Raw genomic sequence first — 137,559 nt, 5'->3', positions numbered from 1 at the left:
ATCACTTGGGAGACAGAGGCAGATGGATGTCTTGAGTTTGGGGCCAGCCTGGTCTACAGAGTAAGTTACAGGACCACCAGTTACCACTGAGAAACCCTGTCTTGGAAAAAAAGGAAAAAAATGTTTACAGCGAGCAAGAGTTTAGTAGAGGATGCTAAAGTGAAAATGCTTGGTAAAAGGAGCCTGAGAAAAGACTCAGCGGGCGAGAGCGACAGACGGTCCTTGTAGAAAACCCAGTGTTGATTCCCAGCACCCACGTAGCTCGGGAACCGATGTCATCTGCTCACTCGGGAGCACCACAGTGTTCCTACATGTATGCAGGCAAACCCTCGGACATAAAAACAAATTTTAAAGTTAAAAAGAAAAAAAACAAAAAAATAGCTCGATGCAGTGGCAGGCAAAGATCTCTGAGTTTGGGGGCAGCCTGGTCTACATAGTGAAGTTCAGTCTAGCCAGGGCTACTACACATTGACTCCAAGGGAAAAAAGTGGTTAAAAACTCAGTCGTTTGGAAGTTTCCTGCTGATTAAGCCAGTAATAAAAAGTAACGGGTCGAAGGAATATATATTATGAGTTTTGGTGCAGACCAGATGAAGTAGAGGGGAGAGGTCATTGTATCTGGATCTCAGCCTTATGGTTTTGGGGGCTCTCCAGACACTGTAACTCCTGGAAGGCCACAGACAGCAACCTAGACTGACAGGAGCGAAGAGTGGCCTGTTGTGAACTGGCATAGCCTCTGGTGCAGCAGCTCCCCACCCTCCCAGTGGTGTGGTGATTCCTCCCCCAACAGTAAAATGATATGTTGCTACTTCATAACTAATTTTGCTACAGTTAGGAATCGTAATGTAAATATCTGTTTTCCAGTGGTCTTACATGACTCCTGTGGAGGGGCTGTCCACCTCACCTATTTTGGGGTTTCTGTCTCAGGTGAAAGGAGGGACCTGATTCACACAAGGCCTGTGGTTCCAGGGCTTGTGTCCCTTCTGTAGTATTTACTGCCCTGTTCCAGGCAGCCTGAAGGTCAGCCCTGGTGCTGGTTTTGGGTTAATTGATCAGCTAGGGAGCCATGACCAGGTCTGTGGAGTAACAGGTACTGTGAGTTCCTGGCTAGAAGCTCTGGGACACACAGCGTAAGGTTTTCCCGAGTGCTCTAGGATGCGACTGGTGTGTATTGGTCCCTGTATCCCATCCTGACAAACACACAAGAAAGGAAATGATTTTATACTCATGCCGCCAGGTCTGCTTCCTGCATCCAGCAGCAAACTCATTAGGAAGGGGAATTTCTAATCCAGTTCTATAGACATGCTTGAAAGCAGTTGGTTTGTGTGGAGAGAAGTCTCCTGTATAAATGGTGTACACTGTCAGGAAGCAGTGTTTGGCAGTAATAATTTGGGACATTAATGTGCTTAGATTAGATTTTTTTTTTCTTTTTTGAGATTAGGGACTTACTGCAGACGAAACCCACACCCCCTGCCTCAGCCTCCCTAGTGTTGGCATGACGGGTACCCACTCCTAAATACAGTTAGATTCTGATCACGATTTAATATTTTTTTAAAAAGCTTTATAAAATATAAACAATTGCTTATAGAATTTAACTGTTCATTTGCAATCTGGCTGTCCTGCAGCTCGCCCTGTAGCCCAGGCTGACGTCAAACTCAAAGATCTGCCTGCCTTTGCCTCCCAAGCACTAGGACTAAAGGTGTGTGCCACCACACCTGGCCAGAAATTATTTTATACCTCCTACATTTCTTATAAGACGTTGCTTGATAATTCCTCAGTTTCTGATACGTTTGACATCTGGTTGCAAGGGAAAGTAAGATGCCTCTGACTACAGTGCACAAAAAAGAAGGTGAGAGAAGTCTCAGATCCCAAGGTGTCCAGGAAGGGTGCTCTGTACAGCACAGCAGTCTGGAGACACACCCACACGGCAGCAGATTGGGCAGCAGGCGGTGCACAAGGCATTCAGTTGCTGGGGTTTATCTTGGACAGGCTTGGACTGTGTTCGGAGTAACTCCTCCTTAGCCTGATGGAAACACATCTGCCGACGACTCAGGAGGCTGAGGCAGGTGGACCACCGGAAGTGTGGGAGGAAGCTGGAGTGTTGATGAGTTCAGCCCATGCTGGACTACATAGCAAGGATAAAGGGATGGGTGGATGCATGGATGCATGGACGGATGGCTACCACTGTAGCACCCATCTTGACTCTCTTCTTCCCCCCACTTTCCTACTAATTGGGATGTGCTCTGCAATGGAAATTAAAAAGGTAAACAAAAATTAAAGTGGGTGAGACAGGAAATTAATAATTATTCCATGGTTCACACACACAGCTTTCAAATAGTTCCAGGTCTTTGCACTGTCCATCTGCTTTAACAGTGCGATGTATACTTCATTACAAACCCAGTCCCATACATGTCTACCCGTGGGAAATAACCTCCAGGCAACTCTTCATGCTCCCAGTTTGGTAGAAAAGACAAGGATACCTGAGTATCACAGTTTCTCTACTACATGCAGCCGGGGCCAGTATTTAACCTTTAAAAATCTTTATCCTGGGGGCTGGGGATTTAGCTCAGTGGTAGAGCGCTTACCTAGGAAGTGCAAGGCCCTGGGTTCGGTCCCCAGCTCCGAAAAAAAGAACCCCCCCCCAAAAAAAAATCTTTATCCTGTGGCCGAAGAGATGGCTCAGCCCTTAGAGTGCATGCGTAGTGTTCTTCCAGATGACCCGAGTTTAGTTCCCAATACCCTAGGCAGACATAATTGAACTCACAATTGAAAAAGAAGGGCGTGGAGAAAAAGCCTCGGTTGTTAAATTGAAACACTTGCTGCTGTTGAAGTGACCCAGGTTCGGCTCCCAGCATCCACAGCCGGGAACTGAACCGGAGCCTTTGCCTCCAGCTTCTGTGATGATGACTTCATGCATGTCCCTTCCCGATGCCCTCTAGCTCTTCCCACCCATCCTCATTCCTCTCCCCAGACACTCCTCCTCCCACTTTCCGAGCCTGACACCTCCCTTGCCGATTCTAGACAGCAGTACCGTGTTTATCCTGCAGGCCTGGTGATCCAACTGTCCACGTGTTCTCGACCTTTTCTGTAGCCATCCGCTGATGGGCACCTAGTCCATAACCTGCCAGTATGTACGGACGTGCTGGTCCTCTGATGGATGTTGGCTTAGATGCCTTTGGGTAGATATCAGAAGTGGTCTGGTTTATTGAGAAATTGGTACACAGATGTCCATACGGCCATACTAACTTACATAACTCCACCAACAGAGATGAGGTCTCTTCACCCAGCCCTCTCCTCACCAGCATCTGCTGTCTTTTTGTTGTTTGTTTTTTCTTTTCTTTTTTTTTTTTTTTTGGGTGGGGGAAGGGTGTTAAGACAAGGAAGGCAGAACTCTGTGAATTAGAGACTCTCTCTGTAGACCAGGCTGGCCTCTAATTCACAGAGATCCACCTGCCTCTGCCTCCCAAGTGCTGGGATTAGAGGCTCTGCCACCTCACCCGAATGTCTATTTCTTGATAGCCATTCTAGCTGGAGTGAGATGGAAGCTATATCCATTGACCATTCCTGCTTGTTCTTTACAGAACTGTATTCAATTCCTCTGTTTATTGATTGGATTATGGGGGGTTTCATTTATGCTTACTTTATTAAATGCTTTGTATGTATTCTGGGTATTAGTCCTCCATCAGATGAATATCCTGTCTCCCCTTCTGAAGGTCATGCCTTCACTTGCTTTGCTGTACTGAAGCTTTGGTTTATTGTTTATTTCTATTTTAAACATGTATTTTGCCTGCATGAGTGTGCGTGTATGCATGCAGATGTGTCACTGCAGAATGCATACCCAGCACCCACAGAGCCCAGAAGTTTGCCTCAGATCCACTGTAACTAGAGTTTAGTAGCCGCAGGGCAGCTTCAGCCATTTGTACCCACAATTCCAGGGGACAGGATGCCCTTCCAGCCTCCAAGTGCACCAGGAGTGAGTATGGTGCACGCACATACACACACACACACACACACACACACACCCATGCACACACACGTAAGCACAACAGTTGTTTATTCAGTTGTGTAGGTGTTGCAGTTGGGCTTGAGCCACATGACATGGTTCCTGGTACCCAGACCCAGATCCTGAGGGCTGAGCCCCCATTTCACTCAGCCCCTCCCCACTTCTTTTAAAGAGAGGGAATGGGGTTGAGAGGAAGCTGTCTGCCATGTGTGACAGGTGCCATTAACATTGCCACTGCGAGCTACCTCATCGTCCCCAGTTCCTGCCCGGGGTTTCAAAAGCTAAGAGAAAGGCCAGTAGCAAGGGGCCCAGCTTCCTACCTCAGCAGGGTGAAGACCCGTGAGCAGCTGAACAAAGGTCGCTTCTCGACCTCAACACTGCTTTCTTTCAGACAGTGGACGACTCCCTCCCACCAGCTTTGTTGCTGGGACCAGTGTGCACTCTGCTTTCATTCGCTGACAGTTGTCACATACCTTGTGTGGCCCTTTAAGTGACAACAGCCCCCGTAGCCTATAGACTTGAATGCCTGGGTCCCAGTTGGTGGACTGTAGAGAAAGGATTAGGAAGTGTGGCTTTGTTAGAGGAGGTGTGTCACTGCGGGTGGCTTTGAGTTTTGTAAAGCCCATGCCAGGCCCAGTTTGTCTGTCAGTCAGTCAGTCTGTCTGTCTGTCTGTCTGTCTCTGCCTGCAGCTTGTGGACCAGATATAAAGCCTGCTGCTGTGCTCAGTGCCTTGTTGGACTAACCCTCTGAAACCATAAGCCAGCCCCTAATGAAATGCTTCCTTTTATAAGTTGCCTTGGTCATGGTGTGTGATCACAGCAGTAGAATAGCAACTAAGATACTTTGTGCTACTCTAGAGACCTGAAACACACACACACACACACACACACACACACACACACACACACACACACACAATGCCCAGTGTTACAAGGACCAGTTTGTGCACTCAGATTCATTCATAGAGCCTACATGTATCTGATTTTTGTTCACACTTAGTATCTTTTTTTTTTCTTTTTCTTTCCTGTGTTTATTGCATCTCAGATGTTGAATCTGGGATTTCTTTTCCTGCCTGAAACACTGGCTTGTTGGTTCTGTTTGATGAAGTCCAGCTTCCTCTTTAAGCATGTACGGGAACGTAATAAGTATATACCTCACACGCTCAGGACTAAGCCATGCAGAGTCTCCATGCCGTACCCCTCCCACTGACTTCTGCTCAGCAGAATCAGTAGTTCACCGGATTTCCTTGATTGTGATCTTGCTTTGCTCTTGCTGGCAGGTTCTAAAACTATCCCCACTCTGAACTCGTCTGGTAGGGTCTGTGGTTTTAGACTGCTGGCATTAAGGACTTTCAGTGCTCACCCAGGCCTCGGCCTCTGACCTCAGACCACATTAACAATGCACAGTGCGTCTAAATCATTCCCAAGCTACATAAAGTTTCACACCTGCAATCCCAGCATCAGGAGGCTGAAGCAGCTTCCTCAAGGCCAGTGTCTTAAGTTACTTTTCTTTTGGTGAAAAGGCACCATGACCAGGGAAACTTACAGAAGAGAGTGTATTGGAGCTTGCAGCTCAAAGGGTGAGTCCCTGACCACCGGGGTGGGGAGTGGAGCAGCAGACGGGCAGGCGTGTGCTTAGAAGAGTAGCCAAAGGCTTAGGTTTGGATCCATAAACACTTGACAGAAAGGCACTGGGATCGGAGCCAGCTTTTCAAAACCTTAAATCCCACCTCCTGTGACACACTTCCTCCAATAAGGCCACACCTTATCCTTGCCAAAGAGTTCCACCAACTGGGGACCAAGCATTAAGACATATGAGCCTGTGGGGACCATTGTCACTCCCAGCACCACAGCGAGCCCAGGTTGCAGAGCAAGGTATCTGAAAAGCAAACATTTTCACGTATCCACTTGGGTCTGAGGACTTTCCAGGGTATATCGCATCACACCCACCCGCCCGCCGTCACACCCGACTTCCAGGGACCATGACTGGCTCAGTTTTACTTCCTAGGACCTGTGTGTACAGGAAATACAGTTTGAGTGAATGCCAAAACCAGTCATTTCAAGTTCAAAGTAATTAGTTTGAAATTCTAAAAACCATCAAAGCAATTTCCTCGACCAGACTCTGATCCTGTAACTCAACACCTCCCTGTGGCTTAAGGAACTCTTGGGAACTTGGTTATTCACAGGAGCTATCTGTGTTAATGGGATTAACCGGGAAGTGGCCCAGTTGTACCTTAATTTAAACCACATGAAGCCACAGCAGTAGGAGAGCGGAGTCATTTACAGAGTGGGTAAATTGCCCAGTTATACGAATCGAATTGCAGAATTTTAGAAAAATGACGGCAACGTGGAGTTTGACTCTTCTGTCGGACATATTCCCACGTCATCCTCAGCCCGCGTCCTCCTTGGCTGACGTTGGTCATCACCTCAGATTGGCTCACGGATCTTTCGTAGTTCAGCTTCCGTAACAACCAGCATGACGGTGAGGGCAACACAGGCACTGCTTTCGTGCTGTCCTGGACTCTGGTGCTAAGCCTTACAACCCAACAGGACCCAAGGAGCAGCAGAAGTTCAGTGTGAGTCCAGCAGAGGCGTGTGGAGCCCATGACAGCAGCCTAGCTGTGCGTGCTCCTGTGTTCACACCCCTCGTAGCTTGGGTGTGCTCCTGTGTTCACACCCCTCATAGATTGGGTGTACTCCTGTGTTCACAGCCCTCGTACCTTGAGTGTGCTCTTGTGTCCACACCCCTTGTAGCTTGGGTGTGCTCCTGTGTTCACAGCCCTCATAGCTTGGGCGTGCTCATGTGTACACACCCCTCATAGACTGTGTGTGCTCATGTGTTCACACCCCTCATAGATTGTGTGTGCTCCTGTGTTCACAGCCCTCATAGATTGTGTGTGCTCCTGTGTTCACAGCCCTCATAGATTGGGTGTGCTCCTGTGTTCACAGCCCTCATAGCTTGGGTGTGCTCTTGTGTTCACAGCCCTCATAGCTTGGGTGTGCTCATGTGTTCACAGCCCTCATAGCTTGGGTGTGCTCATGTGTTCACAGCCCTCATAGCTTGGGTGTGCTCATGTGTTCACAGCCCTCATAGCTTGGGTGTGCTCTTGTGTTCACAGCCCTCATAGCTTGGGTGTGCTCTTGTGTTCACAGCCCTCGTAGCTTGGGTGTGCTCATGTGTTCACACCCCTCAGCAACTCCTTTCACCATGTCCCAAGGCTTGGGAGACTACAGAGACAGGACAGTTACATGCACTCTGTGCACAGGTCTGGTCCTGACTGGGTGCAGGATGCTAGGGTGCCCTGTGCTGGTGGACAGAGCACAGCAGGTATGGTTATGTCCTTGTGCTGTGTCACAAGCGCTATAGGGCAGTTAACTCATCTGCCCTGATTTGTCATTGGGACCTCAAGTCTCAAACCTCTCAAATGACTCAGGAAGTACAGATAGATACAGAGAGGGAATGCTAAGACAGACATGGTCAGAAGCCAACAGCCAAGGACCAGGAAGATGCCTGTGTTTTGTTGTTGTGGCCTTCCCGTCCCTTAGAAATCCTTTCAAAATATTTTTTTTTTGGTTGTTGTGATTTGTTTTTGAGACAGTTTTATATAGCCCATGCTGACCTCGATAGCCATGTTAGCCAAGGATGATCTCGAACTCTGGATCCTCCTGCCTCCACCTCCAAATGTCGGGATTACAGCCACCCCGCCTGGCAAAGATTCTCTTCAAATGTCAGGTGTGTAAGGTGAAATCTCTAAGGGACACAAGTGGGCCCTGAAATACATGCAGTTTCTCTTTCTGTTGGTTTTGCTTTCTGGAATTATGGTCTTACATTGTAGCTCAGGCTAGCCTGGAATTTACTATGTATCCCAGGCTAGCCTCAAAAATTGTCTAGGCCTCCTGGGAATCTAATTATGAGCCACTAAGTCTGGCTATAATGGAAATCTTACATCTGCCTTCTCTGTATGTGAGAACTTAAGGAAAAAGACAGGTGTTCAACTGTGAGACTAAGAGAGTAGGCCAACCATTGTGCACACACAAAAGCCACAAACAAAATATACCTTCTTCCCCAGTGTCTGCTAAAGTGTTCATTTTTTAAATTATATTTTCAGCACACAAAGAAAATCTCAGGGACTACTCAAGGTGTGTGCTGCCCCACCCCCACCCCCCACCGAGTCTGAGCATTCTGAATCAGACTGGAGTGGCCACCCCAGCATCTGTTTTTAAATAGCTTGGGTTTCTGAGTTATAGACATTTCTTTTTTCTTTTTTTAAGATTTTATTTATTTTATGCATATGAGTTCACTGTAGCTGTCTTCAGATACACAGGAAGAGGACATCAGATCCCATTACAGATGGTTGTGAGCCACCATGTGGTTTCTGGGAATTGAACTCAGGACCTCTGGAAGAGCAATCAGTGCTCTTAACCACTGAGCCATCTCTCCAGCCCGTTATAGACATTTCTTATTTTTTTGGTTTTTTATTTGATTTTTTGTTTGGTTTGGTTTGGTTTTGGGTTTTTTAAGACAGGACTTCCTCTGTGTAGCCCTGGCTGTCCTGAAACTCACTCTGTAGACCTGACTGGCCTTGAACTCACAGAGATCCACCTCTGCCTCCCAAGTGCTGGGATTAAAGGCGTCCACCACCACCACCCAGAGGCTATAGACATTTAGGCATCTAGATCATTTTATCTCTGAAATACTATAAATCATGCTTAATAGTCATGAGTCTGTCCACATACGCAAATGTTATCAATTCCCGCCTGCGCCTTGGTGTCCCTTCACTATGGCTATGTAAATATGTTTGTCATCCCCCTGAGAAATGGCAAAGTACACTCAAATTTATTTCAATATAATCCGTTGACAACAACAACAATGAAAACCCTACAGAGCAAATGTTTGTGTATATAAAGACAGGCAAACATACATGTAAAGTAAAAGTATATGTACATATGTATGTGTGTGCGTATGTGTGTGTATATATATGAGAGAGAGAGAGCCTCCATGCTACCCTCCCCACTCAGGTGCTGCCTGGCATGCAGTGGCCACTGTCACTCCACATGTCCCTGCTGCCACTGTAGAGTCAAAGAGGTGAGCCTGACTTTTTCTGTCTCAGACCAGCCTGAAGCAGGAGAAAAGGCTGCGACCAGGGGCAGGGCCCTTCAGTAAACAGTCTACGAGGCGGGCTGAACGGCCATAGAGGAGGGCACCAGGGTCCACAGCAGTCTTCCCCTTACCTGACTCTGAGTGAGGATCAGGTGTGTGGGACATACAGTTTCAGGAGGCAGACAACCCCCAGTTTCCTTAGTGCAAGCCAGAGATGAGGGGTCGTCTTAAGGAGACATGGTGGCACATGCTGTAATCCCAGCACTGGGGATGCTGGGGAAAGAGAGCCCCATAAACTAGCTCAAGGCAGGCCTGACTACATGGATACACCATCTAGAAGGAAACAAAACACAGGAAAAGACCTCTCTGGATTCACGGCACAGAGGGTGGCAGCCACTGGTTCCACCAGACAACATGGGTCAGCATTTCTTTGCTTGCTTGTTTGTTTGTTTGATCCTCATCTGCGTGGTGAAGCTTTGATGGTGAGGGCGAACCACTTAGAGTGTTGGGTCTTAAAGAGGGCCAGGTCAGAGGCTAAGAGCAAGGGAAGCACAGCAAAGTGGCCAGGAGAGGGCAGACAGCAAGCGGAGAGACCTGGAGACCCCGTTACACTATCTGTGGTGGCAGCTGACACAACACCATCTGATGTCCCTTCTGGGAGCAGCTGACTTGGTCACCTGTCGTGGGGCCCTCAAAAGATCCCAGCCAAAGGCCCCCTGTTGCCTTGGGATGCCGTTTGGAATAAGCCTTATATCCCTTTGGGTTGGAGACACAGAATCCAGGGTCATACTTCCCGGAGCTGAGCTGTGGATTAGTGATCTGAGGTCATATGCAGAACAATGCCCATTCTGAGCTCTCCGCCCGCCTGGAGGCCTCCTGTGTCAGGGAGCCTTGTGACTAAGGTGCTGAGACCAGGAGACCTTCCTGAGGTCATGGGGGTCCTTCTGGAAGGGACAAGAATGTCCAAGAAGGAACTTAGAGATGGCAAGTGGGACAGCAGAGATCATCGTTAGAGAGACTCCAGGAAGAAGTCCCAAAGAGGGAAAGAAGGAAGCCTGGAGTGCACTTCCCTAGTGTCCCCAGGCACTGACGCCATGACACCTTGTTTTTAGCCAGGTGAAGCTCTCAGACTTCTCTCCTGCAGTGAACGATGATAAACTTTGCTTCAGCCACCACAGACAGAAGTACAGGGAAGGAAGGGGTGAGGGAGCAAGTGCAGCAGATCCAACATGTTGTGGGAGCAGTGTGAGCAGTGTGAGCAGTGTGAGCAGTGTGAGCAGTGGGAGCAGTGGGAGCAGTGTGAGCCGTGGGAGCCGTGGGAGCAGTGTGAGCAGTGGGAGCAGTGGGAGCAGTGGGAGCCGTGGGAGCCGTGTGAGCAGTGTGAGCAGTGTGAGCAGTGTGAGCAGTGTGAGCAGTGGGAGCAGTGGGAGCAGTGTGAGCCGTGGGAGCCGTGGGAGCAGTGGGAGCAGTGGGAGCAGTGGGAGCCGTGGGAGCCGTGTGAGCAGTGGGAGCAGTGGGAGAAGTGGGAGCCGTGGGAGCAGTGGGAGCAGTGGGAGCAGTGGAGGCAGTGGGAGCCGTGGGAGCCATGTGAGCAGTGGGAGCAGTGGGAGAAGTGGGAGCAGTGGGAGCAGTGGGAGCCGTGGGAGCAGTGGGAGCCATGTGAGCAGTGTGAGCAGTGGGAGCAGTGGGAGCAGTGGGAGCCGTGGGAGCAGTGTGAGCCGTGGGAGCCGTGGGAGCAGTGGGAGAAGTGGGAGCAGTGGGAGCAGTGGGAGCAGTGGGAGCCGTGTGAGCAGTGGGAGCAGTGGGAGAAGTGGGAGCAGTGGGAGCCGTGGGAGCAGTGGGAGCAGTGGGAGCAGTGGGAGCAGTGGAGGCAGTGGGAGCAGTGGGAGCCGTGGGAGCAGTGGGAGCCATGTGAGCAGTGTGAGCAGTGTGAGCAGTGGGAGCAGTGGGAGCCGTGGGAGCCGTGGGAGCCGTGGGAGCAGTGGGAGAAGTGGGAGCAGTGGGAGCAGTGGGAGCCGTGGGAGCAGTGGGAGCCATGTGAGCAGTGTGAGCAGTGTGAGCAGTGGGAGCAGTGGGAGCCGTGGGAGCAGTGTGAGCAGTGTGAGCAGTGTGAGCCATGGGAGCCGTGGGAGCAGTGGGAGCAGTGGGAGCAGTGGGAGCCGTGGGAGCAGTGGGAGCCATGTGAGCAGTGTGAGCAGTGTGAGCAGTGGGAGCAGTGGGAGCCGTGGGAGCAGTGTGAGCAGTGTGAGCCATGGGAGCCGTGGGAGCAGTGGGAGCAGTGGGAGAAGTGGGAGCAGTGGGAGCCGTGGGAGCAGTGGGAGCAGTGGGAGCAGTGGGAGCAGTGGGAGCCGTGTGAGCAGTGGGAGCAGTGGGAGAAGTGGGAGCAGTGGGAGCAGTGGGAGCCGTGGGAGCAGTGGAAGCAGTGTGAGCAGTGTGAGCAGTGTGAGCAGTGGGAGCCGTGGGAGCAGTGTGAGCAGTGGGAGCAGTGGGAGCCGTGGGAGCCGTGGGAGCCGTGGGAGCCGTGGGAGCAGTGGGAGCAGTGTGAGCAGTGTGAGCAGTGGGAGCAGTGGGAGCAGTGGGAGCAGTGGGAGCCGTGGAAGCAGTGTGAGCAGTGTGAGCAGTGGGAGCAGTGGGAGCCGTGGGAGCCGTGTGAGCCGTGGGAGCAGTGGGAGCCGTGTGAGCAGTGGGAGCAGTGGGAGCCGTGGGAGCCGTGGGAGCAGTGGGAGCAGTGGGAACAGTGGGAGCAGTGGGAGCCGTGGGAGCCGTGGGAGCCGTGGGAGCCGTATGAGCAGTGGGAGCAGTGGGAGCAGTGGGAGCCGTGGGAACAGTGGGAGCAGTGGGAGCAGTGGGAGCCGTGGGAGCAGTGGGAGCAGTGGGAGCAGTGGGAGCCGTGGGAACCGTGGGAGCAGTGGGAGCCGTGGGAACCGTGGGAGCCGTGGGAGCCGTGGGAGCAGTGGGAGCTGTGGGAGCCGTGGGAGCAGTGGGAGCAGTGGGAGCCGTGGGAGCAGTGGGAGCAGTGGGAGCCGTGGGAGCAGTGGGAGCAGTGGGAGCAGTGGGAGCCGTGGGAGCGTGCTCTGTAGGAGGCAGGGTACTTCCGAGGTGCCTGGATCAGGTAGGGTGTGGACTGAAGAGAGGCCTGACCGCCACTGTGGCTTTAAGCACGCTAAGGTCTTGAGCTCAGCTAACTGGAGCTGAGGACTCAACTCTGAGGACTTATGCTACTCCTGTAGGGGACACAGGTGACAGCAATGGTGTCCTAGTAAGAGGAAGCACATGGTGGCTGTGTGTGTCTGTTTCTCCAGGACTAGAAAGGAGCACAGAGCTGCATCCAGGACAGGAGTGTCCACAGCTGCTCAGGTGTGTAAAATCTGTCACAGGGCTGTCCCCGCTGGAGTCCCTGATCCTTCTTACAGTGGGGCAAGGGAGGACCTGACTAAGTCTGATCCTTCTCACACTGGACTAACGCTTGAGTTTCTGGCAGAATCCATGGATAAAGATGTGACGTTACCCTACTGGAGTCCCTGAACCCTCTATCTTTGACAGGTGACTGGCTGGTTGTGTGTGTCAACTTGACACAAGCCGGAGTCATCACAGAGAAAGGAGCCTCCCTTGAGAAAATGCCCTCATGAGACCCAACTGTAAGGCATTTTCTCAATTAGTGATCAAGCGGGGAGGGGGCAGTCCCTTGTGGGTGGTGCCATCTCTGGGCTGGTGGTCCTGGGTTCTATAAGAGAGCAGGCTGAGCAAGCCAGGGGAAGCAAGCCAGTAAGTAACATCTCCCCATGGCCTCTGCATCAGCTCCTGCTTCCTGACCTGCTCGAGTTCCAGTCCTGACTTCCTTTGGTGATGAACAGCAATGTGGAAGTGTAAGCTGAATAAACCTTTCTCCCCCAACTTGCTTCTTGGTCATGATGTTTGTGCAGGAATAGAAACCCTTACAACAGGGTTGGGGGCTGGAGAGATGGCTCAGTGGTTAACAGCCCCAACTGCTCTTCCTGAGTTCAATTCCCAGCAACCACATGGTGGCTCACAACCATCTGTAAAGAGATCCGATGCCCTCTTCTGGTGTATCTGAAGACAGCTACAGTGTACTTATATATAATAAATGAATAAATCTTAAAAAAAAAAAAGACAACAGGGTTGGTGACATTAGCTGGCCAACCAGTGTCTATAGGAAGGCTTTTGACCCACCTTGCTGTCTCAGAGGCTGAGGGCTATTCAGACAAGAGACTTTTGATAGGCCAAGTCATCTGGAGGTCAACTGTTGGGTCTATTGATTGATACCTCAGCCTTTGTCACCTGAGGCCCCCCCCAGCACCTTGTTTCAGGAGGGACCTGCATAATAAGTTCAAAGAGAGGGGCATGGCCTCAGGATGGCGCCAGAAGGTTGTCTGTCTGTCCTTCCTAGTGCTAGTGGGTGCTTCGACTGAGAACAGCTGCTGCTCGGACAGTGGTGGTTAGAGCTCTCCTAAGTTGGCACCTCAGCTTCCATTTTTTGAATTGTTTTTTTTTTTCTTTTTTTCGGAGCTGGGGACCGAACCCAGGGCCTTGTGCTTGCTAGGCAAGCGCTCTACCACTGAGCTAAATCCCCAACCTGCATGGCACACACCTTTAACCCTAGCACTCGGAGGCAGAGGCAGGCAGATCGCAGAGCTTGAGACCAGCCTGCCCTGCAAAGTGAGCTACCGACAGTCACAGCTCCACAGAGAGACTCTGTGTCTCAAAACAAAACCAATTTTAAAAAGTTGAGTTTTTTTTCCCCCTCTATTGCTCCTGTCCCCATTCCCCCAAATGAGGCCTTTTATTTGAGTATATGTTTTACATCTGTAGAAAAAAACTCTCGGGATTTTCTCAGGAAAATAAATCGTTGCTGTTGTCGTTGTTTTGTTTTGTTTTATTTTATTTTATTTTTGTTCATTTGCCTGTTTCTCCATGGTGCTCGGTGGCAGCTAAAGTCGTCAGCTCAATGAAACCAAACTGACAGGTGGGAGCAGGTTATTCCTCCCTTAGATCTTTGAGCTGCAGGTCAAGCCTGGGACTCATTGGTCACATTCGTTCAACCCAGCCACAGCATAGGGCACGACTGTTAAGGGGTTCCAACCATCTGGCCACAGTGACCAGGTACAGATGGACTTTTAGTCTTTCTTCAGCTAACGCCTTGTCTTCCAGTCTGTCCCCATCTCCAGCATCTTGCCAAGTCTGTGGAGGTGGCTTCCCTAGAGACGCGAGTGCAGCTACGTCCCCTTTGCGCTTCCTTCCAGCTGTAGTGTGTATCAGAACCACCTTCCTCTCTGAGGCTGAGTAATATACCATCACGTGTGTACGTCACACATTTGCTGTCCGCTGGTGGACGCCAAGTTGCTTCCACCCTTGGGCTATCATGAATGATGCTGTGTGGGCTCGGGTCACAGGTACCTGAGTCCTGAGTTCTGTGTGGACTCAGGCTCACAGGTACCTGACTGAGTCCTGAGTTTTGTTCTTTTGGGTTCCATGTTTGATGGTTGGGCTTGCCCACTTCCTTGATTCTATTGCCTTTCTGAGTCCAACAAGCCTCTGCTTCCCGTGTGGACCGCCTGTTCCGGACTCGTTGGCCTGACTCAGCTTAGCCCTCAGGCAGTCAACTCAAGAGTCAGACCTCAGGGTGCAGAGTCTGTTGAGCTGAGTGTCTCCTGTTCAAAATGCCCCAAGCCAGCTTGGAACCTGAGCCAAACCCTCTTCAGGAGGCTGGGGTGTGGGGGGGAACTGCAGGGGGTCAATGCTCAGCAGAAAGGAGCTGAAAGGCTAGTAGGGGGCTGGTGCTTGAGTGGAACAGGAAGCCAGTCTGAAGGCAACCGCTTTGCTTGTGCTTTGCTGGTCTGACCTTTGAGGAGTCCTCAGCCTTAGCTCAGGATCCAGACCCACTGGCCTGATGCTCACCACAACTCTGAAACAGGATTGGGCCTGGCCAAGCTGGAGCGCCCAGTGGGCTCTAGCAGAGTATGGCCGAAGCATGTTCTTCCTTCTGAAGGGGAAGAGTGAGCAGCCTATTGTGTGGTCAGCGCGAGGAATGAGGAGACATTCAAGGTTCAGAACACACAGAAGGAGATTCCCACTGGAGGAAGTTAGTAACTTTTGCCATGGAGCTCAAATAAAGAACTAGGGGGTCGGCAGGAGCAGGTCGGCCATACGTTGTCTCTTGGCCTCCAGGTAGGCACGTTAACTCATTTCTCATTTAGCAAGGAACTTTTTCTCTGGGGGAGATCTCATTTTAGGTAACACATATCTGGGCTACATAATTGCGTTTTCTTTTTTAGAGAGCAGGCATTTCTTGTTCCTTGGGAGATCCCGAGTAAATACTAAGTGTCAGCTGCAAGCTGTCAACATCTGGAGATCCAGGGCTGGGGTTGGCAGTAGCTAGGTAGCAGGTGCTTGCTGCCTATATACAAAGCCAACCAAAAAAGAAAAAACCAACCCAGGAGAGCCGGAGAGGAGGTTTCAGCCTGTTCCTCAGCGTAAGTCCCCCTCAGTTCTGCAGGCAGAGAGATGAGAAAGAGCTCAGCAAACCCAAGCCATGAGAGCCCCAGGGGATCACTAACTCTCCACATGAAGGTAAAACAAGTTGTGAGTTGGGGGAGGTAACCGGGAGGGCAGCCCTGTCACGGGAGAGGGCTGGTCTTCCAGCTCTGCCGAGTTCCCTGTCATTAGGCTTCTTGTAAAACAGGGATGGTGCCTAGGACTAAGAGCCTCTTGTTGAGGAGTTCTTGAAAAAGTGGGCAGAGAGGAAGCCACCACCACTTGGGCTGTGCAGATGCTGGGGGACAGATAGCAGAGGCTTCTGGGGTGAGAAAGCTTCGCCCTCCACCAGTATCCCATCCTTTTGAGTCTTGTGCTATGTGGACTTGGTCGTGTACCATCCAGAGAGCAGCCTACAGAGGCTGCGCTGTGGGATCTGAGTGAGTCCATTATAAGCTAAACGTAAAACAGGAATAGTGAGGAGAGAAGGGACAGATGACAGATGACGCACCAAACCTGCCACTCACAGGGTCTAGCCGGTGAGTGAGCAAACAGAACGTCAGAGTCAGGGCGCACAAACATCCAGCAAAGGGACCTGGAAACCTGCTGAGGCAAGTGGCCAGCATTCCTGACCAGGAGAGTCCAGAGTGAGCAGCGGCCCGGCCCCTCGGCAAGGCTTCCAAGTGCAAGACCAAGCAGCGATAGCTGGTGAGGATGTCACGAGGTTGAGGCTCACACACCCAGACTAGGGGAGCTAAGACAAGTCAGTCAGGGTTCTCAGCTGAGCTCTCTCCGTGGATGAGCGACCCATGGCTGAATTTCTGGCTTCTTATTATTTTTTTTATTACATTTGAAAAATTTAAAAATTTGCATACAATATATTTTGATCATATTCTCACCCCTCCCCCAAGTCCTCCCAGATCCTCCCCGACCCAACTCATGTTCTTTCTCCCTCCCTCAAAAAAAAAAAATAAAAATAAAAAACCAAAATTACCAAGAAAACAAAATCAAACCCAAAAAGAAATCATAAAGACAACAAAAAGCACACACAGAAACATGGAGTCCACTTTGCATTGGCTGACTCCTCCTGAGCCTGCTCCAGAGTGGTTGGCACCAGTGTCTCTCCCCTAAGGAAAGCTCAGTAGGAATCGAATAGCTTCCTGGTAGGGGGCGGGACTTTGTGTCCACTTCCTCTTCTCGGGGCTGGGATTTTGTGTGGTCGGAGCCTGTGCAGGTCTTGTGCATGCTGCCACACGGCTGAGTTCACGCGTGCATCCGTCCCGTCCTGCTGTGTCTGGAAGAGGCTGTTCCTTGGAGTCCTCATCACCTCTGGCGGTTACAATCTTTTCACCTCCTCTTCCTATCTCCAGGAGTTTGTACTGGCTGGGTTTTGTGTGTGCCAACTTGACACCAGTTAGAGTCATCAGAGAGGAAGGAGCCTCGGTTGAGAAAATACCTCCGTGAGATCCAGCTGTAAGGCATTTTTCCAATTACTGACCAATGGGAGAGGGCCCAGCCCACGGTGGGTGATGCCTTCGCTGGGCTGATACTACTAGGTTCTAGAAAAAAATCAGGCTGAGCAAGCCAGGGGAAGCAATCCAGTAAGCAGCACACCTCCATGGCCTCTGCATCAACTCTTGCCTCCAGGTTCCAATCCTGCTCGAGTCCCTGCCCTGACTTCCTTCAATGATGAATTATGATCTGGAAGCGTAAGCTGAATAAACCCTTTCCTCCCCAACTTGCTTTTTGGTCACGGTGTTTTCATCACAGTAATAGAAACCCTGACTATGACAGGACAGGAGATGGATGAAGATAAGCCATTTAGGACTGAGTGCTCCAAGATCCCTGAGTGCTCCAAGATCTCTCACTCTCTGCCCAAGGTCCAGTGTGTGTGTATCTGTGCATGCATCCGTATCCGTGTGTTGGCAAGTTTTGTGTCAACCTGACACAAGCCAGAGTAAATGGAGAGGAGGGAACCTCAAGTGAGAAAATGCCTCCTGAAGATTGGCCTGTAGGGCATTTTCTTATTTAGTGATTGATGGGGGAGGGCCCAGCCCATTGTGGGTAGGGCCATCCCAAGGCTTGTAGCCCTGGGTTCTCTAAGAAAGCAGTCTGATCAAACAATGGGCAGTGTCTTAGTTAGGGTTTCATTGCTGTGAGCAGACACCACGACCAAGGCAACTCTTATAAAGGACAACATTTAGTTGGGGCTGGTTTACAGGTTCAGAAGTTCAGTCCGTTACCATCAAGGCAGGAAGCATGGTGACCTCCAGGCAGACACAGTGCAGGAGGAGCAGTGAGGTTTGCATCTTGTTCCGAAGGCAAATAGAAGACTGGCTTCCAGGCAGCTAGGAGGAAGTTCTTTCAAAGCCTACCCCCACAGTGGCACACTTCTTCCAACAAGAACCTCCTAATAGTGCCACTCCCTGGACCAACCGTATACAAACCACCACAGGGAATGAGCCAGGAAGCAGCGTTCCTCCACAATCCCTGCATCATCTCCTGCCTCCAAGTCCCTGCTCTGCTTGTGCTCCTACCCTCGCTGCTCTTCATGGTGAACCCTTACCTAGAAGTGTAACTCTAAGACAGTAGAATTCTCAGCGTTGCTGTGACAGACTTGACCATGGGCTTTTGAGAGGACGGTGAAAGGACTTTGGGACCTTGGACTAGAAAAGCCATTTAATGCTCAGAACTGGTGAGCTGTTCTACGGGAGCTTGGAAGATAGTAACTGTGGCGAGGAATGAAGACCAGGGAGGGGCTTGACTTGTGGAAACTCAAGAGGGAAGTTGGAGAGTTACTCAAGGACTATTAGGACTATTGCATATTTGTTGTTTTGAATTAAAAGTCTGTGGTCGTAGTCAACTTGGACTCAAGAGTCGGCCATGATTAGCAAGAGACCAGCACCAATGCATTGAACCATTTGCTTTACTGGTATAATTGATGCTGGTCGTCTGGAGCTAAGAAATTAGTTGTTGATTAAGAAGAGACCAGCATCACTGAGGTGAGATCTAGGGAGTCTTTCCTAAGAGTCAACACACAGAAGTGTTCCAGGGATGGCCTAGGTGGTACCTCTCACTGGCAGCTGAACCTGATAGTGTAATAATAGTCTCCTGGGTGGTCTGGGTTTGAAGGTATGAACAGTCATGGCAAACAGCTGAGGCGTGGCTCTGTGAGAAACCAGGAGAGGCCACTGGAGAAGGTGCAGCCTCAGTAGCAGTCGAAGCCCCAGGATTGAAGAGATCATGGAGAGAAGTGGAGGCTTGGTGTGGGTCTTGTGGACCGTTGGCCGATAAAGTCCATGCAGGCAAAGGGAGTCTGTAACCAAGGCGACGTGACGTTCCTCGGGTAGAGAGGCCTGTGTGGTGATTAAAATTCCCCAGACAAAGACAAAGAAAGAGAATCCCTGCCAATGAAGGGAGTTCCCCACATCTCATTGCGCCGAGTCCAGAGGCTATCCGGTCATGATGGACTTCAACCTTAATTAGCAGTTTTCCCACAGCTTGGCACCATGAAGAGAACCTATGAGAGGTTATTGGTGAAAGTTAATCTCAGCTGCAGCAGAAGACCCCAGCATTTTGGAGACGCCAGTACAATGGGATGCCCACCATGAACAACGGTCAAGCTGGCCTGAGCCTAGAAGACAAGCTGTGTGCACTGCAGAAGGTGAGGCCAGAAAACTGACCAAACCCTTTCGGGGAGCCCAGAAGATCGCGAGCGGACCCCAGAAATTAGACGTGAATTATTTACACAGATGGAGTTTGGTTTTTTATTTGATTTGATTGTGATCGTATCTTGGCTCTTCCCTCTTAAGTAAGACTGTATTTAACTTATTTTTTTATTTATAGAAGCCCATGGTTGAAAGACATCAGATTTTTTTATTGGATATTTTTATGTATTTACCTTTTAATTTACATTCCCCTTTCCTGGTTCCCCCTTTCCCATGCCCCCTCACCCTGCTTCTACGAGGGATTCTCCTCCACCCACTGCCACCTCACCACCCTGGCATTCCCCTCCGCTGGGGCATCGAGCCTTCAGAGAACCAAGGACTTCTATTGATGCCAGCCAAGGCCTCTGCTACATATGTGGCTGGAGCCATGGATCCCGAGACGTCAGATTTTTAAAAAGTCTTTGGATTATAAAAGAGGCTGGGTATTCTAAATAGACCGAAGTTTTAAGTGTTTGAATCCGCTAAAGGCTGTGGGATTTTGTAAGTTTGTGAAATGCTTTCTATTGTGATGTCTTTACTGATCCGGGGTCTTGGGGATGAACAGGAAAGGAGATGCTGTGGCTTAACAGGGACGTGTTTGTGTGTGAAGCTGGCGAGGGGTCGGTTGTGCTGGCTACGATCATGTCCATCTAGCACAAGCCGGAGGCATTGGAGACAAGGGAGCCTCGATTGAGAAAATGCTTCCTACGGTCAGGCTGTGTGCAAGCCTAAAGTGCGTCTCAATTAGTGATTGACATGAGAATGCAGTCCCATGTGGGCGGGGCCACCCCTGGGCTGGTGGTCCTGGGTGCTATAAGAAGGCAGGTTGAGTGAACCGTAAAGAGCAAGTCAAGTAAGCAGCACCCCTCCATGGCCTCTGCATCACCTCCTGCCTCCAGGTTCCTGCCCTGCTTGAGTTCCTGCCTTCCCTGTTTTTTTTTTTTTTTTTTTTTGGTTCTTTTTTTCGGAGCTGGGGACCGAACCCAGGGCCTTGCACTTCCTAGGTAAGCGCTCTACCACTGAGCTAAATCCCCAGCCCCGCCTTCCCTGTTTTTGATGATGAACTGTTGTATGGAACTGCACGTGGAATAAACCCTCTCCCCCCTCAGTTACCTTTGGTCGTGGTGTTTCATCACAGCAGTAGTAACCCTGACTAAGACGCTGTGTTAATTACCTTCCACTACAAGAAGAAGCTTCACTGATGAGGGTTGAGTGACACCATGAGCTATGGGATAGCAATATGTTATTAACAGTCGTTTGATTGCTGTGTCCCTTTAGGAGAATAATTGCAGGAGATTTCCCCCCAAGGCCTGTGGCTCACCTATCTCAGGTTCTTGGTCACTTTAGTAGAAGATTTGTTCCAGAGATAGCCAAGGTTGTACCTCATGCTGTGGCTGGATTTGGTAATGTGTAAGAGTCACCCAGGAGGTACTGGTTTTGAAGGCATAAAGGGGTCATGAAGAGCAGCTTAAGATCAGCACTGTGAGAGGCCATGGAAGGCCATTGGTGAAGGTGAAGCCACAGTTGCTGACCTAGGACTGAAGAGGTCATGCAAAGGATTTGAGGCTTGGCACCATGAAGAGAGCCTATGAGGGGGTATTGGTGAAGCCTAGTTGCAGTGGAATAGCCCAGCATATTGGAGATGCCGGTACCATGGGATGAGAACCAAGAACAGCAGTGGAGTGGATCAACCTGAGCTTAGAGAGCTACAGAGGGCAGAGCTGCAGAAGTGACACCAGCCCTTTGGAGGAGCCCAGAAGGTCATGTGTGGATCCCAGACACTGAGACAAGAAGCTATAACACTAAAATTGCCTTGGAGACTCCAAGATGTTTGAGATGCCAGAGCTGTGGGCTCTCTGCTGAGGAAAGCTGCTAACAGGGAGGGGAACCAGCCCAGGAGAAAGAACTTTGCTGCAGCCAACAAAGATGAAAAGGAGTTGGAGATCTGAAGACCGCTTTGACATCAGCTACAGAGATGCAGAGTTTGGAGTTCGCCCAGCTGGTTTGGAGAGTATGGTTTAGTGATTGGATGAATCTCAGAAGAGACTTTGGACTTTTAACATTGTTGAAACTTTTATAGACCATGGGGACTTTGGAAGTTGGACTAAATTTTTTATTATGCTATGGCTAGAAATGGCCCGCATTGACCATATGTTTGAACATGAGGGCCAGGGAGTGGAATGTGATGGTTTGTATCTGCTTGGGCCAAGGAGTGGCACTATTAGGGGGTGTGGCCTCAGAGTAGGTGTGTCACTGTGGTTGTGGGCTTTGTCCTAGTTGCCTAGAGGCCAGTATTCTGCTAGGGAGCCTTCAGATGAAGATGTAGAACTCTCATCCCTGCCTGCACCAAGCCTGCCTGGATGCTGCCATGTTCCCACCTTGATGATGATGGACTGAACCTCAGAGCCTGTAAGCCAGCCCCAATTAAATGTTGTCCTTTATAAGGCTTGCCTCGGTCATGGTGTCTGCTCACCTAAGACACAGGCTGCAGTCCAATTAATCCAACAGTGACTATGTGTAAACTGAAAGTTCAAGAATCTAGTATGTGCTTAGTCCCGCAAGGCTGGGTGTCTGTGCTGGTCTTCAGTATATGCTGAAATCGTGAAGAATTAGGCCAGTGAAGGAATGGATGTGCTAGTAGGGTGAGGGCCAGCAGGCAAAGAGCAATAGCTTCCTTCTTCCTGATCCTTACATACTATATAAACCTATATAACATATAAACTTCCAGCAGAAGGTGTATGTCCCTGACTGAAGATCTGGGCTAGAAGTGGACTCGCTCACTTCCAACCAAGCAGAATCTCTCTCACAGGTGAGCCTTCCATATCAGGACTGTAGTTTGTCACAGATACAGTTGACCACCAGGAACAGCCATTGCAACGCCCAAGAGCGGTACAGTCGATCTAGAAGCAGATCCCACCTCTTCAGCTTCCCAAGGACCCACCGTCTGATTTCCGTAGCGATCATAGGTTTCATTCCATAGGATAAACTACTGGCTCCTCTTTTAGCAAAGGTTCGTCTCCCCCCTATTCTCCAGGACCTTTGCTTTACTCTTGGGCTGTTTTGCTATCCTCTCCCTGCCTGTCCTGGGGTTGGGAGCCAACCCATTTCCAGGGAGTTTCAACGGCACAGCAGTTCTCCAGTTAATATACGTTCCAGGTTTGCTGTGAGTATGTGTGAACAGTGTTATAAAAAGATAACTTGTTGAGAGAAGCCTGACCTTTAAGCATCGACAGTTGAAGTCAGTGAGACGACACTGATGAAGTCGGCTAAATAAATCTCAGAAACATCCCTGTGGAAAAGTACCGTTAACTCTTGGCAAAATACAATTAAAAGTGAGGTCCCCCAATCAGAGAAAGCAGTGTTTCTAACCTGGTGCTTGGAGCCTAACACGGATGTGTATCCCAGGCCTGCAGCCAGAATGGTAGTAAACTGGAGGGCCATCTCATCCCATGTCAACCAAGTAGGTGGGCACATGTGTCTTTAGAAGCAGCCCAAATGGCCCTTGACAAAGAAGACCAACAGCTGTGTTCTCCCCTCAAAGCATCCCACATCCCCGACACTAGGCAGACATCTGTGTTTGCTGTTGTCCAAAGACAAAGAAAGCTTGTTGGGTCTTTCTGAGGATGTTCAGGCTGTGAGATGATGCTCAATGGCTAAGAGCATCTGATGTTCTCCCTGACGGCCCAAGTTCAGCTCCCAGTGCCCTCCTTTGGGAGTGGTGGTACACCTATGTAACTTTAATGTTTTTTAGTGCCTACTATTTTTTTTAAAGATTTATTCATTTATTATATATAAGCACACTGTAGCTGTCTTCAGATACACCAGAAGAGGGCATCAGATGCCATTACAGATGGTTGTGAGCCACCATCTGGTTGCTGGGAATTGAACTCAGGACCTCTGGAAGAGTAGTCGGGTGCTCTTAACCGCTGAGCCATCTCTCCAGCCCTAGTGCCTACTTTTAATGATGGTTCTTTTTTTTTTTTTTTTCTTTTTTTCGGAGCTGGGGACTGAACCCAGGGCCTTGCGATTGCTAGGCAAGCGCTCTACCACTGAGCTAAATCCCCAACCCCGATGGTTCTTAAATGCTTTTACCTCCCTTGTAGCCCACCACCCACCAGAAGTGGTGGAAAAGAAAGGATATGGAGAAATCAGACCTGTTTAGAAATGGTTCTTTGGAGCAAATCTCATCTGCATTGTCAGGAAATCAGCAATTCAGTTCATAGGGAGCAGCAGCAGGTCGATCCACTCACAAACACTTCCTGGATATGCCAACAGTCCAGTTCAGTAGTGTCGGGATAGCAGCAATGGTGGCACAGCCTAGCATGAACAGGGAGGCCTCGGGGGAATCAGCACAAGTCAGCAGGAGGAACCAGAACCAACAGAAACGCCAGGGGAAGTTCTCAGCTGTGCCTCTCTTAGGAAAGCAAAGATCAGTGAACATGGGAGGCCAACACGTGTTTAGCTATGTAAGAAAGCCAAACTCAGCCTCTGTCACTGTCCGTTAAGTCCTTTTTATACTCCCTCCAAACATCGCATGTCCTACATGGGTCTTGCCTCAGCACGTGAGTCTGACTTAGCAAACTTCATGTGTATCAGCTGGCATCACTGTGCCCATCAGCCCGAGTCCACAGAAGCAGCATGAAGCTGCACCACACCATTAGAAGTGTCTTGGTGTGTCCCAACAAATAGAGCTCAACTACGAAATGTAAGGCGGACCAATACATGTGGGTCATTAGTGAAGAATCCTTTATCACGTGCTTGCCTTTCACATACTTGCTTTAGCAAAACATCCTTTCACCTGTGTTTGCTTCAGGAAGACACCATCCAACACAACTGACTTTCCAAAAAACTGTTAAGTTTCTTCAACTTCACACCTATAATTCCAGCACTCAGGAGGTGAGTCAGCAAGATTGCTGTGAGTCTGGGGCCAGCCTAGGATACAGAGCAAAGCTTTGTCACAGAAAGGAAGGAGACAGAGACAGAGAGACACACAGAGAGACAGAGAGTCAGAGAGAGAGAGACAGAAAGACAGAGACAGAGAGACAGACAGTGACAGAGACAGAGACAGAAAGGGAGAGGGAGTGGGAGAGAGAGACAGAGACAGAGAAAGAGACAGAGACACACAGACAGAGACAGAAAGGGAGGGGGGAAGAGAGAGACAGAGACAGAGACACAAAGAGACAAAGACAGAGGACTTGGGCATGGTAGTTTGAGTGAAAATGCTACCTCCCCTATCTACAGATTCATATGTTTAGTTGGTTCTGAAGTTGGAGGAACTGTTTGGAAAGGGTTAGGAGGTGTGGCCTTGTTGGAGGACATGTGTCACTGGGGGTGGGCTGAAGGTGAGCCCTTCCCAGTTAGCACTCTCTTACTCCCACTTACAGATCAAGATGTGAGCTTTCAGCTGTTCTGCCAGCATGCCTTTGCTCCAGGTTGTCATGGACTCATTCTCTGAAACTGTGGGTTCAAATGAGACACTCCCTTCTATAAGTCGCATTGGCCGTGGTGTTTTATCGCAATGATTAAAAAGTAAATAAGGGGGCATTGTATGGAACAGGACTTGTTCTTCCTCTTATCCCTGTGGGATGAATAGGTCTCTTCCTTAACTTGGGCATCTTGACTTTATCCAAGGAAGGGACGTGCAGGAACAGAACACAGGGGACCAGGTTGTCCCCACAGCCCACGGGTGTACAGGTTGGTGCAACTTTGGAATCCTACTCCTGGAGCATGGGGACCTCATCCAGGCCCCAGGGATTGGAGTACCATGCACGGAGAGGGCGGTACAGCCCTCCCCACTCCCCCAATGCCTTCAGAAGGAATACGTTACCAAAAAGTGTTTACTTCGAATTTACAAGAAGCCGTTCTGGTCTGCCAGTAAAAGAAAGGCCAGTGCTGAGACAGACTTGGAAAAGTATGACTTGACTTCTGAGTAAAAACAGATGTCCTTTCCTGTGGCTGAAGTGAGCTATAGATCTCCCGACATTGCCTTGGCAACTCGGCTGCCTCCTCCTCCGGGGTTTGCAAGGCTTGGTCATGCCCTGCTCTGTGCCTGAGGGTCCAGGCGTGATAGTTTTACTTCCTGCAGTCCAGTAGCCTGTGATAGTTTCTCTCTTCCCACTGGAGCTGGCGTTTCACAGCCAGGCCTTCTAACATTTGCAGGGCAACTAGAGACGCTGCAAGGATACATACCAGCTGGCGTCGGGCAGCCACCTCATGGGTTGACTGGTACTATGCTCCCAGCTTTGGGAGGTGACCTTTGCTTCCTCATCAGAAATCATAGCCGGGGTCAGCAGCACCGACGAACCCATGCCCAGCCCAGTGCTCTCAGCCACCCGGGAAGTTGACTGTGGGCTCCTACAGCCCATCGCCCTTGGCGTCTCTGGAACAGCAGCCCCACACTCCATCATCCCTCCCACCTCCTCTTCCTTCCACGTGTACCCTCAGCTGCCCTTCCTGAGGGGTTTCCATGCAGGGCTGTGTTTTCTTGACATCTTAATAAGCAGCCCTGTGATAGAACGCAGAAGCATCGCTGGCACTTGCTTGCAAGTAGGGGTTGATTTATGGGGCTGTAGGCCCAAGGCATTGTGGGTCTTTCTCACATGCACGAGGCATGAGCTGTTCCGAGCTGGCTCTGGGGCTGTAGGCCCAAGGCATTGTGGGTCTTTTTCACATGCACGAGGCATGAGCTGTTCCCAGCTGGCTCTGGGGCTGTAGGCCCAAGGCATTGTGGGTCTTTCTCACATGCACGAGGCATGAGCTGTTCCCAGCTGGCTCTGGGGCTGTAGGCCCAAGGCATTGTGGGACTATCTCACTTGTGCGAGGCATGCGCTGTTCTGAGCTGGCTCAAAAGCTGGTTTGTCTTCCGCGACCCCCATACCTCAGCAGGGCTGACAAGGGCTTCATGGGTTACCCCCACTTCATCAGCATCCTGGAAAGGGCCTGGTCAAGAAGAAAGCCTTTGAAACGATGGAGGTGAAAGCCTTTTGCTTCCCTATCTGTGCGTGGCAGCATGGAGCTTGAGGCGAGGCAGGCCTGCCACTGCACAGCTGTGGTGGTTACCTAGCAGAGAGTAACCTGCCCACAGGATCTGGGCTGTGCGAACACCCAGTGTAGTCGCCGGCTGGCTAATAAAGACTTTCTGTTGTCTTAAACCCGCGTCTGGGCAGTCTTCTCTGGCAAATAGCTTACAACACCTTAGGGCTGTTTGAAACAGCTTCAGTAGCCCAGGCTGGCCTGGAACTTGAAATGTAGCCCAAGCTGGCCTTAAACGCACAGGAATCTGCCTGCCTCTGACCCCTGGGATTAAAGGTGACACCATCACACCTGGCGCCTTAGGGATATCTTGCCTCTGGCCACATCCTATCTCCCTTGCTTCCTGTCTACCATGGGGTAACCAGTCTCAATTTACCATAGCCCCTGTTGCTAAGACACCCTGCCTCACCATAAGCTCAGGGACAGTGGAGGGAGAGCCCACCACGAGGGATGGAAGCCTGGAAAGTCATAAGCCAAAAGAAGGAAAGAAGGAAAGAAGGAAGGAAGGAAGGAAAGAGAGAAAGGAAGGAAGGAAGAAATGAAGGAAGGGGGAAAGAAAGAAAGGAAGGAAGAAAAGAAAGTGAGAGAAAAGGAAGGGGAGGGAGAGGAGAAAGAAAGAAAAGAGGAAGGAAGGAAGGAAGGAAGGAAGGAAGGAAGGAAGGAAGGAAGGAATAACCTCCCTTAAACGTCAGATGGAAACCAGCCCAAGCAAACCAGAGGGCAGCAAGACGGGTCTTGCATCTGTATCACTATGGCCGTGGTGCAGGTTAAAACCTTAGTGGCTAATCAAGGCTGACAGAAAACCTGCAGAATCCAGAGTAACAGATCAGCCTGACCATCAACCTCACCACCACCCCAGGCACTGCTGGACCTGATAGTGTCGGCTAATGATGCAGAGCCAGCAAAACACTGGACAATGGAGACACTCTTACCGTCTAGGACCCTAAACCCCAGTCGGCTGTCAAAGCTCAGTGTGCGATTAGTCTGGTTCTAACTCAGGAGCAGCTACAGTTTGTGATGGAAGACAAGCCGGTTGTGCCACCGTAGGGACTGAAGAAGTGAGTTCTCAGCTCACTGTGGGAGAGTGCTGGGTCAAAGGTTGGAGGCGCCTTTGTAAACTTCCTTCACAAGAATTCCAGATTTACAGAAAAAACTAGAGAGCCGCACCTATCCGCACCCTCTCCCTAAAGTTAACCGCAGCCCAAGCCTTGGAACCAGGCAGCTCCGGGGACACAGCCCTCTCAGCTGATTTTTAGATGTGTCTTAGGGTTTCTATTGCTGTGGTAAAACACCATGGCTAAACACAACTTGGGGAGGGAAGGGTTTATTTCACCTTACAGTTGGTAGTCCATCAGAAAGGGAAGTCAGGGCAGGAGCTCAAGCAGGAGCTGATGAAGAGGCCATGGAGGAATGCTGTTACTGGCTCGATCTTCATGGCTTGCTCCGTTGGGTTTCTTATAGCAGCCAGGGCCACCTGCCCAGAGGTGGCACTAACCACAGTGAGCTGACCCTCCCACATGCATTATTAAGGCAGCACCGCACAGACTTACAGAGGCATTTCCTCGATTGAGTTTCCTTCTTCTCAAATGACTCTAGCCTGTGTCAAGTTGACATTAAAAAGCTAGTCAGCACACACAGAGCTTCCCGGTGACTAATTTCTACCGGGACCTTGTTTCTTTGAGAAGTTCTTTTAAGTGCAACAACCTTGCTTTTCTTTTCTTTTTTTTTTTTAATTACATCGGTTGGTTGACTGATTAGTTGGTTGGTTGGTTGTTGGGGTACAGAGTGTACGTGGAGCTCAAAGGATAACTAGCCAGAGTCAGGTCTCTCCTGCCACCATGTGGGTCCCAGGGATTGAACTCAGGTAATCAACTTGACAGCAATCACCTTCACTCGCCAAGCCCTCTTGCCAGCCCAGAAATTGTACTTTTAAGCTTTAAGTTTGCTACTCTCAGGACCACGTGTGAGCAACCTCTACAGCAACGGCTTCCTTTTGCAGTATTGGATGAAGGCTCTGTAAGTCTGGCAGGAATCCCATGGGGGGCGGTGTCTGCCCAACTCCCCACATAGGGCAAGCGTAGTCAGCCCATACTGGATCCAATGGCAATTTCGATCTGCCGCCTAGGCTTTCTCCTATAAAGAGACTGTTCTTCCTCTGCTTATGTTGTGGGGAGATACTGGGCCTATAAATATACCACGTTCTAATCCGTGTATACACAATATTGCCAATGTGCTATAGCTAGTGGCATCTGCTGTTCGTCTTAAATGTATTATGGATGATGACAATAACGATAGGAACAAGTTCTTGGTAGGTAGACCAGGCTAGCCTGTTCCAGATTCTCCTGCCTGGACCTTCCAAATTCTGGGATTCCAGGCAGGGACTGCCATGCTCAGATCAAAACTAAACTCGGAAGAAGCTCTATGTATCTGAGGAAAGCTTTGTACGCTTGACAGGAAATGGCTTGTTTCTTAAAATGCAACTGTATCTGTTGGAAGCCTGTGACCACCGGGCAAGACAGAAGGAAAGTATTTGGAATAAGGTTACAGAGACTGCAGCACAAGGGTCACACAGACTCCCTCGTCAAGCCACAGCCTTCCAGGGTGACTCTGGAGACCTAGAGATGAAAACACCAGACTTTCATGTAGAGAAGGTTACTCATAGCCTTTGGAATGGGCAGGACTCCAAGCCCTTTTTAGTCCATAAAGTGACCCTAGTTAATTTGCAACAAGGTAGTTAGAAGAGCCTTGTGCCCCAAGGTGAATAGAAACAGTTTTCTTTTCTTTTTTTAAAGATTTATTTATTTATTATATATAAGTACACTGTCACTGTCTTCAGACTCACCAGAAGAGGGCATCTGATCCCATTACAGATGGTTGTGAATCACCATGTGGTTGCTGGATTTGAACTCAGGACCTCTAGAAGAGCAGTCAGTGCTCTTAACCACTGAGTCATCTCTCCAGGGTGCCTTCCCACAACCCCCCCCCCAGTTTTCTTTCTTTCTTTCTTTTTAAAAGAAAATATAGTTGTTCAAGATTTTTCACATATCATTTGGAAGGCAAACGGCTGTCAGATGCACACTTCTTGGCAGGCATTGAAAAATAACGAAGCACTGTTAATTTGTACTTTCAAGAAGAAGGTGATTTGCTGTGTTTTTTTTTCTTAAGTAACAAGGGAAATCAACATCTTTTGGAAAGACATTTGAGGGAACCTTCTGGAGACAGATGGGCTAAAATTTTATTGTGGCCCAGAATAGCTTAAGCTATTAGCAGACTGCCCCTGGCCGTATGTTTAAGAAATAGACAGTAAGGGCTAGAGAGAAGGCTTAGCAGGAAACATTGGCTTGCCGATTTGCTCTGCACTCTGAAGTACAGAGGCCTGGCAGACTGGACAAATCATGTTCTTAAGCAAGGAGGGGAGGAGTATAGGGCAAAAGCAGAGTGGGGCTCACCTGGCCCCCTCAAAGCCTGGAAAGGTAGAGGAAATGGAATGGTCTATTCTAGCTTTCATCTGGACACTTAAGTTCCTTCCCGGGCTCCAAGAATGCCTTGTCTTGCCTTGGAGATGTGGTGTCAAGTAGTTCAGGCTGGCTTTGAACTCATAAGCATCTGAGGAGGACCTAGAGCTTCTGTCCTTCCTGTTCCTACCTCCCGAATGCCTGTCTGGTTGGCTCTACACTACGGATTGAAGCTAGGGCATAGGTAACTTCTAAATATGTGTTTGTGTCAGGGCGGTTGGCGAGCGTGTGTGATCAGAATGGCTTAGATCTGTGTTCAAGATGAGGAACCACATGCCCTCAGCTACGTGTCTGGGTGGACTCTGTGTGTGCGTTGTCTGCAGCCCCACAAGGATGGATGGCAGGTTGCATCTGTACAGGAATAGTTAGGTCTAGGTTTCCGTTCAGGAACCCTGAGAATTGGAGAAGTTATGAAATAGAGGGTTGGTTTGAAAACAAAGGATTTGCCAGACTGAAAATCGGATCCTGCGCCTCCTTCTCCACATCACTGTGACTCAGAGGGGAAACTGTCCTGGGGCTTCGTGGGCTGTGCTGAACTGGACTTGCTCCCATTTGGAATGGTGATGTCCTCTGTATCCTTCCAGAAGTTAATGGCATCCCGTGCCCGCTGGCCACAGATGGATTTGTATACTCAAAACAGCCAAGGGTGCTCCCTCACAGGAAGAGTGGAACAGGCTGCCCTGTGTCAGCCTGAGAGAAGGGAACCGTTTCTACCTGCCTCTCGGATTGCTCCTCCCCAGAGGTATTAATCCTGGGAACATGGACTACTGGGAACACAGTGAGTAGCATGTCCTGAGTTCCATCCCCAGCACGGATCAGGTGTGATGGGGCACACCCATGACCCCATCATGCAGTAGGGTCATCAGTTAAAGGTCATCCTCAGCTATATATGAAAGTTTAGTCCTCCCTGAGTGGCACGAGATACTCGCCCACATCCACACAAGAATTTCATGGGGCGTGACCCCCAAGAACACGTGAGGCCTGTGAAGTGGGGGGTTGCCTCGTTCGGACTGGGCAGGACTCACTGCAGCATCTGGGAGGTCCCCAAGCAAAGGTGGGGTATAGAGACAGGCTGTGTACTTGCGACTGAGTGAGGAAGGCTGTGGCTGTGTTCCCTCAAGCTTCAGACAGCCAAGAAAGAGCCTTTTGGCTCCATCCACAAACCTGTGAACTCCTCTGACAACCAGCCCATCTCCACTTACCCTCATGCTGCTGCTGGGGGCTCTGGTGAAGACACAGGATCCCCGGGGAAATTGGCAGGCTGAGAGAGAGCAAGAGCGAGAGCGAGAGCGAGAGCGAGCGAGAGAGAGAGAGAGCGCGAGAGAGAGAGAGAGAGAGAGAGAGCGCTCGATAGGTGGGGGGGGGGCTTGATTGGTCTGGATGTGTGCATAGCTCTTCCCCCTTTCCGATAGTTTATTACTAGGAAGCCTCTTCCACATAAGCATTTAAAACTCAAATAGAACCAGTCACTCTGAGGCTGGGGAGATGGCTCAGTGGTTACGTACGCTAGCCATGCAACCGTGAGGACCCGAGCTGGGGTCACAGCATCCAAGGAACAAGTTGTAGCTCCATTGCCGTGGGTGACAGACACAGGAAGAAGTGCTGGCTGCCAGCCTACCTAAACAGATGCAAGCTCCAAGTGTAGAGAGAGATCCTGCCTCAGAGGATTAAGTCTAAGAATGAGAGGACACTTCCCTCTCCTGGGTTCCACACACGCACCCTCATACGCACCCACATGCAACACTCCACACTCACACGAGAATCAGAAAAACAAGTCAAATCATCCACTTTGGGGATTTCCAACATGTTCCACATTAAACCGTGACCAAAGGAAGTCGTGCCAAGGACAGGCCACATGCTTGAATCTCACCACATTAGAAAATGCCTTTCAGGCAAAAGTCATGATGTTCTTTCCAAGACAGAGCTGTGCGGTGCTGTCCAAACTACAGGGTCTCGGTTAGAGACCTGGACAGCGGCAGTGCCTGGCTAGCTGGGATCCAGTCAGAGGGAAACAAGAGATGGCGTTCTGCAAATAAGCAAAGAGTCAGTGCTGACCAGGAAAGCACCTGGGTTTCCCTGCTTGGAAGTCACCTAAGTGCACGGCTCCTGGTATATACAAGACCCTTCCAGGGAAGGAACGTGTTCTGTTGGCCGCAGGCACCTCAGTGGAGTGCCTCAGGGTTGAGGGGAAGAACACACTCCCAGGCTGAAGTTCTTGCTTCCAAAGCTCACTCAAGGTCACACAGAGGAAACTTGGGGGCAGAGGAACTGTTGGAGGGAGATGTGCTGTGGCCAGGTACGGCTGCCTGCCCTGGTTTGAAGTAGCATAATCCTACGTCAACTTTACAAGGACCTGCCATGGATCAAGCTCATTGTCCGTCTGACCGGCTTCCGAATCACATAGCAGACAAGCTTCTGAGCCCGTGGAGGGCGATTTCAAAGAAGTTTACCTGAGAGAAGGTTCACCCTGACTGTGGGCAGCATCACGCATGGGCTGGGATCCCAGACTGAGTGAGAAGGGAGCTAGGCAGGAGCTTTCATTTCTCTCCAGTCTGGATCATAGTTACGCCCCACCTCACTCCGCATCTTCAGGGGTTTCACACTAGGACAGACAAGGTGTCCTAGCTGAAACAAATGTTTCTTCTTTATGTTGCGTTTTGCTGAGTGTCTGGCAACAATGAGAAAAGGTAACAATACCGAGGATCCATCGAAAAGAACTCTAGAGAGACTGTGGGGGGCTGGGGTACAGAGGGCAGTCTGCAGGGCTAGCAGAGCCCCTGGCTATGTCACAGAGGTGGCAGCAGAAGTTGGAGAAGTACAGGGAATAGGAGCTTCTCTAGCAGAAGCCGGAGGCTCTGACACTGTTCAGGGATAAAATGGGAAAATATGGAAGAAAGAATAACAGAGTATTTGGGAAGTCCAGGCTCTGTGCATAAACCACCCAGACGTAGTTGATCTTTGAACTGAACATTCTTGGAATGATGGCGAACAACTCAGATAAGAACAGGGGTGCTGGGGGGGGCTAGAGAGAAGACTCGGTGCTTAAGCACACTGGCTGCTTTTCCAGAGGACCAGGGTTCAATTCCCAGCCCACGTAGGGGCTAACGACTGTCTGTAGCTCCGGTTCCAGAGGGTCTAGTACCCTCTTCTGGCTGCCAAAGGCATCGGGCATGCATGTGGTACACAGACTGAGTTTGCAGTCTGATTTCAACAAGGTTAAGATGGAAAATGGGAAAACCGTCCCTTTTCAGGAAACCAAAACAGAATCCCAGTTTTTCATAACAAAACATTCATAGTGCCCAGGACAATGTCCATTTGAATGATTCTCATGGGAGGCCAACTTGCCACTTAGAAGGATGTCTGGCAGTTTCTGGCAACAGTTTCTAAATTAATTATTGCTATGTGTATGTGTGTGTGCTTGCCTGAGTTTATGGAGTTTACGGCCACACGTGTGCCGGAGCCCAAAGAGGCTGAAGAAGACAATGGATGCCCTGGGATGGGAGTTACAGAGTCTGTAACGGGAGTTACCACATGACACTGGAAACCGAACCTGGATCTACCATGAGAGCCACCACTGAGCCATCTCCCCAGCCCTAGAGACATCTTTGCTGTCACAACTATGAGTGTCCTGTCATAGCTCAAGGCCAGGCCAGCAGCATGGATGGAAACCTACAGTAAAGATAAGACAGGTTCCAAATGGGAATTATTTCATCTACGATTGGCTCAAGCCATGGTGGCTCAGACATCAAATGGTCCTGCATCATGAGCTTGATAATGTGCGTTCAGTCCCTCAAACCCACATAAGTCAGGTGCCATGACGCACGTCTGTAATCCCAGCACTCCTACAGAGACGGGAGTGGGACAGGAGAGTGGGCAGAACCTCTCGGGCCAGCCATCTTGGAGTGCACAGTGCAGCAGAAACAAGTCAGCCCTTTCCCCAACAAGGGGCAAGGAGAGAAGTGGAAGTGGCCCCTAACGGTAATTATCTGATTTCTACACACATGCCTGGGACATTGTGCTTGGGAGCAAGGGTTCTACAGTTGGCAATGACTGCCAGTTTGAACAGAACAGACCTGCAGCAGGGAACAAGTACGTGTACTTTCCCCAGCTCAGAGGCACCTCCACACAGCTGGGGTCACCCCTGGACACCATCCCTGGGGTGTGGATGTGCCAGAGCCAGATCACCAAATCACCAACCACCAACAAGACAGGTGCTAAGAAGTGGGGCCACCTGTCTCGGGCTCCCACAGACACCCCAGGGAGGGCCTTCTGCTCGGGCCCCCTTTACAAGGATATCAGGGCAGATGTCCTTCCTCTTCTCCAGGCTAGGATGTCCCACGGATGGACCCAAGTGGGTGGCTATGCCTACAAACTCCTGCCTGCCTTGACTCAGTTGCTTGAGTGGGTCATCCACGCTACAACCACACTAGGAAGACTGTGGTGGCCTCACACGGCAGGACAGCTAAATCTTCACATCCTTGGCGCTCAGAGCTCTTCTGGCTCCGTTGAGTTTGTGTTTGAGACTGAGGCCTGTTACACATCCAGTTCTATACCATATGTCAGACATGTGGGGGTCCATGCACAGGTGCACTGACCCTGCCCTCTCTTCCCAGGTGAGGCCCCTCACCATCCTGATGCTCCAGTTCTGGCTTCTGGTGTTGGTACAAGCCTCCTGCAGAAATGCAGTCACCCAGGCCTACGCTCAGACAGCTCGCAACCACCTGTTTGTAGACCCTGTCCTTCACAGAAGCAAGTTCTGAGGATGTGGGGACAGCTGTCCCTGGGGTCACCGTTCCTGGTTAGCCCAGTGACTCCACTTAAGCCTCCAGCATCATGTACACTCCAGGCAACATGGCAGCCCTCCTGAATTCCAAGGCTCAAGAGATGGAGACACGATCCCTGAACACACAAGCTAGCCAGACTAATCAACTGTCAGGCTTCGGGTTCCAATGAGAAACCCCGCCTTGAGGAAAAGGTGAAGCATGCTAAAGGAAGGGTCCCAGTGTCAACCTCTGGCTGGCCTGCCCATGGGAACACAGGCACACACACATGCACACAGACAGTTTTGAGGCAGTAAGCCAGACTTCCTCCAAACCATGCAGCTTAGTTACTTAGTTACTGCTGTGAGATAACACTAGACTTATAGAAAAAGAGAGTTCTTTTTGGACTTAAGACTTCAGAGGGTTAGAGTCCATGAGACAGTAGCCCCAGGCAGCTGAGAACTCAGGAAACCCAAGAAAGATAACTTGAAATGACCGGAAAACCTAAAAGCCCACCTTGGTGACATAACGTCTTCCAGCTTCCAAATCGTCCCCAAACACCACACTGGGGGACCGTCTTATTTATCTTTCTATTGCTGGGAAGACATAACAGAGAGAGAGAGAGAGAGAGAGAGAGAGAGAGAGAGAGACAGAGAGAGACAGAGAGAGACAGAGAGAGACAGAGATGGAGAGATAGAGACAGAGAGACGGAGAGACAGACGGAGAGAGAGACAGGGAAAGACAGAGACAGAGTGAGAGACAGACAGGCTCAGACAGAGATGGTATAGGAACAAAGATGGAGATACAGAGGGAAAGAGACACAGAGAAAGACAGAGACACAGAGAACACTATCTGAGAATGGTGTGAGCCTTTGAAACTGCAAAGGCCACCCCTCCAGTGACACCTCCTCCAACAAGGGCACACCTCCAAACTCTTCCCAAACAGTTCCACCAACGGCTGGTCAAACGTTCAAATATACGAGCCTCTGGGAGCCATTATCTAAACTACCACCTGGAGCAAATATCCAAATATCCGAGACTTGGAAGGAATCTCATTCAAGCGCCATTCATGGCTGCCCTGTAGGTGGCAGCTCTGCCTATCTCCAAGATTGACCTCCCTCCTGTACAAGGGGACGCTATAACAGTTGGCATGAAACTGCAGCATCCGGTCTTCATGGGTCTCCAGCCTGTTCTCCCACCCGAATCCTGTTTCTGGTTCAGGTATTTCTTTTTGCAGAACCTGTTGAGCAGTGGCGGCCAAGCCTCAGGTCCGCAGCAGTGACGTCACGGCAGGAGGCAGCTGTTATTGGCTCTTCTCCAACCAATAGTCAGTTTAGTCTCTCCGCTCAATACCCACAGGGCTTCCACACTGCTTCTAACTAGAGAGGTTTAAGGCGACCCTCAGGTTCTGCTTCATGTATATCTGGGGCATTGAGTCCCCACTGCTTACGCATCGGTGGCCAGCTCTCTCCTCCCTCTCCTCCAGCTCTGCCCATCTTTTCTGCTCTGTGATCGTTGGCAAATCTAAGTGAGGGGTTGTGGGGTCCCTGAGCACCTACCTTTAGCTCCCCCTCATCCAGGGCAGGAGCCAGAGACTCAGGGCAAAGGTGGAGAGGTGTGCACCTTGGGGCAGAGCTGAGGGCCGCCTTCACGCAAACTCTCACAGTTTGAATATTCAGCACGCCAATCCCGGAAAGGAACTATCAGTACACTCTTCATTTTCTGCTCACAGAAGAGTGGGTTTTTTTTGTTCCTTTTATTATTATTCTTATTTAGCTAGCATTCAAAGGAATGGTTCTCAACATGGCATTTTCAAACATGAACGTCTTTAGATCTTGTTCTTCGCTCGCCGTGGAACAGAGTCAGGTAGATCTGTGTGATGCCATACAGTTCCCAGGCGTGGCTCAGGAGGACAGCAGTAGGTGGCTGCTCTACACCTGAGAGCTGACCTGAGATGAATCTGCAAGACTCAGAGAGGGTTACACAGCGGGAACTTTAACAGAAGTCTCAAGGTTTTTACCCTTCTTCCTAGAGGCCAGTTTGCACTTTTTTTTTTCTTTTCTTTTTTTCGGAGCTGGGGACCGAACCCAGGGCCTTGCACTTGCTAGGCAAGCGCTCTACCACTGAGCTAAATCCCTAACCCCCAGTTTGCATGTTTTAACCACAGTAGATTCTATGCTAGGAGAAGGTTGCAAGGGGTAATGTCATGTCATCTGCATACCCCTGTTGCCATGGGGAGAGGTGCCTGAACACCTCAGGGGTCCACTAAAGTCCTGGCCATCGGCTGAAGCTGCCTCTACTCCAAAGCCTCTTGCTGGATTCCACACAGTGGTACGCCCTGAGAGACCAGGGTCATTGGTCCATTGGTCCATTTTGACAAGTGGAGACCATAGGGTGATGGAGGATAAATTATATATATATTTATATATCTATATATATATGTATATGTATATATATATATATATATATATATCCAACAACATCAGTACTAAAGGTATTCAATATACTGTAGCAGCCTTCCCTTCCTCCTCCTCTGTGAATTGAGGGTTTGTGAAGGGTCTCCAAGGATCAGTAGGAAAGGACACTACATATGTCTCACTGAATGTTGTCTTCTTAAGCTGTGAAATGAAATCACGCATATGAAAGAATATTCGGGATTCTGTACCCAGTCCAAAGAAGAGGACTGACTCAACACTGTCACTCACATGGCCACCGCAGTCCCCATCGGTCCTAGAATCGACCACGCAGGGGAAGAAGTTGTTGCCCTTGCTTTGCGAACTGTTCCTCCCTCTCCTCGGACTCTTGGCTGTCATGTGTGACAATATGGCACCTCTACTGTTAGAGTTTGTTGTTCCGGATGCTTAGACAAACAACATCTCATGCTAGGCATCTTCTTCCTGTCTTGTTGCTCAAGGTGCATCCTGTCAAGTGACAGAGGCTCATTCCAGTGAGACACCAACTAGTGACCGGAGCGAAGTACAACACCACAGAACTGTACCGCCATGGCTCCCTACAGAGAGGAGCCTGCACGGCCCGTGGCTCCTCACGGTCATCAGTCCTCTGGTGTGGGCAGTCTTTTCCACGCCCCTGCTGCTGTAAACCAGGATTTCCCAAGTGTGTAAAAAGAGGAGTTTCTGGGCTATAGGAGGAGCCTGTGTCTGAGGGACCCTCCTCTGTCCCTCTATGTCACCTGTGGCTGTGACAGTTCCACTCTCCCTGGGATGGAAGCAGGGTAAAGGGTCTTTAGTTCCTGTGACGGCTTGTATATGCTTGGCCTGGGGAGTTGCACTTTTAGAAGGTGTGGCCTTGCGTGTCACTACGGGTGTGTGCTTTGAGACACCCACCACCATCACCACCACCCGCTGCCTGGCACCACCTGCTGCCTGGAAGTCAGTCTTCCACTAGCAGCCTTCAGATGAAGATGTAGAACTCTCAGCTCCTCCTGCACCATGCCTGCCTAGATGCTGCCATGTTCCCACCTTGATGATTATGGACTGAACCTCTGAACCTGTAAGCCAGTCCAATTAAATGTCCTTATAAGAGTTGCCTTGGTCATGGTGTCTGTTCATGGTGACACCCTAAGACATTTCCACATTATATTCCAGCAGCTTTTTAGGCTCCACTTGGCTCTCGGGTATTAAAATCTTGACGTTCTGTGACTATTAACCCAGCGTAGACCGTCATGACTTAGGAGGCACATTTGCTCACCTCTTCATTTGCTCACCTCTTCTGTCAACTGCCTGATGGTGATTGTTGGGCACTTTTAGCTTATTTTGTTGATTTTCATGAATTCTTTTTTTTTCCCCAGAGATGAGGACTGAACCCAGGGCCTTGAGCTTGCTAGGCAAACGCTCTACCACTGAGCTAAATTCCCCAACCCCGATTTTCATGAATTCTTCACATCAATCTAAACTATTTTCTGGGCTAGTATGCTGCCTGTGTCTCTCCCGACTTGCTGGCCTGTCAATCTCTCGATAATGTTATTTGATTGAGTAAGCCATTCTGGCACTCTGGTGGTGTGCCTAGCTGGCTCCTTCAGGCTGACAGAGGCCTCCTGGGAACCCCGTAGGGAGCAAGGGTTGATTCTGGTAGTTTCCATTTGCTATGGTGGGACAGGCATGGGAGAACTCATGGCCACTGGAGGATCTGCTGAGGGTGTCCACACTGGTGGACCAGTGTTGTGGTAATTATATATCTTTTATCTCATGCTAGTGTCAGCACCTCAAGGCCACGTGGCATCTGTGGGGTATCTTCATCTCAATGGCGGCTGGTTCCAGTGTGGCACCATGCCATGTTACCTCTAGCTATCCTCTAGCCCCAAGAGTCTCTCGCCCCCCATAGCTAGCTGCCCTCTCCTGGCTGTCTCTCTGCCAGCCGGGAACTCTCTGGTAAAACCAGGACACTAGAGGTCCAGCAGCGGATGGCCTATTGAGGCTCCGTATCTTGGACTCTGCCCACACTCCCAGCAACCACCCCCTGGTAGTTATAGTATAAACTCCCAACAACCCGTTAAAATCAAGACTCAATAAGCTGTAATTTAGCAATCAGATTTATACGTTAAATTCTCAATCCACAAAATGTCCACACAATACAGACACAACCAATTGATAACGACAGAAATCTCCCACGTAGGTAGGATAAATTGACCTGTAGACGTCCATCCCTTAAGAAATGTTCATAACTACCTGTGGCCATTTAAGGCCGCACGGATCTGGGTTGTATCCTCTGCCTCCATCTTGGTTCTTCCTCTTCTTTTCCTCTTCTCTCCCGCCTAACAAAAACTTTGTCCCCGACTTACTTTTTACTGTCCAGTCATGGGCCTTGACCTAACTTGTGCCAGCCCTCAGCTACCTATAGACATCAAGCAACAGACCAGCCATTGAGGATGAACCAGGAGTGGAGTCTACAACCCTGACAGGCAGGCCAAGTGACCTGCCTTCACCAGTCCGTCCTCACAATACCCCGAAACAGCACCCCTAGATGGAGACCAGTCATTCGAGCACGTCAGCGGTGGGGGAATGATGGTCCACATCCATACCAGAAGACAGGAGGGTGTTTTCTCCAGGCACCGTTCCCAGACCTCCTCGCCATTTACTTGCACACATACGTCCGTCACTGATTCAACAGAACACAGCTGCTCCAGCCTGAGGCCGGGCTGCTCAGCCTCCATTTTCCCCAACACTGACTAATACACACACCCACAAAACAAGGTATCCTGCTCCCACCTAACCTTAGAGGACATGTTCCCCACCCATGTTCTTCCTCAGATCTTGCCTGTAATTGGCCCTTCATCGTCTCCATACAATGAGAGGCGTCACAACTTAGTTTTAGTAAGTCAAGTTTCATTTTGAGACTACGACGTTTTTGTTTCCTTTCTTAAAAACTGTTTGCACATATGTGTGAACCTGGATGAGTTTTTGTGCACCACGTGCACGTAGCAGCCCACGGAGGCCAGAAAAGAGGATTGGGTCCCTAGGATTGGGAATCATGGGTGTTTGTGAGTTGACATGTGGGTGATGGGAGCACAATTGCGAGCCATCTCTCCAGCCACCTAGTGTGGTCTTTAATAATCTTTTCTTACTCCAAAGGATTAAGGCCCAAATAGAAAAGGAGAAAACACAAGAAATGGGGAACACAAGTGACCTGCAGATGAAGTGCGGCCACATGTAAATGTCTTCCTATCGACTCTCACACCTCATGATAGAACTGACTGGACACACTTGTGCGTGCATATGCATGCATGCATATACACACACGTGCATGCACACACATATGGACACAGACCCACGTGCACAGGAACATACACACATGTGCACACATATATTTACACATGCACACACACATGCACACACATATATCTACACACATATATGCACACACATGCACACACCCACATGCACGTGCAAGTATACACACAGGCATGCAGACACATATGCACGCACACCCATGTGCACAGGCACACACACACATGCACACAAATATATGCAGACATATGCACACATACACACATGCATGCACACATATATGCACACATATGCACACACCCATGTGCACATGCAAGTATACGCAAGGCATGCACACACATATGGACACACCCACGTGTGCAGGCACACAGACACTCATGCACACATACAGAAGCTTGCCCACACATATGGACACACACCCATGTGCCACAGGCATACACACACACATGCACACATATATGCACACATACACACATGCATGCACAAATATATGCACACATATACACACACCCCATATGCGCATGCACTCACACAGGCATGCACACACACACATACACGTATTCGGGTGCACACAAACACACCCCATCACTTGGGTGCAGATTCAGTGCTGTGGGGTGGAGGCTATCTTCACACTGCATACCCTCTGGCGTTGGGATGCCTAGCTGCACCTCTGGCAGGCATAGGTCCGGCTCTGCTGCCATAGAAACCTGCAGGGTGGCTGCCCCTGTAGGGACAGCGGTAGGGACTTGCTCACCCTGTTCTGAGGCCGGGTGAGCTTGACTGTGAATGAGCCTACTCACTGAGTTAGGAAACAGGTTCTGCTCCCAAAGAAACAAAGAAGTCAGAGCTAATTGCTTCTGCCTTATTTTCCTGGTTAAGCCTGCAAAAGCGAAGTCTGATAAAAGGCTCTGTCTAAATAAGTTGAAAATAGCTCCTTTGACAAGTGTAAACTGAGCGTGCTAGGTGTTGGGAACACAGTGTTTCCTTGTTTAATTGGAAACCATCCTTTTCTCTCCTAGCTGAATGTCAAAGGGAGTCTCCGTGGATTGTCTAAAGTTGGAACCCTGTTTGCGGGACAGTGGCAGACGAAGTGGTGGTCATCTGAGAGTCACCTGCTTCAGAGAAGGTGAGCACATGGAGGACCTTACGACCCCTCACGGCCCAGTCACTGGGGGCTGGCTGGGCCAGTGCTTTAGCTTGGTATAAAGCAGATAGTGGGTCCCTCTAACTTCTGGATTGAGGTTCCATACAGAGGCTCAGGCACCATTAGTATTGGTCTGCTGAAGATACATCCTAGAAACCATCCCTCCAGCGGCCTTTTGTACTCTGAAGATGGTGCTGCTGCCCCCTACTGGTAGAGGAAGAAACAGCCAGGCCCCTGAGCTAAGACCCCAGGTTCAAGAGGGTTAGGATCCACAGCGGGCTGGGTGCAGAGGCTGCCTGCTAACACCTAACACCTGAGCCTTGAGGGGAAGACTGCCCAGCACGGTGACCCTAAAGTTAAAGTGTCAGTACTTTAAGCTAGTTCCAGACAGGATTTGCTCCTTCCCTCCCACTCACTACTTCAAACCTTCACGTTTATCGGAGACTTGAGATTGTAGTGCTCTGAGCTGAATTAATTTGTTCTACTGTGTACCCATCCTTACTGGGCTGTTCTTATTTCTGTGTACTGTGGACACTTGATAAAAGTCATCCCATTTTACTTCATATATATGTGTGTGTGTGTGTGTGTGTGTGTGTGTGTGTGTGTATACATATATATGTATATATATCACTCAGGAATACATTGCTGTGCCAATGGGAATTATGTTTATTTCTGATTTGTTTTTTATTAGTGGTTACTTTTTAATCTGTATTTTCCATAGTAGACATTTTATTATCGGCTCATATTAATTACACATGCCAAAGGCTTTGCGTGACATTTTTTAGAGCTGTATTTAAGGCTCTGATACGTTTTCTCATTACCTACGCTGTTCCTTCATGCTGATTCTCTTCCTAGTCCCTTCACATGCGAGGAAGTGTCGCACGCTCGCCCTCCAAGTCTGCTTCTGTACAGTGATGTTTCCCTTGAGAGTTGAAATGCTCAAAACTCAGCACCAATATTTTTGTTCGTCTAAGCCACGTGGCGCTTTTAAGTGTAGCACAATTCCATCTACGAGGCTTTCCAATTTTCTAGTTTAGAAAATCACTACACATCTAAAATTTGCCTCAGCCATCCCAAGATACTCCGCAAACGTGAGGCTCCTATCGTGACAGCACCTGGGACCACCTTGAGCACATCCTTGTGTATCTGTGCTTAACGGGCTGCTCAAAAGCCAGCCTTGGCTCATGTGCCTCTGAGTACATTAGATATTGCTGGGTGTTTGGGCAGTTTCATGGCTGTCCCCACCACTGTCATGGTAATTGGCTATACAGGTGGCTCAGTGGTAGAGGTGCCTGCCATAGAGCCTGAAAACTCAACCAACTCCTTTAAGTTGCCCTCTGTGGCTTATGTGTGTATGTGTACACGCACACACATATGAGTAATAAATAAATGTAGAGAAGCAACAAGGAGGAGAGGGGAGCACGGGGAGAGTGAAGGGCAGAAGGGGAGAAGGGGAGAAGGAGGGGGAGTACAGGGGAGGATGGGGAGGGGGAGCACGGGGAGAGGGAAGGGCAAGAGAAACATGCCTTGTACAGGAAACCAGGAACTTGTTTTTGCGATGAGTGATCATGTCACACATGACCTCGTAACCGAGTCCTACAAGTATGCTTCCCAGCAGCACAGTGACACCACGCTGTTCTCCCACACTTGCCTCCCGTGTTCAGCGGCTCCCTGACTTACAACCGCTTACCATGCTGTGGCACTTCCTCAGTGTGACAGCTCCTCACATAGCCTTCGGCAGGGACAGCTCAGGTGTCCCGAGAGGCCAGGTTTTCTCTCTTCAGATCTCCGGGTTTAGAGTTCAGAAAACCTGAGAGGACTAAGAAGCCAACCAGTCACACCTCACCTCAGCTGTCACCCAATACACTTGGACATCCAATGGCCTAACTGCAGCATGGTGTCTACTCAGGTCAGCTCTGCCTTGTCTCCTTGCATGGAAGTCTCCCCCTCAGAGGGGATTTGACTGAAGCTACAGGAGACGCTGGAGAACTGGGTCTGTGCCCAAGTCTTTCTTCATGAGAGAATGAGGGCCATCTCTGTCCAAAGGGTCACAGGGCTGGGTGAAAACCATCCTCCGTCCCCTATTGTTTTGTGTCTCTCATATTGCGTTTGCCTTGGTTATAGCAACTGTGGGAGGGTGCTGGGGATGGAAGGCAGGGCCTTATAATTAAGCAAGTGTGGAGTACAACAGCAGCAGCAGCAGCAGCAGCAGCAGCAGCAGCAGCAGCAGCAGCAGCAGCAGCAGCAGCAGCAGCACAGCCCTCAGCCTGGTCTTTGGATGCTCCATTTCAATCTTCAGTTTGCTGCTGGTGAATTTGACTGTTTCATGTAAAGGAGGCAGGGTGCCCCCACGCATTAGCTCAGCCAGCAGGCTGTGTCTGGTTAGTGCCTGAATGCTCAGCTGTCTTGGCACAAGGGTATTATTTCCTGTGTCAGTTCATGCAGACTATGCCTCATGATGCCGGTTCGTCTGTGCAAAGGCATCACGGAGAGGGATGGCACCTGGCTGCAGTCCTGTCCACCTACAGATTCAACGGCCTCAGCCTGTTCCTGTCAGCCTCCAGTCTATCCTCACCTGGTGGACAAGTTCCCACTATGCATGCAGATGGAGAGGTGACATCCGGCTCTTGGAAGCCACAGTCCAGCTCCGGGGCAGTTAGTTGCTTTCCCCAGTGGCTTTGTTTGTTTGTTTGTTTGTTTGTTTTTGTTTTCTCACTTGCAGTTGCTTCCAGCTACTCTGCCAGACCCAGCCAAGATGTCTCCTGTTTGGGCCAGCTGTTGGCAGATGGGTTAACTATCTGCAGAAATGACAGCTTTGGCTGTCAGAATGGCATTATAGAAGCTGTTTGCATAAAGCTTCTATAAAGTGAAAACCACTGGTTTTGTAGCCTCGGCTGGCTTTGAACTTGTAGCGCTTCAGTGAACTCTTTGATTTTAGCTTGCACCAGCATACCGGGCTTGTGCACAATACCTCACCACAGGATGTTCCCAGGTAGACTGAGCGCTTGGTTTGCTGGTGCAGTTTGATACAGACAGCTAAGCCACCTCAAGGGAAGTGACTCCCACTCGTGAGGAGCATATGAGTGTCAGGTCCTGCTCTCTGATCCCAGGAGTGACCAGTTAAAGTGCTTGAACTCTTAACATAACAAAGTTAAAGACGCTGGCTTTTAAAGGGTGTGGCTACTTGTAAGCTAGCTCCGCTCCAGTGGATAACTCCACACCCAGGAGTATAAAGGCAGCACAAACTGGAAAGTCACCTGGTGTGGGAGTACATCTTGGTTTAGGGGAAGAATTCTGGGGATGAATATGATCAAAATATATTGCAATTAATCCTCAATAGAATGAAGTATTTTTTTTTTTAAAGCTGACCTATAAGAAAAGATGTGAATTGTGTTTCAGTGAACACTCAGGTACTTTCTGTTCCTCTGAGATGGAGGACTGGGGTAGGAAATAACCAGCACTCAGGTCAGCAGACACAGAGGAGGTGCTTGCTCAAGACATCAAGACTGGGGAAGATGCAGTCACTTGTTGACATGTACGGTGGCTTGAATAGGTTTGGCCACCATAGACTCATGTTTGAACGCTTGGCCCATGGGAGCAGCACTATTAGGAGCGGTGGCCTTGTTGGAGGAAGTGTGCCACTGTGGAGGCGGGCTTTGAGGTCTCTGGTGCTCAACCTCCACCCACTGTGGTACACACTTCCTGTTGCCTGCAGATCAAGATATAGAACTCTCAGCTCCTCCAGCATCATGTCTCCTACCAAGATGGTAATGGACTAAACTTCTGAAACCGTAAGCCAGCCCCAATTAAATGTTTTCTTTTAGTTGCCTTGGTCATGGTGTCTCTTCACAGCAATAAAACCCTAAGACAACATGACACTAAATAGGTCACACAAAGCCCACCCTCTTGGTCAGCATCCCAATGTTCTGTCAGAGGATATCAGCGTCCCAAGCCCTTGGATTTCCTGAAAGGAACAAGAAGGATCATGGAGGAAGAGAGGATCACATTCAGGAAGGCAGAGGTACATTCAGACCCCACAGAGGATCTCAGTTCTGTTCCTAACACTCATGTTGGGTGACTCCAGCCTCTGGGGAATCTGACGTCTCTGGTCTCCACAGAACTCACGTGTACATAGCCACATACGGACACATAACAAACGGTAAGAATTATGCAAGCCAGCAGTAAACAAACTGCCGAAGACAAAACTTGATTCTGTGCTGCCCTCCCTAGGGTTAGGGAATTCTGTCAGCTCAGGAAGGTACCACAGGCCAGGAGCTCAACCCACTCTCCAGACCCCGCCCCCAACTGCTCTCAGAGGTCCGTGGTCGCTCTACAGTCAGATGCCAAGGACTGGCGCTCTGAGCTTCCTAAAGCTGGGAGGGCAGGCACTGCACTGCTGCGGGTCTCCTGATGCAGGGCAGGGCCACAGTATTTTGAGGCACTGACTGGTGATGGGGACTTGTCCAAAATGGGTGTTGTGAAAGGTCTGTCAAGCATTCTTGTGCTGGAGAGATGGCTCAGTGGTTAAGAACAACACAGACTGTTCTTCCAGAGGTCCTGAGTTCAATTCCTAGAAACCACATGGTGGTTCACAACCATCTGTAATGGGATCTGATGCTCTCTTCTGATGTGTCTGAAGACAGCTACAGTGTACTCATTTAAATAAATAGATCTTTAAAAAAAGTTCTTAGAGCTGAGTCCCACTGCTTCTGGGTCCCTGGTGCCTGACCACCCATGCCTACCACAGAGGGTTCCTCACCTTTGGTCACCACACTTTTCCTTCTGGCCTCTCTAGGATCTTGCATGGTTTTACTCTGGTTGTCTATTGGAGGTCAGTGGTCCAGACAGACTGATGGCCTCCCATGGAAGGCAGGAGTGATAATTGTGGTTTTTCAGGAGCTTGAAGTTCTCACCCAGCCTGAGCTTTAGGATGCCTCTTTCTGGAGACTAAAAACCCTGAGATAAGGAACTGACACTGCTGTTGTGCTGGACCGAAATGTTACTACTCCATGCCATGTTCCTGACCTGTGTTTGCAAAGTTGGCTCTCGGTTACCTCCAAGTAAGGAAAGGCAGAGTCAGCCTTTAGCAGCAACAGGAGGCAGGTGCACCCCAGATACAGCAGCAGTGGGTGCTTCCAGGAAAACTGGGCCTCTGGGGGTGGTTCTGGGCCGCAGGGGTCTTCAGAGGTCAGACTCCTCCCTCCTCCCTCCACTCGGGTGACTACGGTTATACACTGCCATTACCTACCCACAGAGAGCATGCATGCAAGCTGCCACACTGGAGTCTGTAGCATCTCCACCCCAGTCGTGCCAAACGTTTCTGTTTATAGCACGGAGTTACCCACGAACTTGCTGACTGTATGTGTCAGGGGCCTGGTACTCCAGGCCATAGCTCGCCAGGCAGTTCCTCAGTTGGAAGTCAGTCATGCAGGAAGGCAGCTCCTTGGGACCTGGAGGGCGGCCACTGAGGCTCAGCCAAGGGTCCTCGACTGCTGTGACAAGGACCTATCTAAAGCTTACCGTTCTTCACTAAGTCTCAGTAAAAGGAGGGCTCAAAGCCAAGTGTTAGCAAACCCATTACATGGGCAAGAACACAAACCTTGACAGCAAAGCACAGCCCGATGCCAAACCTTCCCCACCTCCTGGACCCTCCTCAACCCCCCACCTACAAAGCAGGCACCAGAGACAGATCAGCAGTGAGCTTTCTTTTTTATTCCATTTGTAAAGAACAGCTTGAAAACAAAATGATAATACACTCCTGATAGTACACACTGGCTTTGTCATCTCCATTTATCTGCACTGACAGTTATTCAATTATTACAAAAATCAGAAGTCATCGGGTATCTGCAGTATAACCACTAGTTGCCTAAACAAAAGCTAATTTCTATAAAACCATGAATTTAATGCAGCTTTAATAAGAGAAACTCAAGTTCTCTCCATTAACTGGATAGTGATATATATATTTATATATTTAAGCAGAAAACCTCAAAAAACAGTAACAAAAAAATAGTAAATATTTTACCATAGTAAAGTATTCTGACTCAACAGCTCCTACAAACAGCAACATCCACTGTATATAAAGAAAACCACTGTCTGTGGTAAAGTCTAGAGATCAAGTATAAATGTGGAGTAAAAACAAGACCCTAATCCATCTTGGGCAGAGGTTGTTCCTAAGGAAACGCAGGCAGCGGTCGATACAGGGAAGGGGCTATCACACCCCAACCACTGAGTGCACCTGCAGCAGTGTCAGTGGCGAAGGACAGTCCCCTTCCCAGGGTCTGCACGACACTGCTGTAAGGGTGCTCCTTGCACAGGGAGTAGCTGTGTAATCAGGATGCTACAGCAAACAATAAGGGTCAAATGATGCCCAAATTGTCCTGATCAAAAAGTTCACAAAAAAGGTGGCAATGTCTCATGACATGAAAAAAAAGGGGGCTGGTGTCAAACAAGAAAAGCCTCCCAAGGGTACCTTGCAGGAGACCTGCCACCCCATGAGAAATGTCTCTAAGCCTCTGCACACAGCCTCACTCGGGGGAACCATGTGAATGAATCCAAGGGCTCTCAGAAAGCGGAGGCACCTATAGCACAGGCTGTGCAGTTTTCCTCAGGCTGGTACTGCAGAGGAACTGAGGTAGGCCCGGGCTCAGGAGCCGTGGTGCAGCTGCATAGCGCCCAAGACGGCACTATCGTAGCGCTGTTCCACCCGCACACAGCTTGAGTGCTCCAGCACACTGCTCAGCTCAGGGATGCTCTCTGCAGTATCCCCAAACCCATGGTAGTGTCCGTAGTGCAGGCTCTCCCCTATGTCCCCCACCCAAGATGGTCTGCTGGCCACACAGCTACTTGGGCTCCCGTTCAGATGGAGAGACCCACACATCTCCGGGTTAACGCCCATGGTCTTTTCTGGCTCCTCAGTCCCATTAGCACAGACAGGGCCCTGGCCACTGGGAAATGGCTGTCCATTGCTAATTCCATTAGATCCTGTCAAGCACGGGTCACTCCTGCTCTCCATCCCATTGAGCTGGGCCACGCAGGGGAAGTCCAAATGTCCATTGATGACACTTCCGTTTGTCAGTGTATTCAACACGGAGCTACTGTTTTTCATATCTGCATTAAGAAATACACCTGTCACCAAAACGCAGACCAATGGGGAAGGAGACACTAACATATGTTCAACTCTTTCCACAATCATAAAACTTTGGTTTGTGTTCTGAGGCTTATTTTTTTTAATTCTGAACCAACCAGTTACCTTTTCAAGGCCACACAGGCAGGTTTAGAAGTGCGAATGTATGTATTTCAGCAGCCTTGGAGAGCTCTGAAATGTAAGCTGTCATCAGAAGGAGACACAGAGCAGTATATACTTGTCTACTAAAGTGACCCTCAAAAGACAATTTAGTTACTTCCAAGAGCGTCCATCAGAACCCAAGGGAACATGCTTCACTGCAGACACAGAGCTTCTCTAGGCAAGGGAAGGCAAATGAAGTAGATCTGCTGAGGAAGCTCCGACTGGTGTGCCAGCTGGGCACACTTCCAGGGCAGGAAGCATCAACACAATTACCGAAGGAACTGCTTTTGTCTTAGCAACACCCACATCTACACACAACCCCCACAAATGCCACTCAGCTTCTGTCACAGCACAGAATGGAGCGATGGCAGACTGCCTACACCAGTGGCACGTCTTAGTCTTCTGTCAAGAGCAGTTCTGAGAGGGCCTACCAACCCAGCAACAACAGTGACCATGAGAGTCAAGGTCTCACATCTGGTTATAAAAGTGTCAATAGTTTAGCCCACACATCTAAAAGTCCACCAACAAGATGACGCTTGATAAAAAGCCCATCACAAAACATGTGGGCATCCAGGACTAGAAATACACAGAATTAATGTTGATGCTCACGGGAATACTATAAGAACTATCTCTTGCTTGGTAATATTGAATTTTATCTCAATGCTCTGCGCTGCTAAGAGAGCCATGACACTAACTCCACACAAGCTCAGTGCTAGTGGCTCATGGAGGACCCATGTCCAGCACAGCAACGTTTCCCTGTGTCCTGTCACACACTGTGGCTACTAAGCAAACAAACATCCAGATCCTCTAGTCAACTTTCCCCAAATTATTAGAGACCATAACTCAACAACTGGAACATGTTCAGAGGACATTTCCCATAAAATTATAGCGTTTCTCTTTAAACAATCCAGTATTAGATAACGAATATTTCAAGGACTAGGAATAAAACCTAAAAAAAAAAAAAAAAAAAAAAAAAAAACCTAAAAAAAATAAATGAAACAAGATATTCTCAATGGGAAAAAGTATAATTATTTTTCCCAAAGTACAAATTATCTTTTTTAGGTGATAACATAAAAAGCAGGCATAGTGAACTGCAAAGTAATCAGTGTGCAGACAGTATTTCTCCATCTAGTGCACAGCTGAAATACATCAGTTTCCCTGTAATTTCAAATTCAAAGAAACAGCAGCCTAGCCTTTTCCGGGGTGGTGTACTGACACCTCATGGGCAGAGTCGGGGACTTGCAGGGACAGACACCACTCAGTATCAAGCACTGGGTACAGGAGCCAGGCAGAGCCTGAAGACGAAACCACCCTTGTGGGACAGCCTTAAGAGGCCAACCCTGATGGCTCTCACGCCAGGGGCATTAGGAAGACAGGGTCACCTCACAAAAAGGGTAGAAATACATTTAAGGAGGAATGCCTTATTTCTGTGCAGATCTCAGGGCAAGTGGTGGCTGTCTCTACAGGCTTTCTGTGGACACAGGTGCTATTTCACACAAGGAATTGGCAAGAACCTCCACCCAGGGAGTCCCTCCTGTTTCTTCAGTCAGACAGTACACCAGAAGGCCCACATGGCCCTCTGACATCCAGGAGAAGCTGGCTTGAAAGGGAAGCCTAGCATAACTCAGCACAGGCCTGGCTGTTAGCATAAGGAGAGTGAAACACTTGCTCCTGCCTGACCAGGGAGAGGGCAATGCTGTCTCCATAAAGGAGAGGGAGGCTCTGGCTTTTGTCACTTTTCTTTTGTTAGGCAGAACAGCATCTGCAGACAGAAACCTTGGTTTAAATGTATGCTCTGAATAAACTGAGCATGGGTGAGCACCCAGCTCATCTCATTACTGGCCAAAGGCAGCACCACCCACGACTGTGCAGAGCAAGTTCTGGGCTTAAAAATGTTCCCTGTGGGTTTAGAAACACAGGTGACCTTTCAGTCCCAGTGAAGAAATGAACATAAAGACACTGTAACAAAACTTTATAAAAAAAAAATTAGCCAGTTGTTTTCGTTGTCACCTAAAGAATGGGGAAAAGGCACATGCTAAATAAATACAGCATTTCAGAAACCCTAAATCTACGAACAGTCAGCTCCTCTGACTTTGAAACTGTAAAGTAAGGGTCACACTGGACATTGTGGCACGTAAAACACTGCTGAGAACGGCCAGCATTTTAACAGTCTTCAAGGGAATGCTAGACACCAAAGCAACCAAGAGTGTGGGGCAGAAATCCCAAACTTGTCTTGAGTGGGTCGCAAGCTACAACCACCACCCTCATCGTCCCAGCATTCAGTGAGCTGTTCACCTGTGGTGCTGCCTTTTGAGTATGAGTAACAGGTACAGAGCCACCCAGAGGCCACACCAAGAAACCATAACTACAGACCTCATGAGAAACAAGCAAGGCACATCATGTAACAGCTTCGAAACAAACAGGGAGATTGCACTACTTCTCATAGCATTAAAATTACCAAAAACGCTTAATTCTTGCATCTGTACAAGTGCCAAAAATGTGAATTATAACAGAACCCTTTTTTCAAGACAGTGGACAAGAACGTGCAGGGTTTGAGAACTCAGAAATAGTAAGCATACTGATTCTTGCAACGACAAGGGGTCTGCATTGCTGAAACAGTATATATCTCTATTTCTCTGGGTCCAACAGAACCACTCTCCTGCTGTTTGGTGTCTTCGACCACTGGGGTGTTGCTGCAGCTAACAGGAAACTGTCCAGCCCCACCTGATACAGCGGCAAACTCTCTGTCAACGTGCATCCTGTCAGCGTCGTCTTCAGCATCACCATTTGCTAGAGGCATGGTGTGATCCAGGCTTGGAACTACACACATACACACACACACACAAAAAAAAAAAAAAAAAATGAGATTTTAGATTTCTGTGTCCATAAAGAAATCAGAGACTTCTCTCTTCCAAGCTCTCTTTTCCCTGTCCCTTTCTACTTTTCTTCTCTCATTAAACCTCTCCACGTGGAACCATGGGGGGGAAGCAAAGATCACCTATAAACTTACATTGTTGTGAAATTACTTTTTACAATAAAAATGTTTATGTATTTCAGCTCAAAGTCACAAATCCCAGATTTTTGCTCATTTCGTTGATGGCAAAAGTTGTAATTCTCCGCCGGTTCTTAAGGGAACAGTTGTATGACCTGCAGAGAACCCTAAGCTTCCTGTCTGCCCCACAAGTGAGGCAAATGAAATTTACTATAGACAATTCTTAACAACATTTAAAAAACATCCACTAATTTCACTAAAAAAATGTATGGAAAGGGTTCAGTTTAAGCACAGTTTATCCACAGGCTCCCCTCCCAGCAATGTCTAGTCTGAGCTTCCTAACAGAAAAGGGAAGGCTCATGACAGACAGACTGACATGGGAGAAGGGAGCTGATGCACATAGCCTCCCCTTGCTTAGTTAGACTGCCACTAACTAAGGGTGAAAATGCACTCTTCTCTCAGCTAAGACCAGCCTCTCTCTGACAAACTGCCTCTAATTTTAGCAAGACTGGGATGTTTTCCTTTTAAAATAAAAATTGCGGGGTTGGGGATTTGGCTCAGTGGTAGAGCGCTTGTCTAGGAAGCACAAGGCCCTGGGTTTGGTCCCCAGCTCCGAAAAAAAGAACCAAAAAAAAAAAAAAAAAAAAAATTTGCTACTACACATTGCTTCACTGGCACATACTTCAGACTGTGATTTAAGCATAAAGAGGGAAATCATAGTCCAGGGGTGGTTTGTGCAATCAAGAAACAGAAGCAGGTGGATCTGAGTTTGATGCAAGCCACAGCAATTCCAGGGTTAGGCATGGCTACAGAGTAGGCAGTGTCAATCAATCAAAATAAAGAAGAAGGGGTTGGGGATTTGGCTCAGTGGTAGAGCGCTTGCCTAGCAAGCGCAAGGCCCTGGGTTCGGGCCCCAGCTCTGAAAAAAAAGAAAAAAAAATATAAAGAAGAGACTGAAATGTCATGTGCAGGAAATTTTATGAAATGCTAAATAAAATAAGCTTTTCATTCTCAATGCCCAACACCTAGGGCAGCAGTTTCCTTATCATGGAGTGACTGACGCTCACACGCCAGCCAAGAAAATAGAAGGCAGGAAGGATGGTAGCATTTTCCCCAAGTATTAGAGCCTTCAGAGATTGTTCATCTCAACAGGCCTGGGGGTGCAGTAAGACAGATGGAGTGACAGCTGGGGCAGAGGAGCAGCACCACAGCAAGGCTTGCCCTCCAACTGAGGAAGCCCACCGATCCATCAGCTAAGGAGGAAGTGAAATTCTTCCACATTCTATCTACAGCTTAGCAGCTCATCTTCTGAGTTTCTGGGAAGACAGACTCTTGGTTGACATGACTTTACAGACTCTGTTCCTCCTGCCTATGAACAGCCAACGGCTTAGCAGGTTACACAGTAGCCATAATTATCTACTTTTTACACCAAGGAATTAAACTGATCTCCCCTAATCCTAAGGACACTGTGTTTGGATCCCACATGTACACCATCACACCCTCGGGCTGCTGGCGTCAGTACATGTGTTGTCATTGCTGAAGAAGCCATTTAAGCTCCATCTGAGAATGCAGCCCGTGGATGTCCGTGCTTGTTCCGCTGGGTTTGGAAGGAAGGGAAGCAAGCACTTCCTCGTGCACCCTAGGTAGGGGATTCGGACACCCTCGTGTGAACTCTAGGAACCTGCAGTTACATGCACACACCTACAGACACAAAATGTGCAGACAAAAATTGAAGCCACTGTTTTCACCTGGCTAAAAAGAACTTTATAAGCATATAGAAAATTTGGGTATATATAAATTAATAGATCAAAATTTCATATTAGACTTGTTCCATTCTGGCTTGGAATTGTAGAATCACATACGATGATCTCTGAAGTGGAAGCCAGTTGTGTCAGATAGTGTTCTGCCGTGGCGACTTGTGAAGGAGTGTTTCTACATCTCCCTTTCTGACAAGCAGTCCTTCTTTACTGTTGACACAGGGCAGTTCTCCAATGCCCCCATATAGGACTCTCCAAGTACTTACTATCTGGACAAGATGCCTCTCGAAGCTGCTTTTAGCCATCAAAAAGGATAGGACCCTTGCTTTCCCCCCACCACCAAAAGGTCTCACCTCTGGTTCTAGCTTTCTTCACTCCCAAAGACTCTGAGTCTTCCAAGCATCTCTTTCGATTGGTTCCCAGGTTAATGTGATTGGGAAGTATGTTCTCATGACCTCCACTCAAGGTGCCATTAGGACAGAAACGGCTCATTTGATGGTTCTGGAGGCTCAAGAGAAACTGGGTGCACTCTTGGAAACCCTGGGTTTGTGCAATGTCTGCTGCTGTCAGGCCACTGGCATTTCTCAGGCTGCACAACACAAAAACAATGAATTACATCCCACAGCACTTGACCCTGGTGTCTGCTCCTGCCAAGCTGACTAAACTATCTGAAGGCCATAACAGATCTACGCAAATCTTCATTAAGGGAGCAGCTAATCAGTCTGGTCTGTAACTAACTTCTCCTGCATATATTTGATTTGGAAGACAGTTTAAAAAAAATCAATATACTAAACTTAAAAGGCAGCTTCCTGTTTGACGTCTCAAAGCTGTGTCTTATGTTAGTCTGAAGAATCTAAATTTATTCTGACTTCAGACTTCACCTGGACAGGTTCTGTACTCCCTGCAGCTGGTTCTAAAGCCCATCCTTTAGCCTGAGTAACTGGATACAAACAAGCACGTACTGACAGCATTGTCCATGGCATTCTTATCAAGTGGCTCCCTCAATGCAACAAGCTGGACTTCTGGCTGAAATGTGACACTCTAAGTGGAAGTTCAGAAGGTACCCTGACAAAGGGAGCTGCTACTGGCTCCCCACCTGAGGCATGGTGAATTACACTTCAGTAAGTTTGCCCTCCACAGGAAAGTCTGCAGAGGTGTGTACCATGTTGGGTGACAGTCCTCTGAAACCCTGCAGTACTGCCACAGCAGCTCATTCCCTAGGCTGAGGCCAACTCTCCAAAAGGAACTTAGGTGATAACTAACAAGTATGTCACTGATGCAAGAAAGACAAACGGGAGAGTTTACGCCAAAGAGCTGAATAGGAAAGAAACAGCTTAATTTGTAAACAAGAGAAAACAGAAGACCGAGGGAACGAAAGCCACTCTGTTAAAGCTCCCTCGGAAGGCAAAGGCATGTGCTGCTCTGAGAGCACACTGCAGGGAAGCAGCGCTGTTAGTTTCGGGCTCATCGACTGGTACTGGATAACAACGGTGAGAGCTTCCATACCTATTCAGCCAGCTACTCTTCACGCCCAACCAAGACGTGATGAAATGAAGGCCTCGCCTTGTATCAGAGGTGAGCAATCCAAACCCTGATGCTTGCGCTTGTTAGGGTTACTGTTAAGGCAACAAACAAATAAACAAACTTAAAAATAACTATAGACTCAGGGACAAAGAATGGTTCTTAGTTCACAAGGATAATCACAGCCTTGTACTCTATTCCCAGTCAGTGGTCACATGCATGAAGCTTCAACCTCAGAAAGTTTTAGATACTCATTAAACATATCTAGTTGAGAGAGGCGGGGGTGGGGGGGGGGGAGGGAGAGAGGAAATATGTATCTGAAACAGACTCAGGTGGAGTTAGTGTGTGGTGCTTGCAGTAAAGGCTGACTGTCTTCTTCAATCTCCATCTTGTTCTTGCAGACAGGGCCTCCCACTGAACCTGGAATTCATTGACGTGGCTGGACAGTAAGCTATGTGATCTCCCTGTCTTCCTAATCCCTGGAGATCCAAACTTGCATAACGTGCACTATACTGACTGAGCCATCTCCCCAGCCCTCAAGTCCAGCTTAATGAGATACCAAGAGGCAGGACTTGAGAATCCCAGAAACCAGTAGCACTTTCTTAAAAATAAAAAGCAATTACGTACAGAGGACCAATAGAAACTAAACTTGATATTAAGTCTTCAGCACTGTGAGTTCTGATGTAGCCATTCAGCATCTTTACAGATATATGAGCCCACTTGTCATTAAAGTATTAAGTGCACACAGCTTACGGTTCTTATAACCACGTGGAGCTTATCAGACAGCAGAGTAAAGATGATCTAGACATGTCTACTTTTTCAAGACGCAAACTGCTATGTGATAAATGTAAACTTCCCCGGAATTTGAAAGAATCAAGAGCAACATTATAGACAAGATGATCGATTTTGTTACATTTGTGTGTGTGTGTGTATTATAGCCTATATGTGGAGATCAGAAGACAACTTGTTTTTTTTTTTTTTTTCTTTTTCTTTTTTTGGAGCTGGGGACCGAACCCAGGGCCTTGTGCTTGCTAGGCAAGCGCTCTACCACTGAGCTAAATCCCCAACCCCAGAAGACAACTTGTTAAAGATTGTCTTCTTTCATTATATGGGTTCTGGGGGACTGAACTCACTGGACCATCTCACTAGCCCCCAAATGATAAATATGTTCTTGTCCATCAAAATCAAAGAATATAAAAACAAGAGTCCAACATTCAACAGTAGGGAAAGTAAGCACAAGGAAATCTCCAACATAAACTATAGTGAGCTAAGAGTTTGCCCCCTGATCACCCATGTAGCTGTCAACATCAAAGATTTCCTCTACACCAGAGCCAAGCAACTTCTGTGTGTTTAAAGGCCCTAACTTTCGAACTTAAGGAAGCTCAAAACAAACCAAAACCAGAGAGAGAGAAAGAGAGAGAGAGAGAAGAGAGTGCTGTTCTATGCATCAGCAAGCAGAGCCAGTGGTCAAGCTAAGCCTCTCACATAATTTTCAAGGACCACAGGTAAACATGAATAGGAAACAAAAGTTCTACAAGGTGTACTTGACATATCCGAGTCTTTGCTACACAGTGCCTGTCAAGGCAATGATTTTGCTCAATTTTGAGTGGCAGTACCATGAGGTATTACAGAGAATAGGTCCCTCACTCAGCTGAAGGACCTGTGTGATAGTGCTGGCACACTGAACACAGCCACCACCTTCCACTTGTCCTCTGTCCAATGTCCTGTTTCCTCTCTTGCTCACCCCCACTCAGCATTTGTACTCCCTCTCTATTCCTGGGTGAGGCCCTCACTCTTGTCCATTCAAATCAAAAACCTCCACAGGCAGCTGGCTTGAACTGATGACCAGGGAGCACCTAATCCAGAGAATACATAGAGCAAGAGCTGCTGAGGACCTCCAATTACTTTTAAAAACTTAAGTGATTTATGAGATCAAAGTATGTGGGCTTCCACATCAAAGTTACAAAAAGCACTAACTCATTATAGTCCCTGAAAACATTTGTCCTTTTTTGGGTAGTGTTGGGGATCAAATCCTGGGCCACACACACAATAAGCACTCTACTTTTGAATTACACTCTTAACTGTCAAAACACTAATTTTTAATGAAAAAAGCTTGGGTCTTAAAATTCTGTTTTCACAGATGCTTGCTTTATTAGCTCACATTTCAACTTCAGTGTTTTAACAGGTGAGACAGTGATCTTGGGTAGAATACTCCAAGTCAACTGAGCTCTATGCAGAGCTCCCGGTTTAAGGAGGTAATTTCAGCTGTCCATCCTACTTCCTAAAGTTCCATGGGAGGCGGGCACACGAGTGAATCAGACAGCTCGTTGATGACCTCCGTGTCTACTTTGTCTTGGGTCAAGTGCTTGTTGACAGCCCACCCCTCAGCCTGTGATTCAGAACCTTTACCAGAGTGTGTATGGCTAAGGAGGTCACTGAAAGAAGTGGCCACTTTTAAAGAGTGACCTTATCTGTTCTCTGGTCCTAATACTCATATAAAAATATTGAACCAGGGAGTCTATTACAATTCTAGTCTTGCTAAAAAAGCACTGAAAGCAACTTTGAGAAGGAAGTTGGCAGGGTTGGATGTCCATGCTGCAGACTGAGCTTAGCAGCAAACAGACTCCTCCTGCCCGCCAATCCCAGCTCTGCATCCCCACCAAGAGAAAGACAGTTTCCTGGCCAGGCTGTCCTCAGCAATGCTGAGCTCAAACCTATGTTTCTCCATGCTAAGCAAGCTCTAAGCCACTGAGCTACATTCTCAGCTCTCCTGCTAATCTTTCAGAATCAGGAAACTAGCACATGGGAGCTACAAATTAAATATTTTGCCAAAGTGGCAAAAATGAGTCAAACGGTCAAGCACAATTTTCTTTAAGAGCATTTTAAATGGAGTGTTAAACTTAAGCTACACAAGAATTACTCTCAAGGAACTTTAGAAGTGACTGTCACAAAGACCAGCTACTCCTCTGATTTTCCACTTACAGTGTCACAATACCAGAATAGAGAAGCCATTCCAATGAGTGTTTCCTTTAAATAACAACAGATCAGGAAATGTCTAGTTTTCAGAACTCAAGGTGTCACATCACCATTGTAATACTTTGTGCTAATGCCATGTGACAATAAAAAATAACCACAATTTTATATAAATAATATTTCTGTTAAAATTCTGATCTGAATTTAGCTATTGTTAGTTTACAAATAAAAAGTAGATATCATAAATTAGGGTAAGCAAAGCATGCAAATCTAAAGAATCTATATCTGAATTCCTAGATTAGCATTAAAACCAATCACCGCAACAAATACCTCAACAGTATGCTTGTGTGCAGAAGGGAAGCCATACTGAACATTCAATGCCACAACCGTAAGGTTTCGGAGAAGCACCTGTGGCAGTTTCAGCAGTTTCTATGTGAATGCTCCCCCTTTCTAGGATTACTTGAAAAAACCAAGTCAATTCGAATTACGTAGCTGTAAAACATTGACATGTGTAGTTTTTATAGATTCAGAATCTTCTGCGTGACTTAAAACGGGCATGGTTCATATACAGGAAACGTCAATCATAAGGGATCACATTTGCAGGCAACACTAGATTAAAAATACATACACACACATGAGGTGCAGGAGCAGCCACAGAGCTAAGCCACTGGGTGGCCACCCTGACTGTTTCGTGCTGACTTTAAGAGTTACCTCTGGTACTTTAGCATGAAGCCAATTTATGTCAATATTTCAACAAAAGTTTAACAGTATGGACTAAAAACCAACTCACGATTCTGGTTACTTTAAAATTTGTATGCTGTATCGCAAATACATTAGTAACTATTCCTAGATGGAAATAAGCAAATAAATGGAGTCATTAAAAAAAGATAAAATAAAAACATTTACTAAATGTCCATTTCAACAGACAAAACATTAGCAAACATCTGTTATTGCAGTAAAGAAATAAAAACAAGTGCATCCTTAACCCTTTGGTATCCAAAACATCACCATGAAGACTTTCACCAATGCACTCTTCAGGCAACAGTGGGAAGACACTATTTTTTACAAGTTTTTACCTCAATAAATTTGGTGCCAAGTTTTCAATTCAGGTTCAACATTACTGAGGACATTTAGCATTGCAAGTGAATCACAATTATGCTTGCACACATTAAGATATTTTGCATGTTCCAGTATGATCTAACAGAGAGGAAATTGGTATTTGGAAATTGTTGGTTTTTAAAGCACCAATTAAAAATAAAAAGCAACAGTTAAAGAAAGTGAATTCTACTTCTTATTTCAGTTATTCATAAAGTAATTTAAAGATATGTCTGTCACCTCTAGGGCCCTGTCATACACTGACTGCTTTTGCCTGTAGGCAGATCCACACAGCTGCCTCCATCCTGCAGTTCCTGGACGGAGGGAAAAGCAGCAGCAAGACCAGAGAATCTGTGGTAGGGACAATCAGAAAAAGGGCAACATGTGAGGGTGGAGAGTGCTAAAGCAGACCCATGCAGTCACAATGCTGGGACATCTAATGGGATCACTGTTCTGAAGGACAAATACATCAAGATGAATTAACCTTCAGCATCAGAAGTGAATGGCTAACACAGTAAATCTTGGTTTGGTCCTGAAAAAAAGTTACAAGTGAGCTTCTGACATAAAACATTAAATAAAGATGTTCATGATATGTGTTTGTCCTGGTGATAGCCCGGCCTCTAGACGGAGTCCAGGAGAGGGCAAATACCCCTGCTTCATAAGTAGAAGAGCCTAACAGCTCCACCGTAGCCTGAAACTGTGGCCTACAGCCACTTCTGTCAAGAGACAACTGAGCTCATCTCCTTAGGAGGTGAAGGACCATCTTACGATGAACCACAGACCCTGCTCATCTCCGCCCATTGCTGCTGCTTCAGCTGTCTAGTGGGCAGTGGGCAGAGAGCACTGTTGGCTTAACAGTAAATTTTTCAAAGGTTGCCCACCCCATCTACAATAATACACACAACTTCTAATGAATGAAGTCATGTTCTAAAGAGGGGAAGATTGGTATCAGCCCTGCCTCCCACATCATGTGAGACTGAATCAGAAAAAAGCACAATATGCATGTGTGCATACCTTAGTTCTACCCAGAGTGGGGGAAATAGTATTTTAATATTAGGTGGACTTGGAAACATCCTTCTCCTCAAGGAAGTAAAGTTACCTAAAATGCTAAAAGGCTTTAATCATGAATAGCAAATTTCTGTTCTTTTGCAGTCACACTGACTCCACCTACTCTCCTAGCTACTCTTCTAGCAGAGGAAAGAGCTGCTGGCCATGCTGGCTCTCGCCTTTCTACTCAGACTCTCAGAGCAGAGTCAGCAGCCAGCACAGGCAAATCAGACTGGCCACAGCCCAGCATGCTGAAACAGCTCAGTCCCTTTGAGTACACAGATGTCATGTGTGTATCTGGGCTTCGGTGTCAATGGGGGCAAGCACTGACAACTACCACAGAAGTCAGAGGGAGAAGCTCATGTGGGAAGATAACTTGGCACCAAAACTCAAGATTTAAATTAAGAGAAGAAAACAAAAGTCCATCAACATACTCACGTGTGGTGCTAGAAAATTTAATACGATGCACAGCTGCTGAAATGTGTTACCTTACAGTTGCAACCTATATTAACAAGTCAGTCACATAACAAACCATCCTAGCCACAGACACTGAGCAATTACCCTCCTCTACTTGATGACCAAAAAAAGCACAACTTTAGTCTTTGGCCACTTTAATGTAGCAGATACATAAAAAGCAGAGTAGGAATTAAAAGCCAAGTCATTAATTTAAAAATAGCAGTATGAGGCAGCTTTTAACCTAGTCACAGAAGGAAAGTTTTTAATTTCCTAAATATGATAGATTAGAGTGAAGGAATAATTATGACCCATTCATTCTGAAATGGGAAATGTGTTAAGAGATTCTAAGTGCTTTGGTGTTTGGGCAAACTCCACTGGCCATGTGAGCAGCACCGTGCAGGGCGTGCAGAGCTCGCTCGGCCCCTGCTGTTTGGGAGGTGTAAATGCCTGTGCACAGACTAGGCAGATGAGTTATAAGAATGTGCAGGAGACACCAAGAAGCAGTTTTCAATTTCGCTTACTGGAAAACACGACATTTTCTCTAGATTATAAACCAAATAACCACATACGCAATAGCAATAAATGATGACTACTCGTGTCCTAAATCCAGGCCAAAGACTTCTTTAAGAGTTGCTTTTGCCTAGGTAGTTCAAGCTAAATTTCCTTCCAAAAAAATGTGAGAGCTCAGTCCAGGGCAGTCACCATAGTGCAGGGTCTCGAGGGGGTGGCTCCTGTACTGAGATGGGGGACAGACTGGCACTCGAGGCCATGCTCAGCCACACCTGGTAGAAAAGAGACACTTGAGGGTCCTGTAACCAAGGACAGAATTGTAAATAAGATACTCATTTTAAGATACCTACTTAAAAGAAAAAAAAGGACATAGTGACAGATATTTAATGGCTCAAAGGATTAAGCTACCCACTAAAATTAAAACATCTTTGTAAGAAAATGTTCAGGACCAATTAAAATACAATTTAGAAAAAAGTAAACTATTTAAAAAAAGCCCCAACTTTAACTGTCCATTATTTCCATAAATGATCATTAAATAATTTAATCAATTGTTATATATGATTGTATTTATAATTAAAGCTTGTTATTAAAGGTCTAAGTCTTTAAATATAAATACAGGGAATAAAACTGTTTCTACAACCTTAAAGCAATTGAGACTCATTAAATGTTTTAAGGTTATATAATACATATTCACATGATATCAAGTTGATTTTCAATTACCTTACACCTCAGCTAAATATGTTACAAGGGTCTCAGATGTAACAAGACCTCAAAGGTCTGCTCTGTCTCAGCCTCCTGAGTGCTTGGATTACTGCCAGGTGCTAGTTTGGGCAACACAGGCCATGTACATATTAAATACCCAAGCCCAAGCTAATGACAAAATTTGGCAATAAAGAAGGAAACAGAAGCTAAGACAGTGGCTAAGCTGAGTTCTGGACAGACATATGATCTAACGTACATGGCTTTGCTTAGAGTTTGCTATGTTTACAATTTACTGTAATATGAAGTCAGAACAACAAAGTGGAAACCAAAGGGTTAAACTAAGTTTTGTGGGTCTTATTTCATCCAAATTTCATCTCACATTTCCTGTTAGAATAAAGTGGTTTCTAATTAATTTACTTTAAGAATTACTCATTAAGTCACAGTAAAAATTTAAAAGCTGGTATTATCAGTTTTTGGTCATTACAGCTCTCTGTAGCTTACACAACATTTTAGGATGAAAACCGTATCCGTTTGTTAATGCTGTGAACTGCAGAAGAGAAGTTCCACAAAGTAAAACGTTAAACAAATGAATACAAATAATATCTAAATAAGCACACAGTGCTATGGCTGGCTAACATCTGCATCTCAGACCATACCTCTGAACTCACATGCTCACACGCTAGCACTGTGCTGAGATAGGCTCCTGCTCATAGAAATCAATAAAGGACATTCTAAATTCACCCCTCAGTGTCAAAGGCTCCAAGCATGCATGTTACGTGTCTCTGTGTGCAGCTCCAGGTTACTAGAAGCTTTAAATCATTAGGTCAAAGGAGACTTTATGGGAAGTCTCTCAGTGCCAAGGAGAACCAGACTTAGAGACAGTCAAGAGCCAGAGGGACCTGCAAAAGCAGTCGCAGTCTACTCTCTCTACCCCTCCCCTTTGAAATGAGAGCCTTGCACACCAAGTGCAAAGACCTGCCACATGACATGTACTTAGTGGCACAGTCAGTGATAGGTAATGGATGGACTGCTCTTTTCGTTACACTCTGATGTCTCACTCTGAGCCAAGGGGGAATGGAGCCTACAGCTGCTAGTGGTCACTCTAGCACAGTTTCTTCACTAACACCCGATCAAACAGGCACAAGTGCACTGCTAATTTTAGAAATAAACTTTTAAGGCTTTTGCTGCTCTAAACACTCCGGATATAACATTTTGACTACATCTCTAAGAGGGAGGAATAATTGAAGACACTTACTCAGTCTGAGCCCCGTTGCCTACCAGGGCACTGATGCACTCGAGGCTCCCTGAGCGGGCCGCCTTGTGAATGGGAGTTTCCCCCTCACAGTCCTGAAAAACAGAATGAGTATGTTCAAGCTTACCAAACGCGTTTGCAGTGAGAAGCAGGAATCAACACAGCCTTACTCTATCCTTGAAATAAAGCCGTATGGGCAAATCTGAAGTGGAAGAGAGCCTAGTGCACCAGAGAAAGGAAGCTGAGAGCTGGGCAGGCAGCATTTACTGTCTGATACCGATGGTGTGTAAGCGGCAGCAATGCCGATTTACCAAATGTCTATCCTGGAGCTCGGCACAGATATGTTGTAGAGAAACTCAAATAACTAGCTTCTGACTACTAAAAACAACCCATATTAAAACAGTCAGGATTGGGCTGGAGATCTGGCTCAGTGGTTAAGAGCACCGACTGCTCTTCCAGAGGTCCTGAGTTCAATTCCCAGCAACCACATGGTGGCTCACAACCATCTGTAATGAGATCTGATGCCCTCTTCTGGTGTGTCTGAAGACGGCTACAGTGTACTTACATATAATAAATAAATCTTTAAAAACAAACAAACAAACAAAAAACCAACAAAAAACAACAACAACAACAAAAAAAACCAGTCAGGATTAAAGAAAGATCACAAGCAACTTAAGTCCTACCTCCCATATAGTCTACATACATCCTTACAGCGTCTATGGTGTTGACACCAGTAAAACACAAGAGCAGGTCTTGAACTCTCTTTGATGAACTGGAACCACATGTTTAAAGAAAGAAAAGAAAACCTAAGCTGGGCAGAGGAGGCTTTGTAGCACAAACAGACCTTCAGTTTGGCAAACACACTGCCAACAGTAGGAAGTGAGCACTTGGGGAAGCCCCTTCAGAGTGTAAAAGTCATTAAAAAAAAAAAAAAAAAAAAAAAAGAAAGAGGAACTTGCTTATAGTCCCCCCCCCCCCCCCCCCCCCGGAGCTGGGGACCGAACCCAGGGCCTTGCGCTTCCTAGGCAAGCGCTCTACCACTGAGCTAAATCCCCAACCCCGCTTATAGTGTTTTAATGACAAACCCTTTCTTCTAGTGTGATGCTTCTAGATTTAAGAAGCAAAGCAGTGAGTGCAGTCAGCAGTGAAAAGCAAGAGGAGGCAGAGCCTCTCATCCAGCACTGTCACTGTCTGTCTAGGAAACCTGAGGGAGAGTCACAGTATTTGACTGGGTCCCTCTTCAAGGTTCCTGGAACAGCAGTTGGCTGTGATAACGAAAAAAAGGCAGGAATGGGGCAACAGTGCGTGGCCCTGGGAAAGGGTCATTCTTAAATTTAGCGATGCCCAAGGTCCTTGCCAGTCAGGGCACATCATCACACAGGGAAATAGATCCAGGATGGATGGCTGACAGCTCAGGACAGGGAGGGTTGTCCACTTATTTAAACAAGGGTTCCAAATGGCTCTAAATGGACTTAAAAGTGATATAAGGGTAGACCTAGTCAGGAAAAAAAATTTTTAAAGAAAGCAGCAAGCCACATGACTATCCAGGAGCTACCTAGTGACTCAAGATATTAAAAAACATGAAACCAAGCTGCCTTAGTTTTTCCCCGTTATTGGAAATGGGGTCCCTCTATTGCACATCTCTCAATGTCGTGGAACTTGCTACATAGACCAGGGAGGCCTTGAATTTCCACAGATCCACCCAGCCTCCACCTCACACTGGGACTAAATAAAGTGTGTGCCATCACATCTGGGCAAATTACCTTTTTAAAGAAAGATGGAAGGAACTACACAAATTGGCTGGGAAGATGTTTCTGTATGGAAAGTACCTAAACTCACTCTGAGTTCAGGTTCAGTGAGAAACAATCTTAAATAAAGTAGAGTGTAATTGTGGAAAACACCCAACACTGACCTCTGGTCCCTACATACACACACACATACACGCACCCACCTGCACATACCCACGTGAGCATATTCAAATACTACAAACACACATACTCTGCAGAAAGCTAACAGATTTAAATGAGATTTTGCAAAATATGTTCAAAAGAAAAAAACATAATCTTACAGTTAATTTTGGAACGAGAAACAATTTCTCAAAAGATGGAGGCTATTAACAGTGGTTAGAGAATAAGCGAACTACCTGGCCCTTGCTTTGTGATCTACACATCTGAAGAAAGCACATGTGAAAGCAATCTGCAATCAAGAAAGCCCAGAAACTCCTTGAATGGTGCTCCAGTTTCCACTACATTTCTAAAGTACCCAGTGGTCTACAGTAAGAGTCTAGAACCATCACAGACTCTGGGAGGCAGGAAAGAAATGGGGAGGAGAAAACAGAAATCCCAGAGCAGAGCAGATATAGTGTCTTAGTTTATCAAACAAATGAACAGATTCCCAATCTAGAGACAAAAGGCAGATATATATATATGAGACAAGGCTTCCCACTTTCCAACAAACAGATCCACCAGACAGCCTGGTGCAGCGACTTAAGATGTCTTACACACAACTGAGCCTGACTCTAATGGTGTACACCACCTCATCGCAATTGGCCAGTTGCAGGGAGGACAACTGATACTTTAAAATTTACATTCCCAAGACACAAGCTAATCTCCTGACCAAACAGTGCCCCAATCCAATGGCTCAGGAGGCAAGTCCAGATAACTCAAGATCCCCATTCCCTATTAGGGTTGAGATCTGAGAACTGAGTCCCCCACACCTGTGGTACCCACTGTGCTGATCTACACCCAGCCCACCTATGTTTAAACTTCTATTTACTTTTTAAATGTCGGCTTTTGTCTGGTAAATACTGTTATCCCTGTGCCTCACGATGTCCTGGTCCATCCAATAAAACCTACTCATACCAACTAGAGATGATCTGCATGTCTTTAGCAAGGCTGTCAGGAATGGCACTGAAATACAGCAGCATGAGAACTAGCTCCATTTCCCTGATGAAAACCTTACAGCACTGAGTCCCCAGACAGCAGTTTCTGTCCTCAACTCATTGACAGATGATCAGGAAAGTCGATACGAACCTGACCAGGGAACTGCTGGCTGCTGATATGCCAAGGGCTAAGAGAAGAAATTTAAGTGGACACAAGCAAGGTGAGAAACTGCCTACTTCACAATGGCATGCAAGTCACTGCCAGGCCTACAGTGACCTCCAGAGCTAGCAAATGGGGACCCAAGACGTTCTAGGCAAGAACTTGAAGTTGAGAAATCACAAGCAAGGCCTAGAAAGTTTTGCTCTGCTTCCCAGAGATGGGGTGCTATCTGATGGCATCCCAAAGAGTAGTGGGGTCACAAGGACACACCCACAAGCCTTTACTCTCGGCATCTGTTGAAAACAATGAACTGTCATAAGAGGCTAGCTGAAAGGAACACCTAGCTTTGAAAAAGCCTCTTTAAAAAAACAGTACCAATTTCTTTATACCTTTCTAAATTACATTTTTTCAACTACTTAAAGTTAACAAATCTTCCACATTAACAGCAAATATGAGCCATTTTCATTCATGGCATTATTACCCGTGTTTTATTGGTAGAGCTGGAAGCACAGTCTAGCAGGTGACCTGTCCAAAGCTAGACTACCAAGTAAGTGCTCAGAGGATCCAGACCCTACAGTGCCCTATCTGAGAGCAGGAGGCAATAATGTGGATGTCAGCAGGCAGATGGACATGCCCCTGCCCTGCAAGGTGAAGTTGCAAAAGGAAATTCATGTCAAAGAAGGAAAGGATCTAAAGTCTCAGTGACAAAACTGGGCTTCACTGTAAATCTCAAGAAGAAACTGCAGGATCCACCTTGCACCCCTTTCATAGTCCTTGTTTTCAGCACAGCCAAACACTTGCCATTTTATGTGAGTAGCTAAGTCATCTTCAGGAAAGGACCACGACCACCTTAGCCAAGCATCGGGAGGAAATGAAGATCCTTTGCACACCAGATGCTGATGACAACTAGGGAATACTTAAGGGGCTGCAAAGATGGCTGGCCTGTTACGGGCATGGACCCCTCACTGGTATCAGGGGACACTCAACCACCATTTCCGGGGAAACTGATACGTCTGGTTTCAGCATGCATGTGCTCATAGTCCCACAGAGACAAACATTAATTTTTTTTTTAAAAGAAAAGTACATTTAAAAAGTATAGGAATGGAAAAGAAAAAAAGGTATACACATCAAGCCACCAGTGCTGCCAGCGGGCAAGCCACCCCAAGCTGGGCAGTAAATTTGGTCTGCTCAATTTCATACCATCTGGCTCCCATAACCTCTAGTCTGTATACTTATATACAAATTTCTCAAGTCATTCAGGCTTCCATTAAGGAAATGACATTTCTACACCTAGTTACCACACTCAACTTGTATTTGAAGGGCAAACCCACCCTGAGGCTGACACAAGCCACCCTTCTGCATGTCTGGATGTGTTTCTGTGAAGTTAAGGCAGCAGTGAGCAGAGCCAGGAAATCTGGGCTGTGGGCCAACTGCCTTCTATTATCAGCTGTGACCTTGGGCAAATCGTCAAATCAGATCCGAGAGCCACACAACAGGTAAAAGCACTCTATAAACTGAATGCATGCCTCCAGAGGAAAGGGCTTATTATTAGTCACAAGTAACTGAAGAACAGATTTCAGTTCACCTCAGGTAAAGACATTCAACTCTAATTAAGGGCCCAATTTAAAGCAGTATCACGTGAATAACTAACTGTTAAGTGGAAAAACAAAGGCAGCGTCAATCAGGCCTCCTTACCGGTTTGTTAATGTTGGCCCCGGCTTGAATCAGCCAGACCAGACACTGAGGATGTCCTCCAAAAGCAGCGATGTGGGCTGGGGTCTGGGCATAGCGGGTGGTTGAGACATTCAGTGAGGCTCCTGCTCTTACCAACTGGATTAAGCACTCCAACTTCAAACATAGGTGGGAGGAAAAACAGGACATGTCAGTATGCCAATTAATAGCACACAATCTGAACTCTCTTAACATTCGGCAGCGGTATTTTTGTTACCATTATTTTCTTCTGACAGTAATTTTCTCGCGTCACTAAGCAAAACTTTAAAAACATTTATGCTCTTAAAACACACACACACACACACAGAAACCTAGCAAGGCTTTCACATTCTTGATAAAAATGGTAAGTGACTGGAAGGCTGTAAAAATTGCCTTAAGTACAGAAACTCTTTATAGTCAAGCGTTTTCCACACCGCGCACAACCCCCCCCAACACTGACCGGCCTCGTAGGTCAATCCCTATCACTAACTTTCTGAACCTTTAAAAACTGCACAGAAAGAATGAATGCAAAATAACTAACTATAATGAGAGTCACAGCATAGCTGAGCTCACCAGCAGGTGACTAACTCACAGACCAGCAAGCACAGACAAGACATAGATAGCCAGGTCCCGCTGAGCTGGCTGCTGGTTATGAGCCCACCACATTCAACATGTGCTTACACCGTGGCCAGGGATTTTTTTGGTACTTACTTGTTCTCCAATTTTGGACTGTTTCTCCTCAACTGACCACAAGGCAGTGAAGAAGCTGTGCTTGGGTTGCAAGCAATTCCTGCCACCACCCCACCCCATCCCCGCTCTATCGCTCTGAGCAATATAAGCTTGTCCTTACAAAGGACAGGTCACAGTAAACACTTCTGTGAGTTTTTAATTGATTGGGCAGCGAACAGACTTAAAACCAACAGTGTTGGAAAGTAATGGCTGGTGAGATTTCCCAAGAGAAAAACAGAAGTACAAACTGGCAGTAAGATGAACAGGTGTCAAGTGAAAAGCAGTTAGTTAACCTTTAACAGGATTTGAACCTGTTAGCTATGCCATCCACGCTCAACCCAGGAAACTGCGTTTGGAATTGTGGAGGGAACTTTTAAATGGGACATCTTGTAAAAACAAGGTAGTTAGCTTTCACAATGGCCAGTCTTCGGGAATAAACAAGCCTCATAAATGACCGGGTAACCTGAGCGCCACTGGTAGGTTCATCCTAAGGAAAACATACTGGAAACCAGCAGGCGGGGAGAGCAGTAATACAAACGGCCAGGCCGGGGAAAGAGGCTCGGTCTCTTCGGCTCTAAGAGCTTCCTTTCCCTAATAGTTGGAACAGTTCCCAAGATGGTTCCACATCTTAAGACCATCCAGGTTTCTGATAGGAAAGCTCAAAAACACAACGTCCTCGCCTCAGCTACAATACTGGTCTCCAAAGTCAAGTCTACAACTCGTTCTCCGTAGAAGGGAAAAAGCCCCTTTAGCTTTAGATCAAATTCTGGTAAAAACAGTACAACGTCAAGTTTGCCTGTCGCTTTATGGCGCAGAAGCACTTCGGTCTGCAGATAACTAAGGCGACAACGAGAAGGCGGATTCCCAGCCACTCACTACCTGCACCCAATTGCACGCCACCTTTCAACACCAGGAGGATGGGGCCAATTAGCGCAGCTTACACAGGGCGGCCCCAGTTGCGAGAGGGGGCCTGTGGGCCTGGCCGCGAGCCCGCCGTCGACCACAGCAGGTGCAGACCTGACACCTCCGGCTGCGAGGGCAGCGTCCATCCCTTTGTGCCTTAAGGGAGCCCTGCGCCCAGTTTCCATTAGACAGGAACGCGAGGCTCCCGGTTCCCTCCTGGCCTCGAGCAGTAACCTTCCACACCATTCCCCGAAGCCGGAGGGCCTCCGCGCAAACCGCCTCAACTGCATTCGGTCTGCCCGCCCCGCTCGGAACAGCCACAAGTGTGCACATGCGCCCTGGGTCCTACGGGGAGCCGGCCAGACAGACCCCATTTCCGCCCCGCCTCCCATCACTCCCCGCGCCCCCCGAGGTCCTGGGCTGCGCGCCGCCGCACATGCGCCTTGAACCCCCGGAGGCGCCAGAGCAGCTTCCGCGCCCCCGCGCCCCCACCCCTTGACTCCCAGACCGCTTTGCTGCACATGCGCCCTGGAACCCTCGGGGGGCGCTGGTGGGGCTGACCGCGCAGTTGCGGCGCTCTCCAGGCACGGTGGGGTGCGCTCTGACCCTAACAGAACACCACGCGGAAAATGGCGCCTTAAAGTGCCCGCGCCCACCTTGCCGAAGTGCGCGGCCCAGTGCACGGGCGTCCAGCCGTAGAAGGAGTCCTCAGCGGCCAGGTGAGCGCGCGGCGTGTGCGGCAGCAGCGAACAGAGCGCGACCAGGTCCCCGTCGCGGCAGGCGCGGTGCAGCGGGAAGCGGAGCGACAGCAGCTCCTCGCTGGAGAAGCCTGCCTCCACGCCCGCGCCCGCTCCCGCCGACATGTTGGGTCGCTGGGAAGCACGCGACTGATCGGCAGTAGGGACGTGCCGGCCAAGGCCTGCGAGTCTGACGCTATTCGAACACAAAGGATGGGCGAGCTGCAGCCGCGTCCCACCCGCAGCCGAGCGCGGCGAGCACTGAGGGCGGGACCTGGGCGCCGGGGCGGAGCCTGCGCCTCGACGGGGCGGGGTCTGACAGGCCGCTGCCTCCCATGGCTGGTGCTGAGGCTGACGCCCGGGATGGGGCGTGGCCTGCGCCTGGATAAGCTGGCCCTGACAGGGCGCTGCCTCAAGAGCCAGCCGTGAGTAGGCGGAGCCTGGGTTTCGGGGCGGGACCTTCGCCTGGACAAGGTGGGGCCTGGCAGTCCGCTGCCTCCCGCAGGTGGTGCTGAGGCTGGCGCCGGGGATGGCGTGGCCCTGGCTCCGGGGCGGGGCCTTCTCAGGGTCTGAACGGAACGCCGCTTTAGGCGGCTGGTGTTAAAGTTAGGGCCGGGAGGTGATCACGGCTTGAGGAGGCCGCTACTGATGCCAGCGCTGGAGGTGTAGGGGTTGAGGGTGGGCCAGCACGTGAACGTAGCCCGGATCTGAGGGGCGAGACTTGGCTGCGATTGACGCCTGGGACCTGAGACCTCGCCTGGAGCTTACTGGCTAGGACACTGGAAGTAAACTCTTAATTGAAAACCCTACCTGGGGCAAGGCCGAGGCCGGACTTATCTGTGATTGGCAGATGAAGGCCACGCCTTAACTGAAGGAATGGAGTCTGAGATTTAGAGCGGGGCGGAGCTCCGATCGGTTCCTGGGTCGTCTGGGTGTAACCTTTTGCCGGTCTGTGTGGCCAGGAGCGATTGGAGCTGGGCCGGTTCCTGCTGATGAGGATGCCTGAGAAGCAACTTCTAAATAAAGCTGCTGGTCTGCCAGACACACTCTCGAGTGGGGACTCAGGACTCTGGCAGCCCGCCCAGGCCTGCTTCCGCGGTTGCCTGAGTTCCTCCAATTAGTGTTTATTGGGCGCCCGCGGAGCACAGCTCCTCATTAAAAATCTGAAAACAAGGGTGCAGCTAGTTACATCGCTATGCCTTAATTGGGATAGATGCCCGGAGACTGAGCTAGAGAGGATCTAGAGGTCCTGGCGTCTGTAACTGTAAAACATGAGTCAAGTGAGCAGACTGGGCACATGGCGAAAGATTTTATTATCAAGAAAAATACATTACTGGATTCTCTTTCAAATGGTACAATGCTATGGTCGTAAAAATGAAGTTTCTTAAAATTTGAAAATCACACTGAGCCATTAAGTGGTGATCACTGTACATGGATACTTACTGAAGTTTTTTTTCCCCCCTCATATGTATTTATTCATGTGTTTGTTTTCCCTTGAGGTGACTACATAGTAGAGATTCAAATTTCTGTATTGTGGAAACTAGAGCCTGGAACACATCATCCTCCTGCCTGCCTTACCCTCCCATCTTCTGGGATTATAAACATGCCACTAGGCCACATACCTTACCTCGCAACATTATAGTATGCAGTGTAAACCAGACAATTAATAAAGGGAAGTTGTTAACCAAGGTGAGCACACTACACAGCCATCTATTCAAACAATAAACACTCCTTCGAAGGGATATTGAGAAATATTCCAGTCTACGTAGAAAAGTGTGATGTTTCGCTTCACTGGGCAATGATTAATGAGTGGGAAATATGAGATGGAATCTGTCTGTCTCAAGTTCGTAACTGGTGAGGCAAGAACATATTTTAATAGTTCTGGTATTAACTTAGTTGCTTGGACCAAATGGTAGCCTCTTGTGTTTCAAGCTTTGCTCACTGAGAGTTGGTTTTGTTTTACATGCCATCAATCTGAATCTGAGCACATCCCCCTTGAGCTCCCGCTTTGGAAAGAGGAGTCTCATTTTGCAAAATGACAAGTGTATCTTGTCGGCCTTTCCAATGAGGGAGAAGCACTTTCTCCTGACTTCTGGCAAAGTGAGGCTGAGGCCGATTCTTAAGGGAACTTACTTGAGTGTAGAATCAGATCTGGACTGTGTGACCAACCCATGTTAGTTTGCCTTAAAAATGTTCTTTGTATTTATGCTTGTATGCAGCATGGCTCCTGTGGATGTCCGAGCACAGGTTTTGGGAACCTTTTTCTCCTTCTCCCACTTGGGTTTGTGGGATTGCGTTCAGCTCATCGGCCTTGGCAGCAAGCTCTTTTACTTGCTGAGCCATCTCACTGGCCCATGTTTTGCTTTTTCACTGTGGGTTTTTATTTTGCATACAGTATCAGGGTCTAGTAAAATGAAATATAATGTTAGGATTCTTAGAATGCATCTTTCTCCAAGACCACTTTTTAGTTTGTACAATTACTTACACAATATGCATGTTTCTATAGCTGTGCATAGACTGATGTGTGTCCTAATGAATGGGTCCCCAGGGTCTGCTCATGGGATTTGTGGATTGGGTGTATCATGTCAGTGTTCCAATTGGTGGGTAACCCACATTTTGCTTAGTTACTATTATTTTTGTTCTGTTTCGTTTTCTTGAGGATCTGTGTAGTCCAGACTGGCCTGAAATTCACTCTCCTCTTTCCCCTCCCCCTTCCCCTCCTCAGCTTTCCTCCAGCTTGGAGCGTAGGCATGCACCCCTGTGCCACAGTTTGTTCTGTTATTGTAAAGGAAAATACAAATGAATACCCTACCTTGAAAACTGGAATTGTGTTTTTCCAACCAAAGATGCTATCAAGAGAGGAGTCTTAGTGGGGCAAAGGTAAGTCGGTGTAGAGTGCCAGGTGGCAGGTGACACTCTACATCTTTGAGTGGCTGCTGTTCACCAGAAACTGTGTCTCAAGGGAGAAAGGGATAGAGAGGAAAGCAGAAACCAGGTTATATTCTAGACTATGTGGACCAGGGTGGAACTTGTAAGATGTTTTATTGTGCTGGTTAAGAGAGACAGGGGAAGCGCGGTATGGGGGCACCAATAGATTCAAAGGTCAATATATACTTAGCCAATGAGTTTAAACTGTAACCTTGCTGATACAACCTGTATCCCTGAAAAGTCTATAAAAACTGCTTGTTATAGCTATTTGGGGTCACCTTCTAGTCACTTGCCACGGGGGACTGTGTGGCCTTCATAGACTCATGTGTTTAAACAAGCCTATGGAGGCCCGGGAGTAGAATGTGATGGTTTGCATATGTATATTAGAAGGTGTGGTCTTGTTGGAGCAAGTGTGTCACTGTGGGAGTGGGCTTGGAAACCCTACTCCTAGCTGCCTGAGGGTGTGAGACTGTCCCTTGGCTTCCTTCGGGTGAAGACATAGAACTCAGCTCCTCCTGCACCATACCTGCCTGGATGCTGTGATGCTGCCATGTTCCTTCCTTGATGATAATGCACCTTTGAACCTGTAAGCCAGCCCCAATTACATGCTATCCTTTTTATAAAACTTACATTGGTCATGGTGTCTGTTCACAGCAATAAGACCCTAACTAAGACATGCCATTCTGGGAGGCAGAAACTGTGAGGCAGGCCCCATAGTTCCCTCTGCAAGAGAACCCCACCCCCAACCTATGACCTAGAGTCCTTTGGTCCCTTTGTCTCATTGCAGTTCCACTTTGGGACCAGGCCTTTAACCCAGAGATACTTGGAACTATGGCAGACAGGAGGTAGAGGTGGGGGTGGGGGAGTGGTGGGGGATAGCTGTAGGCACATCAGGTGCTGGTGTTAGGAAAAGAGCGCCTTACCCTGAGAAGCAGCTGTGGGCTAAGATTACAGTCAGGTGGACTTCAGAATCTCAGCCTTGGAGTCATTTAAAATGTCCACTGCTCTGCTGTCATCACTGCTACTATTCAGGAGTGCTGCTGCACCTGGGCAGGGTGCTGGGTTTTCTTGCCACTGAAGTCTCCTCGTCACCAGCAGAGGCAGTTGCCTGGCCACTAGCTGACCAATGGAGCCCTTGTACCTGATGTTGCTGAAGTGATTTGTCACTTTCTGACCTTAACTATCATATTTACTACCAACGAGCACCAGGAGAAGCTGGGGTGATTCCAGTATTTGGGACAGGACTTCAAGTCCACCCTCTGGTTAGTAGTTCAAGGCTAGCCTCTGCTACATGAAACCCCACATTTAAAAGGAGAAGTATGTAAGAACTGCATTTAACTTACTAGGCCTCTTCTTTACAAAGGAGAAGATCATCTTAGCCCCTACCTGCCTGCACCGAGTGTAAACTTCAAGCTGGTGAAATGCTAATGTCACAAAGTGGTCTCTCGTTTGAAGACTAAGTACAACCTTCCATTACCCTTCCTGGTTATTTTACACTTGGAAGCAATCTCTTTATGCAATCTTCAGGGCCCTAGGGAAGCTCCTTAAATGGAGCAGAGGCCAAAGAAAACAAGAGCTCTGGTGCTGGTTCCCCTAGGGGCTTACACTGGGGCAGTTAATTTCAGTGTAGGCCTTTGACTCTCTGTTCAGAAGGCTGTGGGATGCTGTGTGTAAAAAGTGTATGCTAGAGAGAATTCCCAGCCTCTTTCGTTTTATTTCTGTACTCATTAAAGTAAAACAGTAATTATTCTGTCCAGGTACAAGGGTCATTGTCAAGGTCAACGAATCTGGCTGCTGATTGACAGTTGGCTGGAGCTCATAGACACCTCAGTCACCAGTGTTTTCTTATGCGGTCTTACTCTTGATTATTGTTTCTTTCTCTCCTTGAAGGCTGAATATAAAAGTAGAGGTCTCTGGGGCTTTCTGTTTTCAGAGTCTGTTCACTTGGGGTACATGTCAGCTCCTGAATATGTCCCTGGTGCCGACCCTGAGAGATCACCACTGCTGAACACTAGTTAACCCCACAGCTGTGGATGTTGCAACACTATTACCTCTGCTGGGGACCCTACTCCTCTAGCCCTTCTTCCAAGATGTAAGACAGCCCTGCCCTGCTTTTTGGTTGTTGGTTTCATTTGTTTTGTCAACGTGGCACAACCTAGTTATTAGGGAAGAGGAACATCAACTGAAAAAATGTCTCCAAGAAATTGCCTGTAGACAGTCTGTTGGCTATTTATTTTATTGATTGATGTGGGTGGCCCAGCCTCCAGGGGACAGTGCCACCCTTAAACAGGTGTTCCTCAGTTGTATAAGAAAGCAGGCTAAGAAGGTCATGGCGAGCAAGCCAGTAAGCAACATTCCTCCATGGCTTCTGCTTAAGTTCCTGCCTCCATGTTTCTTTCTGCATTTAGTTCCTATCCTAGCTTCTCTCAGTGATGGAGTATGACCCTAGAGTTCTGAGCTGAAATAACCCTTTCCTCCTCAAGTTGCTTTTGGTCATGGTGCTTTATCACAGCAACAGACCCTAACTAGGTCAGACCTGGATCTTAGTTTGTAGGAGAGGGCAGTCTGTAACCTTGCTCAGTGCCTTACACAGACCGGGTTTCAGTTTATTAGCCAGGACATGCAACTCTACAAGGAATAACTAGAAACCAGTGTTTTGATCCAAATACCTAGGACTGTCCTTGGCGCCTTTTGGTTGGCCACCCTTTACTCCTTCAGCTCTTATCCCAGCATGCATCCTTGGAACAGTGAGAAAGGAAACAGGTAAAAGGAGGGTTCCACTGCATAACCTGCTCCAATATCTGCTGAATGGAGCGTGAACTGAAATAGATGAATGGGGCAGCACCTGGTCCAGATATACTCCATTTTGGGGGGGCAGGTGTCGGCGCCCTTGCTGTGACAGTACTGAGAACTGAGCGTAGGCCTGTGGGATTTAAAAACAACACACAGACTCAAGTCATTCATGTTAAAAAAAGAATGCCGAAACTTTACTGAGGTTCACAGAATATGTACCCCAAGTTCACTGGGTGGAGAATTCCAGGAAGCATACTGGAAAAACAGGCTTAGGCCCTCAGGAACCAAAAAACAGGAACCGACTTAACAGTGTCACTGCCCAGGTGTACCACCCAGGCCAAACAGAAAGGTCTGGATGATCCTCTGTTAGGCTTCCACGTGCATCAGCAGGGTCAAACACTAAGCCCAGGAGGGTCTGACCTGGGGGGGGGGCAGTTGTCAGGGTGGAATGACTTAGAACTTTGCTTATGCAGGTAAACCATGATCAGATGCTGGTGCTGATATGACATGGTTCCTGCCCCTGGAACAGAGCCAGCAGGGCATAGGTCTCCATGAATGTGTTAAAGGTTGCTGGGTGTGACACTTCTTCTGTGTGTGTATGTGTGTGTGTGTGTGTGTATGTGTGTGTGTGTGTATCTTCATGTTCCTCCTTAAGGAAATAATTTCCGGGCCAAGGTTGATGACTTCAAGATAATTAGAAGCAACATGAGTATGGGAGGGGAGGGTGTATCTTAGCCATGACCTTCAGGATAGCTCTTAAGGCTGTTGGAAAGAGCTCTGAAAATAGAAGTTCAAAAATATATAATTTCTCAACTATGTAAAATATAAGGATGCAATATGAATTGTATAAGGAGCTTCACATATCTAAAAGAACAGAGGCAGCTGCACTATGAGCCAACTTGTCAGAAAGATACTAAGGAAAGAGATTTAGGGAGTGGTGATCACAGGGCAAGATCACCCAGCTAAATTTACTGTGCTTACAAAAGGAGACAGATTCAAGGTCAGCCTGGGACTGAGGGAGGTTAGTCCCAGTCCTGGTGGGAATGGCACCTCAGATCAAGATCCTACCCAGCTAGTAGCTTATTGTCTATACTTACAGAAGCAGGCAGATCTCTTAATTCATTTGCAATGTTAAGAAAAAAAGAAAAAAAAAGAATGTACTTGCAGTCTTTCTCTTAGAATCTGGGGCTGGGGTCAGGGGATGCTGATTCATGGAATAGTCAATGGGGAACCTGGAGTGAACGATTGGATTGATATGCAAATTAAAGACTGGGCTTTTGTCGTGGTGGGCTGAGCTGTCTGGTGATCTTCAGAAAGTTGTCTAGAGGTTGGAGAGATGGTTCAGTGGTTAAGAGCATTGACAGCTCTTCCAGAGGTCCTGAGTTCAATTCCCAGCAGCCACATGGTGGCTCACAATCACCTGTAATGGGATCCAGTGTCCTCTTCTGGTGTGTCTGAAGAGAGCGACAGTGTACTCAAATACATAAAATAATATTTTAAAAAAGAAAGCTGTCTCAAGCAGAACACACGCTGTCAGACAGCTTGTATCCCACTCTTTCCTCAGAACTCCTCTCCAAGCTAGGACTGGTTCTCGGCATGCTGGGAGTGACTAGACACACCAGACTCAATGGACTGAGCAGGACACAGTTGAAGACACACTGGATGTGGGACATTGTGAATTAGGTTTCCAGCACTTGTGTTACCTGTTAGCATTCTGTCTTAAGCTCCTCACCACAGTTACCTGGCAACAGCCAGGTGTGCCTGACTCATTATAAAAGGGGCTGCTTGCCCCCTCCACTCTCTCTTGCTCTAGCTTTCTTGCTCCAGCTCTGTTCCCTCCCCCATTTCCCCCACCCCTGCCATTCCCTTTCCCCACCTCTCTCCCTGTGCTCATAGCTGGCCTCTACTCCACGCCCCCCCCCCCCCCCCCCGCGCCTTTCTCTGTCTTTACTCCTCTCAACTCCCTTCCCCATGCTCTGAATAAACTATTCTATACTATACTGTAGTCGTGTGGCTGGTCCCTCAGGGGAAGATAACCAGATCGTACACCTGACTACACATTCACCAAACACATTCCTTCTTTCCTAATGTTTTTATAAAACACAGCACTACCATTGCGTGAGACTGGTTTACTGATTAAGACTTAAATGGTTTCAGAAAGCTGGGATGTTGCAGGTTAATACCCACCTGTGTAATTGGCTTAATATCCTTGTAACTATCAGATAAAATCCTTTTTGAATTTGCCAATAGATCCCTGGCTTCCACCAACCCACAAGCTGTCATTGCACATACTGCACCTAAGGCCTGTAGCACAGTCTTGGCAGATTTGCCTTTTACCCGATATTTTCCCACCAATGTATTTGAAAATCTACTCTATGACATTGTTCTGTTGCTATACAACTTAATGAAACTTCTACACATTGAAACACAGTGTTTGGTGTACCATGAATCCAACTTCCTGGGCTATGTTTACTCCTAATTGGGTCTAGAATAAATGATCTCTTATGCCTTTTGAGGTCAGAATTCTGTTTCTATATTGTCAATCCGCTGAATATGTTGGACCTATGAGGCCAGACCAGAGACACAAACCCGTATAGAGACAGATGCAGCACATTAAATTGTTATTTTGTCTGAGACTACTCTAGGGGACTCATCACAGTCTCTGCTCAGGAGATCACCAGGAAACAAACTTCTAATTGATCCTGGGTACAGCTCAATTGAGCTCCTCTCTGCTGCCACTTGGCAGCCATCCAGGCACCTTTGTGATTGGCTTGTTAACCTAATACCGAGCCAGCAGCCTGGCAGGATGCACTGCCCTTCCCCGAATTTCAACTTTCTCCACCTCATAAACGCAACTGTGTTGAGTATCATGAGTAGTTTGAATGGCACAGACACTGCTGGTTAAGACTAGAATGGAGAAGTCTGCAAGGTGGCTCCGAAGGTACAGGCATATGTCCCTGGGCCTGAAGACCCAAGTTTGATCCCCAGGACCCACCCGGGGACTGCTTGAGCACGTGCACACATACAGTAAATGGTTTTTGAAGCTTGGGAATCTCGATACTCTAAATTCTGACAGCTTTGGGGAAGAAGCTGCTGTTCGTGAGCTAGACCACTGAGGATCACAAACTTGAGAGCTGTGCTGTGGAGTTGCTACAGAGGTGGAGGGGAGAGCCAGGTCCAGAGCTGGAGTGGATGGGAGGACAGACAGTAGGTCCAGATGAGCAAACCACAGGACAGCGAAAAGCAGGTCGTTGGGTCACATCAGTAGCAGTAGCATGGACTGATCTGAGTTAGGCCCCAGGGACAGTTGTGGGTTCTTTGCCTGTTTTTGACACAGGTTTGGTATCAAATGAGAGGTCAGGAGTAATGTTGTGCCCAATCCAACCAATGTTGGGTACTGTCCTCTTTATAGAGAACAAGTGGGGGAGTTATATACCCTGCTCTTGACCTGGTATGTCCAGTACATTCTTGGGCCTGGTTTTTCCTGTTATGATTTAAATTCAATCATGTGATCCTACAACCACAACTCACATTGATAACTTACAGGGTAACACCCTTTCCACTCCCAGGAATAACTCATTTATTGTTTTGTCTGAGTCAGGGCCTTTCTATGTAGTCCTGGCTGTCCTGGAAGTTAATACATAGACCAAGCTGGTCTCAAACTCACAGAGAGCCTCCTGCTCTGCTTCCTAAGAGGCAGAATTAGAAGTGTGCAGTGCTGTGCCTGGTTTAGGAATAAGTCATTTGTCAATGTGTTCTGCATGGATGGTGCCGGACAATGGTGTTTGTGCCCGTCCAGATTCACAGTCGTCCTGCATCCTCACCTCACAATGGAGGCAAAAGCTGCTTATAAGGTAGTCTTAGGGTATTTGTCACCCGGAAACCCATTGTGTTTTATACTGTGGAGTAACTAAGAGCAGACCTGATTTCAATACATGGCTTGCTTATAGCTCTGTAAAGTGACATTGAAGAAGGTTGAGAAAGACACCAGTACCCTAGAGCCTGAGGTAGTGGGATAGTGAGGTTGAGGCCTATCTGAGCGCCAAAGCAAGACCTTGTATTTAAAAAAAAAAAATTAAAGGAAAGAGAAGGAGAAATAATGAAGAAAAGAAAGATCAGTGTTTGCAGCAGTAACAAGAACCACAAATAGACAAAACAGGAAACGTGAGAACCCCCTCTCGGCATTAGACTATCAAAGATTGCTTAGCTGGAGCCACACAGTCATTAACGAGGAAAAAACGTGACTCCACCCCCCCCCCTCCAGCAGGCACTCTCTACAAACACTCAGGCTACTCTAACTGGGAAGCAGGCAGGTTAACTGCAGGCCTTTACCTCTCCCTCCATGCCCCTGAGTCCAGTGCCCCAGCGTCCAATGCCCCAGCCTCATCATCAGCTCTGCAGTGAACCCCCTGTGGCAGCACCCAGCCCCATCACTACCAAAGCCCACAGATCCTCTGCTAGCTTCCCTCCCACTACTCTGCCCACTACCCCAGCCCCCAACTCCAGGAGGCACTCCTGGGAAACCGCAGGTATCACTGCTGGGTCTCTCACCTCTCCTACCACCCCTAAGTCCAAGTCCTCATCTGAAGTGCTGCAAAAGAATACCTCCTGCAGCCTCCCTTCACTCTTCATGGCCCTCACCATTGGATCCCACAGATCTTCCACTCCTGCCCTCTCTTCCTGTTATTTTATCCAGCATCCAACTCCAGCAGACACTCCATGGGAATCCACAGGCTATTCCTGGCAAGGAGTAGCTGCAGGCTAACTGCAGACCCATGTTTCACTCCATTGCTCTTACTCTAATCCCCCAATCATCCCCAGTTCTGTAGCAGACCTTCTGCTGTGGCCTCTCCTCACTCCCTGGCCTCATTCCCAGGAGTCTGACTAAGCAGATCCTGGTGGAATACCTAGCCTTCCTCCCTCTTGTCATGCCCTTCCACGGCCCTTGTGAAGCCCCTCCACTGCCCCCAGCCCATCCCCATTCCTAGGTCTCAGGTCCCAAAACCAAGAACACATTTTACCTGGAATTCCCACAGCCTGCACATAACAAGGCCTTAGAAGATTTTCCCAGAGATGCCACAGCCACCTCTCCTAAGAACCAAGAGAGAAACAGCACACAACACCCACCCAAAAAAGTTAAGACCATATATAAACACTTAGAATCACAGTCTTCCCAATCCCAGATGCCTGGATGCCAGTGTAAAACAAACCAACAACAACAACAACAACAACAAAACCAGAATAACAGGACAATATGTCTCCACCAGAACCCAGCAATCCCACCACAGCAGGCTCTAAGTATCGCAGCATACCTGAAGCACAGGTAAATGACCTGAAAAGTCTTTATGAATATGGTGGAGGTTATGACAGATAGGGCATCATATAATAAATTCTTAGGAGAATTATTTGAAAACGCAAGCAAACATTGGAAGGAAGTGAGCAAACTGCTCAAGACCTGAGCATGAAATAGAATCAATAAAGAAAACCCAAACTGAGGAAAGCCTGGAAATGAAAAGTCAGGAGCTTGAGCAGGACCTGCGGAGGCAAGCTTCACTAACAGAATACAAGAGATGAAAGAGAATCTCAAGTATTGAAGACCCGATAGAAGAAATGGTTACACTAGTCAGAAAAAAAAAGTCAAATCCAGAAAAAAAAAATCCTGTCACAAAACATCTAAGAAATCTGGGACAGTATGAAAAGACAAAAATCTTAAGAATGGTAGAATAGAGGAAGACGGGGAAACAGGTAAAAGGTACAATGTCACAGAAGGAACTTTCCCTAACCCAAGAGATGCCTATCAAAGTCCAAGAACATACAGAACACCAAACCGTCACCAGAAAAGATAGTCACCTTAGCTCATAATAACATTTATCATGATTATTATATACAGAACAAAGAAAAACAATAAAAGTTCAGCTCACATACAAAAGCAGACCTCTTAGAACTACACTTGGCTTCTTGATGGAGACTCTAGAAGCCACAAGGGTCTGGACAGATGTGCTGTAGATTCTAAGAGAACAGAGATGCCAGGCTATACTAATGCACCCAGCAAAACTTTCATTGAGCATAAATGGGAAAAAAATAGACATTCAATGGTAAAACCGAATTTAAGCAATGTATATCTATACCTCCAGCCCTATAGAAGGTCCTAAAGAGTAAACTCCAACCTAAAGAAAACATAGGGACTAAATGATCCCAGATGAGCAAAACCAAAAGAAGGGAAGTGTTATTCCTAGGGACCTAGGAGAAAGATCACCAATCCAAATTATGGCCAAGTGAAAGCAAATTCTATGGGAGGAGACTTCCAACTGTCCTGTTGAACCTGGCAGAATGTTCAAGAAACCAGCCCTAAACCATGCCCCTTTCAAAGGGCAAAACCACTGGGTGGGAGATTTTGCATAGGAGACCAGGCAGTTAGGAAAGTCTCTTCTGGAACAATGGTCACAGAGTATTTCCAGGAACAGATGGCTTGGGAGGGTGGGTTTATAGTTAAACAGCCAGGTCACAGTAAGTCAGATTCCCAGAAACAGAACTTTTGTATCTTATGGCGAACAGAAACCCAACTGAGCTAAAATGGCTCCTGATTACAGAATGGAGGTGAACTGGTTTCTCAGAAGCACACACAAACCCACCCACCCCCAACTCCCCCTACCACTCCTCCTCCCACTCCCACCACTCTCCCCCCTCACCACCACCACCACCGGATCAACAGTCATTGGATATTGATGTTGGCTATCCACACCAACTGACGCCAGTTGAGGAGGCAGGCAAGGCTTTTCCTGCTGTAGACTCCCTTTGTAAACCTTGTAAACCCTCGAAGCTTGCAAGTGGCCAGGCCCCACCCGAGGAGCGCCAGCAGCCAGGCCAGTAAGGTTAAAACAGCTATATCTGCCATTCCAGCCCCTCAAGGCTGGAAGGTGGCCAGACCCTGCCCCTAGACTTCCCTAACTGCTCTAAGGGTAGTTTTCTAATGGTTGTAATGGTCATTCCCAGCTCTGAGGCTGAAGTGTGGCCAGGCCCCACCCTACAAGAAAAAAAAATCCTACCAGTTCCCGAATTTGAACCCAAAATCAGGCCACATACTCCCTCCAATCCCAGTCCACCATGGAAAGCTCCCCCCACACACCCCTCATCTCCCACTGCCCACCTCCCCACCTCCCCTTCTCCCCTCTCCCATCCCCCCTCTGCCCACCCCTAAGAAACCCTATATAAACCCTGCATTCTGCCCACTTCTCTGCTGCTTCTCCACCAAGCAGAGGCAGCCACCCTCCTGGGGGTTTCCCTCCCAATAAATCTCTTACATAAGATTTGCTGTCCTCCGTGACTTTGCTGTATTCCTTGGCTTCCGACTACCAGGATACCTCTTAGAGCAGAGCTGTAACACTTGCTGGGGAAATTTTCCCAGCAGCTAGAGCTGAACTTGTACACAGTAAGCCTTTCCCTCCAGGCCTGCAACACTCACATTTGATATCTTTCAACATCGGCAGTCCCAATTTCCCAATAAAAAGACACAGATTAAATAGAACGGAGGTGATAACAGGATCCATCCTGCTGCTGCATACAAGAACCACAGTTAAACATCAAGGATAGACAGCACCTCAGAGTAAAGGGTTAGAAAAAGATATTCCAAGCAAAATGGACCTAAGAAACAAGCTAGTACTTAACCATTTTCATATCTGATATGTCTTCAAACCAAAACTAATCATAGGAGGTAGGGAAAGACATTACATACTCTTATCACAGGAAAAATTCACCCAAAGGCCATTTCAATTCTTAACCTCTATGTCAGAAATACAAGGGCAGCCAAGTTTGTAAGTGAAACACTGCTACAGCTTGAATCACACATTGACCCTCACACACTAATAGTGGGAGACTTCAGTACCCTGTTGTCTCCAATAGACAGGTCATCCAGACAACAGTGAAACAGAGAATGTGGGAGCTAATTGAAGTTATAAACCAAATAGACCCAATAGATACTTACAGAACATTTCACTCAAACACAAAAGGGTACTTCTTCTCAGCCACTCCAAAATTGGAACTTACTCCAAACCTCAGCCACAGACTTCACACACAAAGCAAAGTCCCAACAGATGCTGGAAAATTGAAATTACATGCTGCATTCTGTCTGACCACCATGATTAAACGCCAATGGAAACAACAGACAGTTAAAAAACTCAGGGAACTAAACAGCTCTCTCCTGAACAAAAAATGGGTCAAGAAAGAAGTAAGAAAGAAATCAAAGACTTTCTAGAGTTGAATGAAAATGAATATACTCCATACTCAAATTTATGGGACACAAGGCTGTTCTTAGAGGCAAGTTCATAGTGCTAAGTGCCTACATTAAAAAGTTAGAAAGATCTTACGCTATCAACTTAACAGCAAATCGGGAAACTCTAGGCCAAAAAGAGGAAATCAGACCCAAGAGGAGTAGATTGCAAAAAATAATCAACTGATGGATCAGTAAGAGAAACAAAACAATACAAGGAATCAATCAAAGGAAGAATTGGCTCTTCTCAAAAAGAAGACGGACAGACCCTCATGCAAATTAACTAAAAGGCAGAGAAAGATGATCCAAATTAACAGCGAGAATGCAAGTCCCATTGTGGTATCAGTTTTGCTAAGGTCTGGGGCCCTGTTATACATGGTTTCTATACAAAACCAGACACATTCATCAATGGAATTGAATTGAAGACCCAGACATAAATCCACATCCCTATGGAAACCTGTATTTTGATAAAGAGGCTAGAGTACACACTGGAAAAAGCCATCATCTTCAACAAATGGTACTGGTTAGACTGGATACCCACATGCATAAGAGCCCAAATAGGCCCATCCTTATTACTCTGCACAAAATTCTAACTCCAAATGGACCAAAGACCTTAACATAAAACAAGATATACTGACCCTGATACAAGAGAAAGTGGGGAATAGCCTTGAACTCATTGTCGTAGGAAGAGACTTTCTGAACAGAACACTGTTAGCATAGGCACTAAGAGCAACATTTAGTAAATGAGACCCCAAGAAACTGAGAAGCTTCTGCACAGCAAAGGACACCATCATTCAGGCAAATCAATGGGAAAAGATTTTTACTTACTATCCATCAAACAGAGGGCTAATATCCAAAATATATGATGAAATTAGATATCAAAAAAACCAAGAAACCAATTGAAAAACTGAATACAGATCTAAAGAGAATTCTCAAGAGAGGAAATTCAAATGGCTGAGATGTACTTAAAGAAATGTTCAATAACCTTAGCTACCAGGCAGATGCACATCAAAGGTACTCTGAGATTTCATCTTCCACCCGTCAGAATGGTAAGATCAGCAAAAGAAGTGACTGCCCACGCTGGTGAGGCTGTGGACAAGAGGAACACTCATACATTGCTAGTGGGAGTGCAAACCTGTACAACCACAGTGGATCTGTGTGGTGGTTACTAAAGAAGGCGAGCATCTATCTACTCCAAGATCCAGCTATGCCATTGGGTATACTCAAAGGATACCTCATCCTGCCACAAAAGTACTTGCTCAACCCTGTTCATTGCTTTTCTACTTAGCACCATCACCATCGGAAATTGGAAACAACCTAGTTACTCTTCAGCTGAGGACTGTGTAAAGACCGAACCCAGGGCCTTGCGCTTGCTAGGCAAGCGCTTTACCTCTGAGCTAAGTCCCCAACCCCCATATATGGTATTTTTAATTTATATGTAGATACTAGCAGTTATGTCGCTGATAACTGAGCTACAGTCTATAGCACCGCAGAGGGTACATCTAGAGTAAGGGGCCTAAGGGAAGAAATAGGTTTCATTAGGTAAGAACGATAAAAGAGATATTTACGGATGAACTAGGAGGTATGTGGCACAGAATGATCAAGTAGGGATGAGGAAGGGAAGGGGAGCATTGGGAGGAAATATGGGGAGACAGCCAAAATTTAGGGGCATTTCTGGGGCAGTATGGAGACCTAATGCAGTAGAAATCTCTTAAAATAGAGACATATCTGAAGGTGATCTAAATGAAATTGCTAAACAATGGGAGATGCAGCCAGAACTAGCCGTCTCTAATCACCAAATGAAGCTTCTAGTACTGGGATTGGGTTGTTGAGTTGTTGGCCAAAAGGGCCCCACAAAACTCTCCAAACAGCCCATCCTGTTGCCAAGACTATGGTTTGCTCTCCACAGTCTGACAGCAAGGCCCCCTTGCTGAAGGAAGCGAATGCCTGCACAACTCATTGAACATGTAGAGGTGCAGCTGTGCCTACATAGAGCATTCACTCCTATTTTCTAACGTGTTGGTGCAGGAAGGCACTCTGCACAGCAGTAAGAGAGGAAGGTAACCTACAAGCCAGCCACAACCTTTATCTACAAGGCCTGCTAAGGTAACAATAGTACAAATGCTGTGGGAGTAGCCAACCAGTAACTAACTTATCTGACTCCAGGCCCTCTGCACAGGATGGAAGCCATGCCTAACACTGCGTGAGTGACCAAGAATCCGAGACTAGGTAGCTCTTGGACCTTGATCTGAAAAATGTGGCGATAAAATGATTCCTTATAATATTCTGCTATACTAATAGATCAATACCTTGTTCTGCCGTCGGCAGTGAAGCTTTCCCCTGCAACAGGTGGCTACCACATAGAGACCCACAGTCAGATACTACACTCAGCCTCACATGGCACGTCTCCATCAAGTCCCTCCCCTCAGAGCTCAGGGAACTCTATAGAAGAGGATGTGAAAGGAGTGTAAGAGCCGGAGAGGATGCAGACCACCAGGGAGAGAGGAAAACTCTAAGTCAGCATGAACATAGCCCATAGGAACCAGAGACTGAAGCAGCAGCCTGGTCATCACTAGGTCCTCCCTGTCTTCATTGTGGTTTCTAGTTTAGTGTTTTTATGTGATTCCCGAGTGTGCAAATGAGTGGGCGTCTGACTCCTGTGCCTTCTCTTGGGCTCTTTTCCTTCTGTTGGTTTATCCTGTCCAAGTTCAATGTGATAGTTTTTGTTTTATAGTATTATATTTTATTTTTGTTATATATTTTTTTAAAAATGAATGAATGAATATCTAGCCTCTAGGGTAAGGGTTAACAAACTCATTTATACCTGCTGGGAGACAGAAAAATCTGTTTTCTCCATTGAAATGACACTGGGTATACAAACCACTAAGGGCAGGTCTCATGTTCAGGAGTCACCAACAAGTTATGGACTCCACAATTGGTTTTTGTTCTTTCATTTGATTACAGTTTGGTGGCTTTTGTGTTGTTGTTTTGTTATTTTGGGTGTTGTATTTTATTTTCTAGTTTTTTTTTTTTTGTGTGTGTGTGTGTTGGATTTTTTTTTTTTTTTTGAGAACGTAAAGTGAGGGCATAGGGTAGTGTAGAGGATGTGGAAGGATGTAGTGGCAGAAATATGGTTAAAATATACTTAAGATTTTTTAAATTTATTCACTTAATACAATACATCCTGATCTCAGTTTCCACTTCTCCTAGTCCCCACACCTCCCCTCTACCCCAGACAGATATTTCCACTCCCACTGTGAGTACCCCCAAAACACCAAGTCAAGTAATCGTAACATATATGAAGAGGACCTGGCACAGACCCATTCAGGCTCCATGATTGGCACCTCAGTCTTTGTGAACCTGCATATGCCCTGCTCAGTTGATTCTGTAGGCTATGGTCTCCTATTGTCCTCAAACCTCTGGCTCCCAAATTTCTCCACCCCCTCTTCCTCTGGGCTCTCTCAGCTCTGATGGGAGGGACTGTATACAGACCTCCAACCTGGGCTCTCTGCTTACTGTTTGGCTGTGGGTCTCTATATCTGCTCTCCTCAGCTGCCAGAGTTGCCTCTCAGATGACAACTGGACTAGTCACCAATCTATAAGTATAGCAGAATCTCATTAAAAATTATTTAATTGATCCTGATTATAATGGCTATTCCTGGTTGTCAACTTGACTATATCTGGAAATGAACTACAATCCAGAATCAGAGGACACACCTGTGATCCAGATCTTGATTCTCAAAGACACATGTTTCTGACCTGGATCTTGGCACGGAGATCCTAGTGGCCATGAAAAGATGAGGCACAGACAAGGTAGTACATGTCTTTAATCTCAGGAGACTCAGGCAAGAAGATCTGTGAGTTCAAGATCAGCCTGAGACAAAGCAAGTCTCAGATCCAGAAGTGGTAATGCACACCTTTAATCTGGGCCATACCTTATGCTGGAAGCCTATATGTGGAAGAAGGAAGAAGGGAGAAGGAAGATTCTCTCTTCTTCAACTGCTTGCACTTACTTGCCAGCACATCTGTTAGAACCTATTTCTACAGAAGACTAGCTGAAACAACCAGCCTTGTGGGGCTGAACAACTACTAGATCCTTAGACTTCCCACCCACAGCTGCCCATTGTTGGATTAGTTGGACTACAAACTGTAAGTCATCACAATAAATTCCCTCACTATAGAAAGACATTCCATAAGGCTCTAGAGAACCCTGACACTGGTTATCCAGGCAGTGTCTGGCATGGGCTCCCTCTCATAGCATTGGCCTCAAATTATGCCAGTTATTGGTTGGCCACTCTTACAAGTTGTGTGCCACAATGGTTGTGTGGTTCTGCACACCTTACAGGCAGAACTGATTGTAGGTTGAACGTTTTGTATCTGGGTTGGTGATCCAGTGCCACCACTGGAAGCCTTGCCTGGTGTCTTAGGGTTTCTACTAGTGTGATGAGCAGTACCAAAAAGCAAGTTGGGAAGGAAAGGGTTTACTCGGGCTTGTACTTTCATAGCACTGTTCATCACTGAAGGAAGTCAGGACAGGAACTCAAAAACAGGGTGGGAACCTAGAGGCAGGAGCTGATGCAGAAGGCATGGAGGGGTACTGCTTACTGGCTTACTCCTCATGGCTTGCCCAGCCTGCTTTCTTAGAGCACCCAGGAACATCAGCCAAGGGATGGCCCCACCCACAATGGGCCCTCTCACCCTTGATCACTAATTGAGAAAATGCCTTACAGCTGATCTAATGGATGCATTTTTTTCTCAGTTGAGGTTCCCTCTTGGATAACTCTAAATTTGTATGTCAAGCTGACATAAGACTAGCCAGTACACCTCATTACAGAAGTTGATGGTTCAGGCTCTGTATCTTCCATTACTGTGAGTCCTCGTATATTACTAGGAGTTATTGAACTAGGGTTCCACCCCTCCTCATGGCCTCCAATTCCAGTTATCTTTCACTACTTTGAATAATAATTTAAAAAAAAACAAAGCAATAAAACAGCCTATCTGAAAACTTAATATTTAAATATGCTAACTTTATTTGGTGCTCATTGAGTACAGTTCTCCTTCACACAGGTTGGTGGCTGCTTCCACTCTATCTGTCCCCATGTGCAGCAGTGGCTTGGCCCTCTTGCCAGTCCTGGTACTTAGGGCTTGATTAGTTTCCCCAGGAGTTGTTTGGTTCTACTTTTCTGGAGCTTCTGCTGGTTCTTGAGCTTAGTCTCTGTTAGGGGAGAGATTTTCTTGAGTAATTATTACTATACCATTGATTGTCACCACAACCTGTGTCAAACCCTTGACGTTTCATGTCAGTAGCACTGACTTCTCTCTGCCGTGGTTGGGATTCAGGAGGCGTAGGTGATCCACCAGTGCCGCCTTCTGGTTACATCAGGTGCAAACAGGTGGACAGGCATGGGTGGAAATCACATAGGCAGGGACATGAGGCAGCTGGTAGGACTGTGTTCACGGCTAGGAAGCAGAGACAACAGTGTTGGCACTAGCTCACTTTCTCCTTTTTAAAAAAAACTGTATGTGTAACTTGGGTATTCATTTATCTCCTTTCAGCATGCAGGTCCCAGGGGTTGAAGTCAGGCTGTCGGACTTGGCAGCAGACACTGTTACCTGCTGAGTCTCATCAGCCCTTTCTGCTTGCCTGGTTCAGGACCTGAGCCCATGGGAGGATGCCATAGCTTTTGCTTACCAACGGCTCTTCGAATCTTGTCAATCATTTTCTCCAGAGCTTCAAGGCTTCTTAGCTGAAAAAGTGTTTCTTTCTGCTTGTCTGTGGAAAAGTTAAGGACAATGAATAGATGCCACAAATATTGTTTAACTGCAAGCTTTTTGAATCCAGGCCATGTGGGTCTCAGAGTAAGCATATAGAGTGAGCATATGTTTTGTATTCATGTTTGTAGCCTGCTGCCCTGTGGCCACCAAGAGAGCAGTGAGCTTATTCAGTACAAATAATACAAAGAAACAATAAATTCAAATAGGAATAGAGTTGTGTCAAACTTTCATTCATCATAAAACAAATACTGGAGGGCCAGATGGAATGTTTCAAATTCCCAGAGTTAGAAAAATGCTCATAAACCCAAAGTGAAAGCCATTCCACAGAGGAACAGGCCAGTGTCCTTTAAGGTCACCAGAGCCCCAGAATATGAGGAAGCAGCCATGCTGGAGACACTGAGGCAGTGGGCAGATGGAATCCTGATGGGCTCTGGAGCCAGAAACACAGTAGAGAGGTGGAGATGTTTGTATAAGCTGTGTAGATGTGAACTGAAGCTCTTAGGAGGAACTTGTGCCTTGTGTTGAACCTTCTGCAAGGTTCTGATTGTTAGGACTGCAGTGATCCTAGAGAGGTTACAATGTTGCATGTCCAGTTACAGTGTTAGCCTTAAGCCATTCCTTCCCACCTAACTTCCTTGGAATGTACAAGCAGTCCCTTAGCTTCCACCAATCCGAAAGCCAAGGATGTCATCAGCTCCCATCCAAGGCCTATAGCAGAGATTTCTTCCTTGGTTGTAGCTACCTGCCTTGTTTCCATCAGTGTGTTTTTACAGTATCTTGATCTATAACTTACTTTGTTCCATTACTGTAAAAACTTAGTGAAGCTGTGGCCATGTCTGAACCTGGAGTTTGGAATACCTGAATCTATGTTCCCCAGGGTTTGACTACTTATATTTGACTCCATAATAAACTCTTCTTATGCCCTATGAACTGAGAAATTTGGAATAACCCGCATCTATGTTCCCAGGTTCTGGTCATTCATATTTGACTTCAGAAAAAAACTATCTCCTATGAACTGAGAGCTGGGATTTTGTTGTTGTTTTCTTGTTTCTGCTATTGCTAATGTTTTTGTGGATCATTTAAGAGTTTTCATGAATGTGAGTGTCCCCATTCTTATTACCACCATTGACCTTGGAAGTGCTGGGAAATAAATTTATAAGCTCTTCGTGACACTTGTGAAGTTTTTTGTTAGCTTAAAATAATGTCACAATGGATGCTATTTTAAGCGCCTTGCTTTCCTTTTTTAACCTGTCCCCCTTTTTATTCTGATTTTTTTTTTTTTTTTTGGTTTTCTGATTTCCAGTTTCTTTCCTGACCATTGTTTCCTAGGCGATACCTACGTGACCATACAGCAGCCCACTTAGAGCAGGCAGACACAGACCTCTGGTCTTCCTCAACAGCACTTGGTAAACGAGCATCTTTGTTTACTTGTGCCATCTTAGCCAGTGATAGAGACCACAGTATATTTTCTGCAGTTTCCTTCCTGCTCTGTCCATAGCTTCAAGGTCCCACCTCTGACATGAGAGTGCCAAGAGCTCATCCTCTTCCCAAAGAGGGACACACTACTGTGTCCTGAGCCTCGGAGATACTGTTGCCCAGGGGGCAAGGAGGAGAAGCAGGTTGGCTCTTAGGCCACCTACCTCTTGTTTTTCTTTGGGCCTTCTGTCACAAAGCCAAAAGCCATAGGTGTGTATATTCTCACTGCCTCTACTTCCCATAACCCCCGCTGCAGCCAGTAGTCATGGGGCTGTTTCCCTCCCTGCTCCACCTGCAGCCCTGGACATACAGCATCAACATCACCACTGAACATGGCAGAAGCTGGGCAGAAAAACATGCCTTCTCTTGCAAGCTGGCACGCACTCACCACAGTATGCTGTTGCCATACAACACTCTTGGCTATGTGGTGCACAGCCAGAAAAGTCCATGTGAGATTAAGATGACCCTGGAACGGTGTGGTACAGCCGAGGCTGACAGAGTTCCACGGCTTACATCTCACCTCCTCCCGTCCTCTGATCTCCATGTCCTCAACCCAGGGCAGAGTGCACAGCGTCACTTGCAAAAATGAGGAAACACTAGTGGGGGGTGCCTCTGCTGTGTACTGGAGACGTACACGTGTAGCCATCTTTGACCCCACCCCCGCCCCCATGGCCACATCTGGGAAAAGGGTGGGTGCTTCTACTCAGCATAGCACACACCTCTTGTATCCAAGGCACACTCTGGGGATGCGGCTTTGATCCATCTCCCTCCCTTGGTAGGGGCCATGACCATCCAAGCAAAGGTGTGCAGCCAGCAGGTCAGCCTGGCTCACTTGCCTGTTGAGAGACTTAGAGAGCTCAGGTGGCCTCCAGGGGCAGTAGCATTTACGGCCTTGCTCGCTCACTTGGTTGAGTGTCTTTTCCTGGAACTCTCCTGTCCCCGGGAGAGGCTCCAGCAGAGGACCTGTGTGCTGAGGCTGAAGATGGCCTGCTACACTTGCCTCAATACACTGCCTCTCACTGGTTTACTGGGGTCTAGACTTGACTTTGTGGGTAGTCTGTGACATGATCATGGAGAGAAACTGCCTGGCTGCTGTCGGTGTGGGCATGGGACACCGACAAAAGGCTGCAACCCATCTCTCTGTGCCCTAGGGACCTGACATAGGGACTGATCAGGAAGAGGAGCAAAAACTCAGGATGCGGGATTCGCAGCCCTTAGAATGAGCTGAAAGAACGCACCCCGACAAGACAGAGCACCCATGTAGTTCTCGCCAGATCTCCAGGTCAGAGCAGCCTATGCAACCCTGTGTCACATGCCCAGATTTAGTACAAAGCTGATGAGTGCTGCTATTGTCTGAAGCTATTTATTACTCCAGAGAGAGAGAGAGAGAGAGAGAGAGAGAGAGAGAGAGAGATTCATGCAGGTGCCTGTGCCTGCCAGGCGGAGGCGTCACTCCAGTTGTGACTTGCTTGACATGGGTGTTGGAAATAGAACTTGGGGCCTCAGCAAATGCTCTCAGTGACTGAGCCGTTTTCTCAATCCTGTGGTGTGCGATGTTTGCTAATTAAACCTCCTCCCAGTTTATGTTGCCTATCTAAATCCTTTCTCTGACTGAGACAATCGTGTGAAAGCAACAGATGGAGATCTCTGCCTGCCTTCCATTTCCCAGACCCACCTAGCCTCCATCACCGAAGCATCATTTGGCAACAGACCCCCACCAGGGAGTCTGGTGGGGCTCTTCAGGGATTCATGCTTTGCCCACATTGCTGCTGCTGGGAACTGGGGCTTCTTTTCTTTAATGCTGGCTAGTTAGATCAGGTTCTGCTTAGGGCTCTACACCGCAGTCCAAGGGCCCTGCTTCCCACTCTTGCCACCTTCTTCGTCTGTAGACCCTACTGTCATATTATCAAGACCTCACACTAGTCTTTGGTGTCTCCAAGTCTCCTCCTAAGCTGGCTGGCCCTCAGTCTCTGTCATGAAGTTATAACTCATGCATTTTTACTCAGTCCCCTCAGAGGCTGGTCTCTGCTTAGTGGTTAGAAATCACATCATTTCAGTGAGGGCTTCAGCTGTACTAATGGGTGCTGTGTGCCAAGGGGCCAGAATAAGTCTCTATCAGGTCCCAGCAGCTCTGGGACGACTTGAGGGGCGGGAGTGGGGGGTTCATGTGGTGGCCATAGATCAGTCTTTAGGCATGGGCAGCAATGAGAGCAACATACTGGACTGGCTTGGGATGTTGGTGACCTCCAGTGGACAAGCACATTGTCCCCATAGGGCATAGCCAGTGTAGGACCTGGGTGGTACCTCAGGATTGCCTCTCCCTTCTCAGTTATAACCTGAGATCTCCTCACCTATGAGGCTATTCTCTTGTCTCTTAGTCTGCCTTTGCCTGCCACTATATATAGGGCAGTCTCTTCAATAGGATTTACCTGTACTCTTTCTGACTCTACACAGCTAGAAGGATTCTTACGTATTGTTCTATCAGCCAATGTCATCAAATTGATGAGCGGGACAACCTCAGAGGTGTTAGGACAGTCATTTTAAATAGAACTGTGCTCTTTTTTATGCCATGGATTCATTATTTTGACTTGTCCCCAGCTTTAGCAGCTGGAGAAGCCATGCAGGATTGAAATGCAGGTTCCCAGGGCCTTATACCACTACCACATTAATATATTATTCCCTCTCCTATACCTGAAGCCTTGGTCTGGTCACACATGGGTTTGCTCTGCAGACATTGTACTTGTCCATCCTTTGCTACACGTATACTTTGTTATATCTACTCTTTGGAGCAAAGAGCTATGTCTCCTATCCATATCAATGGTAGGAGACTCATGGTGGAAGGAGGCTTTTCCCCCAATTCCTGTCTGCTCTAAGGGGCACTCGAGCACTTGATTGCCCTGCTCTTTCTAGTCTAGTCTAGTCTAGTCTACCCTCCCTACTCTACTCTACTCTACTCTACTCTACTCTACTCTACTCTACTCTACTCTACTCTATCCTATTCTGTTCACTCTCCTCCTCTCCTCTCCTCTCCTCTCCTCTCCTCTCCTCTCCTCTCTTCTCCTCTTCTCTCCTCTATCCTACTCTCCTCTAACCTACTCTACTCTATCCTACTCTACTTTACTCTACTCTTCTCTATCCTACTCTACTCTATCCTACTCTACTCTATCCTACTCTACTCTTCTCTATCCTACTCTACTCTATCCTACTCTACTCTATCCTACTCTACTCTACTCTACTCTACTCTACTCTACTCTACTCTACTCTATCCTACTCTACTCTATCCTACTCTACTCTATGCTACTCTATCTACTCTACTCTAGCCTACTCTACTCTACTCTACTCTACTCTATGCTACCCTATCTACTCTACTCTAGCCTACTCTACTCTACTCTACTCTACTCTACTCTACTCTACGCTACCCTATCTACTCTACTCTAGCCTACTCTACTCTACTCTACCCTACTCTACCCTTAGAGTCAGTTGCAAGTCTGGGAGAGGACTCAGCTTATGTTTTTTCCTGGTAACCGTCCACCTATAAGGAGATATTTCTTCTGGGCTATCCAGGTCTGGATTATGCAGAGGCAGGCCCAGGACAGGTCTTGGGAGCTGTGGGATGCTGAGCTCCAATGCAGGACTAGACACTTGAGACATCCTAAGGCTTGGGACATAGTAGGAAACCTACCTAACTAGGTGAAGCAGCCACAGGCTTTAGCAGAAGAATCTGCCCTTCTCCAAGTAGAACCATCCATCTACACTTGGCTGGCTGAGGCTCCTCCGTTAAGTTCTGTGGTGGTTTGAATAAGAATGGCCCCCATAGACTCATGTGTCAGAATGCGTGGTCCATAGAAGAGTGACACTATTAGGAGGTGTGGTCTTGTCAGAGTAGGTATGGCATTGTTGGAAAAAGTGTGTCACTATGGGGACAGGCTTTGAGGTCTCCCATGCTCAAGCTCTGTTCACTGTGGAACACAGTCTCCTGCTGTCTTCAGATCAAGATGCAGAACTCTCAGTCCTTCTCCAGCAATATGTCTTCTGCATGCTGCCATACTTCCCTCCATGATGATAAAGGACTAAACCTCTGAAACTGTAAGCCAGCCCCAATTAAATGTTTTCCTTTATAAGTGTTGCCTTGGTCATGGTATCTCTTCACAGCAGTGAAAGCCCTAACTAAGAGAGAGGTTCTGCATCCAGGAAGGGATTGTGGGGTTATATTTACCATCAAAGGAAAGGGTATGCGGGGTCCCAGAAGATGACTGCTTATGATGTCTTCTAGAAGCAGTGGATTCTTTGATGAGGATTTCTTTAAGGAAAAACATTGAAAGAAACAGGGAAGTGTTTTCCTATTACATTTTTGTAAACATTTTTAGACAGAGCCCTATTTTCTAACACTGGGCTGGAAGGTTGATGGCACAGGGTTTAAATTCTAATTAAAATTTTGTGCTGGAAAGTTAAATCTTTAGTCGGCTGTCACCCAACTACCTTGATCCTGGTGGATTGGGACTAGGAAGCTACAGGGTGAACCTTATGATCTAGTCACATCTGCACAAGAACCTCCCAGGAAGTGTTGAGCCTACCTCTGAGTGCGTTTCTCCAAGATCCTGTGCTTTGCAAAGTATGTGCTTTCCCTCTGTCCTCCCACTGTCCTTGACTTTAGGCACCTTATATGCTGGACCTTGGCCACTTAGTGTAATAGAAGGGCTTCCCTTAGAAGCCATAGGTGAGCACAAGCAGATGGTATGTGTTTATAATGACCTGGCTCATTCTGTGTTCCTGCAGTGACTGAACCCTATTCTGATCCTGGGTCTAATAACATGTATGAATGTCACTCAGAGATCACTGCAGAGGGAAGCAAGCCTCTTCTGTCTTGGAGGTGACTCCCTCCAGCTCAGGAAGGCTCTAACAGTGGCCTTAGATCTTGGCTTCTCTTGTGTATCTACTTGCTCCTGCCCAAATATGGCTGGATCTACTGAGTGCTCGTGAAATAGCGCCACATATTCAACACTGCAGGTCTAAAGGGACTTGGCAATTGAGGGGTGAAAGGGTATACTTGCTTCTTTCCTTCGTTGTTTTTTGTTGTAAAGTTGTTGGTGGGCTTCGACTTTCAAAATATGGCGCTTTCCCTGGCTCCAGAATCTCCCGGACTAGAATTTCATCTTGGAAAAAGCACACAAGAACATGATACAGAGACAGTAATGTAGGGTCAATGTTCTGTGAAGAATTTGAACTTCAGGTAGCCTGCCGTACTGTGAATAGGAAACTCAACTTGTGGACAGTGGCCTTACTCTGGGTAATTAATCTGTGGATGCTGCCCATTCTGCTGCCTCTCTTAGTTCAGGAAGATTATGATCATTGGAGTATCCTCTGAGCACCCTTATAATCCAGATGTTGAAGGTCCCTTGATGCCCGTGTCTTAGAAGGCTTGATTCCTCAGAGGTGCTACTGGGAGTTGGTGGAACCTCTGTAGGAGGTGGGGCCTAGTGAAAGGGCTTTAGGTCAATGGGGGTATCTACAAGGGAGGTGGTGGAACCTCTGTAGGAGGTGGGGCCTAGTGGGAGGGCTTTAGGTCAATGGGGGTATCTACAAGGGAGGTGGTGGAACCTCTGTAGGAGGTGGGGCCTAGTGGGAGGGCTTAGGGTCAATGGGGGTATCTACTTCCTTGGTGGGATCCTGGTCCTTTACTCTCTCTTGCTTCTTGGACATGAAGTAAATGTTTTGTACAACCACACACTCACACCATGACATGTAACCAGTTGCTCAAAGCAACATAGTTAATCAAACAAGGTCTGGAAACTCTAAAACTGATCCCAGATAAACCTTTGTCCTTTATAAATGATGACCCCCGGCATTTTGACATAGTGAGGATAATCTACCACATCCTTTGAAGTCAATTCCAAAACCCAGCCCTGATCATGATTCACATTCCTGTCCACTATCATTCTGCCCTGACTCTGCCCTCAAGTACTGACAGAACAACTTTTCTTGTATTCTAAACATGTTCAGCTTTTCTTCTGAGACGACGTACAGTGTCTGCATAGTTTAACTCTGGATAGTCTAGAACTCACTATATAAACCAGTCTTGCCTTGATCTCAGATATCTGCCTGCCCCTGCCACCAAGTGCTGGGATTAAAGGTGTGCACATGCCACCATATCCAGCCAGTCTGTCTTCTTTTATTTTCATTCCCAGGAAGTCCCTTATATACATCCTGGACTTTGTAGCCAACCAGTTCCAACCCTCATTCTGGCTTTGTTCTCACATAGACCTGAGTAAGGATGAATGTCTTCATGTCTCTGACCCTCAGTACCTTCTGTAAAATGGGGTGCTTGTTTGTGAGGCTTGTGGCATCCCACACTGTGCGAGTGTCATAGCGGGAGCTAGAGAAGCAGCAGCTGGAAATTTGCCCATCCCTGCAGCATGATGGCCATCCGGGACCATACTCAGAAGTTACCTCGAGTACGTGTGTGGCCTGCTCATCTCAGTGTCAGAAGATGAGGCCAGTGCATGGAGGGAAGTATGACTGCTGCAGGTAACACAGTAGAGGCTTGGGAGGTTAGACGGGGTAACATAGGTGAACTGGGAAACACTCATTTACTCATGTGATCAGCCGTCAGTCAAGCTGTCCACAATGATTCCCCAGCCCAGACTCAGAAACAAGCAGACCTGACCTTCCTGGAAGAAGTCCCTCGGGGGATGGGTCTCTGTCACCTGACATTCCCATCATGAGCTTCCTGATGAGGCTCACCTCTGAGAGCAGCTTCACACTCACACCCTGTCCTCCCTTACTACCCATACTCACTACTGACCCTGTTTGACTGGTGATCGTGGGTAGACTGACGCCCAGGGTCTTAAGCTGCAAGTCAGACTCTGCTCAGACAGCTTCTGTAGGCCTTACTTTACCAAGTGTAAAATGAGGATTGCAAAGGGTGGTGATCACAGTGCATAGGACAGACCTGGGGACATGAACACCGAAGGGTATATAGCTGGTCCAGACAGAATTGACCTCTGAGTGGGATCTACACAAGGCATTTTGTAGATTTGGTGCTAAAGACCGACTAGCACATCAGTCCCTGGCGTTGCTTACATGCTGAAGTGCTTTCCCAAGTGGACCATGCTGGTTTGGAGTATGGCTACCAGAGAACTTAGCCTTACATCTGCAGTTTGTACTCTGCCTCTGAGGGACAGTGTGGGTCAGACCAATGGCCTTAATCCTGTTGTGCTCTGAGCCCTTACCAGAGTTTTGTAGGAAATCCTAAAGTGAGGCCACAAAGGCTGAAACCCCAGGAGAGCCCAGGTCCTCACCCCTAGGGACTGTCCTACGTGCTCCTGAGGCCAAGGAGCTGTTCCTCGGTCTCATACTCCTCAGTCGTACGCATACTGCATCAGTATGTAGAGCTGGATGTGGTTTCTGATGTGCAAGGCTTGAGCAGAGCTTGATGCAGGGTGTATGAAACAAGTCTCTGGGTGACAGACATACTAGTGGTCTCTGGACACCACACTGAGAGGCAAAGCTCCAAGTGTGATTTGGTTCCGATGGTTATTCTATGATTTAAGTGATTTAACACTAAAGCCGTGGACCAGAAGAATGTGGTTCTGACCTCAAACCAGTTCAGTTCCTACAGTGCCTATGACTGACACCTGACTGTCTGGGAAGGTTTGGGGAGTACCCGCCCCGCCCCTCACCATGGACAGGTGCTCCATCTGGAGAGGCCTTACCGAACACTGTAGCTATATCACCGTCCACAGTTTCAAAATTTGGCCATTGCTTACCACTTGAACCTGATAGGAAAACAAAACAAAATAAAAACTCAATCCTATAGTTTTACAACATTAATTGATTTTCACCCCCCTCTGTGAATGGATTGTTGTGAGATGACCTCAGACTACTGTACAGAAAGGACCCAGCAAGGAGTGCTGCTCCTGCCCATGGAGTCTGAGGAAGCCCCCTGGGACCTGAGCTGCTCCTGTGGAAGATGGGAAAGGTGTTACCCATGTAGCAGCTGTGCTTGTGGAAACCAGAACTCCCCATGGCACTGACTAGAACCTGCCCTCCTGGTCACTAGAGTCACCTGGAGGATGGTAAGATAGTGTCCATGGCCCACATTTCTGACTCTAGAGGAAAATGCCCAGTGCCATCTGGGCCCCCTGCGCATAGGGACCCAGGAGCAGTAGGGGCAGGGCCCTTCTGGTTGCTGCCCTCACGGAGAGCTGAAAACCAGCCCTGAGGAGTGTGACTTCAGGCCCAAGACCAGAGGTAAGACCAACTTTTCTGCTCCAAGTGACCTGCCTGGTGGACTCAGGACACACAAAGGCAAAATTCCTCTGGGACCAGACACTGTTTCTAGCTGGTGCCTGAACCTCACTGATCCCGGCCCACGCCTCCCTGCTCCCAAACCCCGTGGGAGAGAGAGCTGATCACCTAGAAGTGTGGGCAATCCTGAGACTTCAGGGCAGGAGAGACTGCCACTTCTGCCCACCTTTGCCCACATCCCTGGCCCAAGAGGAAACTGTATAGTGTCTCTGGACACAGGACAATAGGAGCAGTCAAGCTGCAGGAGCCCTGCGGTCCAGCCTGCGCCGGGATCTGAACTGAACAAGTCAAACAGCTCCCTGTACCCAAATCCGGTGTGGGGAAGAGCTAGACCTTCAGAGGGGCAAACACTCCTGGGAAACCAGAGGACACTACTCTCTGCCCACATTCCTGACTCAAGAGGAAAATGCCTTGTGCCATCTGTGCCCCCTGCGCACAGGGACATAGGAGAAGTAGGGGCAGGCCATTCTGGTTCCCGCCCACAGGGACAGCTGAAAGCCAGCGGACAGGAGCGACTACAGGCTTGAGAGCAGAACACTCTGTTCCCATAACTGGCTGAAAGAAAACAGGAAAACAGGTCTACAGCCTTCCTGACACACAGGCCTACAGGACGGTCAAGACACTGTCAGAAACAGCAAGACAAGATAACACCAGAGACAACCTGATGGCGAGAGGCAAGCACAGGAACCCAAGCAACAGAAACCAAGACTACATTGCATCACTAGAGCCCAGTTCTCCCACCAAAGCAAACATTGAATAGCCAAACACACCAGAAAAGTAAGGTCTAGATTTAAAAATCACATTTTAACATGATGATGGAGGACTTTAAGGAGGTCATAAATAACTCCCTTAAGGAAATATAGGACAACACAAGGAAACAACTAGAAGCCCTTAAAGAGGAAAGAGAAAAATCCCTTAAAGAACTACTGGAAAAAAACAACAAAACAGGAGAAGGAAATGAACAAAACCATCCAGGAGTTAAAAAAGGAAATAGAAACAATAAAGAAATCACAAAGGGAGACAACCCTGGACATAGAAAACCTAGGGAAGAGATCAGGAGTCACAGATGCGAGCATCACCAACAGAATACAAGAGATAGAAGAGAGAATCTTAGGAGCAGAAGATTCCATAGAAATCATCAACACAACTGTCAAAGATAATGTAAAACTGAAAAAGCTACTGGTCCAAAACATACAGGAAATCCAGGACTCAATGAGAAGATCAAACCTAAGAATAATAGGTATAGAAGAGAGTGAAGGGGGCTGGGGATTTAGCTCAGTGGTAGAGCGCTTACCTAGGAAGCGCAAGGCCCTGGGTTCGGTCCCCAGCTCCGGAAAAAAAAAAAAAAAAAGAATCGACAGATGGGATTTCATAAAACTGCAAAGCTTCTGTAAGGCAAAGGACACTGTTGTTAAGACAAACCGACAACCAACAGATTGGAAAAAGATCTTTACCAATCCTACAACTGATAGAGGGCTTATATCCAAAATATAAAAACAACTCAAGAAGTTAGACCGCAGGGAGACAAATAACCCTATTAAAAAATGGGGTTCAGAGCTAAACAAAGAATTCACAGCTGAGGAATGTCGAATGGCTGAGAAACACCTAAAGAAGTGTTCAACATCTTTAGTCATAAGGGAAATGCAAATCAAAACAACCCTGAGATTCGACCTCATGCCAGTCAGAATGGCTAAGATCAAAAACTCTGGCGACAGCAGATGCTGGTGAGGATGTGGAGAAAGAGAAACACTCCCCCATTGTTGGTGGGATTGCAAACTGGCACAACCATTCTGGAAATCAGTCTAGAGGTTCCTCAGAAAACTGGATATTGCACTACCCGAGGACCCAGCTATATCTCTCGGGCATATACCCAAAATATGCTCCAACATACAACAAAGACACATGTTCCACTATGTTTATAACAGCCTTATTTATATTAGCCAGAAGCTGGAAAGATCCCAGATGCCCTTCAACAGAGGAATGGATACAGAAAATGTCATTTATCTACACAATGGAATAGTACTCAGCTATCAAAAACAATGCCTTCATGAAATTCATAGGCAAATGGATGGAGCTAGAAAATATCATCCTGAGTGATGTAACCCAATCACAGAAATCAATCATTGATAAGTGGATATTAGCCCAAATGCTAGAATTACCCTAGATGTACAGAACACATGAAACTCAAGAAGGATGACCAAAATGTGGATGCTTCACTCCTTCTTTAAAAAGGGAACAAGAATACCCTTAGGAGGGGATAGGAAGGCAAAGTTTAGAACAGAGACTGAAGGATCGGCCATTCAGAGCCTGCCCCACATGTGGCCCATACATATACAGCAACCCAATTAAATTAGATAAGATGGATGAAGCAAAGAAGTGCAGGCTGACAGGAACCGGATGTAGATCTCTCCTGAGAGACACAGCCAGAATATGGCAAATACATAGGTGAATGCTAGCAGCAAACCACTGAACTGAGAACGGGATCCCCGTTGAAGGATTCAAAGAGAGGACTGGAAGAGCTTGAAGGGGCTTGAGACCCCATATGAATAACAATGCCAACCAACCAGAGCTTCCAGGGACTAAGCCACTACCCAAAGACTATACGTGGACTGACCCTGGGCTCCAACCTCATAGGTATCATGAATAGCCTAGTAAGGGCACGAGTGGAAGGGGAAGCCCTCGGTCCTGCCAAGGCTGGACCCCCAGTGAACAGGATTGTTGAGGGGAGGGCGGTAATGGGGGGAGGACGGGGAAAGGAACACTCAAATAGAAGGGGAGGGGGAGGGGTTAGAGGGATGCTTCCCTGGAAACTGGGAAAGGGAATAACATTTGAAATGTAAGTAAGAAATACCCAATCTAATAAAGATGGAAAAAAAAAGTGTCCATGATCAGGGACAACTCAGCTCAATCACAAGGACAAAAGAAGGAAGAGGGCCACGCACTTTGTTTTGTGGGGAGCTTTGATTTGCTTCTTGCATGGCTGGTGGCACTGTCTGGATGGGGCCGAGAAGCTCCAGCCTCAGACCTCCACCACTGGAGCAGCCCAAGCCCAGCTCAGCACCAGTGAGGAGAAGCACTTGCCCAGCCCCTGGTTTAGGCTTCCCGTGTCGCCACCCAAATACTTGCTTGTCCTGTGTGAAGACACCTCATGCACGTTTTTCTCTGAGAGCCCTGGGCGGCCCTGCACATTCTTGTGCTACCCGGGGTTCCATGGGGCAGACCAGAGACTGGTTGCCTCATCCCTCCAGTATGAGCAGAGCCCTCCAGGCTGGTGTGTCTGCAGGTGAGGAGTGGAGTCTGTGATGAGTGGGCTCCAGGGTTCTGGATGGCTGTTGTCTCCAGGGCCAGGGCTCTTATTGGTGATGCGTGCTGGACAGATGGGGTTTAGCTAAATCTGGCCACCATAGGAATTCTGAGGACCGGCCTCTTCTCTGTAGCATCCGCTACTACTCCCTCCTTCTGACATGACCTCTCTTTATGAGGGACTGTGATGTCCCTTGGTCTGGTACATCTCTTAGTATGAGCTCAAGGTTGGCCTCTTCTCCCAGTCCCAGGTCCTGGGACTCCCCAAAGATGGCAGGCAGGGCCACCGTACCTTCCCATTCTGAGGCACAGAGCTCTGTCTGGGGAACTAAAGTTGTGGCTAAACCAGTGACAAAGCTGTTCTCAAAGGCTTTAATGATGGACAATCTGCATCCCAATGTGTTCATCTGCACAGCTCAGAACAATGGGAAATATGTAAGGAGGTCTGCGGTGGTGATGACAATTGCTTCTCAGTGTGCTGACCTTGGTAAACCAAACAAACAGTACAGTTCCTTTTTGCGCGAGGCATTAATGGTTCATTACGAATGGGTACAGCTGCACAGCGCCAGCACTTTGTTAAAAATACTCTTTTCATCCTGTGTCTGTCTTGTAATCACAATGGGAGCATTGTGCAAGGCAGCCATGTTCACATGCGTGGTGTGTATGCTCCTGTCCTTTGCATTGTCAAGTGTAGCTGCTCTACCGTACTTTTCTTGTTGCTACCTCCTCGGGAGAGTCATGCATTCTAGATGGCATGTACCCATGAGGTCAGGCACTCGGATGTCCTCTCAGTGACCACATCAGCACATTCTGGCTTCATGGAGTTCACTGTTGAATTCTTAGCTCACTCTGGTTAGTTGAGTGAATGTGAGACAGACTCCTTCATCATAAGGCTCACATCAACTGTTATCCTAAGTGGACAGCACCTTCCCATGTGGAAATCACACACATTTAAGTCACCACTTTTCTCCAGGATAGGATGAGGATAGCTGTGTTGTTCCCCTCAGGGCAATGGAGAGACTTTTTTCACTGTTTCCTCAAGCTGCGGAAGACCTTAGGGGATGGGTCACAAAGGGCAATGGCCAAATCTCAAGCTGAGAATGATGTTGGAGGTCACATAGAGCTATGGCCAAATCTCTAGCTATACACGAGACCTTGAGAGTTATACATGGTACAGCCAGTTCTCTTGCGGGTTTGTTTGCCTTCCTCCCTATGTTCGTCTGTCCGTCCCTCCCTCCCTCCCTCCTTCCCTCCCTCCCTCCCTCCTTCCCTCCCTCCCTCTGTCCTTTCCTCCCTTCCTTCCTTCTTTCCTTCTTTTCTCCTCCTTTTCTCTTTTTTTTTTTTTTTTTTTGAGACAGAGTTTCTCTACAAAACCCTTGCTCTCCTGGAACTTGAACTCATAGAGATTTTCCTGCCTCTGCCTCTGGAGTGCTGGGATTGAAGGTGTGTGCTACTAAGCCCAGGCTAGACCTCGTGGTGACCTTTCTTAAACTGATAAAGATCATGAGGGTCACGCAGGGTTCAGTGAGGTTTCAAGCTAGAGAAGATAGTGAATGCTATCCCAGTTTTGACCAGGTCATAGGAGAAAATGACTAGAAAGCACTGAGAGCAAACCCTTAACAAAGCTAATGGAGGACATTTCAGGCTTAGTCGAGTCACGCCCAGGGATAGACAAGTGAGGCTCTCAGAAACACTTGTGTGGACAAGCATCCTGTACCAATTCTAGATCCTTCTGACACCCTCTGCCGTAAAATACCTTACTATCTAAATGATCATATTATATTTGAGAAAAAGGAAGACCAACCATCGTCATACATGGATGGATTCTTTAACTTACAGAATAGGAAAGAGAAAAGCCTCAGTCAACATAACCTAAGTATGTGTAACTCCTGAGGGCTGAAAGTCCACGCCTACACATTCACATCATAGCAGTGGCAGGAATTGAAAGCACAGAGTCTGAACCTGAACCTGTAAAGACCTCAGTGCAGGCAGATCTCATATCCTGTCAGCTCATATACTGTAGGAAAGACGGGAAGAGGGACCAGCACACTTGCCACACACCACACCTTCTGCTACTGGCCTTAGACCTTTCTGGGCCTCTAGAGTGACAGCGTTTGTATGCGACTAACTGAGAAGAAAACATGGATTGTGTCAAAACCCATCCACCATAGCTGAAGAAGCCATGCGGGACCATGACTGTGAAGCTCCAAAGGGTTCACGAGATTGTGTATGAGAAACCAAGATTTCAAACTACGTCAAGAGCAGACTGCACAAGATGAAGCTAGTCAAAATTTCAGCATGGATAGGAGAAGCCCTGCGTCCCACAGTAAATGGCTGCTGAGGGAGTGAGCATCACTCTCTCGAGGATGTGGCCACTGGTAGGTTGTTCATGCCCAGCAGATGACTGCAGATTCCCGTGTATCTGAGTAACACCAAGTGGGGCAGAGTTAGGTGTGAGAGGAGCTTGTGCTGGAAGAATATGGTTTGTACACATTGGAAACATGCCTGGAACCTCCAAAGAGTAAAAAGTATTATTAAAAAAGTAGGCTACTCACCAAGAAGGTCTATGTATATCAGTGTGACAAATACTCATCACAACAGGTGCACAAATGTCAACACAGGAACACAAGATACACGAGAACCCAGGGTCACATGACCCTCCAGTGACCAACTCTAAAGATATCTAGATGATGAAGTGGAAAAGAATGATTTCTAAAATGAGCTCAAATTCAAAGGGACTGAAATAAGCAGCTGACAGAAGACAACGTTGGACACAATAGTGTTCTGGTAAGGAGATGGAGATTCTGAAAAAGGGACAGATTAGACACTTGGAAAAGAAAAACCCAGTAAACATGGTGGAAAAACTCACAAAATACACTAGATCAAGCCAAAAGAGACTCTCAGGGATATTGAAGCCAAGGCTGATAAGTAATCAATCACACTAAGAAATCTAATGAAGGAAGAAAAAAGGCAGAATAAACAGAACACACAAAATCAACAGTTAGGCTGGGTATGGTGGCACTTGCCATTAATCCCAGCACATAGGAAGCAGAGGTAGGCTGATCTCTGTATGTTAATGGCCAGCCTGGTCTGAATAGCAAGCTGTGGGCCAGCCAGGGCTACATAATAAGCCCCTGTGTCAACAAAACAAAAAGCCACTATTTGATTGCTATGAAGACAGGACTAAGTCAACTCTTAAAAAGCATTAAACTGGGGGTTGGGGATTTGGCTCAGTGGCAGAGCGCTTGCCTAGGAAGCGCAAGGCCCTGGGTTCGGTCCCCAGCTCCGAAAAAAAGAACAACAACAAAAAAAAAGCATTAAACTGGGGTGTTCCAGGAGAAGCAGTTGAGAACCACATCCTGATCTGCAGGCATGAGAAAGAAGAACACTGGCCTGACTTGGGCTTTTGAAACCTCAAATATCATCCCAGTGACAGACACATCTTCTCCAATATGGCCACCCTTAATCCTTCACACACAGTCCCTCTCTCTGATGACTACGCACTTTTAGAGGAGTAGCATGTGGGGACCATTCTTACAGAAACCACTAACAAAAACACCAAAACCAACCAACCAAAAGATCAAACACCAAAACAAAATCAGCTATTAAAAGATGAAATGATCCTATAATCAATATAGATGGGGAAAAGTACAGAGTAAGTGACTGATAAGCTATTTGGTTAAAAAAAATAGTAAAATCCTTGTGAAAATATAGGTGTACAGGCAAAAGTTGCATTTAGAGCCCCAAATAGACTTGATCAAAATAGAACTGTCTACCAACCATTACAATTAGACTTCCAAAAGTAAAGAGCAAAGAAAATAATGTTGGGGCCAAGTGTGTTTGCCGGAGGGACTTAGGGAATTTGGGGATTTCTTCCTTCTTGGTGGAAGTGGCCTGGGCCATGGTGCAATAGAGAGAGTCCTGGGTGCTCAGTGAGAACTCAAGGCCTGCTCTTCTGGATGATTCTAAATGACCATCAGTGGTCACCAACCATTACAAAACCTTTCAATGATGACCCCGAGCTTTAACGGTCGCCATTCTTCAATCGAAAGACACAGAATGGCAGTTTGGATGAAAAAGCAGGATTCATCTATGTCTTGCCTCCAAGAAACATGTCTGTCAGAGATGGATCCAAGGTGAGTATGAAGGGATGGAGAAGTGCACCTCAGGGAGTTGGAGTAGGGAGTCGAGCAGGCATTGGTCTTCTGATATCTGACATAATAGAGTTCAGACCCATATAAAGGTGATATGCCACCTCCTCCTGATAAAGGGAGCAGTCTATAGAGAACATTACAGTTTTAAACACATGCACGATCACCGTGGGGCATCCAGCTTCATAAAACAATACTACTAGATTTAAAGAGACAGACTGACACAGATACCAGTGATGTCCCTTGTGGGTGAGTGACATTAGTATCCTGCTTTTACCAGATGCTACTTGGTAATGAAGATAAACAGCTGAAGTAAACATAGATCAAATGGAGTTAGAAGATGTCTACAGAATATTACATCCAAACACGCAGAATGTACATTCTTCTTAGTCGCCACAGGGCTTTCTGTAAAATCTCATACTATAAGATACAAGGGAAGTTTTTTTTCCGGAGCTGGAGACCGAACCCAGGGCCTTGCACTTGCAGGAAGTTTTAAAAATAAAGAAAAATAATTTGTTGTATTCTGCCTTATATGTCTGTTCCTCACAGCCCTATGACAACGTGTGTGTGTGTGTGTGTGTGTGTGTGTGTGTATGTTGAGATAGGATGAGTGTGTGTGAGCATGTGTGTGTGCAGCATGTGTGTCCCATGATACACTTGAGGAGGTTAGAAGACAACTCTTAGGAATCTGTTCACCCCTGCTACCTTGTGGAAGAAAGCATAAAGGTCACTTAGCATGGTCAGGTTAGGGACCTGCGAACGCCAGAATCCTTCCAGCAGAACACTAACCAACGCCCAAGAGAGACAGCAGAGAACAATCCCACTTACGGGTGCCTGAGAAACACACTCCAGGATAAGTTTAAAGGGAAAGAGATATCCAATGAAGAGTTCTGAGACACTGGAGAAGGAATCAGAAGATGCTAGCACATGGAGAGACCTCTTAAGTCCTTACACTGGAAGAACTGGTATTGTGAAAATGTCTACACTGGTGTGGTCATTAATACCGATTACTGGCTGGGTAGGATCCAGCATCACCCAAGAAACAAGACTCCGGGCATTCCTGTGAGAGATTCTCTATCAGGTTAATGGAGATGGGAAGAGCAGCCCTGGGTGTTGCACCGTTGCCTCAGCGGGGGTTCTAGACTGAACGAAAGACAGAAAGTAGCCCGAGCACTGTGCTCATCCCTGTGCTTCCCGGCGGTAGACACACCGTGACACTCAGCCCAGTCTCCTGCTGTCTTCGTTGTCTCCTTGAACTGAGAGCCAAAATCCATCCTTAGTTTTTTTCAGGTGTTTATCACAACAAGTGGTTGTCTGACAGTGTTTGCACCAATAAGAGGGCCTTTGCTGTGGTAAGCTTGGCCGTGTGCTTCTTTGGAAGTGGCCCGTGAAAAGAATGCACAAAAAGTTGGAACGTTGGTCTATAGAGACCCTTTGCTATCGTAAGCAGAGCTCGATGGACTATCCTGGTGGAAGGTTGGGGTATAGGAATGTTAAAGAAACCTGGGCAGTGAGTCTTGGTTCTTACTGTTTAAGGGAACAAGCATTCTACCAGCTAGCGACCACTCACATTGTATTCTGACCAAGGACCTTGTCGCATTCCTGAGAACTTGGGTGACGGTCAGTTTAAAGTAGGTGGGCGAATTAGTTTGGCAGAGGAAATCTCAAGGCAAGAGAGCGTTCCGGCAGTGGCCCCTGCCTATTGTGCTTAAGCCAGATTGTTCTGAAAATAACAGGAAAGCTGGGTGGAAAGATTTAAAGAATGAAATTTGGCAACAAAAGGGGTTTAAAACTGTGGCTAAGGTGGGTGCTTCAAAGAGGCTGTGAATCTTTTGTGTGTGTGTGTGGGGGGGTGGATTTTGGTATTTAAAGATAAGGTTTCTCTGTGTAGCCTTGGCTGTCCTGGATCTTCCTCCATAGTTAGTGGGCTTGAACTCAGACTTCTACCTGCCTCTGCTTCCTGAGTGCTGGGATTTGATTAAAGGGGCACCCTAGCAGCAGCAATCGAGGCTATGATTTCTTTTTTAAAAAATCTATTTATTTATTATTACATACACCATAGCTGCCTTCAGACGCACCACAAGAGGGCATTGGATCCCATTACAGATGGTTGTGAGCCACCATTTGGTTGTTGGGAATTGAACTAAGGACCTCTGGAAGAGCAGACAGCGCTCTTAACCACTGAGCCATCTCTCCAGCCCAAGGCTGTGATTCTTAAAGAGAAAAACTCCATCTCTGCACTGGGACGCTAGAAAAGGTGCAGAACTGAGAATGCAGCCAAGGAGCGTACGGCTGGAAAGTGACACCTAGTGATGTGGCTCTCCGTGATCAGCCTGCAAGACAGACACTAACACAGCTGTGGGCCAAGCCTAGCCTCCATTATAAGCTGGAGACAGAAGTTGGCAGCAGCATCCGCCTGGCACTGACATATGCAGTATGAAGGGGCCATGGACTCATGCACTATGGTTCCAGAATACTTCAGAGGCCAAGCAGTGTGTAACAGGGTTGAGGTCCCTGCAAGGAGCTCCGGAGAAATAACTTTACGAAGCCTGCGTTTCAGTGGAGATTTCAGGATCCTGGACATGCCAGGGCCATGAGACATCTGCGGATGAAACCGAAGGCATAGAGTAGAGCCAGCCCAAGAGACAGGCCATGTGTTCTGCAGGCAGCAGAGCTGGAGGGGCAGGCCTAACCAAATCCTATGGAACCCAGATGACTCTGCCTCCAGAGCCAGATGCCAGACATGGAGCTTCGGGATTTGTTTGCTCTGCTTGGTTTTGTTCTTCCTTTGGTCTGAGCATCCCTCTCTGTGCCATGGCCCTCCCTTTTGGAATGATAAGCTTCTCCTGTTCTAGCACTCATCGGAAGCTTGACATTTGTTTTCTGTTTTACAGATCAAACATGGCGCTTGGACTTTGGAACAGTGTCGGAGCTGTTTAAAGACAGTGGGGAGTAAATGTGTTTTTTTTTAATTACGAGATGGCCACGTGCCTACATGTGACGCGTTTTGGTATAAAGATGGAAGAAGGCAGAGTTGTGATTAACATTGTCAACTTGACATCATCTAGGACCATGTCAGTGACAGCCTCTGGGCAAGCCTTGGCAGAGAGGTTAGCCTCTGGAAATGGCTGTGAGGAGTTGTTTACATTACGTTAGTTCAGGTGGGAGGACTTACCCTGAGGTATCCCCACACTTGGGGATTCGGTCCTGGACTGAGTAAAAAGGAAAAATCAAGGTGAGCGTTAATATTCATTGCTTCTGACTGTGGGTACTCTGTGAGAAGCTGCCCTGTGGATGTGCCTACCACCATGAGGCTATGCTTTTGAGCTATAAATGAAATAGTTTTTCTTAAGTTGCTTTTGTCTCATCTCTTACCACAGCAGCGAGCAGCTAATACTGCCATCAAAACAAATGCTCAGATTCTATGTGATCCCCATTGGAATTCCAAGAGCGTTCCTCACAGAAATTGGGAAAGAATTCAGTCTTAAGATTAATTTGGCCTCCTGGCCAGCACCTTCTGCCTGGGCAGGTCACTAGCTTGTCTGCGCCTCTGAAGCACTGTAGGCTGAAGGCCTCCCAGGAGTTCCTCTGCTGGTGGGTCAACTGGAGCCCAGCATGGCCACCCTCCGAAAGACCAAACAAGCAGCTGTAAGAGTCAGATGTAGACCCCTGTGGTTGAATTAGGGAAAAGCTGGAAGAAGCTGAGGAGGGTGACCCTATAGGAAGACCAGCAGTCTCAACTAACCTGAACCCCCAAGATCACTCAGATACTGGATCACCAACTAGACAGCATACACCAGCTGATATGAAGCCTTCAACACATATATGGCAGAGGACTGCCTGGTCAGGCCTCAGTGAGAGAAGATGCTGTCAAGAGACTTGAGGCTCCAGGGAGTAAGGAGGTCTGGTTGGGTGGGGGTCGGGGGATGTCCTCCTGAAGAGGGGAAGATATGTGATGTGGAACAGTCAGAGGGTGGACCGGGATGGGGAATGAAGACTGGACTGTAAAAAAAGATTAAAGAATAAGAAAATGAGCTACTTGACATTGAAGGCCGATGAAAGAAATAGAGAAGATGGGGGATAAAGAAAATGTTACTTATCCAAGACTAATACTCCACGGACACAAAAGAGAATAGGTAAATGGAACCGTTCTGGAACCTTAGAAAAAAAAGATTAATTTGGAAGCAGAAAATGCCTCAGATTGGCAAAAAATGTAAGACAAAGAAATGGCTCAGGAGTGAACGAAGAAGTCCTAGGTGTTCCCACACTTGAATTCAGAAAAGACCTCAGTCAGGCAAGACATCTAAGACAGAGAAATCAGTCAGGAATGAACGAAGAAGCCGAGGTGTTCCCAACCTGAATTCAAGATTTGCCACAGAACCATAGTGACAAAAACTTGATGGTCCTGTCACAAAACCAGGCACATGATGGACTAGAGTAGCGGCTCCAGAGAAGCTGATGGATCTGCAGCTGCTTCAGTTTCTACAAAGATGTTGAGAATGCCAGTTGAAGAAAAGACAGTATCTTCGACAAATGATGGTAGGGAGACTGGATATCCTTCTGTAGGTTAGATTTTTTTTTTTTATCTCAGCCCTGTAGGCTCGTGGCTGTCTTGAATTGGTTCAGTGTAAAGACTTGAAATGTTAGACAAAAAAAAAAAAAAATCAGGCAAGTGCTTCAAATTCTAGTCATAGGCAAGGACTTTCTGATGGGATTATAGACCTGCACTGACAGTAAAGGCCAATGGAATGAAGAGATATCCTAAAAGAGAGGAGAGAGTCTTAGCTACACACCTGTCTGTAACCAGTGCTAGTTAACTTTGTGGGTCCTTTCCCACCCTCTCTACCCTTTCAATCCCCTAACACTAGATAGGAGAGGAAAAAAGATAGAAAGGAAAAGGGCGATGTTATTAAGAGTAATCCTGCTGGTTAGGGACGTTGAGTTCCTTGAAGCAAGTTTGATCTTCACTGTGAGGATATCTAACTTCTTCTTTCTTTTTTGTACATGACTATGTAAGAAACCTACCCACCACCAACAGCCCGCTACTCCCCAGGGCCTGGAGAGCCCCAAGAATTCCAAAACAATCACAGAAACTATCCACAGCAGGTAAAAATCACACCTCTGCCAGAGCATGAGGTAAACCATACTCAGCTACCTCAGATAATCTGAGTCAGCTCCACACCCCACACATCCTATTTCTGTGACTTTTAAAGATACCAAGATTCTTACTGCACACATCAGAGAGCTAATAGCTAGGGTGTGCAAAACTAAAAATTGAATCAAGAAATTGAATATCCCAGTAAAGGTAGACAATGAAACGGACAGAAAGCTTTCAAAATAAGAGATGTGATTCTTAAACATGAATGTTTTTGTGATTCTTAAACATGAGGATGTTTTTCCTCACAAACCAAGGAAATGCAAATTACAACTATGCTGAGAACCCAATCAGAATGGCAGCCGTTAAGGAAACAGCAGGAGCCAGCGATACAAAAGAGCCCTTGTCCACCCCCTTGTCCATTCCCTTGTCCACTGATGGTGCAATGTGAACTAGTCTACTCACTATGGGATTTAGGATGGAGGTTCCTCAAAGAACCAGAACAGTAGCTACCGTGAACCAGTTCCTGGATGCTTACCCAGAGGACCTCAAATCAGCACCTGATGGAGCTGACTAAACACTGATTACCGGGGCACACAGCCCAGTTATGGAGCCAACTTAGAGCTCACAGCACCAGTTGGAGTGGTACCAGAGGAATGGCTGAGGCATATACATGACCGAATCTTCTTCAACCGTAAGAAGCGACCACATTGTGGCATTTTCAGGAAGGAGATGTATCTGGAGATAACCACAGTAAGGAAAGGCGTCTGGCTTCTGAAACCTAATTACAGTGTATGTGTATATGACATAAAGGGAAAGCAAGGCCCTCTGGGAGAAGGAAGAGCGCTAAATGGAAGTTGGTGTGACTGGAGTGAAAACGGCCCCCACAGGCTCACGTATGCTTGGTCCCCAGCAGTTGGAAGTGTTTGGGGAAGATTAGGAAGTGTGGCCTTGTTGGAGGAGCTGTGTCACTGTGGGTAGACTTTGAAGTTTTCAGAAGCCCAGCTGTCCCTGGATATAAGCTCTTGAGCATGGATATAAGCTACTTCAGCAGCTGCCCTGCTCCCCACCATGATGATCACAGCCTCTAACCCTTTGGAACTTTGAGCACCAAATGAAATGCTTTCTTTTATAAGTTGCCTTGGTTATGGAGTTTCTTCAGAGCTGTGGAAAATGGAGACGGCAGGGTAGAAAGAAATGGGGAGGAATGTGTTTACCACATGCTAGACACTTCTATGAAAATGTGTCTATGTTGTGTGGAATTAATTATGCATGATGAATTTACAGAATGAAAATTTTGGTGAAAAATAACTTTAAAGTTGTGGGGCTGAGGACGCGACTGTCAGCAGAGCACCTACGTGCAAACGTGAGAGCTAAGCCTATGTCCCTAGCACCCATGTGAAGTCTGGGCATGCTCATGGGAGTCTGTAATCCCAGCATGGTGAGGAAGAGACAGGAAGATCCCGGAGCTACCTTCCCAGATACTTTAACCAATCTGGGTTCAATTTTGAGACCATGTCTCAAGAAATAGAGAGTTTGACAAAAGACACTCAATGATCAAGCAAAAATCAACTAGCAAAATGGGCACAGTCATTTAAATTCAAGAACATCTACCCGTCCTGAGGCTCCTAGCAACCCTCCTTTAAGGTAGAATATTTCTGCAAGTTGATGAAAATTAAAACACACAGTATAATGACTCTTCCATAGACTTGGAGAATTTCAAAAGACTTTATGGACAGAAACTTTGATTTTCCTTTATTCCTCAGGGAACTGGTCCAATGGTTCAGGCAAACGCAGGAGGGAGAATGCCTTAGTCCATTTGTGCTGCTACAATAAAAGACCTGAGGCTGTGTCATTACAAAGGACATAGATTTATTCCTCACAATTAGGCAAGTACGGTGTCTAGTGAGGCCTTGCTCCAAAACAGTGTTCCACTGAATGTTCATGGCAGGAAGTAGCCAGGAAAACCAGTCACGTTCTACACAGACCTTTATGTAAAGGCCTTAATCCAGGTTACCTTATGCTCAGTTACCGTAACGATCGAGGCTTTTACTGGTGCCATTATTTCAACACCTAGAGCTTAGAAGGGGCCTTTCAAACAATAGCAGAGAACCTCATTGCCTGCCTGATTCATGCTTATGGTTTTCTATCTGCCAGTCTTCTGGGGACTCTACCTGAAAATTCTCTGTTCGGCCAGGGCTGTACACCTTGCCAGCAGCACAGCAGGAAGACGGATAAGAAGGTCCTCGCTCCCCGATTCGCTGCCATGGTCCCTCCAGCAGAAGGACGAGCCCTTCCCTGGAAGGGCTTCAGCTTCCCCAGCCTTGTTCTCTCGGATACGTGGAATGTCTGAGACCTGTGACATCACCGCCAGGAAGTGATCAGGGTTCCTTTTCCTTGTGGGTAGGGCTGGGCTTGTTGTCTGGTCTTCAGGAGGAGAGACTGACTGGAGTTGACTGCACCTAAGAACCTCTTGGCTTCTTTGTAACTGCTTATCCATGTCCACTTCAGTCCCAAGACCTTCAGTAAGGCCTCAGTCGACGCTCTGAATGTGAAGGTAAAAGCCCAGGATGTCTCCTTCCATGAACGGGTGTGCTGGAAGGATGCTGGAGGGCTTGAAGAACAGCAGGATGTTTGCCAGGACAAGCAGATCCAGATGGTCCCTGGCTCTGCAATTCTGGGGCCCTGAAGGATGGGACTCCAGGTCTAAAGACTCAGGATCTCAAGCCCCTCCCTGATCTCAAGCCCCTCCCTTCCCCTCTTCCCTCTGCATCTGTTTCTGTTTCTGCACCCGAGAGGTCATCACCACAAAAGACCACGTGCTCTGTCATCTTCCTCCAGTTCTGCCTCTTAAGACTTTTGGAGTTTTCTCCCTCAGTACCATGCAAAATCTTTTCCAGCGGTCCTTTGGTTAACTCAGCTGTGGATACCGTCCCTGGGCAGATCCAGTGCCTGGAGAGGGCATGCAGAATGCATCTATTTCGGAGCACCAGTGGGTCGACCTTAAGATAGCTTCATACTTACCAAGCCATGAAGAATTCTGGATGCAACAGGACCCAGAGGACCCAGTGTGGAGACCACCAGGGTTCTTGGACCCTTTGCCTTTTACTGCTCGTATGGGGACCTGAAAGCAGTTTCCCCTTTCAGTGTTCTCCCTCTCCCAGAAGTCTCTTTAATTCAGTGCCAGCTTGCTCTAGTTTGGCCTCATGCACCTTGTCGTCCAGGAGCCGTTTGCATGAGAGTCTGTTGCCTCACGAGCTAACGGACAGGTGGCTGGGATGATACACTTGGACCACTCTTTCTTTCCCTTTAAATGGAAAATGCTTCATTTGTAATGGAGCTCCAGGTTAATAAAAACAGACAAACAAAACCCTGGCAGTTTCTGTCACTCCTCAGTGATCTTCAGGAAAGTCTAGAATGTTACTGAAGAAGACTGAGGCTGTATGGTGGCCTCTCTCCAGCGCTGCTCTCGCTGGCTGACCTGTTCTCTTTATTACGAAGGTCAGCCGTTTAATTAGGTTTTAACTTTGCACTTCCTTCATACATTTTCATATAAACTACATACGACCCAAGAAGTCAGACCACGCTGTAGTTTTAGATGCTTTTCTTACTCGTGTTTTTTGTGGAGACTGTCCATGGTGACCCAGGGACATCAGTGATCCTGGGGTTGAAGTTCTTGGTCTTCATTGTCAGCATTTTGCTGACAGATATAACTCTGCCTTCCCTAGTCATCGTGGTTTTATATAAACAAGCCACTCGGTTTCCAGAACAGCTGTCATTTTTGTCTGTTGGTTTTGCTTGCTTTGTAATAATACTATAGCTTATAATAATATTATAAGACTTTCCCAAGAGATGAGGTCTTGGTTACACTTTTTGATGCTGTAAGCCTAACCAGCAGTATGCAGGCTCTGGTGAGGGAGCCCATGGCAGATGCAGGAGAACATGCAGGAGGAAAGGAGGTCAGGGTGGTTCAGGTCCGTCTAACCATCTGAGGATGGCTAGCCAGAGTCCCACAGGAAACACATGTCCCATATCCTAAGAACTGCCCCAGGTCCAAGTCTGCCAGCACCTGGTCCTGTGCAGTGCTGTGATCAAAGCCACTCCACAGCAGTTACTCTGTGTGAAGTTCTGTTCCGGTGTGTGGTGTGGTGTGTGGTGGTGGTGTCGTCGTCTGTGTGGACAGGGTCTCTCTGTGTAGCCCTGACTGGCCTGGAACTTTGTGTAGATCAGGCTGTCCTCAAACTCATGGAGATTCCCCTGCCTCTGAGTGCTGGAACTAAAGGTGAGCACGTCCACACCTAGACATTACTGTTATTTTTATCTTCAGACTTTTATGTAGCACATTAGGTTTCCTGTCATTGAAGACTCATCAGTCGGTCCTCTTTTCTGTCATGGTGGTTCTCCATATTCAGCAAGACTCCCTGGACAGCTTACTATTTCAGCAGCAGCCTCAGGCAAGCTGTTGAAGGTTTGCATTTGGGAGCATAGCCGGCTCTCTGCCTGGCCACAGAGTTGTGTGAGGATCCGGTAGCGAACAGGTCAGTGTAAGAGCAGGGAGCCCTTTGCTTTTGGCTGGTCTGGGGATGGAAGCTTCGAGCTGTTAAGCCTGCATTGTTGCAGAAGTATGGCTTCCTGTTGGTTACTGTAGATAAGACACAGGTCTCCTACACACATGGTTACAGATTCCTGTGAAAGTCTGTTTGAACATATGATCCGCTTTGCGTGTTCCTTTACATGGATTAGGAGACACTTCCATATGGCTGAGCTGATTTATACGATTCTTGTTTGATATTTCATAGTGTTTTACCCGAACTAAACAGCCACATGCCCAGAAATGGCCCTGAGAAAGCAGCAGCTGTCCCTATTTAAAGATTTCCCCTCCTACAGCTGCCCGGAAGACTGAGCTGGTTGGGTCCATTGTGTTGCTGTCCTCCCAACTGGTGGCTCAGAGCAGTGGGGGCTGGGGGGGCGGGAGGCTGGCCAGGATTAACACTCCAGGCACTCCTTGCTCACTGCTCATTTTTATATCCACAGTCACAGGACTGGGAAGGTGTCTGTTTGTTTGTTTTCTAACTCTTTGCAAATTGTTCTTTGAAAAGTTCTTCTGAGGCCAAGACGTGGTAATTTTACTGATGCATGACTTTCTAGGCCTATAAGTCCAGTTCCAGGAGTTCAGGCACATGAACCTGCGTACACACACACACACACACACACACACACACACACACACACACACACCCCAAAACCAACAAACCTTTAAAATACTTATGTGTGGAGAAACCTGTGAGCAGGTTTCCTGGGTTCCTGGGTCTTCTCCTTCACACTGCAGTTCCTCCTTCCTGAGTCCCTGCCTCCTCTAATCTTGGGCTTTAGGTCCGACCTTCCTGCCTGCCTTGAGAAGCCCGCATTTCCATATCCTTGTTGCTGAGAAACATAGTCTTGTGCTGACAGCATTTGGTGAGGTCTTCAGATGAACCTGGGGGTGCTGGGATAGACGTCTCAGATAGTTATCAAGGGCATTTCAACTTTTTCTCTTTGGTCCTTGCTTCAGGAAAAGCCAGCAGATTCAACACTCAGTCAGACTCCATTAGATCTTAGCCCCAGCCTTTGAATGCTTCTAAAGCACCCTTGACTTGATGTGGCACCTTTAGAATGGAGCCCTTGTATCATTGTTGCTCCTTGCCCATGGAATCAAACTCTTGCTTGAGTATACACACACACACACACACACACACACACACACACACACACACACACAGCGATTTTACTAGAAAGCAAAGCTCACTTGAATAAAATAATTGGTTTTCACATCTGAGAGCTGCAGTCACCAGAAACTCTAGAGCAAACCATCGAGTAAACCAGGTGAGTTTAAATCAATCATCTTCAATGGTAAATTACCCCCTCCTATGTGTATGGGTGCTTTGTTTGCATTTGTGTCTGAGCACTATGTGTGTACAGTGATTTCTGAGGCAGAAGAGGTCATCAGATCCTCCAGACCTGGAGTTACAGATGGTTGGGGGCCACCACAGGGGTGCTAGGAATCCAAGCTAGACCTCTGAAAGAGCAGGCAGTTGAGCCGTCTCTCTAGCCTAGATGGACCGCTAACTTTGTAAAAAGTTTAAATTACCTGAACTGATCTCTTTACTATCCTAATTTTAATTTAGCTCAGCTAATATTTACTATTGCTCCAACTGGATCTGTTGTCTCTGACTCAGTCCTCCTCTCTTAGAACGGGTTCATACACCAGCAGCCATACTCCGTCTGAGTCCGTTCGCCAGGTGACTAACTGCATCCTTGCAGTTTTGTGCACAGTAAAACCCTGTTGGCCTGACATAGGGTGACTCGCTCTCCTCTGCTCTGGTCCCAGTCTAGTTCTGGCTTTCCCTCCCTCCCTCCCTCCCTCCCTCCCTCCCTCCCTCCCTCCCTCCCTCTCTCCACCCCCTACTCCCTTCCTTCCTTCCTTCCTTCTTTATTTTTTAAGACAGGGTCTCACATAGCCCTTACTGTATAGCTGAGGCTGGCCTTGCTTCTACCTCCCTAATTTAGAAATCACAGGAGACACCACCACGTGCAGCCCCTGTTCTGGGCTTTCTGAAGGGACCTCGACGACAGAATCCCCTGTCTGCAGGAGCCTGGCATCCACCCCGACCTGGCTCTAGGGTGTGAACCCAGGCCCTCTGGCAGGCGGTGTGGCCTCAGCTGTCCCTAGTCCTGACCTGAACCCTTGGGAACATCCTGCCACCTGTTGTTAGATCTTAAAGCCATGGCTTTGCCAGAGACAACAGCAGCTGGCAGCAAAGTCAGCGGAGAGCACCGGACTGCCCAAAGCTGGCCTGGGCGCCACCTTCCTGTGCTTCTTAGGAGCCGTTATGTTTAAGTTAGTGTGCACGGTACCGGGCCCCACCGCGTTAGTGTGCACGGTACCGGGCCCCACCGCGTTAGTGTGCACGGTACCGGGCCCCACCGCGTCTGTATGACATTTTCATACACACACACCGCGTTTTGTTATTTCCCGTCTCCTGTGGCAGCTCTTTATGTCAGCCAGCGACTCCAGGCCTTGCAGGCTTCACAGGGGCTGAGGCACCTCCTAGGCACTGCTGCTGCAGGGAATGAGGGCTCCCAAGCTCCTCACTCCACCTCACTCCACACCCGGCCTGCTTCACTGAGACAGAACGAGCCGTGTGCGGCCAGGGGGCGTTCTGGGTAGGTCTCTCCCCATTCCTCGTCTCATGGTCTCTGATGGTCCAGGCTCCCAGCACACTCTCCTCCCCGCCCACCAACATGCCCTCTCTGAAGCCCTGTCTTCGAGCCTCAGCTGGTCCCTAGGCCTCTCCTCAGACTCCATGGCCTCAGGATGGGCATCACCAGCTTCCTGATGCTGGGCTATCTCCCATTCTATTCATTAGTCTCTCCCACGATTGGCTGTTGGGGGTTCCTGGGCTTCTTTCTCGCCTCCAAGGCCACCCTTAGGTACACACAGGAGTCTGACAAAGGTGGAAGGGACCATCCCTGCTGTGCCCAGCTTGAGAGCAGAACCTGTGACAAACAATTCTCATTCCATAATAAGACCACTCCATAAGGCCGGGCCTCAGCCCAGCATGGCAGGCACACTACCAGAACAGCTTACAGTCCTAACTCACGGCCTCCCTCTTCCGTGCCAGGAAGGAATAATCTTCTTACCTCTAGGTCTTATCTTTCCTAACAAAAACCAGACCCTCCCTATGCTTTACACCCTGAGAATGTAAAGCTTATCAGATAAAGGGCCTTGCAGGCGAGCTTGGCTGTGGGCAGTTTTCTGCTCTAAATCTCCATTGGGGTCTCAGGGGTGGTGGCGGTGTCGGCTAAGCAGAGATTGGTAGTGTGGCCAGAGCTGCAGAAATTTGCTGAGTCTGGTGCTCTCTGTTCCTTTGTAGCTGGGCCTAATCTGGCTCCAGACACCCATGAACCATCAGATTTTATTTTTACAGCACACTCAACCTGTGTCCCCCCCCCAAGCTTCTTCCAACCCCCACCCACTGAAACCCCCTCATCCGAGTCATGGGAAGACAGTTGTGGCCTCTGCTTGTGGCGGACTCCCTGACGCAGGAGAGGTGGCTGCCGAGCACAGGCAGCTCTCAGGCTGTGCCTGGCCGGGGGACTCCACTCTAAGAAGCAGTGACTTGTTCCACTTGGAGAGCAAATGCTGAGGCAGGGCCCTGCACCCTGTGTGCATGAGCAGGCAGCCACCCTGTGCCCTGCACAAACTGTGAGGCTCAGCTGAGCCCTAGCTTATTTATGTATGCACAAAGTACGACCACTCAGACTGACCCAATACACGTACAAACATGGAAATGCCAAAACCATTTCCGGAAACCAGACCCATGAATGCCCCACCCCAGCAGCATGCAGTGTCTTATCCAGGATCACCTGCCCCTGAGCCCTAGTTCTAGCCCGGTACTTGTCATCAGACCTTCATGTGCATCCAATGCAGACTCCATATGTGGGACTCCTGACCACATGATCCTGCCTTGGCGACATTCGTGACTCACCTGAAACCCAGTTCACCCAGCCCCAGATGTGTACTTGAAACAGCTCAGCCTAAAACAAGCTCTCGGACAGGTTTATCGACATCTGGCTGCCTCCCACCTCCCTTTGCTCTCTGCTCCAGCCGGCAGGAAGCACACTTTGAGCCCCTCAGCTCTTCCACCCAATCCTGGACGATCTGTACCATAAGTATTGGTGTAATGTGTGAGCTATGGTGATGTAGAAGAGCCTGTGGTTGATATGGTAACATCTACAGGTGCAATCCGTGGTACTCAGTAAACTTAGGCCACTGGGATCAACATAGCCGTGAGTTTATTGTTACCATGAACGGTCAGTGTGGACAGAAATGTGACCATCTGTTTCTGACATCTCTCACTTAAATAGTAAGTGTGCAGGTCCCTCAACCAGGGGGATCTTGAACGTCACAGTAGGGATCTGTCTCTAGAACCTTCTCTTAAAGAAGCAGTGACTGATAGCAGCAGCTGGTGAGACACCTCTCAGAGCCTTGAAGAGAACAGTATTTTTATATTACGAGCAGAGTGAAAGGTGTCTTAGGTACTGTTCTATTGCTCTGAAGAGTCACCACGACCAAGGCAAGTCTTATAAAAGGAGGCATTTAATTGGGACCTTGTTTACGGTTTTAGAGGGCGAGTCCATGACCAAGGTTGAAAGCTGACAGGCCTGGCGCTGGAGCAGTAGCTGAGAGCTTACGTCCTGATCTGTGGCTGCAGACAGAGTGACTAGACCTGGTGTGGACTTCTGAGACCACACAGCCTACCCCGGGTGACATCCCTCCTTCCACAAGGCCACACGTCATGATCATATCCAAACATGTCCACGGGTGTGGGATCAAGCACTTAAACATATGTGCCTTCAGGGACCATTCTCATTCAAACCGCCACAGTGTCCCACTAGAATCCATATCTCCAGAATTCTTGGATTGCTTTTTATTTGGTCAGCTTACAGTTTGGAGATAAACTACTTGATTCTAGTAGGTTCCGATCCAGTGTCTAGTGAGTGTGTTAGATGACCAGCAAGGGTAGGAGCTGAGGTGGGTGTAGAAACAGGCAGGAACTGGAGCAACGCTGCCACAGACTGCAAGAACACCTGGGTCACCGCGTCTAGAGTGGCGGGTGGGTCCTACCAGGGCCTTTAGAGGGAGTGCGACCCTCATCTGCCAGGCTCTGTTCCCAGCACCTCAGATGGCCAGGCAGCATGGCATACATTTTTTAATCCCAGGACTTGGGAGGCAGAGGCAGGTGGATCTCTGAGGCCAGCCTGGTCTACAGAGTGAGTTCCAGGACAGCCAGAGCTATGTGGTAAGATCCTGTCTCAAAACAGAGTTACTAGAAAGTTCAGGGCTGGGCTTTGTAGCTTCATGATAGAGCATTTGCTCTGAGTTCCATCTGTGTGTGTGTGTGTGTGTGTGTGTGTGTGTGTGTGTAAGGTCAGAAGAGGGAGGAGGAACTGTGTGTGTGTGTGTAAGGTCAGAAGAGGGAGGAGGAACTGTGTGTGTGTGTGTGTGTGTGTGTGTAAGGTCAGAAGAGGGAGGAGGAACTGTGTGTGTGTGTGTGTGTGTGTGTGTAAGGTCAGAAGAGGGAGGAGGAACTGTGTGTGTGTGTGTGTGTAAGGTCAGAAGAGGGAGGAGGAACTGTGTGTGTGTGTGTGTGTGTGTGTGTAAGGTCAGAAGAGGGAGGAGGAACTGTGTGTGTGTGTGTGTGTGTGTAAGGTCAGAAGAGGGAGGAGGAACTGTGTGTGTGTGTGTGTGTGTGTGTGTGTGTGTAAGGTCAGAAGAGGGAGGAGGAACTGTGTGTGTGTGTGTGTGTGAGAGAGAGAGAGAGAGAGAGAGAGAGAGACAGAGAGACAGAGAGACAGAGAGAGAGAGGAGAGAGAGAAATTTGGAACTGTTCCCCTGTGGAGCATTAAAGACCTGACCTTATTTATTGGGCTGAACTTCCATAGTTCATATTCAAACACATGAATACACTTAAACACTTACACAGGGCACATGACCATCTGTGGGAGGTTGGGTCTGGGGCAGACTTTGCACCTTCCCAAAACCTCCCCCGACTGAATGTGCTCCAGCTTCACTCAGGAATTCCAGTGAGGGGCACCCAAAGGCCTGGTGCATGGCCTCAGGGGAGGAGTAGAGGCAGGCCGAGAGCTGGGCTCCCCACGTGCTCTCTTCCACACTGCGTGGGGCCTCACCATTCTCTGAGTGACTTCAAATAGTCTGTCCTGTCAAAAGCAAGTCACAGACCGCAGGCACATTTACTGAAGCTAAAATTAAAGTTGTAGTGGACTTCAGAGTATTTCAGTCTACAGATGCCCTTGGGGGGGTGTGTGTGTGAATTTACATCTTCCTAACGTTAGAATCCAGTTCTGACACATCAGAGGCACCAGAGAGCAGTCAAACAGGTGGGAAGAGAAAAGAGGAAAAAAAAAAAAAAAGAAAACTTATTTTCTGGAAACTCCGCTAGTGCCTGCCCCGATCCCAACCCCTGCCCAGGCTGAGGGAGAAGCGGGATGCCAGCTACAGTGCCAGAGTGAGGGACAGGCAGTCTGGCAGCAGCAGGTGCCTGGAGGAGGACACGGAACCGATGAGCACTGCAACCATGCAGTGTCCAGGGTTAGGTCCAAAAATCTAAAACAACAGAGGACCTTGGCTGATGCCAGAGGCCATGCATGGGACTGGAGTGTGCGGATGCTGGCTGGTGACGTCTGATGGAAAAGGGTCTCTGTGAGTTCGGCTCCCTGCCTCCATTCCTGCAGAGGAGAGGCTCCTGGGTTTCTGCTGTGCTACTCTCTCCTCTGAGGATGACAGGGACCACACAGCTTCACTTGCCCCTGCCAGACACGGCTAGAGTGGAGAAGCATAAAAGCAAATGTAGCTCGCGTGTTACCTTCTCAGGGATGGGACAGCGGGTCTCAGCTTGCCAGCGGCACACAGACCATATCCCCCCACTCTGTTTAGTGCAACTCAGCATTCTAAAGAATCCGCAGTGTATTAAGACATGGAAAATCAGTTGGAAAACATGAACAGATTGTGATAACTATGGGGGCCTTGGGATGCAGTTCAGTTGGTGAAGTCCCTATCTAGCCCTGAGTTTTACTCTCATGGCCGTGTAAATTGGACACAGGGCCCGAGTCTGATATCACCACACCTGGGAGTTGGAGGCAGAAGGATCAGGAGTTGATTTCTGCAGCTGTGTAAGTAAGAACTTAGAGGCCAGTCTGGGCTACGTGAGATCTTGTCTTTAAAAAAGCCAGCTGTGTCAGTGTGCCCGTCTTTAATCCCGGCACCCAGAGGCAGAAGGAGCAGGTCTCTGTAAGTCTGAGGACAGCCTGGTCTAGATAGTTCCAGGCCAGGCCAACAAAGTTACAGTGTGAGACCCCCTGCTGCCACCTGCTCCAAATCTATAAAGAAAAATGTGTGGAGTTGTTGCAAGGATAAATGTGAAGGCGAATGCTGAGGGACAAGACAGCTTAACTGAAGGGAAACTGAGCTTCGTGAAGTTATAGTTAAGGTGCTGTGGGGACAATGATAACTTCTGATGGGTACAGGAGTTGATAGAACTGTAGGGAAAACATGCCAGCCAGCAGGAGAGCAAGATGATAACACTCAGGAATGGGAAAACTACCTGATAAGCTTCGGAGGAATGCCTCTCAGGTCAGCACGTGGTCCTTCCTCTCCCCATCACGTGACACAGTTACTTATTCCCACCGGGGAATGTGGACCCCATGTGAGCTTTTGGGAGAGCATTTTGGAAGGACTTTTAAAAGCCTTGGAAAGGAAATCGGCACATCCAATGGGTGTCCTCCCATAGGCCCATGTCTCCTGCCGTGCTTGGCTCAATAGCATGATTTATTCTCTCTTAGAGCCACTCTGGTTTGACTGAAGTCTTACAATGAACCCCTACTTGTCCCCTGATTTACACGGATGTCCAGTCTTTTGACACTGAGATACAATATTGTCGTCTACAGAGTTCATGCCCCAAACTGAACGATTGAGTTATCAAAAAGAAAATTGCAACAAAAATCTCATGTTCTTTTAACTAAATTTATAAATTTTTTTGGTTGGGACAATGTTAACTGTTCCTGGATACATAAAGCCCATGGACTGGATTGGAGACTCCTAATGACCAACATTTTAAAGGCTGCAAGTTTTCTTGAGATAATTGTGTGTGTGTGTGTGTTTGGGAAAGGGTCTCACTATGTAGCTATGGCTGTCTTGGAATTCACTATGTAGACCAGACATGCCTCAAACTCAAGAGATCCACCTGCATTTTCCTCCCATGTGCTGGGATTTAAAAGATTTTTTAAAACCCTCCTTGGTCAGGATTTTCTATAACTTGCTTCTAAAGAAACCCTAAGTAACAGGGGAAAACGAAAAACCAAAGATCTCTTTCCTTACTATTACATCAACTCAGTGTCCAAAAGGAGGGTAGGCTCACAGCACAGACCCAGCACTCCCTCCCATGGCTTCTCCATCCTGTGGCTTCAGAATAAAGGCCATTATTCATAGCAAAGACCCTTTGTCTTTTATGCACAAAACCCACATCCTGGTTGTCAAATTTCACTATCAAGAAGCAGAATTACAGAAGCTGAAAAGCAAGGCTTTTCCTGGAGCCATGGACTAGGTCGTTGATGGATTAGGTCTCTATTCCAGTTTTGGCAGCTCTTGGGAGCCTACTTTTTTTTGTTTTTGTTTTTTTTTTCCGGAACTGGGGGCTGAACCCAGGGCCTTGCGCTTCCTAGGCAAGCGCTCTACCACTGAGCTAAATCCCCAACCCCTATCCTACGGGTTTTTAAGGGCAGAATGGTCCCTCTAACATGACCTCAGTTGTGCTAGAAGCCTGTTACAGTGTGGGCAGAAGGTGGCCATGATTTGGAACCAGAATACCCCCCCCCCCCACACACACACACACACACCTCAGATGGAGGGACTGTCAGCCAGCAGCCCGGGTCACCTGGCAACTTGAACTCTGCAGGACTCGTGGGATCAAATCTAATCAGGTTCTCTGGCAGTTCCCTTACTACAAGCTCAACCATGCCTGCTCTCCATCCTCATCCTCTGTGGCATTGAGATACTGAGAGCATCACAGAGGGGACAGGCTGCCTACTAGACTCCTAAAACCTACCAGGAATGCAGTGAAGCCCAGAGAGAAGCTGGGCTGCCTTCTCCACATAGCCCGGGATGGAGGCAGGACAGATCAATACAGTAGGATGTGCATGTGCACCCTGGTGTGTTCATTATGTGTGCGGACTGGGGCTGCTTGAGTGTGGAGAGGATGAAAGGACACTTGGAGGTGGAAGTGTCCAGAGATGGACAGAGAAGGCAGACTTGGTGTCTTTCATTAGGTGCACGAGGGCCCCTGCTGTCTCCGAAGCAGACAGACCAGGGAGCCGCTGTGCTGCTGGCGCCCTCTGCTGTCAGACATTCCACTCTGCACCCCTAGCCCCAGAGATAGGAAATTCCCTCAGTTTAGGAAACTCTGGGGCTTGGAGGGAGTTAGGTATCAGTGAGAAAGGATTTCTACACCGACAAACAGTAGAACTAGAGAAGCCATGTGTACACCCACTTCATTGTCACCCCCGACCTGCCCAGGCCACACTTCTGTAACCACTGTTAAGGCAATTGTGGCCCTGAGGCAGACAGGTCTCACTTTTAGAGATGTCTAGCACTCTCCCTCTGGGATTCTTCCATCTCAACACTTTGGGGCGTCTCAGAGCTGCCTTGGAATGAGGCATCTCATTGGCTACACAGTGGTCAAGGCCAGTCTGCCTCTGTCCTGTCCTAAAGTGGGCCTCAATGCAGAGCTGTGCCTCGAGGGGAGAGGAACAAGCAGGGCTCTCCCCAGTGGTGCACTTCTTGTCCTTTGTGTGCACACACACTCAGACACGCGCACACGAACACACACACACCTTGGTATCGCCCAGGCTCTGCTTCAGAGGCAAAGGCAAGACCATGCCTACCCTCCATGCCACTCTTCCCAAGGAAGATGAGGCTGAAGATGAAGCCATGATGCTGTTTAGAGAAGACTGATTAACCACAGTCTGGGTGAAACAAGAGGAATGGCACCTTACCTTCCTCGTTGCTGTGACAAAATACTTGTCAAGAAGCAATTTAGTGGTTTATTCTACCTCACAGCTCTTAGGATGTAGTCCTTGGAGGCAGCTGGTGCTGTTGAGTCCGAGTCAGGAAGCAGAGAGCAAAGAACAGGGGTGCTCAGCTTACTCTCTGGGTTTGAGTCAGTCAAAGCCAATGGTGTGGTGCAATCCACATTTAGGGTGTGTCTTCCTGCATCCACCCAGTCTAGAAACTGTCATAGACAAGCCCCAACGGTTTTGTCTCCTAGGTGACCTCAGCAAGTTGCCAACCATCACAAATGGCCTGTCCCTTGTGTCTGAGACCCCTTAGAGTGAAGGAGGAAGGAAGCAGGACGCTCCACACAGGGACTGGAACCAAGCCGGTATGGATGAGACACAGAGCAGACCAAGCTGTCCCCGGCTGTCCAGGTCCTCTGTGTGTGTCAGAAGCCCCCCAGCCCCATGTGACATGACACCTGGCAGATCTGGACATACTGTTTCCAGAACATGGGATCCAATGTGTTGGGTATCCATGCTGAAGGGATTTGAGCAAGAGAGGTGCAGGTAGGGCTCTGACTGTCCCTGCAGCAGGTGACAAGGCTCCTATGTGAGAGGTGCCCTTCTAAGAGCAGAGGAAGGAGTGCCCTGTCTCCTAGGATCCCTAGCTCTACCCTGCCTCCACCCTGTCATCTATGCCCACAGCATGGGGGCTCCAGTTCTTAAGACAGCTGGTTCCCTCACCACCTAGCACTCAACAGTAAACAGGACCCACAGCAATGAGCGTGTCTGTGTTCCTTCGTCCCAGGGCCCGGCAGGAGTCTTACCTGGGGACAAGGTTGGTTTTCTTCCTGGCAGCATCCCATGTGGTTTCCAGGAATGGTTCCTCCACCTCCTTTGCAGCAGCTCCAGTCTGGGTCCTCTGACACCAACATCACAGACAACCCAGGCCCTCTGTGGTGAGGCAGAATGGATTCTTTTAATTAGAAATAATGTATGTGTGTATGGGGTTTTGCCTGCAGGCATGGCTGTGTGCATGGCTGTGCATGGCTGGTGTCCTTTAAGTCCAGAAGAGGGCATTAGATCCCCTGGAACTGGAATTATAGACCTTTGTGACCTGCCGTATTGGGAATTGAACCTAGGTCTTCTGATAGAGCAAAAAAATGCTGTTAACCACCGAGCCATCTCTCCAGCCCTAATTTATTGTTCTGAAAGTTATATTTCTCTTTAAGGAAGATTCTATTAATTCTTCGAGAATTTTATGCAACGAGTTTTGATCATGTTTACTCCCACTTACTCCTCCGAACTCATCACAGATCTGCCCCACCCTCCCACACCCCCAGGGTGGGATTTCTGTGTATATACATGCACAGGTCTTCCTCAAGTGTATGTTGTTGACAAAGGAGATGTGGGCCCAAAGTCCAAACCAGGAAGCTATTTGCAATTGCTACCTACAGAGATGAGAAAACTTAGTTTCCTCCAGTGGAGTGACATTTGGTATATCCCCCATACGTCAGGGAAGGCCCCGTGCTCAGGAGTAGTTTGGCCAACACACAAAAGACTTACCATGTTCATTGTTATTGTTACAGGTTTTTGGGTTTTCTGTTTTGGTTTTGAGGTTCTTTTCCTTTTCTTTTTTTGCTGGATGAGGTAGGGAGAGAAAAAGATGAAGTTGGACGGGGTTGGGGATTTAGCTCAGTGGTAGGCCCTGGGTTCGGTCCCCAGCTCCGAAAAAAAGAAAAAAAAATATTGTCTAAAATGTTTTAAAATAATAAAAAAATGTAATAACAAAAATAAACAGAATGTGTTGCTTCCATCAAGTGGTTAGTTAACATGTTTGCTGGTGACGATTCTGTGTCCCATCCCTATGGTTTTTAACTCACTTTTACACTTTTAGGGGACTTGTGTGGGTTGGATCACAGTGGAACTGGTCAAGCATCCAGGCCGAATTCTGAGAACAAGCTCTGTGGTGACTGCCCCATTCATGGCGTCCATGGAGGCGAGAGACAGAACACAGGAGCATGTTAACGAGGCGGAGCAAGGCTGGGACAGGGATGCAGCTGGTCGCTGCTCCAACATGCTAAGTGGGTTTGGTCTCCAGCATCACAGAGGCTGGGGAGAAGGAGAGCCATCCTCGGTGACAGAATTGTGGTCAGCCTCTGGGCAACTGGAGACCCTGCCTTAAAAACAACAAAAGGACAAATTAAGGTGTGTCTGTTACGTTTCTCATTCCTGTGGTAGGGAAGCCCATGTAAAGCAGGGGTGTGCTTTGGCTTTGTGTTTACAGGGGTTCATCCCATCGTGGCAAGAGGACCTCGGAACAAGAGCATGGGCAGCTGCACCACGCACAGCGTGGACCAGAGAGCTGTGGAAGTTGTTCCTCCAGCCTTTTCCTTGCTCAGCCAAGGAAGCGAGGGGCGCAGTGCCGCCCACATTCCAGCATTCTGGGAGGGTTTCCCTCAACTATGCCTCCTGGAAACCCCCAGACACATCCAGAAGTTTGCCTCATAGGATGTTCTAGTCATGATAGGTGAGCCATCGAAGAAAGGGTGCAGGTCACCCCAGTATCTCCTGGGTCAGGAAGAAAAAAAACCCCACAGAAGTGTGAAGCAAGCAGGGCTAAAGTTGAGTCCTACTACTGAACCTAAAATGGGAAGAGAAAAATAAAAACATTAAAATTTCATCCTCGGGAATGGAAGCGTGCTAAGACTGTCCCTGCTGAGAACAATCCAGGTTTCCCCAGTAAAAGAGTAGAGCAACAAGCCGGGGCCCTTCTCTCACTGTCCTGTCTATAGGGAGAGTGGCATCTATGGGCGTATAAGTCCCCAACTGCTTCAAAAGGGAGAATAGTTTTTGTACAGTGGTGTCAGTGTCGTGATATCATTGGTTTAATGACAGTGCACATCGCTGGTTGTCATCATACTGCCGGAAGACCAAATACAACCTGCTGCCTGTTCTTATAAATAAAGTTTTATTAGAACACACCCACTCGTGTCATCCGCTCACTTAGAATATTGTCTGGTCTGTGTCTTTGTTCGTGTGCAGCAGCAATGACTATCTGCTCACCAACTTGAAGCCCTTACCATCTGGTTCTTCTTTTGCTGCCCGGTGCTACATGTTAGCCACAGACAGACACATTGTATCTGTGTTGTAGGATGTAAAGATAAAGGCCTGCTTGCTCTTCGGGCACTCCGACTTGGGGAAGGAAAACAGAGCTGCACCAGCCCATAACCTGTTTTGTTCCTGAAAGAAATTTCATAAGTAATCCAGTCCTGGTGACACCCTTTAAGTCTCTCTACTTTTCAGCCTTTAAAACCTACTTATTTGGGTAACTATGAAACTAAGAGAGAAGAAAACAATGCAGCCCACTGTGGTCTGACCTGGAGTGGTCTACAGCATATTTTTATATGACAGTGTCTATGTGAGTTGTGGTTTGAATATGCTCGGCCCAGGGAGTGGCACTATTGGGAGGTGTGGCTGTGTTGGAGGAAGTGTGTCACTGTGGGGGTGGGCAATGACACCTTTCTCCTAACCATGTGGGAGCCAGTCTTAGCAGCCTTCACATGAAGATGTAGAACTCTCAGCTCCTCTTGCACTATGCCTGCCCGGACGCTGCTATGTTCCTGTCTTGATGATAATGGATTGAACCTGAATCTGTAAGCCAGACTCAATTAAATGTTCTCTGTAAGAGTTGCCTTGGTCATGGTGTCTGTTCACAGCAGTAAACCCTAAGATCGTGTGCAATGCTCTTGGTCCCCTGGGGAGGGAGAGAGAAGGAATCTCTGATTTTTTTTTTTTTAAAAAAGAGCAGGACTTTTAAAAATACACTTCTGTAGCCAGGCATAGTGGCACACACATTTAATCCCAGCACTTGGGAGGCAGAGGCAAGCAGATCTCTGAGAGTCGAGGCCAGCCTGGTTTACAGAGTGAATTCCCAGATAACCAAAGCTATATACTGAAACCATGTTGTAAAAAAATCAACCGGACAGACAAAACACACATCTGTGATATTGTTGTCAGTGTTCTTATGGGGACACACAAAGTTCAGAACTCAAGGGAAGTCACACCCCCTCGCCTTTTGGAACACACATTATTTTTGGATGTCTCCAGGCCCTTTGCCCTTAGTGACTGCAAAAAGAAGTGGTGCCTGCTTTAATCAGTCAGGCACTTGAGTGTCTGCATATTCCAGGAACACAGGCGAGGGAGCCCGTTATTTATGGAAAGCCTTGTCAGAATGCTTGCATCTTGGAAGAGCTTCACAGAGAGGGAGCGTGCAATGTGGGTCTGCCAGTCATGTTCACATTCACTGGGAATGTCTGAGCTTGGTGTGGGGGACTACATCTGGTTCTGCTGTATGTGCTGGTCCCAGGGGGGCAGTCCCAGGGGAGAGCTATGGAGTGCTGTCCCTTGGAAGCAGAGAGGCTGACTGAGAGCCAGAGGCAGCAGCATTAGCTCACTGTTGCCACCCACGGAAGTAACTGTCCTGATTCCAGCCTTGAGCTTCTGAGCTAGCTCTGGAAGACCTTTCTTCGAAGGCATTGTACCATGGACCTGATGGAAGTGGACTCACAGGGTTGGTCTAGATTATTTGGGGATCCGTGGCTGTGAGCTGGAGCCTGTGGGTGTCACTGGTGTCTAGCATCCCTGCTGACCCAACTTGCCTAAGGGTCAATCCCATTACCTTCAATTTCCCTGAAAAGTCATCTTGCATTTTCTGCTCTTCGATTGGCCAAGTAGAAGGTACAAGAAGCTGATTTCTGAGCTTAGTATGGTGGCACATATCTTTAATCCCAGCACTTGGGAGGCAGAGGCAGGTAGATCTCTGGGTGTGAGGCCAGCTGGGTCTATATAGTAAGTTACAGGACAGCAAAGGCCACACAGAGAAACCCTGTCTCAATAAAGAAAAGAAGAGGAGGAGGAGAGGAGGAAGAGGAAGAGGAGAAGCAGCAGCAGCAGATTTCTGGATACCAAATGCATAGCACTACCTGTCTGTACACATGTATGTGTGTGCATGTGTGTGTGTGTGCATGCGTGCACATGTGTGTGTATGCGTGTGTGTGTGCACCTTGCAGAGAACAAAGCAGCTGTACATACTGCAGGAACTTAACCCTTACAAACTCCAGCCTATATTCCTGGCTCCCATTACCCCAGGGCCCAGAGTGCATGGTGCAACCTGCCTTAGAGTGCTCAAGTCTCTGTGAAGTTCCTTCTTACGGTCCAGGGGCCTTCGCCTGGAACATGGCCACAGAAGCAATTTTCATTGTACCACCTGAACTTCCACAGTGCCTCAGGGACACACATGACAAAGGGGGCTTATTCTGGAGCCCAACCTTGTCCTTGAATGCTCTGTCGTTGCCGGGTCACACTTGGGGCATGTGGTGGGATGGCAGGGTATAGAAAGGAGTACAAAGGAAGAGATCTCTATTCCTACTATATATGGTCGGTAAGCTTTGCTGCTCACACAGCTCAGGAGCCACATAAACAGCATTTATCCCACTCAGCCCAGTAGCCCATGCGTAGACACCTCTCCATTCACCCCACCCCTCCGAGGACACAGGCTCCGTGAGATGAAATAATTTACCCTGTGTGCCCTCTCTACGCCTCAGTGTTTTCAGTTGGCACGTCAAAGACTTCTCACCTCCATTATTCATCCTCTCTCTTTCAAACTCAAATCATATGTTGGTGGGGCCCATGGGAGACCTGGAAGTCTTACCCTGGGGACAAGGCCACAGCCCTCACAAACCTCAGGTCCAGTTGTTGGTTTTGGTGAGACAGTGTTTCTCCCCAAAGATGGGTTAGTGGTGGACAAGATTTCCATTTTATTACTCCCTGTGACTTGAAGGGCAATCGCTTAGTGCCACCCTGAGAGAAAGTCTATTTTTAGAAACTGAGCTACCCGGGGGCTGAGATCTGGGAACAGCCCCAGCCCCAAGATGAAGAAAGGCCCAGGAAGAAGTAATGGAGAGCCTACCATTGAGGAGCTGAAGGGCACAGCAGGAGACTCAGCGTGGGCGGTGCAAAGGGCAAGAAAGTCCTGCCCTCTGTGTCTGGGAGGCTCTGTCCACAGTGAGTGACCCCAGCTCTGAGACAGGACTGGCTGGTCTTCTTTGGGGGCCATAGCTCTGCTGCTCGCTCCATGGAGCTGTGAACTGTGCAGCTGGATGGTCACCTGACAGGAGCAGCTGTATCCACAGCTGGGCGATTGATTCCGGGGAGGTCCTGAGAGCATGAGGCAGGCTCTCCACCTGTGCAGCTGCTGGAGGTGCTTCAATCACTCCCCACATTCCCAGGGCACTGGGGAGACACACCCCAGCTTGAGCACCCTCCCCATCTTTCCGCACACAACTGTCTGTCTCCCACTCCCGGAAATCTGCGGAGAAGCTGCTCTCATGTCACTTCTCTCACTGTGACGCTCTGTGTGGAACGACCTGTCTCAGAGGTTGATCATCTCCTACCGTGGAGGCCATCGGGCTCAGTGACAAGCGACTCCACTCTCCAAGCCAGCTGGCAGCTCTCCTTTCCTTTCTGAAATCCCGTCTTATTGTCTTTTTCCTTTTCATATACTCCTAACAGCATGACCTACCTAGGTCGGTTGGCAGGATGGCATCTCTAAGGAACAAGCCTCTCTGGCCTTTTGCTTTCTGCTCTTCTGGGGTTGCTGTGAGACCATGCTACCACAGACATGAATGCATTCACACCTCGGCCTTGAACTCCCAGCCTCCAGGACTGTAGGAAAGGGACTTTTCTTTTTCACAAATTACTGAGTTTCTGGTGTCTAGAGACGGGCCAGAACGGGCTAAGCTGGAGGGAACGGATTCGAAGGCCAGTGTGAATGAAGGGTATGTGCAGCCAGCTTAGGGAGAGACACTACTGGGGGCAAACAGATGTGGTATCCAGGGAGAAGAGCATTTGGCAGCCAGATAGTAAGGGGGGTGAGGGTGCAGCTCTTGCAGAAGACAAGGACCAAGGAGCAAAGATCGGTGTGGCAGAGGGCTTGGGGAGCCGGCTAGTTTCTGCAGTAAGTGAGGGTGTTGGGGGAGGCCTCTGAGACCTGGGCGCTGAAGATGGGGTCTACCTATCGGCCTTGCCGTGCAGATACAGCTCTGCAGATGTGCAGATGTCACGGGCAGAGGGAAAGAAAGCCACCGTGTATAAATGAACCTACCATTTGTGTCATTTCAGGCAAGCTGTGCCTGCTGTCCCCCTTCTACAGCAGTCCTCTGCACTGTGCCCTTGTGGGACGGCTGCAGAGTTTATTCCCCAGCCCTCCACATTTCTGGGATGCTTACCAAAGCAGAAAAACCCAGAATTTAGATCTGGGAAAATGAGCAAGCATGACCCCTGGACTTTGAGCAAAACGAGAATGGGAGAACCCACATTCTTTCCACAGAAATCCTGAAGCCATCCAGCGGCCCATTGCTGAAGCAGGTCCGTGCTCTCTGGGAGTGTCTGCTTTGCCGGGGACATGGGCACACACAGAAGCAGCCATCCAGAGCCATAGCTGTCTACCCTAGAGGGAGGTGTCCCTCCTGCCCTGGGCCTGGATGGATGCTGGAGGAAGTTAGGCTCCTAAGAACGAAGCAGTTAAATGTCCCAAAACAAAGACGAAGCCACCGTGGCTCTGTGTCACTTAGCCGATGGCAACTTCCAGCTGGATTTCACTTTTCCTGCTAAATTTCCCTGCCAGTGTAAAGATGTCGTAAGTAAAGATGTGTTAAAGCAAGCAGCGATCACCTCAGCCATGCACTTGGCACTGGGGACCAACGTGGGGCGCTCGTTAGCAACTCTGTTCATTGATTACAAATCCTAACATTGCAAATTGATTTAAAAAAAGAAAGATCGGACTGGAGAGATGGCTTAGCCATTAACAGCATGTACTACTCTACCAGAGGACCTGAGTTTGATTCTATGAGCCTGTGCTGGGTGGCTCACAACTGTCTGTATAACTCCAGTTTCAAGGAACATCTCCGGGGCTGGAGAGATGGCTCAGTGGTTAAGAGCACTGATTGCTCTTCCAGAGGTCCTGAGTTCAATTCCCAGCAACCACATGGTGGCTCACAACTGTCTGTAACGAGATCTGATATCTTCTTCCACTCTGTCTGAAGACAGCTACAGTGTACTTATATATAATAAATAAATCTTTAAAAAATAAAGGAACATCTCTGGTTTTCATAGGCACACATCTTATGTACACACGCACACACACACACACACACTAAGTAAACTTTTAAAATCATACCTAGCCAGGTGTGGTGGCATACACCTTTAATCCCGGCACTTGGGAGGCAGAAGCAGGGGCAGAGGCAGGGGCAGAGGGGCAGAGAGGGGCAGAGGGGCAGAGGGGCATAGGGGCAGAGGGGCAGAGAGGGGCAGAGGGGCAGAGAGGTATAGGGGCAGAGGGGCAGAGAGGGGCAGAGGGGCAGAGGCAAATCTCTTGAGAGTTGAGGCCAGCATAGTCTGTATAGTGAGTTCCAGGACAGGCAGGGCTATATAAAAAGACCCTATCTCGAAACCAACCAACCAGGCAAAACAAACCTCATAACTTTGGGTGGGTCTGTGAGGGCTTTTCTAGAAAGGGCAAACTGAAGGATAAAGACCTGGGTTGGATGTGGATGGAACTCCCCCGTGGCCTGGGGTCTTGAACGGACTTAAAAGGGGGGCAGAGGAAGCCAGCTGTGCCGGCTAATACTGGCTGTCAACTTGACACACCTGGGAAGAGATGGCCCTCAGTTGGGGGGGTGGGCGCTGCAATTTGATTGGCTTGTGGAATTATCTATTGGGGTATTTTCTTGATTGCCTCTGTGTGTAGTGCGATTGCCTCAGTGGGGATCTTGGGCTGTATAAGAGAGGTAGTTAAGCGTGAGTCAGGGAGCAAGCACATAAGTAGCTTCCCTCTGTGATGGCTGCCAAGGGCCTGCCTTGTGTTCCTGACTTGGCTTCCCATTGGGAAGGACTATGAGGCTGTAAGATGAGAGAAACCCTGTCCTCCTCAAGTTTCTTTGGGTCAAGATGTTGCCCACAGCATCAGAATCCAAACTAGAACACAGCTGAGTGCTCCCATGCCCTCTCTGCCTCCTGATTTGCCGGTGTGCACAAAGAACCTCGGTCCTGACAGAGTGGACTGGAGCCCAAGCAACATATTTGTCCCTTAAGCTGCTTCTCCCTGGCACCTGTTCACGGTGATAGGCATGACACAAGGGGACTGTGAGGCACATGATGATTCCGTGCTAAGCTTTTGAGCAACCTTCCTGTCATTTCCCACCGTGGCGAAGAATTACTTTTGTGTTGCTGGGACCTTTGGCTGCCCCTGGAATCTGAAAGCTTTCCAGTGGCTGGTGGAGTCCCTTAGAAAGGTGGGGAGACCAGTATTTCCTTGTGGCCATAACCTTTCCACCTGGACATTTATGGAACCATGCACACCGGTGTGTAAAGTATGACCTCACCCGCTCCCATGGTCATCTTCACAGTCATCTGCTTCCCGATTACAGAGACGTTAAAACACCAGATTTGGGCAGCACACAGGAGATGGCAGGGCTGGGGGCATGCACTAGAAGGCTCATTAGCAGAGTCTCAGGAGGCAGGGGAGAGTCAGGGGCACAAGTATGGGATATGGAAGTTATGGGGCCTTAGACCCAGCTAGCCATCCCAGAGTATGCAAGAACTATGGGAAAATACCAAAGTGAGTATTTGTGGAACTGCGATTCCAGGAGAAAAGGAAACAGGGCATGGGAAATGTCTGAGAGTTCATGGCCAAGAATGTTTGGAAGGAACAGGGCGCCAGAGGACCAGGCAGATAGATGACAGTACAGGGAGGGAGTGACGACATAGCATCCCGAGTGCAGCCTGGGTGCAGCGGCTTCAACCCCGAGGGGAAGGAGAGGGGAAGGAGACGGTGAAGGGGCCACACACTGAGGACTAAACACTGAGGCTTACTTTGCATCTGAAACGACAAGAAACTGACGAAATTAATCCGTCTTGAACGACTTAAACAAGAACCTTACAAACCCAGATTTTTATACTGGGAAATTGTCTTTCAAAATTGAAAGGCAAGGGGAAACACTAGCTATGAACCAAGACAAAGAAAATGGAGACACAAGCCTACCGTAAAAGCAGGATCTTCTGAACACTGGGCGCCAGGCCCTAGAGGACTGTGATTCCGGGGACGATACTGGTGTGTGCTGCACACCAGGTCTTCAGCTTGACCGGCCACATGCTTGGGGGAAATGGTTTGAAGAGCCAAGAGTGTGCGCATCCCCAGAGTGACTGCCCAGCCGCTGTCCTGGCAGAGTGGAAGCCTGCTGTGTGGTCCTTCCTAGCCGTGGAGGGTAACAAAGGCGGAACAAATGTGTGTGTGACCAAAGCAAAAATCCTACAGGACCCAGGCGGTTGTGACTGCAAGGCAGAACACGGGCTACGCATGATCACAGCTGCTCAGAACTACCCAGCCCTGGGTGCCTGAGATCCAAACACAAGCTTCCAGACAGAAAAAGCAGGCAAGTGTGAACCAGAGAGAGAAGGAAAACCACCGGTGGAAAGCGACCTGTAGCTCGTGCCTTCTCCAGAGGACCCAAGTTCTGATCACAGCCACTTGGAATTCTAGTGCCAGAGGGCCAAAGGCCCTCTTCTGTTGTCTTTGGGCACTGCATACT

General features: G+C 47.9%; 2 protein-coding genes and 2 long non-coding RNA genes across 12 annotated transcripts; 2 read left to right on the top strand and 2 right to left on the bottom strand.

The window, feature by feature from the left end:
* Window positions 1–47,186: 47,186 nt before the first annotated feature.
* Window positions 47,187–70,469, bottom strand: Ankrd10 (ankyrin repeat domain 10). Of its 8 annotated transcripts, none has more exons than XR_015639496.1 (7): window positions 70,126–70,469; window positions 67,823–67,975; window positions 63,090–63,181; window positions 58,355–58,516; window positions 53,884–54,119; window positions 51,506–51,601; window positions 47,189–48,603 (listed from the first exon to the last, which is right to left on the bottom strand). XR_015639496.1 is itself a non-coding variant. In NM_001271219.2 (6 exons), the coding sequence occupies exons 1-6, from the start codon at window positions 70,330–70,332 to the stop codon at window positions 48,140–48,142; spliced, it is 1,248 nt and encodes a 415-aa protein (NP_001258148.1). In that variant the 5' UTR covers window positions 70,333–70,438; the 3' UTR covers window positions 47,187–48,139. The 8 variants fall into 8 exon arrangements, 6 of the variants coding, with proteins under 6 accessions (NP_001258148.1, XP_087444868.1, XP_087444869.1 ...); XR_015639495.1 differs by lacking the exon at window positions 58,355–58,516 and adding an exon at window positions 55,037–55,146; NM_001271219.2 differs by lacking the exon at window positions 58,355–58,516 and having other exon boundaries at window positions 47,187–48,603; window positions 70,126–70,438.
* On the top strand, window positions 70,416–91,140 carry LOC120097568 (uncharacterized). 2 transcript variants are annotated; one of them, XR_015640478.1, is made up of 3 exons: window positions 70,416–70,631; window positions 72,932–73,086; window positions 77,492–77,928. It is a non-coding gene; the product is annotated as an uncharacterized LOC120097568 (long non-coding RNA). The 2 variants fall into 2 exon arrangements; XR_015640479.1 differs by lacking the exon at window positions 77,492–77,928 and adding an exon at window positions 89,750–91,140 and having other exon boundaries at window positions 70,478–70,631.
* Window positions 89,200–114,651, bottom strand: LOC148000649 (uncharacterized). Its single transcript, XM_087589535.1, has 6 exons — window positions 114,475–114,651; window positions 99,157–99,219; window positions 96,496–96,597; window positions 95,661–95,744; window positions 89,886–89,966; window positions 89,200–89,408 (listed from the first exon to the last, which is right to left on the bottom strand). The coding sequence occupies exons 1-6, from the start codon at window positions 114,566–114,568 to the stop codon at window positions 89,332–89,334; spliced, it is 501 nt and encodes a 166-aa protein (XP_087445661.1). The 5' UTR covers window positions 114,569–114,651; the 3' UTR covers window positions 89,200–89,331.
* On the top strand, window positions 110,100–115,670 carry LOC148000648 (uncharacterized). The gene is made up of 2 exons (XR_015640480.1): window positions 110,100–110,440; window positions 110,586–115,670. It is a non-coding gene; the product is annotated as an uncharacterized LOC148000648 (long non-coding RNA).
* Window positions 115,671–137,559: the final 21,889 nt, after the last annotated feature.

The sequence above is a fragment of the Rattus norvegicus genome, chromosome 16 (genome assembly GCF_021556685.1).
Source record: "Rattus norvegicus strain SHRSP/BbbUtx chromosome 16, alternate assembly SHRSP_T2T, whole genome shotgun sequence".
NCBI lineage: Eukaryota > Metazoa > Chordata > Mammalia > Rodentia > Muridae > Rattus > Rattus norvegicus.
Note: the sequence above shows the minus strand (reverse complement) of the source record. Positions and strands in the feature narration are given on the sequence as shown.

What these genes read in the sequence shown, in the direction of transcription:
- Ankrd10 (XM_087588742.1), bottom strand. Translation starts at nt 69,759, where the DNA reads ATGCAGTTGAGGCGGTTTGCGCGGAGGCCCTCCGGCTTCGGGGAATGG. An exon ending in GGCAACGGGGCTCAGACTGA is followed by an intron (nt 54,120 to 63,089) that starts GTAAGTGTCTTC and finishes TGTGTTGTGCAG; the next exon opens with CCTGAGAAATGCCAGTGGCC. An exon ending in AGAGTTTGCCGCTGTATCAG is followed by an intron (nt 48,604 to 51,505) that starts GTGGGGCTGGAC and finishes TTCTTAATGCAG; the next exon opens with ATATGAAAAACAGTAGCTCC.
- LOC148000649 (XM_087589535.1), bottom strand. Translation starts at nt 114,568, where the DNA reads ATGGCAGCGAATCGGGGAGCGAGGACCTTCTTATCCGTCTTCCTGCTG. An exon ending in GCCGAACAGAGAATTTTCAG is followed by an intron (nt 99,220 to 114,474) that starts GTAGAGTCCCCA and finishes TTTTCCTATCAG; the next exon opens with GTTCAAGTGGTAAGCAATGG. An exon ending in CAAGATTCGAAGAGCCGTTG is followed by an intron (nt 89,409 to 89,885) that starts GTAAGCAAAAGC and finishes CTCCCCTAACAG; the next exon opens with AGACTAAGCTCAAGAACCAG.